Here is a 138780-nt window from a genome sequence, read left to right on the forward strand (position 1 = left end):
GGATGAGTAATACTCCACTGTACAAATGTATCACATTTTCTTTATCCATTGTTTGGCTGAGGGGCATCTAGATTGTTTCCAGTTTCAGGCTACTATGAATAAAGCCACTTTGAACATAGTTGAACAGGGTTTCTGTGGTAAGATGGAGCATACTTTGGGTATATGCCCAAGAGTGGTATAATTGTGCCTTAAGGTAGATGGAATCCCAGTTTTCTAAACAAACAAACAAACTATATTGATTTACAACGTAGCTATCGAAGTTTGCACTTCCACCAGCAATAAAGAAATGTTATCCTTGCTACTAGTTCTCACCAGCATGAGTTGTCACTTGTGTTATTGATCTTAGACATTCTGATGGGTTTCAGGTAGAATCTCACAGCGTGGCCCACAGAATCAACTAACAGGGCTCATAGAGACTTAAGCAGCAATCCCAGAGCCTGCATGGGTCTCCCCTAGATCCCCTGTGTATGTCATGGATGTTAGCCTGGTGTTTTTGTGGGACTCCTACAGTGGAAGTGGGGGTGTCCCTGACTCTTTTTCCTGCTCTCGGGACCTTTTTCCTCCTATTGGGTTGCTTTGTCTGGCCTTTATATGGGGTTTGGTGCCTAGTCTTTATGCATATTCCTAGGAGGTCTACTCTTCTCCAAAGGGCAACAGGAGTGATCTGGGGGAGAGAGGAGTGAAGGAGAAGGAAACATTGGTTGTGATGTGCTGTATGAGAGTAAAATAACTAAAATGACAACTGTCCCTGGTAGTCTAGGAGGCTTAACTAATGAGCAGAGTGCAAAACCACAACTGGGGTTTGAAGGACAGAGTAGTCTATACTACTACTGGTTTATTCAGAGAACATTCAGGTGTATGGTGTACAGCATCATTTTATATAGATGAAAGAATCATGAGCCATAAGTAACTCAAAAATCTGTTACTTAGATCCACTGTCATGTTCTCTAATGCATCCAAAGATGCATAGTTCCACAAAAATATAAAATTATAAGGCTTCATCTCATATCTTTTCTGTATTATCAGTCTGAAGACAATGTGACAAAAAAAGATTCATTCATTTTTAAAACACACAATATATCTAGAACCATAACAGAAAAGTGAATATGGGGCTGTACAAAAGAAATAATCAGTAGTCTCACATGTATTGGCATCTTACAATGCAGAGGAGTGGGGACCAGCCCTGCGCCCCTGGATGAACAAGCACATGGAACAAATCCAATTTTTAAAAAATTTCTTCTTTTTTTCTTCTGTATTTGACAAAGTGTTTTGAAAAACATTTTCCACCTACATTTTTACAAATAAGTGGGGCTGTTGAAGGACAGGTAGTACCTTTCAGGTGCTCTTGCCTAGCATGTGCAAGGCCCTGGGTTTGGTCCTTGGCACTGCAAATATTCGCTTACACAGACACTCAGAATATCTCAAAGTGCTTTAGCTTTATTTACCTCTACTTTTTTGCCTCCATGGAATTTTCTGGTTGATTTGACAACGTGAAATGGGATCCAGAAGTGAGATTTCCTGTTCTGCCCTCAATTTCCAGGTGGGCCATTAGGGTTGTGGTGCCAGATCAGAAGTTAGAGGTCTGCAGCCTAGTGCTGTCTTTGGCCTGGAATGAGCAGTAAATGGTTGGAAAAAAAACCTTTCCCAGCAAACAAACACATGCAAACATGATCTGAATGCATGCCTTCTGTGCTGACCAGTGCCATGGGGAAGACATTCCCCCACCCCCAGGACTGACCTATGAATTGGTGAGGTATTCCTACATGTACTCACCAGCACCCTGACAGGTGCCAGCAACCAGAGGATTGGCAGGGCCCAGCCTCATCCTTGTCAGATCAGTAGATGCAACTTCTAAGAGGCAATGGCTCCAAGGGTCAGCCTTTGAAATGATAGCCAACTGCAGCTAATAATAAACCAGCACTTTAGGCCAAGGGAGATGAGTGGTTATTGGCTGATGAGCCACCCTCCTTCTCAACGACACGTTATAAAATCCTTGTTTCTCCTCAGGAAATTCCTACAAATTTAGAGTGGAGCCCCATCGGCACCATGGCGGTTCTTGGCATCACCGTTGCCTTGCTTGTCTGGATCGCCACCCTCCTCCTCGTATCCATCTGGAAACAGATCTATAGAAGTTGGAACCTGCCCCCAGGACCTTTCCCAATTCCTTTCTTTGGAAACATTTTTCAGCTGGATTTGAAGGATATTCCCAAGTCTTTAACCAAGGTAAGGGAAACATTGCTGTATTAAGAAAACGAGTTAGAGATTAGATATAATGTGTATATATTAAACTCAGTGCCAGCTGTTATCCAATGACAGATTACCAAGATACTGAATTAACAGTTCAGCCCATCTTGGGCATGGAACACTCACCGTGAGTAGTGCCATACAGGCTCAGAGGCCCTGTACATTTGAAGTGATTATGAGATACTGATGTTGTTGTTAACTTCCTGTGCCAACTGATACAACAGGTGTATCCTGGCTGGTATCAACCTGTGTCCAAGAACAGACTGAAAAGGAAAATGCTGAGCCAGCTGTGACTCCCCAGAATAACAGCATCTGCCTTTTGCTAATGCTGTGAACATTGCATGGACTAACCAGCCCTCAAAATGCTACCTGGCATGGAATTGATGCTTGGTGTCTGTTAAGGATTGTCTTTGCATGTGGCAGGCTAGCTACAGGCTTCAAGAGCATTGGCTCCAAGTTAGCTTGTACTGCTAGGTAAGGTAGAGCCTTAACTTTAGAGGCAAACAAGAATGTGGTGAGTGTTGGCATTGATTGTGCCTGTTTAGGCACAGAGAAGAGAATTGTGTCTAGATAGAAGGAAGGTCCTCCACAAACCCAGAAGCTTGAGGTGGAAAGAGTATCCCCATATCAGACTAGACACAATGCCCTTTCCCCAAGTCCCTCTAACTCTCTGTGAAGAACAGGAACAATAAGAGGAGATGTGGTCTGTCTAAAGCAGGCTAAGTCCTGTTCTGTGCATTGGTCCCTGTAGTTGGCAAAGCGCTTCGGGCCAGTGTTCACACTGCACCTGGGTCAGAGGCGCATCGTGGTCCTGCATGGCTACAAGGCTGTCAAGGAGGTGCTACTGAACCACAAGAATGAGTTCTCTGGCCGAGGGGACATTCCTGTGTTCCAGGAGTACAAGAACAAGGGTAAGTTGGCTTCTTGAGCTGTAGGAGGGGGCAAATTAACAGAGTACTTCGAGTACCATTTGATCCTACAAATCTTAGTGGCAGCAACAGAATAAAGAACAAGGCAAAGGCTCAGATGATGTCTTGTACCTGCATGGAAGCTGCTTTTCGGCTTGTACTGAGCAGGCATTGTGAACCCGTGACACCTCCAGACCTCCACCCTCACCATAGCCCTGATTGACTTAAAGAGTGTCAAGGACCACCTCAGCCAGGTATGGGGGGCTCTGGAATGAGGGTCCTTGAAGCTAGGTGGGTAAGGATTCGGCAGTGACAAACAGAAACAAACACAGAGGCAGTTTGAATCTGACTGTATTTTGTAGCTCTCAAGCAGGGGATTTTATACATTAAAAACCAAACATTATATCTCTTAGAAACTGTATCCAGTAAAACAATCACAAATACCAACAAAAATCATTTGGCACAGTAAAGCACAAAGATCATTCAAGCATTACAACTCTGAAACTATGTATTCAGTGAATCACAAACAGAACAGGTAACATCATTATAAATCATCAAAATATAACAATCCTAAAAGGGTGTATTCAGTAGGGGCTGTCATTCAAGGTTAGTGGCATATTTCCAAGAGCAGGTTAATAAATCTTTAGTGGTCAGTGCTCTTAACCCCTGAACTAACTTTCCAGCCCCATGGTCAACTATTATTTAACATCTAGTGCCTGATTTTTTTTATAAATCTTCAAAGTGTAAATTTAAACTATTTTAATTCTTTCTAATTATGGCTTTCTTTACCATATACTAAAACCCACCTCTGATGACACACGTGTAGCCATATGAAATTTTATTGTTGGGAAAACTTGTATCTATCAAAATAGTTTTGTAAATGATTTTAAAAGTAAAGCATTGGTTTCCCCAGGGATAAGGTCATGACCCCTTCTCTAGGGATGGTTTCTTACCCATTATTCTTGCTTAAGATCTTGGCCTAGGCTACCAGGAACATGTAGATAAGAAAAGGAATAAGAGAAAACAAAACAGATAGATTACCATGAGAAGTACAGCTCAATATTTTCCCCCCTCGGGCAAAGAGTTCCACAACCAGTTCCAGGAGGCCTCCCCCTTTTGAGGTCAGTCGCCTCAGTCTGTGGAACTTGTCACACAGATCCTACTGGAGATGGTGTGGCAATAGAGAATGGCAGATGGATTGTTTCTGAACCCAGGAAGTCTTCCCCAAAGGATTGCTCCTCGGGCTCTTGTGCTTGTCCACGCTTCTTGGGACTCTTTCCACTCAGCCTCATCTGTCTCTGAGCTGTAGCGGGTTGCATGCACACAAGTCCTTTCACTCGCTTACCCCTGCCTGGCACTCTGTTTGTAGGGATGGGCCAGGCCTTAGGTGTTTGCTTTCCTCTATTGTAGCTGGTGAGAGAGAGAGAGAGAGAGAGAGAGAGAGAGAGAGAGAGAGAGAGAGAGACTAGTTTTTCTGTGTTTTCACAGCTCCACCTTCTGCTGAGTGTGGGCACCCAGAGCCAGAGCTACTCCCAGCTCACTGGTGCCACCTGCCTCCCCAGCCTCCATCTTAACCGTACTTTCTTACTTCCTCTTTTTCACTCCAAGTATCCCAAAGCCGATGAGAGATAAGGTGCCCTGATTCCACCGAGTCAGCACTGGCGATGGGTTTCTATGAAGCTTTTTCCTTTTGTGTGAGACTTTAGGTCAAAGCATGGCCAGCTTTATGTCTTCCCCTCGGTACCTAGCTTGGTTTCCCAGACTGTTTCCAGAACGATTTTACCTCAGGCATTTGATGTCCCCTAATCAGTACTGTGGGTTTCTGTTCTATCTCAGGAGGAAAAAAACAGAAGTGACTATCTCAGTCCTTGTCCTCTGATTGAAGAGGGACCAAGCAAGGTGACAAGGACCTGTGGGAAGGGCACAAACCTCTAGCACAGCTCAGGATATAGGCCGGTGCAATTAGGGTCTGTCTTTCCACAGGCTACATTCAAGAGGCATTTGCTGCCCCTGCCTGGGGGCTCCAAAGTCCTACTGTCATGCATCCCACACAACAGCGGGCTCTATAACTCAGGTGGGCCTTGGGTAAGGATGACTTTGAGTCTCCGGTGTTCTTCCTGTGAATGGTTGTTCTCATAACATTAAGCACGGGTGTGTGGCAATGTACCAAGATAAGTGCACGCATCTTTGAGTAAATGCTGAGAAAGTGTGGTCCTGACCTGGATAGTCAGCCTAGTGAAAGGCCCCCTTGCCGCAGAGGTTGGCTGCCAGCTCTGCCACTCTCAGCCACTGGGTCACTCCTTTAATATTAAGGATAAAACTGACCCGCGACACTTAGCCCATGTCACATACATCCCTTCCCCTTCTCAGGCTGGCCATCTCTTGTTCTAGAAAGTTCTTTAGACCATAGAATGCATATGTTCCCTGAGAACTCCCACACGTGTTGCTGCGTGTTCCACTAGGCATCTCACATGCGATTAGACTGATAACATGGAAAAGATTATGAGAGTATAAGATGCAAGCAAGCTCTGCACCCCATGTGGTTATAACTCATTTTAGTTTGTCTCAGAATGCTCAGAGCCTAGTAGGTAGGTGCCTTAGACACAGTAAATACCAAAACATTATTTATTGAAGAAATGATGGTAGGAACGTAAGAGAAGTGGTGGGAAGAGGATAAAGAAAAAGAAGGACTCCTGGAGTGTAGAGGGACCAGAGGGCTTTGCTAGGCAAGAGCTGGGTAGGACTGGGTAGGGCTGTCCCTGGATACCTTGAACTGGTTCCAAGGGGATCCAAGAGCTCCAAGAGACAACTAGCAAGCCATCAATCAGGAGGACCTAGATTCAGTTTTGAGGAATGAAAAAATGCCCACAGAATTAGCTGAGCTAGAGAAAAAAAGGAAAAAAAATTTCTTTTCTGAGTTGCTGATTCCCAGTGTCCCCATGTCCTGGGGGTCACCAGGCCATGTTCTGGGAGGAAAACAATACATTTTCTTCGAAGGGAATGTACACCCTAACATTTAATTGAGAGGAAATAGCACTGTCTTTCTATCTTAATGTCTCCAAACTTGGAAGTCTTCTGACCTTTAGATTTTAGTAAAGGATGTTGATTTGAAACCATAAAGCCTTGAGTTGAAGGGCTTATGTTGTGAAGGTTAAAATCCATGAGCTCAGATATGCTGCTTAGGAATTCTACCAGGAGGCAGAAAGAGGAGAGTCCATTTTTAGAGTGGCTGCCTGCAGTTTATTTAGCGTGGTAAAAGTTCAGAGCAAAGCATGAAACCAAAGAAAACAGGTGCTCGGATAAAACACTGTGAAACACAGCCTGCTGGTCCCTTTCCTTGCGCTTCCTCTACACCTGTACATCCCACCCAGCACCCAAGTGCAGCTTTTAGCGATACTTCTCAGGTTCTTCATTAATGTTTCTTTTAATGTCTCCTTTTCCTACAAACAGCAACCAGTCCTCTTAACTCCCAGACAGCCCTCCCAGTTCCCAGCCCAGTCATTTCAAAGGTTTCTCCCAACCAGTCCTCCCTCTGTCCCCCAAAAGTCTGCATAAACAGTTCGTTCTCCCAGATTTCCCAATTCTAGCATTTCCAAACTATAACAACTATTCTAGCCTATCTGTTCTGCTCAGCTTCTCCTGGCTCAGCTGCAATCAACTGTCTTCTCTTCTCACTCAGCCAGCCCAATTCCCTTTCAACTGTCCCCTAATGATATCTTCCCTGGCTCGGCTCAGCTTCTCCCGCAACCGTCTCCTGTTTTTCACTCTGCTCAATCTCCTGGCTCAGCTGTACCATCTTCTTTTCTTTGGCCCCTACTGGACCTTCTTTCTTTCTGCACCAACTGTCTTCACTGACCCTCGTCTCTGATCATACTCTTCTGCCACCTGGCCTCTAATCCCCTTCTCTTAGCCTCTGCTGGCATTTTATATGCTCTCCTCTTCCCAGAAGTCCAAGAGGCAACCAGACACTGAAGGTCATGGTGTCAAACAGTTCTCTTAAAGGACCAGTTGACTAACAACTGGAGATCCTTTAAAGGGCCAAGCACACAACATAAAGCACACTAAACCCAAGACCATTTCCCCCTACTTCTTCAAGAGTTGGGTATTTATAGTAACCCCTGTTGGTCCCTTTTTCTTAGGGATTATTTTCAATAATGGACCCACATGGAAGGACGTGCGGAGGTTTTCCCTAAGTATCCTCCGTGACTGGGGAATGGGGAAACAGGGTAATGAGGCCCGCATCCAAAGAGAGGCACACTTCCTGGTGGAGGAGCTCAAAAAGACCAAAGGTTAGTATCTCAGCAGTCGGAAGGGTTGTGGGTGGGCTCCCAAGGCCATTGAACAACCTGAAGACAGTTGCAGCTAAAGGAACCCTGTGGAAGGAAGAGAGCAAGTTGGCCCCCTGGTACTGCCTTCTCAATTTGAGTCCCAGCTCCTTCCAGGAGAGCAAAAGTGGCTGTCAGGCATGACTGTTGTTCCCTAAGCAGCATTAAAAAGTAAAGACACTTGGAGGCTCACACATTCACTGTGTCCTCAGTGAGAGCACACAGAAGACTGGGGTGGCTAGGGAAGACAGACCATGGTAAGGTGCTCACGTTGTTTTCCAGGCCAGCCTTTTGACCCTACCTTTCTGATTGGCTGTGCACCCTGCAATGTCATTGCGGATATTCTCTTCAACAAACGCTTCGATTACGATGACAAGAAGTGTCTGGAGCTCATGAGTTTGTTCAATGAAAACTTCTACCTGCTGAGTACTCCCTGGATCCAGGTGACCCTGCTCCTCCTTTTCCATAAACCTTCAGTTGCACGGTTTCCATTAGAAAGGGAAGAAAAATTCAGATTGCATGAGAGGGACCGACCTAGAAAGTCAAACTACGGGAACATACAGGAGGGCATTTGTCTAGGTTGGCTCAGCATCCTTCTCACTTCAGGATCCGTGTATACTTGAATGTGTACACATTCCTACCCACACGACTTGGAGAACAGCACTCTCAAAAGACACCATGGGACCCAAAATTTTAATCAGTATGATAAAGACAACCATAAATTCATTGTTTGGAGGCTCCTATCAGTTACATAGTTTTGTTCTCCTTAGGCTTACAATTACTTTTCGGATTATCTACAATATCTACCTGGAAGCCACAGAAAAGTCATGAAAAATGTGTCTGAAATAAGACAGTACACACTTGGAAAAGCCAAGGAACACCTTAAGTCACTGGACATCAACTGCCCCCGGGATGTGACTGACTGTCTCCTCATAGAGATGGAGAAGGTAGAGAGCAAGATGGGCTGGGATGGGCAGGGGTGCATCATCCAAGTCTGACGTTGTAACCCAATCTCTGGTGCTGACGCTGAGCACCACAGTTGCATCTTGATGGCCATGGTTTTTCACAAGCACTCTTGGCTTCAGCATGACCACCATTCTCTTCTCTGGTCTCATTTGGATGGCAGAGGCCCTCTGTTCAGCACCCTCCAGGCCAAGATGAACTGCAACCCTTTGAGAAATCCAGTCTTATCTGAGAAAACTTTTGGTATTTATTAATCAGTTTTGCTTACCTTCCAGAGTTCTAGGTTTCCCCCACCTTCATTTTCCTGCAGCCTCTCAGCTTTCTTGCTGTAAAGGCTTGAAAACATGTAAAGTCCTACACTGATTTCCTCTAGATAATTTCCATTTGAGCAATTGCAATCAACTCAGCCTCCTCCTGCCCCTGGTCCAAAAAGCACGGTCTTGACCCTGAAAAGAGGCTGAGCTTGACCCCTACAGATAATCCTGGCACCACTGACCAAGGCAAGACCCTGTGGCCTGGTTAAGAAACCCTTTCCTATGCTTTGCCTATTTCCCGGAAGCATCGGTTTCCCTTGTCGTGGGGCAGAAAGAGCTGTTTCCTGATAGCACAAGGCGTCTGACAAAACCTGGTCCCTCCCTGATAAAGAGCAATAGGCATCACCTTCTTACCAGATCCCTATCTGTCTCCAACTTCACAGGAAAAACACAGCCAAGAACCCATGTACACAATGGAAAATATTTCTGTGACTTTGGCCGACCTGTTCTTTGCAGGAACAGAGACCACCAGCACAACTCTGAGATATGGGCTCCTGATTCTCATGAAATACCCAGAAATTGAAGGTACATGAATGAGAAGCCAAACTCCCATACATCATATCTGAGACCTGTCAGGGTCGCCCTGTGCAATTCAGGCCTCAGTTGTCATTCTGTAGCCCAGTCACTAAATGAACTTCTTTAAAAGCACATGACCTTGTATGTGCCAGGACCTAGTATCCTGATGACTGGCTAGTCCCCTACACACTCCACTGGGATGTTTATGGCCCAGTGCTGAAATGGAAAGGGGAATGAGTCTGTGATCTGCTCTGTAAATAATTTCTGATGAAGAAAACAATGTTCCAATTTCCCCTGAGAAGCATTTCCTGGATTTATAGGCTGAGACAGGGATACCAGTCAGGTTGGAGTGATCCCAGAGCATCTTACCCCAGGAAGCTCTGAAGTGGACGCTGAAAGAAAAGCAATTCAGGCTGTCTTAAATCCATTTCACTTCCTCTTCACGGCTTAGGAAGCAAAATCTGGGCAGAAAGAATTCTGTGCCTGAAGCAGGCACGGGATCTTAACACAGTATGCAGAGGGTCATACATACATTTACCAGATAGAGGAAGTGTGAGGATCCCTACATGTAAGTCATTGGGGCTCACCTTTAGTAAAGAAACTGGGGGGGCTGACAAACTAAGGGGAAGGTGCTCTAAGGCCTGAAACCTTGCCATTCTCTGAGCTGGGCATAGATTGGGCAGCTACTGCATACAAAGCAATGTTTCCCAAGAACATTATTGTGTGTCTGTCTGGTCCAGGTCTAAGATCTGAGCTCTGGCCTTCCTGTCAGCAATGCCTTTGACTTTCCACACCACAGAGAAAAAAAAATGGAATATGACTAAAGTCCAAGGAGGGAAATATACAAATTACAGTAGCTAGAACTTTTATTACTGTGCTAGGGAAACATAAATTTTAAAATGTTTTAAATTAGTAACATAATGGATTTCTAAAATAGTCAAGGAGTAAGTAAATGTGACAGCTATCTATACATCGATTACCAAATTGGACGTCTATTGACATTTTGTGATGTTTGCTTTGGAGCTATTTTTAAAATGAAGCATTATACGGCCAGCTAGAGCCCCACTAACTCAAACTCCCCTGCCTCACTCCCCAGATACAGTGATGCTTCAGGTCCACTATGTAGCATGCCTGTGTGACATGGACATTTAATGTTAACTAAATATCAATGCATAACTAATATTTTATTTTATGCATGCTTTAGTATTATACCATACCATACACAACTTATTGCAACTTGCATTTTTTTTTACTCCACATATTATAAAGTTCCATAGTAAATCCCAAACACAGAAAGACCAAGGAACTTGACAAAGGTTGCTATTGCCTGTGTCATGATCATGGGGGCTTTTAAACTTCATTAACTATGGACTAGTCTGTCACCCTCTTCCTAATTTTAACAACAGTAAACTGTCCTAGAGTAAACAATGCAAAGGTTTCCCTCTAAGAAGACATTTCCAAGACCCTTTTATCTCTACTGCTGATTGGAAAAAATATCACAAACTATGTCAATAGATGCCCAAACTTCCTGTCAACTGTGAATAAGCTCACAGGTCTTAGCTTTCACTGGCACTTATAAGGAAATGATTTGGCAATTCAAAGTACTCAGGGCTTATAAACGTATAATATAACTCAGGGTTAAGTGCTCCATAAACATCTACTGGGTGGCTTGGCAGACACACGGAAGAAGAGTTAGACAGATATGTAGGTGAATGGAACTATTGCAGGATCGTGGGATAGATGGATGAGAGGGAGAATGAGTAGGTAAGAATGTGGAGGGTGCTATACTGGTGGGTAAATGAATATGTAAGTGTATGGAAAAACGGGTGGGTTACAGGGGTAAATAGGTGAGCAGGCAGATGGAAATGATGATATGGGTAGATGGTACGTTTACATCCATTCTAGATTTAACCCTTGAGACTGACTTTATCCCTATCTTGGCAGAGAAACTTCATGAAGAAATTGACAGGGTTATTGGGCCAAGCCGTGCCCCTGCAGTCCGAGACAGGATGAATATGCCCTACATGGACGCTGTAGTGCATGAGATTCAGAGATTCATCAACCTCGTCCCTTCCAACCTGCCCCACGAAGCAACCCGAGACACCGTGTTCCGAGGATATGTCATCCCCAAGGTCAGCCATCAGTTGGAAAGCACTCCATGGGCATTGTCCTGTTAGCTTATCGCCGAGGTCGCCCTTCAGGAGACTCACCCATAGTCACTCCAATAACCTCATGACCAAAGAAATCAAAGAAATGGAAAATATCACCTCAACTGGTCCAGAGGACTTGTGAACCACTCTTAAAACTGAGATCCCATGGCAGCACAACCGAGCCTGGGACCCATCCTCTGAAAGATATCGGGCCTTCCTTTTCATTTAGACCTGATCTGATCCCTGTCTCTTTTTCTACATAGTCCTTAAATAAACAACACTGCAAATTTAAAATATGCTAGCCTACATATGTAAAATTCCAACAGCCCTCTTCACTAGGGTCTTCCAGATGAAAGAAAGCCTATGTTTTGTTAACTTGACTAATAGAACTTCTAATTCTTCCAGGGTACAGTTGTAATTCCAACTCTGGACTCCCTTTTATTTGACAACTATGAGTTTCCAGATCCAGAGACATTTAAACCTGAGCATTTTCTGAATGAAAATGGGAAGTTCAAGTACAGTGACTATTTCAAGGCGTTTTCTGCAGGTAAGCAGAGTTCAGGAGTTATGTCTTCCCTGGGAAACTGTCTTGTTCAGCCCTAAACTTCCTCCCATGTGCTCTTCCCCCATCCTAGATGAGGACTACCATCTCGACTCCATTATGCCCCTGTAATATACAACCCAAGTACATTCGTCCCTGTTCAGAGAAGTCAATCGACAGATTTCACAAGGAGCCCAGGAAATCAGAGTTCTGGGTGGATTATCACAGAATGGACATGGTTTTCTAATTAATTGTTGAACTACTTCTACTCTAACCAGACTCCATAAAAAGCTCTCAGAACTGTATTACCTAATTCTTCATACGTTTCAACAAAAATTACTAAGCTCTATTCATTAGTTACCTGGGCTCCTCTTAGGAAGCATCCAAACCTCGCAGATGGTCCCATGGCAGGGCCTCACCTAGGGTTCCTGTAAAGGGAGACCCACAGCCAGTTCAATCATCTTAACAGTCCATGTTTTGCATAGGCTTCACTTGCCCCAGCTTCCTAGAGTTATGGACGATACAGTTTGGGTCCATTTCCCTAAACTACTACTTGTTTATGCAGTGGAGCTCTCAACGAGTGGGGTCAGTTGCTGGTTCAAGTCAGTGTCACTGACATTCATGAGCTCTGACATATGGGCATTGGTGTTCTGGGACTAAGGGCAAGGATGGAGAATCCTGGTTTCAGTGGTGTGCCTGAAGCCTCCTCCCACACCTCCAAGCCCTCAATGTTATGCGAGTTAGCTCTGCTCTGCTCCCTCAGCACCTCATCAGCACTGTTGTCTCTTCTAGGAAAGCGCGTGTGTGTTGGAGAAGGCCTGGCCCGCATGGAACTGTTTCTGCTTTTGTCTGCTATTCTGCAGCATTTTAATCTGAAGTCTCTGGTTGACCCTAAGGATATCGACCTCAGCCCTGTTACAATTGGCTTTGGCAGTATCCCACGCGAATTTAAACTCTGTGTCATTCCTCGTTCATGAGACCTGCTGCCCATCATTATCCCTTACAAAATGACTGTTTAAAAAAATGCCAAGCGGGCTGGTGAGATGGCTCAGTGGGTAAGAGCACCCGACTGCTCTTCCGAAGGTCCGGAGTTCAAATCCCAGCAACCACATGGTGGCTCACAACCATCTGTATCGAGATCTGACTCTGTCTTCTGGAGTGTCTGAAGACAGCTACAGTGTACTTACATATAATAAATAAATAAGTCTTTAAAAAATGCCAAGCATATGGAGTTCCTATCATAAAATGAAACAGAAAAGTATAAGATATTGATGAACTATGTTAGTTGTAGATTTAATGAGAGCCTTGTCCCCTTGACCATGTGAAAGTTCCCCAGTGAGTGAATAGCATTTCACAGCCAGTAGTATAACATCTTCTAATCTATCAGTCCCTGACTTCTCAAAATAATTTGCTTGCATATGCATGGATGATCTGGTTATCTGCCCATCACAAGATACTGAACTAACAATATACTCAAAGTTCTTTTACCATATAGGTATCATATTCTTGGGTTCCTAGGACTATAATGTGAGCAGCTTTATGCTGACCCAACTTTTTCCAGCTGATTTATGTTGGGGTTCTACTTAAACCCAGAATTAACAGATACTACGACAGTGACCCTACTGAAGGTGTTTGGATCATCATAGCTCCACAATGGCAAGACTGCTTCCAGGAGGGGAAAAAAAGTGTCATTTTAGAATTTACTTTAGGGCAGAAATGTTTCAACTTCATAGATTACTGTTACAGAAATCCTGAGTGAGGTAACCCAATCACAAAAGAACTCACACAATATGTACTCACTGATAAGTGGATATTAGCCCAGAAACTTAGGATACCCAAAACAGAAGATACAATTTGCTAAACACATGAAACTCAAGAAGAACAAAGACCAAAGTGTGGACACTTTGCCCCTTCTTAGAATTGGGAACAAAACACCCATGGAAGGAGTTACAGAGACAAAGTCTGGAGCTGAGACGAAAGGATGGACCATCTAGAGATGGCCATATCCAGGGATCCCTCCCATAATCAGCTTCCAAACGCTGACACCATTGCATACACTAGCAAGATTTTGCTGAAAGGACCCAGATATAGCTGTCTCTTGTGAGACTATGCCGGGGCCTAGCAAACACAAGAAGTAGATGCTCACAGTCAGCTATTGGGTGGATCACAGGGCCCCCAATGGAGGAGCTAGAGAAAGTAACCAAGGAGCTGAAGGGGTCTGCAACCCTATAGGTGGAACAACAATATGAACTACCCAGTACCCCCCCAGAGCTCGTGTCTCTAGCTGCATATGTATCAGAAGATGGCCTTATCGGCCATCGGTGGAAAGAGAGGCCCATTGGTCGTGCAAACTTTATCTGCCTCAGTACAGGGGAACATCAGGGCCAAGAAGTGGAAGTGGGTGGGTGGGGGAGTGGGTGGGAGAGCGTGGGGGGGACTTTTGGGATAGCATTGGAAATGTAAATGAAATCAATACCTAAAAGAAAAAAAGAAAAAAAGAAAGATAGGATGTACGTAGCTCTAGGGGCCATTAACTAATTATAGCATCATCTGGCCACTGTCTAAGGTCGACACCTGGTCAGCAGAGTCACCAACTATCTTCTCTTGGTGGTAAAGCTTGAGATGGTTCAAGCCTGGCTCTCTTTTCGAGGAAGTAGCATTAACTTCACAAATACTATTGCAGAAAAGGCATGGTGGCACACATCTTTAAACCCAGCACTCAGGAGGCAAAGGCAGGCACAGATCTCAGTGAGTCTGAGGCCAGCCTGGTCTACATAGCAAATTCCAAACAAGCCAGGACTAAAAATGAGATTCTGTCTCAAAACAAAGAAACAAATAAAACAGGAGTACAGTTCTTTAGAAGAATTAGTCTGGCCTTAAGGAACTTACTATTGCTTTTAGTGTACATATTTCCTCCAAGCTTGGCATGCCCATGCCCATCTTGAAAGTACAGTAACTGTGGCAACCTATAGAAAACTTTGTTCCTGAATCATGGCAATGCAACAGAGCAGACGTCAAGATCTTTAAGAATAGGGCTGTTAGCATCCACTTCTGCATGGAAGGGAAGTATCAAAAGACCCTCAGGAGACCCTTACAAAATCCTCTTCTAGCATTCCACTAAATTCTGTAAGATGAAAAAGAAAAAAAAAAGAACCTGACTGAGGCAGAATTTTAAAAGATATAGATAGCTCTTGTAAATCTCCCTGCTAACTCATTTATTCACTGAGCTGGATTTGACAGAATCTTTCCTTTTTGTCCCCTTCCATATTTAAGGTAAATATACATTCATTTGCATCTTACCAGGAAAACCACAAAACAAATAGCAACCAAACAAGGACCCAATAGAACCAAAGATGAATGGGGAAGGTCTGCCCATTTATGTCCTCCCCAACCAAAAGAGCATTTTTAGTTTAAGATGTTCCTGGCAACAGTTTGGGATTGCTCACACACAATATAGACCACATGCAGACTTAAATTTCATTTATTTTGCTTGAAGAATGAGGTGGTTTATAGTGAGAATTAAGAGCTGGTGATGTGTCTTCCTTTTGTTTCAAAGTATATGCTATTCTGGGCCTACATGAGGGAACTAAATTACCAAGTGGCTTCAGATCCTGTGAGAAGGTTCAGATCAGCATCCTCTGCTCAAGAGAAGAAGCGTGTGTCAGATACTAGTGGTGAGCAAGAGACAGGGAAAGCATTTACTAAGGGTCTGCAGTGTGGACCCTAAGCTAGGTGAAACTCAAAATTGAGCCAAGACATCTCCAGGTTCAAAGACTTGAGGGGCTTGGCCCCAACACCCATTCTTCCACTCGGCACATACTCAGATGAAGCAGGCTACACAAAACATCCGCAAGTGATGTCTGAAGTCAGTAAGTCCTCCAGGCTGAGGAGGGTATTAGGTCCTGCTTGATGGGCGCTCTTGGTCTTGGGCTGTCTCCTCGTGGACTTCTACAGGTTTAGGACTGGCCTGTGGGAGGTAAAGGCCCAGGCATTTTTCCCTGCTCCTACCACCCCTTTCTACCTTTCTGTGCCCATGCTACCATGAGTTTACACCTCTGCCTCAGCTGTGCCTCCTCAGAGGAATGCCCTTTCCACAGACTATACTCTGGAGAATACCACTTTTTTCCTTTCCCTTCTGTTCCCGGATTTACCATCCTCCATGAGCTGTCTTCTTCGTTTTGCGTACTATGAGCAAGGATCTGTACCCCATGCTTTTCCAGTTCTTCCTTCAGCCTGTCCGGGAAGCGTGAAGGACGAGAATGAAAGCAGAAAAATCAAGAAAATATGAAGAGACATACCGGCAGAACAGGGGAAACAGCTGCCATTCACCTTCCTGGGAGAAATGAGGACACAGGAGCTCCGTGCCTACCTCTGCCGTTTCTGCTGTAGCTGGTGGCACCTCTGCTGCAGCTGCTCGTGCTGCTGAGCTGCAGCCTCTAGGAACTCCTCAGCTTTCTTGTTCTCATCCTTGAACATCTGCCTGATAGTGTGGAAAGAAGTCAGTGCTAGACATTTCCTCCTCCTGCCCCACCCTGCATCTTACATTGCTGCAGCTGCCTCATGGCTTCGGAGGAAGAGTCCCTCAATGAGGCTGGAAGAACCCTCAGGCCCGCCCAGGGCACACAGCCGCTGTCTCACATCCTCCAGCTTTACTTTCATCAGTTTCTCTACAGAGAGAAAGAGTAATAAGAAGGTAAGGGCAGGTTGGTGCAGCTGAGAGCCACCCTTCTGGCCCTGACCTCACCTTCCTTGAGCAGCTGCTCCTTGCTGCTGTCCAAAACACACATCTCCTTTGTCAGATGTTCAGGCTTCTGGGGTGGGGGGGCACAAACAAGAAGATATGTCCAGATCTCCTGGCTCCCCTGAGCTTCAGAGAAGCCTGTCTACATCTCATCATTTCTCCTCTCAGTAAGTTTCACTTCCGAGGACCCTGCCCCTTGGTGTGTGCCAGCTATGGTTTATGGATCTCGTCATTCCCTCTCCTCGGACCTTTAACCCTGTAATGAGGTTCTAGGGCAAGTATTCGAAACCCTAAAATCTGCAATCCTACAATCCTGAGACACTCTGAAGACTTAGGTATTAGCGTTTCTTCCTCTCTTCTCTCCTCCTGGCCTCCTCACTGACATAGAGAACACTGAATGGACACAGCAACATGAGTGAATGGTAAGGACCAATACTGAAGACACCAAGTATCTCAAGAGTGGTCACCAGGGACTGGATTTACGATGACAGCAGGACCACCAACCAATGCTTGCACAGGGACAAAGTATAATAGGTAGCATAGTGTTGTATGACTCACATGAAATTCCAAGGTGTCCTTATGTTGACTCATCAAAGTCTCCAGATGTTCTTCAAAATCCAACCTAGGAGGCAACCACAGAGCCATGATGGCCATGAACTACCACAGAGCTAGGCCAAGGTCTGAGTCTATATAGCACCCAAGGACTTCGTGTCCACTCTTACACAAGGAATAGCTTCACCCCTTGACCATCCAGGACTATGGCTGGCCATCCCGGGCATTACTATACCTATATCACGTCCCCAGCCCAAGCCTCACACCTTGAGGTTTACCTCAGTTTTCTTAGTTTGGCCTTCTCTTTGTCGATCTGGGAGTTCAGGAAAGAAATTCTCTCTTTACACTCCTGCAACATGCTGTGCTTCCTGGGAAAGAAACCAACACTCAGCCATGTTCTTTGAATGACTCTCCTGGAGGGAGGGCTGGGGGCTTCTATTCTGTTCCTCTGTATTCAAGCCTGTGTCTAGCAGAGCAGATGGTGTGGGAGGTAACAGGAACACTTAGGGAAACCACTGCAGGCATGGCATCTTACCTCTGTGCCTCACTTTCCTTCTCCTGGCAGTGCAGCTGCATAATCCTCAGGGTCTCTGTAAGGATAACAACAGTGCCCTCTGAGTGCTTGCTAAGGCATCTAATTTGGCAAATAGAAAAAAACATATCACATCAAGTCTGTGGACACTTGATTGGATTTTGACATTTTCTGGGTCTGGTAAAAGCCATAGGAATGTCACAAGGTTGGGAGTTCTTAAGTTTCTAGCTACTAGAGAGAGTGGGCTTAGATAGGGTATCACAAAGCCTAGAAATGGGTAATATGGGAATACCTTCCTTTCTGTTCAAAATATCCTTCAGACGTACTTTCTCTTCACGTACTAGAAAAGATGATGAAGGTTCAGGCATTAGAGACCAAACACAGAAACGTCAAGGGCAGTCATACGAGAGGCAAGTATAACTGTGACCCTAACCCAGATGCAGTTTCCTTGAGGTAAGTTCCTACCCCTACGGGTATCCACATTCCTGTAAACACAATGTGCCCTAATTTTCACAAAAGATATCCATGTCCATGTACAACAACCACTGGGACCAGGAAAAACAACACCAATCAAAAGGGCTATGTGATCAGGTAATGCAAGATGACTAAGAAAGACATTTCTAATAATATACAGCTGCTGGTGTGAGGCAATAACTTGTATTATCTAGGGCAATACATGGAGGATCATCTCTGCAAAGGACTCAGGGCAGAACAGGCCTCAAAGGCATTTCCACAGCCCTCCTGTTAGAAGATGGGACTGCTAGAAGAAATGAGGTTGGAGGAGAAGTCATGGCCCGGGTGTTTGCAGGACTGCATTAGAAGTCTAAGACATCATAGAAACCTCTAGTGACTCTCAGTTAACTTACGTAAGTCCAGTTCCTTCTGCAGGTTGTCCCAGACAGTCTGGGCCTCTCCAAGCTCCTCACTGGCTTTCTTTTTTGCTTTACCAAAGAGGAGGACAGACATTTGGTAAGTACAGCCTCAAGGACAAATGAGGAGATTTCACACTCTCCCCCCAAAGAAAACTTAGAGGGGGCCCAGATTTTACAAAGCAGGAAACAAGGCTTTCTAAATCCTGGCCCTTCTTGCTAGGCTCGGGTGGCAGCAGGGCTGTGTTCACAGGCAAATGACTATGGCGGTTACAGGCAGAAGGGCCCTGCACTTATGCTCTCATGAAATAACTACAGAGACTTTAACAAGGACCCCTGTATTTCCACTTTTTATTGGGCCTGGCCAGTTAAAACTTGTAGCTGGTCCTGGATGGCAGCCAATCACTGAGCTCACCTTGCTGAACCTCATTAATACGGTTAATCAGGACCTCAATCCGGGGCTCTAGGCTTCCCACTGCAAAGCAAAAAGGAAGCTCATTATTGATAGAGTGTGTCTAACCTGGGATTCTACAGCTTTTACTTTACAGAAATCTCCTAAGCATCTCACGTGTACAGGTGCTACATTACGGTCTCAATCTAGGATTGTGGGGACAAGGAACAGACCGATAGAGATACTGAGCCAAGCTGTAGGAACTTCAGTCAAGAGAAATGAAGCAAGGGGAGAGGTCCATAGGCAAAGGTCAAAAAGTGCTTCTCAGATATGGGAAAGTGTCTTGGGGGGCTTCCATCAAGGAAGGCAGGCCCTCAGGCTCTCTGGGTAAAGCAGTGGGTGCCCTGAGGAGGAAATGAGAAGGAAACAGGATACATATGATCAAGTAGAAGGTGGCAGGATGTAAAGTGGAAGAGGTTATGGGTAAAACCTCTGGATCTAACAGACTGCTGTGAAGTCAAAGGAGACCTGGGACGGTGCTTTGGGAAGACATATTGCCTTCTTCTGTTCACTCTCATGCTACTATAACTTTGAATCATCATGACTCCCTTTTAGTTCAAAAACTAAAATTTAAGGAACAGTGAGATGGTTCCATGGGTAAAGGTACTTTCTACCAAGCCTGACAACCTGAGTTTGATCCCTGGAACCCACATAGAAGGAGAGAACTTAAGCTACCCTCTGACGTCATTACATGGTATGTGTGAGCATGCACATTGCATACATACATACATACATACATACATACAAAACACCAAATTTTCTTTAAAATTAAAACTTATGTTCAGAAGCATCTATTTTTATTTTATGTGTATGAGTGTTTTGCTTGCATATATGTATATGTACCACACATGTGCCTGGTGCCCACATGGCATCAGATCTCCTAGAATTGGGCTCACTAATAGTTGTGAGACACCATATGAGTGCTGGAAAACAAATCTGTCCTTTGCAAGAGTTGTAGTGGTCTTAACTACTGGCCTATCTCTCTACACACATACATCCAAATTTAAGTTTTCAAGTTAATGTGAGTAAAATAAATTCTTATTTTTGTGAATAGCAATGCTTGGACATGAATCTATATCTGCCTGACTTCAAACCTCAGAGTAAGAGATACATGACCTTTCTGCAACTTTTTCACCATGTCCATTAAGTCTTCAATTTTCTGTGTGGACCCATACTGCCCTGTGGAAATAAAACCAAACATTTCAAACTCAGCAGTATAAAACAGCCAGAAGGATCCAATACCTAGGCTGATACTGAGATTAGCTGAGGACAGACCTCCAACCAGAGCAGTGTTACTGATCCTTGTCCCAAAGGAATAGTACAAAAAAGTGAACTGGGCCCTTCCATGGTTAGCCTTTTCCTACAGGATACAATAGCACCACACATATTCTCTTCATAAAACTCAAGATGAGGCCAGTGCTGTAGTTAATTTCTCTTGTGCTGCTGATATTATCAAGCTAGGTCTCCTAAGTATGATACTAGGGTACTAGGTATAATTGTGCCTACCTGTAATCTTAGAGAAAATTACAGGAAGATCATCATTTTGAGTTCAACCTAGCCTACGTCACAAGGTCAAGTCCATCTTGAGCTACACAGAAATCCTGACTCAAAAGGCAGATGGCTAGGGATTTATCAGAACCTACTATAATGGCTTATACTAGACAAAACTGGTAAATCTAGATGAAATGGATGGTTTTCTACACAGATAGCACATACCAAAGTTAAAGCAAGATCAGGTAAACTATCTAAACAGTCTTATAACCCCTAAGGAAACAGAAATAGTTATTTTAAAAAACCCTGCCAACCCCCCCCCCAAAAAAAACCAGGGTCAGATGGTTTTCAGTGCAGAATTCTACCAGACCTTCGAAGAAGAGCTAATACTTCAAACTATTCCAGAAAATATAAACAGAAGGAACACTACCTAATTCATTCTATAAAGCCACAATTACTCTGATATCTAAACCACCTAAAGACCCAATGAAGAAAGAAAACTTCAGATCAATTTCCCTCATGAATATCAATGCAAAAATACTCAATAAAATTCTCACAAACCAAATCCAAGAACACATCAACATGATCATTCACCATGGTCATGTAGGCTTTGTCCCAGGGATCCAGGGATGGTTCAATGTATGAAAATCCATCAATGTAATCCACTATATTATAAACAAACTCAAAGAAAAAAATCACACGATCTTTTCATTAGATGCTAAAAAAGCCTTTGAGAAAATCCAACACCTCTTCATGTTAAAAGCACTGGAGAGATCAGGAATTCAAGGCTCATACCTAAACATAATTAAAACAATATATATCAAACCAACAGCCAATATTAAATTGAATGGAGACATACTTGAAGCAATCCCACTAAAATCAGGGGCAAGTCAGAGCTTCCCATTCCTTCCCTACCTATTCAGTATAGTACTCAAAGTTCTAGCTAGAGCAATAAGACAACAAAAGGATACCAAGGAGGATACAAATTGGCAAAGAAGTCAAGTTATCACTACTTGCAGATGATATGATAGTATACATAAGTGACCCCAAAAATTCTACCAGAGAACTTCTACAGCTGATAAACAACTTCAACAAAGTAGATGGATATAAAATTAACTCAAACATATCAGTAGCCTTCCTTTATACAAATGACAAACAGGCTGAGAAAGAAAATAGGGAAATGACACCCTTTACAATAGTCACAAATAATATAAAATATCTTGGTGTAACTCTAGCCAAACAAGTAAAAGATCTATATGACAAGAACTTCAAGTTTCTGAAGAAAAAAAAATCAAAGAAGACCTCAGAAGATAGAAATATGTCCCAAGCTCATGGATTGGTAGGATTAACATAATGAAAATGGCCATCCTACCAAAAGCAATCTATAGATTCAACACAATCCCCATCAAAATTCCAACACAATTCTTCAAAGAAAGAGCATTTCTCAACTTCATGAGGAAAAACAAAAAACTCAGGATAGAGAAAACAATTCTCAACAATAAAAGAACTTCTGAGGGTCACCATCCATGACCTCAAGCTGTACTACAGAGCAATAGTTATATTTTTTAAATGCATGGTATTGGTACAGAGACAGACAGGTTGATTAATAGAATAGAATTTGAAGACCTAGAAATAAAACCACACACTTATGGGCACTTGATCTCTGACAAAGAAGCCAAAACTACACAATGGGAAAAAAAGCATCTTCAATAAATGGTGCTGGTCTAACTGGCAGGTGGTATGTAGAAAAATGAAATACATCCATATGTGTCACCTTGCACAAAGCTCAAGTCCAAGTGGATCAAGGACCTCAACATAAAACCAGATACATTGAATCTAATAGAAGAGAACTTAGGAAGAGCCTCGAATTCATTGGTACAGGGGCAGGAATGATTTCCTAAACAGAACTCTAATGGCTCAGGCTCTAAGATCAAAAATTGATAAATGAGACCTCATGAAACTGAAAGGCTTCTGTAAGGCAAAAGACACAGTCAATAGGAAAAATTGGCAGCCTACAGATTGGGAAAAAAATATTCTTTAACCCACATCCAATAGAGGGCTAATATCCAAAAATATATAAAGAACTCAAGAAATTAACTTCCAGTGGAGCAACATGCCTAAGTTTTATTGTGACTACTGTGATACGTCTCTTACCATGATTCTCCGTCTGTGAGGAAGACACACTGCAGTGGTCAGAAACACAAAGAGAATGTAAAAGACTATTACCAGAAATGGACGGAAGACTGGCCCAGTGCCTGACTGACAAAACAATGGCTGCATTTCAACACAGAAAGATCCTTCCAGGTCCATTCTCTACTCTGCCTGCAGAGGCCATAATCCCACCCCACCCCACCCCCACCCCCCAGTCTCCGGGGTTCTCCTTGGCCTGGAATGATGCTTGTATCCCACATGGGAGGCCCTCCCATGATACCAGTGATGGGTCTCCTCCTCCTGGGATGATGCCTGTGGGACCAGCTCCTAGGATGAGACCACGCATAGGTGGCCACATGCCCATGACGCCGGGGCCTCCAATGATGAGACCTCCCGCCCACCCTATGATGGTGCCCACATGGCCTGGCCCTACTCAGCCAGACAGATGAGAGCAGATGAGCTCTTTATCATTTTGTATTTCTTGTTCTATTTCATCAGGAGTTCTTGGTGCTGAGCCTGAGTGTTTACTAGATGCATGACAAGGAACTTCCCTTCCTAACGGAGAGAATACTTTTGGAGGGAGAAGTAATACCAAAAGGTGCGGTGTTCACTTATATTATGAAATGTGAAAATAAAATCACCAGCTCTTTTAGTTTAAAAAAAAGAAAGAAAGAAAGAAATTAACTTCCAAAAACCCAATTAAATCAATTTCAAAATGGGGTACAGAGCCAGAGGATTCACAATGGAAGAATCTCAAATGGCCAAGAAGCACTTAAAGAAATGGTCAAAGACCTTAGTCACCAGGGAAATGCAAATCAAAACGACCCTGAGATTCCACTTTACACCAACCAGAATGACTAGGATCAAGAACTCAGTCAACAGCAGATGCTGGCAAGGATGTGGAGAAAGAGGAACACTCCTCCACTGTTGGTGAGACTGGTACAACCACTCTGGAAATCAATCTGGAGGTCCTCAGAAAATTGGAAATAGACCTGCCTGAAGACCAAGCCATACCAGCACTCTCAGGCATATTTGCAAAAGATACCCTACCACACCAGAAGGACACATGTTCCACTATGTTCAAACAGAGTTATTTTTAATAGCCAGAAGCTGGAAACAACCCAGATGTCCCTCAGCTGAAGAATAGATATAGAAAATGTGGTTCATTTACACAATGAAATACTACTCAGCTATTAAGAATGAGGACATCATAAATTTTGTAGGCAAGTGGATAGAACTAGAAAATATCATTCTGAGTGAGGTAACCCAGACCCAAAAGGACATACATGGTATGTACTCATTAATGCGTGGATACTAGCCAAAAGTAAAAAATACTTAAGATACAACCCACAGACTGCACGAAGTTTAACATGCAGAACGGCCCAAGTGAGGATGCTTCAATCCCACTTAGAAGAGGGGAAGAAAACAACCACGAGAGGTAGACGGAGAGAGGGATCTGGGTGGAAGAGGGGAAGGGAGAGGACAGGGAGAACAGGATCAGGTATGGGAGGTTGGACAAAAGAAGCCCAGAGGACCGGAAGAATAGAAATATGCAGCATCGGAGGATGGGAGGTGAGAGGACCCTCTAGAAAGTACTGGGATGTGAGAAATTCTCAAGAATCAATGGGGGTAACCTTAACCGAAATGCCCAACAGTGGGGATAGGGAACTCAAAGAGTCCACCTCCAGTAGATAGACCAAGCCTCAAGTGGGGGAATGAGTTACCAACCCACAATCAAAATCTCTGACACAGAATTGTTCCTGTCTAAAAGAACTGCAGGGACAAAAATGGAGAATAAACTGAATGAAAGGTGGCCCAATGACCAGCCCGACTTGGAATCCATCTCATGGGGGATTCAGAGGGAACCAAGGCCTGGCACTATTAATGATGCTATGATGTGCTTACATCTGAGAGGCCCTACCAGTAGCTGACTAAAACTGACACAAATACTTACACCCAACCATTGGACTGAAGTCGGGGACCCCTATGGTTGATTTAGAAGAACTGAAGAAGCTGAAGTGGAGGGCAACCCTATAGGAAGACCAGTAGTCTCATCTCACCCAGATCCTAGGGAGCTCCCAGAGACTGAGCCACCAATCAGGTAGCATAGAGAGCCTGGTCTGAGGCCCTTAGCACATACATAGCAAAAGAGGTCCAGGTCTGGCCTCAGTGGGAGAAGATGTGCCTAATCCTTGAGAGACTTGAGACCCCAGGGAGAAGGGAGCCCTGGTGGAGGGGAGCATCCTCTCAGAGATTTCAATATATTACATATATTTAAACGTAATATGTAAAATGTAATTTAACATATTACATTTAAATATGTGAATACTTAAAAAAAAATAGCTCTCAGCTCCAGCACTATGGCCTAATGGCCTGCCTGCTACCATGATTCATGCCATGATACAAATGTACTGACCCTGTAGAAACTGAAACCAAGCCCCCAGTAAAATGCTTTTACAAAATAATAATAATAATAATAAAAAGAAATAGATTTTTAAAAGCAACTAGATACTTTATGTGATTGGGGAATTGGTGCTGTTGTATAGCTGTAGAAACTGTTATTTTTCTGGAGTACTTGTCCTCTAGACACATATGGGCCATTTATGGGGTTGTCTGGTCTGTCTGGGGTGGTCGGTCATAAAACAGAGGACTGAGTGATGGGGATGGGGGAGGGCTGACAAACCATCCTAACCATCAAAGCTGGGCAGGAGAATCACAGCGTACGCCCACCTTGCTCTACGCTTTTGTATAAACTTAAATTTATCACAATAAAAATATCGTTCTACCGCCCCATACACAGAAAGGTGCAGAAAAGTTCTGAGAACCGAGGTTTTGTTCGGACGCGGTCCCAGCACCCCCTTGGCAGAGGCGCTAAGATGGCATCAAGTTCTGGACGGCAAAAGGGCGACTGCAGCTCGGTAGGGTCACAGGACTTCAGGCCTGGTGCCACAGGCCCTGGTGCGGGCCCGCCCGTTCTGAAGGTGACAGGTGTGTGACCTACAACAACCCCACACTAGGCCTGGCATCACAGGGAGACAGCAAGCTGGCTTCTCCTCAGTCAGGATCCCAGTCAGCCCTCTCCCGGGGTTCGCGTCCGCCCGCGTGATCTCCTCAGACCTCGACAGGCAGCCCGCTCACCCCCGCCAGCTCACCATGCCAACCCAGGCACCCTTCAGCCACTACCTCTGGCCCCCTCAGGCCCGTGGAGCAGGTCTGCTGAGCCCTCGGGCTCCATACCCAACGGCTGCGGTCTGGTGGCCATACTGCTCCACTTCCTCAGCTGCCGCAGCAGCTTCCAGGCTGTTAGACACTGCACCTGCGCAGTACGCTGCGCGGGGAAACACGAGAGGACCGCGTGGCTAGCTGCTGCGCATGCGCAAGGGTAAAGCCATGCCCCCACCACCACTACCACCAAATACAAGTCCGATTTAAACGTGATAGTCGGAGTGAAGACTTCCAAGCAGTGTTTGGCCAGTTTCAGAGGCAAGTGCATGAACAAGCATAAAGGCCTCACCCTCTACAAAGGTTAGGTCGTCAAAGTTAGAGTTAGGGTTAGAATGTGGAAATTTTCTGCCCTCAGACAGAACGGTGATCCTGAGCGGACCCATGATGCCTGCTGAAAGAACCCCAAGGACCTTCCGTGAACATGCTAAACAGCCCAGTTCCCAGTTGCCAAGAGACCGTTCACCACTACTTCAAAAAAGCCTGTGGGTGTCTCCAATCATGCTATGCCTAAGCCGTCTTGCCAAAACAGTCCAGGTCTGAGCATTTCTGGCACATTCTACACAGTCCTGGGAGGTCTCACCTTGCTCATCTATGACACGGGTACAGAATTTCTTATACCACAATACTCCAGCAGTTTATTAAGTGGCCATAGGGAAATAAATAGTATGATATATTAAGAATTATGCATTGTTTTCTTGAGGATCAAGACTAAAATACTATGTGTAATAAATATTAAAATTATATATATGTATGTATATATATATATATATATATATATATATATATATAAAGAATTCTGCATTCTGCTTCATTGAAGACCAAGAATAAAATTATATATGTGTGTGTGTGTGTGTGTGTGTGTGTGTGTATGTGTGTGTGTGTGTGTGTGTGTGTGTATGTATGTATATATGAACTTTTCTAAAATAGACTATACCCTGGAACACAAAATAAATATTTACAAATTCAGAAGGAATGAAATCACTCCTTGTGATTTGATTATTTGATATATTGACAGGATTAACAGAGCACAATCATATACATACATATATATGTGAAGGTGATTGTTTATATATATAATTTTTCATGATTATAAATGTGAGAATGTAATAGTTACGTGTCTGTATATTTTAAAGGGCAGCAAATAGACACACACTCCTTTCCTACTTATGATCGTTAATCTTCATTATCAACTTGATTGGTTTAAGAATTACCATGGACCACCAAACCCAGACACTATTGCATATGCCAACAAGATTTTGCTGACAGGACCCTGACATACCTGTCCCCTGTGAGCTTATGCCAGTGCCTGGCAAATACAGAAGTGGATGCTCACAGTCATTCATTGGACAGAGCACAGGGTCCCCAGTGAAGGAGCTAGAGAAAGTACCCAAGGAGCTGAAGGGGTCTGCAGCCCTATAGGAGGAACAACAATATGATCTAACCAGTACCCCCAGAACTGGTGTCTCTAGCTGCATATGTAGCAGAGGGTGGCCTAGTCAGCCATCAGTGGGAGGAGAGGCCCTTGGTCTTGTGAAGATTCTATGCCCCAGTATAGGGGATCGCCTGGGCCAAGAAGCGGGAGTGGGTGGGTTGGGGAGCAGGGGGAGAGGGGAGGGTATAGGGAATTTTCGGAGAGGAAACTAGGAAAGGGGATAGCATTTGAAATGTAAATGAAGAAAATATCTTTTAAAAAAATGTCAGCACCAAAAAAAAAAAAATTTCCATGGAAACACATTCCTGGAAGTTTAACTGCAAAGCGACTTGACCTGAATGTGGAAAGCACAGTTGGTAATGAAGTCCTAGACTGAGCACAAAGAAAAGGAGCTCAGTACACATATCCAGCATCCTCTACCTCCTGACCCTGGCAGTGCTGTGGCCAACAATGTCCTGCTGCTGCCAGCACTCTTCCCCAACACTGATGGCCTCTATCTCCACTAGGATGGACCCCCTGGAACTGTGAGCTGATACAGACCCTTTCTCCCTTAAGTTGCTTTTGTCAGAGGATTTTTATCACAGCAATAAGGTGTTGATAATGTCACATTACATCTACAGTAAAGAAGCAAAGAGCAACAGATGAATTTATACATGCTTACATCAGCACCCTTGCTCCATTCTTACCACACTTCAGGGCTCCGAGACTATGGCCATGTCTTCCCACCTGTGCTGGTTAGCTTTTATCAACTTGATATAAACTAGAGTCATATGGAAAAGGGAAACTTCAATCAGGGAAGACTATGGGTATGTCTATGGAGTATTTTCCCTTTTTTAAAATTGAAAATAGATTTCTTACTGATAAGTGGATATTAGCCCAAAACCTAGGATATCCAAGATATAAGATACAATTTCCTAAACACATGAAACTCAAGAAAAATGAAGACTGAAGTGTGGACACTATGCCCCTCCTTAGAAGTGGGAACAAAACACCCTTGGAAGGAGGTACAGAGACAAAGTTTGGAGCTGAGATAAAAAGATGGACCATGGACTGGTGAGATGGCTCAGTGGGTAAGAGCACCCGACTGCTCTTCCAAAGGTCCAGAGTTCAAATCCCAGCAACCACATGGTGGCTCATAACCATCTGTAATGAGATCTGACTCCCTCTTCTGGAGTGTCTGAAGACAGCTACAGTGTATTTACTGTATAATAAATAAATAAATATTTTTAAAAAAAAAAGATGGACCATGTAGAGACTGCCATATCCAGGGATCCATCCCATAATCAGCTTCCAAATGCTGACACCATTGCATACACTAGCAAGATTATGCTGAAAGGACCCTGATATAGCTGTCTCTTGTCAGAGTATGCCTGGGCCTAGCAAACATTGAAGTGAATACTCACAGTCGGCTATTGGATGGATCACATGGCCCCCAATGAAGGAGCTAGAGAAAGTACCCAAGAAGCTAAAGGGATCTGCAACCCTATAGGTGGAACAACATTATGAACTAACCAGTACCCCGGAGCTCCTGACTCTAGCTGCATATGTATCAAAAGATGGCCTAGGCGGCCATCACTGGAAAGAGAGGCCCATTGGACACGCAAACTTTATATGCCCCAGTACAGGGGAACGCCAGGGCCAAAAAAGGGGAGTGGGTGGGTAGGGGAGTGGGGGTGGGTGGCTATGGGGGACTTTTGGTATAGCATTGGAAATGTAAATGAGCTAAATACCTAATAAAAATGGAAAAAAAAAAGAAAATAGATTTCTTTTCTCAAATGATATATCCTAAGTATAGTCTCCCTTTCCATCTCTCCTCCCAGTTCCTCCCCTCCTCACCTCCCTTCTGGGTCCACTCCCTTTCTATCTCTCATTAGAAGAGAGCGGGCTGGATGGAGAGATGGATCTGAGGCATAGTGCATTTGCTGCTCCTGCAGAAGACCTGGCTTCAGTTCCCAGCACCTACGTAACAGCTTACAGTCACCTGTAACTCCAGTTCTAGGGCATCCAACATTCTCTGTTGGCCTCCCTGGGCACCTGCATGACATGGAACACAAACATACAGGTACATAGAAATACACAGAAACAAAATTATTAGTATTAGTATTTATAATAATAATAATATTATTATTATAAAGAAAAGGACAAGCTTCTAAGAGATAACAACCAAACATGACAAGATAAAATATAATAAGATGAAGCAAAAACTCACAAAGATTGTGGCAGTGTCACAACATGCCCGGGACCTACACAGGTCCATGCCAAACTGGGTCCCCAACACTGAGAAGGGGAAGTGGACATGAGCTCCTATCTCTAACCAAGAAGCTCTCTCCAAATGACAACCACTTGCAAAGGAAAACTTAGTTTCTCCAATTGATATACAAACCACACTTGCATGCCTAGCAGTATACCCAACACAAACACACACACACACATATTTTTGAGGATTTTTCATATCATATTGATTTGTTTGGCCATTTTTTCCTTACTGGTTTTTTGCTTGTATATTATAGGTTCCTATATTTGTTTTTATGGGTTTTATTTGTGTTGGGGGCTGACTCTGCATTAATATGTGTTTCAAGTACTTTTACTTTGGTGTGTGTGTGTGTGTGTGTGTGTGTGTGTGTGTGTGTGTTGGTTTATTCTAGTTCTGTTTTCTTTTGTTGTTGTTATTTTTAGCTTTCTATTGATTCTTTGTGAATTTCACATCATGCACCCTAGTCCCTTCATATCCACCTTCTGCCCTTGCAACTTCCCCTGCAAAAGAAAAAAACAGCAAACAAAAATCTCATCATGGAAACTGTAATGTGTCACACAATATATGTATAGCCTTTTGTCCACACATCTTCACTTGCAAATGTTTATTGTTGTGAGTCCTTGGTTGGTTCAAGGCTTCTGGCTTCTGCTACACCATCAATACTAGATCCTCACTGGAACTCTTCTCAGGTTTCCTGTTGTTGCCCTGTGTCATGGAGATCCAGCAGCTTAGGCTCTGCAGGACCAGCCCTTTCCCATGCTCCAGCAGATCCTAGATGAAACAGATGTTGAGTTGAGCCAACCCAAAGCCCTGGATCTGGGGCCTGGAACCCACCAACCTTTCTGGGCCTGCATCACCAGGGCAAGCTCTTCAGCACTGCCCTAGCTAGTTCACCCAGTGCTGCACCTGCAAGGGGCAGGGTCAGCTCTCCTGCTCTCTTGCCCTCTGGGCCGGATCATCTGTGTCTTCAACACCACGGCCAGTTCTACTGTGATGCCCAGGCAAGGTGTAGGGCCTGCTCTCCTAAGTGCTGCAGCAATAATGGGAGCAAGGAGGCAGCTCTCCCACTCTTATGACCTCAGGGTCAGCTCACAAAACTGCCACAGACAGCAAGGGTTGAGGAGGAAGAAGGCCATGTCTCCCTCACCCACACCACCCCATGACAGATGAGGGGCAGAGCTCTCCTGTGCTCATTCCCTTGGTGCTAGACACACCCTTGGGCAACCTCATGCCCTTGGGGCCAGCTCACTTACAACCCTGCCACCAGGATCAGCTCTACACTGCTGCCTAGATGAGGGTCATAGCCATTTGTCCTGAGTGTAATGGATAGTAAGGAGAGTGAGAGAAGGGCAGGTCAACACAGTGCCTCAGGTGGCAGTATAGACCAGAAACATCTGCATAGCCTTTGGTGGTAACATAGGGCTGGGAGATCAACACAGTCCCTGGCTGCCAAATGACCAGTAGCCAAACACAGCCCAGCAGCAGAATGGGCCTTGATATCCTCATGGCCTGAGATGCAGCAAAGTCCACTTAGATCAGCATGTCCTGCCTTGGCAGCACAGCCTTCAGACATCCACATAGTCTCCAACGGCAGCCCAGAACACAAGCATCCACTTGGCCTTTGGTAGTAACTCAAGCCACAGACATCAGCATGAACCCCTGCTGCATCAGGACCACAAACCCAGACATGGCCCTTGGTAGCAGCCCAGGCCAGGACTTCACCATAGCCTCATATCTGTCTGTCGGGTTGACTCTTCAGTCCACCTTTCTCCACAGCGTATGAACCTCTTGGCTCCACTTTCTCTTCCATCTCTCCACCACATGCTCCATCTTTACCATCTCCATCACACATTAGCCCATCATACTGGCACCTGTGGCAGGAGCTTGGGGATCTTTCTTCAAGCCTCCCTGGGCAGAGGTGGGGGCATGGAGACCCAAGGCAGGCACTTGGATGTCTTTCTTCTGGCCTTCCTGGGCCACCATGAACCACTTGTTTGTTTCACCCGGCTCACTTGTTTGTTTTCTACAAAATAACAGAAGACATGGAGTTGGACACTCGAGGAGCAGGGGGAATCTGAAGGGAAACAAAGGAGAAACTATGATGAAAAAGTTCTTCTCAATTAAGAAAAGAATATGGATTAGTGTTACTTTTGTGCTCAGTCGTCTCTGTTACTTTTGGGCACATGCTAGTAAATTTGTTCTAGGGCCAGATCTCTGTATGGTTTGGCTAATACTCGTTCTAGTTGTTTATTCTGAGCTGGTTGTTGGATTGCCTCCTATTTTATTTGCAGGGCATGTGGACAGCCTGTTTATTTTGGCCTGTCCTCACAGAATGGGTTCAGATTCTTCACGTTGTTAGCACTCAGCCTTTTCCCTGGCCACTTTTTCCTACTTTTCTATTTCCTCTCCTGCTAATTATAGTGTCGTTCTTTTTAGTTTACAGGTTCTAAAAGTGTCTGATTGTAAAGATCCCAAAGTTCACTGTCATTGTTACCTACACTCAAATATAGTAGAGATACTTATCAACTTGGCAGAATTACCCGAGAGATGGGCCTTTGGGCGTTCCCATGAGATTTTCTTGATTATGTCAAATTTATATGGGAAGACCCATCTTACTTGTAGGCAAGACTACTTCCTGGGCAAAGGATCATGGACTGTACAAAATGGAGAACATGAGCTAGAGCTAGCATGCATGCATTCATTATTCTCTTCCCTTGACTCCTGCTGCCTTGACATCAAACATGATGGATTATACCCTGCATTGTGAACTACAGTATACCCTTCCCTACTTAAGTAACTTTCATGCTGTCACAGCATGCTGTCACAGCAACAGGAACTGAAATATAAACAGCGTGCACCATTCTTAGAGGGAAAGCATGATGCTCTACCTTGATCTTGGGTTTGAAGGGATCTTAAGTGGTTCTGCTGGGAAGACAAGCACTTCAGATCGACTGTGAGCCTTGTCATGTTCCTGAAAACATTCAGAAGATACGCAGTAGGAAGAACTGGCCTTAGAGTAGTAATCTTAGGATTTATTTTAGAAGTCAGGTGCTTAAATCTTTTAAGATTGTGTTGATCTTGAGCTATAAAACCTTAGGTGATTAACTCTTGGATTAATGTCTAGCTCCAAAATTGTGCCACTTTCTTTTGATATCCATAGAGACATCAGAAAAGTGAGATTATGCTCATTTTCAGTGATACCAGTTAGTGTCCTGGTACATAAGCTCTTTCCAATGAAAACTCTTTGACTCTTACTCTTTTAAACATATTTCTTAAATCATTTTACATTTAGGTATTTTGAATGAAATCTGCTACTTAGAATTTCTCATAGTATATTTATGAAGCTAGTGTATTTATAAAGCTAGTAATGTTCTTTATTTTACTGAAACTAAACAAATAAGGATAATAGTATTATGTGCTCTCATTAATTAGGTCTCTTTACACAGAACTACTCCTACCTCATTTGAACCTAATCTTCATGATTGGAAAGATTCAAGATTTTCATGATCTCACAAGGGTCTGTGTTAAATCTTCTAAAGGGAACTCAATTGGGGTACCACTACCTTAAATTCCACTTTCTAGACTCCCCATAAACAATATTTCACACTAAGAAAACTGAAAGAGTATTGTTTCCAACCAGTTGAGCTAGCATTTTATCTTAAATATTAATTTAATAAATTATTATTTAAGTTAAAATAAAATACTATTTTAAATAAATTATTATTTTTAAAATATTAAATATATTAAAGTATAGCAAAGGCTTTGTGAAGTTATGTTGTTACCTTGAAAGGATCTAGAATTACCTAGGATCCTGACTTTTGGTGCTTTATCACAGCAAAGAGAAGTAGCAAGTGTCTTCCTCGGTTGCGATGTTATTTTGGAGGCAGAATCTTTTCCTGACCGTGGTGCTCACTTAGCTAGCCAGTAAGCCCCAGTGACCTTTCTGTCTCTGCCTGTTTTAACTCAAGTTCTCGTGCTTGCACAGACACGTCACTGACTGAGCCCTCTCCCTAGTTCTCTACCTTATACCATACCGTGGTTTGGTTAGCTTAATTACTATAGCTCCTCGGTGCTATCAGCAGGGTCCCTTCCTCCACTGCCCAGCAAATCTCAACAGAAGAACATTTGCCACCCCTTGTTCAAAGCTGGTGAAACACTCTTCGCATTGGAAGCAAGCAGTCAGTCTTCTCTGCCAAGCCAACAGGAGTTTTTGCTTCAAACTATCAAGCTCAGTTCAGAGCTACCTGAGTAAGCTAAAAAATAAAATTTATAGGATGAATATATACAATTAATAAACAATTTAGATCTTAACAGTTTATATCGCTAATGTCACAATTCATTTATGTATCAACCTTTTGATTTCATTACTTTAATAAAGTATGCAATCAAAACACCAAAAAAAAAAAAAAAAAAAAAAAAAAACCATCCAGGCTTCGGGCTGCAGAATGGAATTTCCACATGAACCTTAGAAGCCTGAAAATTTTTGCTACTCCTTGTAAAGCAATAGAGTTCTTTCATAACAACTTAATTAATAACAATAATTTAGCAATGAAGATAGCATTTTGGCACTGAAGTTCATATTTCACATAAAACATATTTCACACCAAATGTTCTCTTTCCATATAAAAGCCACTTTGGAGTACAGTGAGAAGACCATCCCTATTCATTTTTATCAGCAGAGATAGTGACACAAGTCCTTAAACTCTCTCCTTGGTTTCCCCAGGGAGAAATCGATAAGCATAAAGTTAAGGAGGATGAGAAACGGCTTCTGCAGGCAAATCTTGGTGCAGAGACGTGTGTGTATTGTAAGATGCAGCAGTGCCACTGTCCCTCCCGATGGTAAGAACTGTGAAGCAACTAACTGGAACAGAGACAGGTCTCCAGGTGATCAGTCAAAGCAAACCGGATCTGAGGACAACAGCATTTCCTCTTAAGAAACACAATTTCACTGTCATCAACTAAGCATACATTTAATGCCAGTTAAGAGTTGTCATGAAGGAGGAAAGAAAGAGGACAAGGAAAAGATCCTCTCTGGGAACTTCCTTCAAATGTTTGTGTGAGTCAACACACTAGGGAGAAAGTATAAAGACATTATTACTGGTTTGAGGCAGTGTCTCACCTTGGCTCTGACTCACAGTCATCCTCAGTCTCTCTAGTGCTGGAATTACAGGTGTGAGCCAACACACGTAGCCCAACAAAATATTATTCAAACATTTAAGTAATTTCTTGATTTAGATAAAAAAACAAGCTGCGGGCTGGTGAGATGGCTCAGTGGGTAAGAGCACCCGACTGCTCTTCCAAAGGTCAGGAGTTCAAATCCCAGCAACCACATGGTGGCTCACAACCATCCGTAATGAGATCTGACTCCCTCTTCTGGAGTGTCTGAGGACAGCTACAGTGTACTTACATATAATAAATAAATAAATAAATCTTTAAAAAAAAAAAAAAAAACAAGCTGCATCTGAACCTACCTCTTCAGTCACCTTAATATGTACCTGTGTGTTCACATGCATACACGTGTATTCACGTGTACACACATGTATTCGCATGCACATATGTATATACACACATACATACATGTGTATTCACATACACACACTCGTGTATTTACACACACATGCACCTTTTGAACCAACTTCTTCAAGCAACGTCAGATCAACATTCTTCTTACTCCTATATGGCCCCTAGAGCTGATACGGTGGTTTCACGCAGACACTGAAGTTAACCAGGATGGCAGTCAGTACTCCATACTCCCTGATGTTAGCTGACATATGTCTGTCCCACTAGCTCAAGAGAAAACTCCTACAGCGCAAGGCCCCACACACCCATTTATCTTTCTGTGCCCCACAATGCCAGGGTCTCTAAAACATTGACCCTAAGTGGTCATTTTACTGAAGATGCTGACCGGGGATGGGGCATCACAGAAATACTTAGGAAATGATCCACACAATTTTATAAAGTATCTGAAATTCTGATAATTAGCTTATGGGCCATTTTTTTTTCTATTTGAACAGGAGTAGTAAAAGCAGCTGAGATAAGGTTTTGAATGGAGTAAATTATAAAGTCTCCTTTCATACCCAATATCATTAAAGAGCCAGCTACTGCTAATAGTAAAAGAATAATAAAAGTAAGGGCCACTCAGTGCTGCAGAGGAGGATAGAGAGCAAAAGACACCCTGAGGCCCTCGGTCACATGGTGTGGGCAGACAGGCGCCACTCTGATGAGAAAGCGTGAGGTGGAGAGATGGGAAAGAAGAACCAGAATGGCTTGTGAACTGGGAAAAGAGGAGGAACTGGAGATGAGAGGGTGAAGAGACACAGCCTGTCATGAGCCTGACCTGCCACCTGAGGGCATGGTGATGTCCTGACCTATACTGCTGCTAAGGTCTATGTCTGGATCTATGATCCTGCCACTACAGGGCTATGTGTTGGTGTCCATGGCCCATGTTACCATCAAAGGCCATGCAGTTGTCCCTGGTCTGGACTGCTGTCTGGAGCCATGTTAATATCTGAGGACTGCACACAGCTTGCCCTGCCTCTCCCTTGGGCAGCATGGGAGAGCTGGCCCCACCCCTCACTGGCTACAGCACTCAGGAGAGTTGCCCACCCCAGCACCTCACCCAGGCAGCATAACAAAGCTGGCTATGGTGGTGTTGGCCCAGGAGAGCCTCCCCTGAGGGCGTGAGCAGGAGTACTAGAGGACTGTCCCTGACCTCCACCTGGGCAGTGAAGAACTGACCCTAAAGGAGGAGCATGGGAGAGCTGGCCCTGGCACTTGACTGGGCAGTGAGGGAAAACTGACCCCAAAGGTGTGAACATGGAAGCCCTGGCCCTGCCCCTCACCTGGACAAAGTGGGAAAGCTGGCCCCAGAGACATGGGCACAGGAGAGCTGGTGGGATGACCAGCTCAGCTACCACACAGGCCTAGATCCAGAGCTTTCCACTGGCCTATCCCAACATCTATGAACTGCTGGCATGCATGAGGGGGCGGGGCCTGAAGAACCAAAGCTGCTCCATGACACAGGGCAACAACAGGATATCCGAGAGGAGTCCCAGTGAGGATCTGGTATTGACAGCATAGCAGAAGCCAGAGGCCTAGAACCAGGCCAATGACAAGTAAAGCTGTTTAGACAAAGGGGTATATACTATATGACACACTGTGACACACAAAGGGGTATATATTATATGACACACTGTGACACACAAAGAGGAATACACTGTATGACACACTGACACACAAAGGGGAATTCACTATATGACATACTGTGACACACAAAGGGGTATATACTATATGACACACTGTGACACCCTGCAGTTTCCACAGCAAGAGTTTATTTATCTTTATTTTCTTTCATGAAGGAGGTTGCAAGGGCAAAGGAAAGATATGGTGAGATGAACAAGATCGGGGTACATGGTGTGAAATTCACAGAGAATCAATAAAATAAATTTTTAAATAAAATAGCCTAGAGGAGAGGTAGGCCAACTTTTCTGTCCAGACCTGTATATTATAGTAAATATGTTAACTTTTGTAGGTCAAGGAGATAACCCTAACTGCTTGCCATGAAAGCTCATGGTGTTTGTTTGTTTACCCTTTGCAGTTTAAAACTAAGTTACTATTCTTAGGCTATGGACCCATACAACCCAGTGTTCAAATCAAAGCTTAGATGAGCCATTTTCAATCTAAACACCACACCACCTTAAAGGTCCTGGGTGCAGCCTCTGCTGCTCAAATCTAGCCAAGCAGCACACTAACTGAGCCTTGGTTGAGACTCCCTGCATTTGCATCCCACACATGGTGTACCTGGCAGGCCCATGTAGGGGTGAGGACCAGGGTCTCCACTTCTGTGGTGGTTTGAATGAGACTCCGATAGGGTCAAATATTTGAATGCTTGGTGCCCAGTTGGTGGAACAATTTGGGAAGTATGAGGAGGTATAGTCTTGATGGAGGAGGCATAGTCACTGGATTTTGGCTTGGAGGTTTCAAAAGCCCACACCATTCCCAGTTAGATATCCCCTGGCTCCAATTTACAGATCAGGATGGGATCTCTTAGCCACAGCTCCAGTGTCTGCCCTGCTGCCTGCCTGCCTCCCTGCCTGCATGCATGCATGCATGCATGCTGTTCAGGCTCTTGTGACTGGTGACTGCGACAGGGATCCTGAGGGAAAGAAGTGGGAGGCAGAAACAGTCAGGGATGGAGGCCTCAGGCAATGGAAAGCTGTGAGCATGAGACTTCCCAGGAAGGCTTTATTGAACAGCTTGTTCAATTGGTGGAGCAGAGGAGTGGGGAACTGTTGTGTATAATAATAACAACCCACGCTATTGTCGGCTTGGCACCGGCCAGTGGTCTCGGTCTGTTCCTAGCCCAGTACATGGCCCAAGACCGACCGTATGTTTCCCCTAGCCAACGCCTCTCCCACAAACACGGGCTCTGCCTCTCCTGAGCTCCCAGATAGCTCTCTTAGTCCCCACAGACTGCTGTGGGTGTGCTCCACTGAGGTTACCTTTCCTCTGCAGCTCGGTCCTTGCCCAATCTTCTCATCCCAAAGCCTGGCTGAATTCTCGACTACGTTCTTTCCCTCTGGCCCACCTGAGTCGCAGCGAAACGGAAAACACCAGACAATCTTAGCTTAGAAACAACAGATATCACTACCGCTGGACACAGAATCTATCATCCTAAACTCAGCTATTCTATGTTCGAAGTCTTCTGGTGGCAGATTCTGGTGGATTTTGCCACCATATCTAATAGTCCCTGATCTACACTTTGCCTGCTTTTGCTCCCACCTCATCAAAAAAGGAAGTGCCCTCCTCTTGTGTTCCCTCTTCCTCTGTCGGACCCAGAAGGCCCCCCTCCTCCTCGCCCAGCGATTGGCTCCTTGTCATCGTCATCTTTATTATCTAATCAATTAATTATGGAAACATTCCACTACAGGGAACAAAGGCTATTTAAACCTTTAAGGAGTGGGTAGAAGCTATGGAGTGAGTGTACTTCATTGGTCTGGGCCAGGATGCTGGGGATGCCTCATTTGCATAAGAAATTCCAGGCGTGTGCTGGGTATGATCGTATAAGGAGAGGAGAAGGTTACAGGAGACGTGCAGGCTTAGAGCAGAGAGGGAGGGGCCCTACTCCTGCTGTTCTCAGGATGAGATTTCCAGGATTTGGACACTACTGGACCCCGTTGTTGCTCCAGACCTGCTCCTCACAGTTCCATAGCTCTCCTGACCCCACAACTGCCTTCCGGCTTCCATGCTCCCCACCACTATGGTCATGGCTTCTAACCCTCCGGAGCCATGAGCCCCCAAGTCAAATGCTTTCTAAGCTGTCTTGGTCATAGTGTCTCCTCACAGACAGAAAAGTAACTAAGACCACTTCTGCCAGAGCTTCTGCTGACAGTCCTTTCCACCTGAACTGGCACATACATGGAAAAATTCACCTTCAGCAACAAATACTGTTTCAAAGTGGGAATACCTTCCCACCGCCCACCCAGCACGGACAGCAGTGAGCCTTGTAGTCTCTGGCACCTTCCCTTCCATTCCTCTCTGGGGCTTCATACACCAAGAAAAACTACCAATCTCAGAATACACTTCTTGCCTCTTTCTATGCTTGTTCAAATTAGAGGGGGGCTATTGGTTAAATTAGTTAGGGTTATACAACTCAAGGTTAAGGTTAAGGTCAGAGGGTCATGCGTAGAATTAGGGTTTAGTTAAACAGCTCAGGGTTCGAGGATTAACGTTAAGGGTCAGGTGTAGAGATTACTGTAGAGCAAAGTTTAATGTTTCAGTTAGATAAGTCAGGCGTGGGGATAACGGAGTAGACGATTGGAGGCTTAGAGTAAGGGTTAGTGGTTAGGATTAGGAGTTTAGTGTTTGGTGACCAAGCCAGCTCAGTCAACCAGGTCTTGAGGGAGGGAGTGAAGATTAAAGAAAAATGAAACAATTAGATAACATTATAGTATGACTCCAGCAAATGCTGAAGCGGGTTTAACTTTTTTCCAGTCTTCTTTTATGTCATTCTAGGTACATGCAAAGAATATGGCCAGTTCTAAGGCATAACAAAGTATTCAAGGAGCCAACAGCTCTGAGGCAGACAAACCGGAGCCGGGAAGACTGCCTCCTGGGATAGCTGGGTACAGTGCGGGATGTGCCATTTTTTAATATTTCCCGAAACATAAACAAGAGATAAACAAAAGACTCAAGGTCACTGTTTCTAGAACTTACCAAGATGAGCAAGACACAAGGAATACATTCCTCGGCTGGATTTTTCTAGAGCTTACTTCCTTGTCCTAGCCCGATGTCAAATATTCTTGCCAATTTCCTAGAAGTGGCCCCAAGAGCTCTCCACAGTTTGGGGTTAGTGCTGGGTTTGTTTTAGGGTTGTCTTGAGGTTAGGAGTTAGGATTTGAAGTAAGGAGGTCAGAATTATTATTTAGGATTAAAGATATGTTTACTGGTATAAGTCTTGGGTGGTCTCAGATTTAGGAAATTGTAGGTTTAGTATAAGGGCTGGGGCTTGTCAAGGGATAGGGCTAACGGGTTGGATTCTTAAGATTAAGGTAATTATTAGGTATTATGATGAGGCTTAGACACTCAGTGGTTTGGGTGGAGTTACACTAAACTAAACCTAATGCCTACCCCATACATAACAATATCTCTCTAACCCTAATCCAAAATCTACCCCTTAACCCTAACTTTATCCCTAGAACTTTTTCTAACTCTAAACCTAACACTAACCCCAATCTCAACCCTGAACCCAACCCAAACAATGGCCTGTAATCTTATTATAAACCTTTAACCCTACCACTAAGCCTAGTTCTGAGTTGCATAAACCTAACCCTAGTCCTGACCATCAAACCTAAAACCTATAAATTTAACCCTAATCCAGAGTCTAATCCTGAGTTTGATAAAGCTAACCTTAATCCTGAGTCTAGACCTGAGACTAACTCCACCAGAGTCTCACACTAACTGAAGCACTAAGCATAATCCTAACACCCTCTAACACTCACCCTAACCTTAACATCCTACCTACCCCATAACCCCATGACCCTAACCCTCTAACCTTAACCCTAACCTGTAACTCTAACCCTAACCCCTAACCATAATCCTAATCCTAACCTTAAACCCAATCCCCTAACCCTCTAGCCCTAACCCTACCACTGCAGGTGTCGCTGGAACAAGGGACTAGGTCTTCATGCATGTCTGAGATTCCAGTAGCTAGTATTATGGCAACAATTGCACCTGGGGGTGTTGTGATTGGCTGCATGCCTGCAGATGGAAGTGTGCCAAGTGGTTGACAATAATTCCAGCTGTGACGACCCCACCAAGCCAACCCTGTCAAGACTTTTAAGTATGGGCCGCACGTTTTCAGTTAATTTTACGTCCCTCACATTTGCCTGTGTGATGTTCGCAAGCATTCACTTTCTCCAGTTCCCTGGGCACAAGGAATGTGTCCTTGTTTGCTCCAGCCTCCTATGCACTGCTGAACAGACCGTACTTTCATGATATTTCAGTGTCTGTAGTTAACCCTTAAGTAATGTGGGCAGTGAACCAATCACTGACCTAAACAGACATTATAATTTAATCTTTTGAAAATTTTGGGTCACGTGCTTTTATACTTCAGATGAGAAGATTGGACCATAAATTGGTTACTGAAAGATGATAACTACGAGCTGGGCAGTGGTGACACACACCTTTAATCCCAGCACTCAGGAGGTAGAGGCAGGCAGATCTCTAAATTCGAGGCCAGCCTGGTCTACAGAGTGAGTTCCAGAGAAACATTGTCTTAGGAAAAAAAATAAAAGATAACTATGCCTATGACACTAAACTATATATTATCTTCCATCTCTAAAAAGATTAGAAGTCAGAAAATATTCAAACTTCACTGTGTAAATATATATTATAACATATGTGTATATATGCATATATGTGTATACACATACATATATGTATATCCTCCTGCATACAGCTGTAATTATCCTGCCCCCATACAACATCTTCCATGTAGTGCTGGCTTTGTGCACAGTTTTTTACATATCCTAGCACTGTGTGGTATAGAAAGATGAATGTGTCATGCATCTTGACCCTCTCAGAGTGTTTTCTTAGACTGGTGGCACAGATGTGTCAGACAATACCAAGGAATAAGGAGTATTGACTCTAATCATAATTAACTTCCAATAGCTCAATGGAAGCATTAATATTAGGGTCACAGTTCTCCTGGGAGTAAGAGTGGTGATTCATGGTAACCTCAGGGTTTGTGTATGTGTATAAGCATGTATGTGTATATAAACATCTTACTGAGGTTAAAATTGACTACTTGTTTTTACGCTTGGCTGAGTTAGAGGCTGCTAAGTGACACCCTACCAAATACAGCAGGCAGGCAGACAGACAGACAGACAGACAGACAGACAGACAGACAAAAGAATCATGTTGCTTTCCTCCTGAAAACATGTAGGGAGCTGACTGAGAAGACCACCATCTCTTCCTTCCTTTTCTTCATAACAACTATTAACGAATTAAAATTTTTAGTTTCTGACATTATGGCTTTAAAAAAAAATCTTGAGCCAGAGGTGATGGTGCACGCCATTAATCCCAGCACTCAAAAGGCAGAGGCATGTGGATCTCTGAATTCGAGGCCATCCTGCTCTACAGAGCAAGTTCCAGAACAATCAAAGCTAAACAAAGAAACCCTGTCTTGAACACAACCCCCACAAAAATAAAAATAGAAGATAAAGGAAAATCTTGAAATCCTCAGGTTTGTTTCCCTTTGACTCTATTATCTGGAGCCCTGCCTCTGTTCCACTAATTGCTCCATGGCTCTTAGCACTGGGAGGTCAACCGCACTGGTACACTAGATAGCTCTTTATACCGAAACCGTGCAAGAGCTAATCCTCCCCCTAACCCCACACACTAACCTAAACCCCACGCCTCCCAGTGATGGTCTGAATGAGCATGGGTCCTGTAGGCTCATGTCTGAATGCTTGCTCCACAGTTTGTGGGATTGGGAAAGATTTCTCCTTGTTGGAGAAAGTGTGTCACTAGGGGTGGTCTTTGAGGTTTCAAACACCCTGGTCAACCCCATTCCACCAAAAGCCCATCCTCCTCCCCTTGCCTTTGTGAATATGGAAGTAACTTTTAGCTACTGCTCCAACACCATACTGACCGACAGCCATCTTCCTGCCATGGTGCCATAGACCCACCCTCTAAAACTATATGCAATACACACTCTTCTGTGGGTTGCCTTGACCATAGTGTTTTGTCACAGCAATAGAAAACTAGTTCTACCACGAGGCTTGACCCCATACCTAGTCCTTGTCCCTAGTACCTTAACCCTAACCCTCTGTCACTAACCCTAATCCTCCTAACCTTCAAGGCTAAGCCTAAGTAACCCTAAACCTAACCCCTAATCCTACAAACCTAACTCTAACCCTAACCGTAAAACTGGGGAGTGAGAGTTAGATCATTGATGGATGGACAGAGAAGGAAACAGAAAACGGTTGCATCCTTCCATCTCCTTCTTCACCCTCTTGACTGAGACAAAGGCCTGGCAGTCTCTTTCTCCCATCACTATCCCCCATTTCCAGTTGACTGTCCAGGCTTGTCAGATAAGCTCAAGGTTGAACCTGAATGTATTTACCCAAAGCTGTGGGTCTACCAACTTCTCTTTCTTTGTTTCAACTGACCAATCTGAAATTAAGGAACTAGGGTTCATCCCTGGCCACAAAAGACTCTTAAGACTCCACTCCTGGCACTCAGGAGACAGTGAACTTCAGCTTCTAAAAACCCCATTGTGTTCTATGTGTGCATTCCTGTAGACTTCTTCATCTTTAATAACACTTCTTAACCTTTTGCTCCTGTGATGTGTCTGAAATTCTCACTGCTGCTACCTGCTGTGCTACCTCAAAACTGTACCTACCTTTACTTTTTAAATTGGTAGAGAAAAGAAACCCGATCTAGACCCCTAGACAGTAACTTTTGGGGGTCTCAGAGTCAAGGGTTTCTTCTAATAGCTACTCATCATGAAAGGATAGGGAGAACTGCTGAACTTTCAGAGCCTCCCCAGTCCTGGGATGGATGTGTGTCTGGCCGCCGTAGAAATCCCAAGCTGACTTATTTCTCCCTTATTTCAGGCAGGGGTCCCCCTCAGTCTTTAGATTCAAGGTGGTTTAGGGGGCAAGAGAATTTTTTTCAGATAGCTCTGACCTCTGGAACTGCCCCTGGAGTGGGCAAAAAGGTCTTCGGGAGACTTCATGAGTGTTACCCACAGGAGACTGAATTCTGTTACTTATATTTTTCCTCATTAGTGGTGAGATCTTTCCTCTTTGTAATTATCTCAGCTCTAAATCTAAATCAATCAATAAAGCAAAGCAAAGCAGCCAAGACTATTCAGTTCTTTAAACCAAGCCATTGGGTAACTATCACGGACAAAGGTTAGCTAGCTCCCCCTACAGGCCTAAACTCAGACTAGCCCTGCCCCTTGATGACTGCAGCCTTCAAGAGAGCTGGCCATGCACCACCACTAGGCAGCATAGTAGAGCTGGCCCTGGTGGCATAGGTGACAGCTGGCCCAAATGGTATAAGCATGGGAGAGCTGGTCCCATCCCTTGCCTGGGCAAAGCAGGAGACCTAGTGGCACAGGAGAGCTGGCAGGCTGAAGAACTAACTCAGCTACCACCCAGGCCCAGATCCAGGGCTTTGAGTTAGCCCACCCCAGTGCCTTCCCCATGATCATGAGAAAGGTCTGGTCCTGCAGAACCAACTCTGCAGGATCCCATGTCACAGGGCAACAACAGAATATCCTAGAGGACTCCTGGTGAGGATCCAGTACTGATGGTGTAGCAGAAGCCAGAGGCCTCAAACCATAAAGCTGTTTGGGCATAAGGGTATACTGTGTGACACACCATGTGACACTGCAGCTTCCTCGGTGAGGTGCTGTTTTGGTTTTTGGTTGTTGTTGGTTTCCTTTGGGAAGGTAGGTTGTAAGGGCAGAGGGCAGATATAGAGGGACAGAGGCATAAGTGGGACTTGGGCGCATGAAGTGAAATTCACACCAAAAAAAAAAAAAAAAATCAAAATTTAAAAAAAAAAAAAACACTTGAGATTCCCTCACTGGCCTTAAAGAGGCTGATCTTAAGACCACCTTCCTACAACGTAAGTGATCCTCCATGACACCGAGACAGGGCTTATACAGACTCACTGGTAGGCCAAGAGGATCTGTGATGGATGCTGCTGCACAACACAATCTCTTGGGGAAAAAAAAGAAGAAGAATGGCTGTCTCCATTGTCACCAGTAAAGACAGACAGCCTCCTTTAAAGATATTTGGGCAGCCATTATCAGTTGAAAGCAAACTACACCCTTTGGTTTCTCCCTCATGTGATCCATCTTCTCCCTTGTCCTTTCTGCAACCTCAAAGAGGTAGAGACAAATAAGGAGATGCAGAGCAGGAGTGACTTCCCCTCCGTCTGTTCCACCTCGGACATTACACACTTTCACTGGCTGACCAGGAGCTTCCAGAGGGCATGTCTGGCCAATCGGTCCTGCATCTTCCTCCTGGCTAATCATTTCTCCAGGCCATTGATTGAGATGCCTTGGGTCCTGCTCCCCTCTAAGTTTACATCACCGCAAATGATAGGACCTTAAATCATCGCATTGCTTCCAAAGGAAGCGTCCCACCTCTGAGGCTGAAGGTGCTTCTCACGCTCATCTTTCCATTCATCGATAAGACGAGAAGGGAAGTAGTGTACTTGCTGGAATGGAAAAATCAGGGATGCCGGAGGTATCTGGTGGGGACCAGAATGACAAATGTGGGTGACCAGAACAGCCCTAACTGTTCAGGTACTACGTAGACTAGGCTGGCCTCAAACTCAGACATCCATGTCTCCCTGTCTCCCTTGTGCCAGGATTAAAGGCATGCAACTGCCACACCCAGCCCAGGGGAAGCTCTGAATGATACCACCCTTCAGTTGCTTGTTCTGTAAATAAGGAAATCTGTCTGAAATCCCCTGTCCAACTCTTTATTTTCCTTCAAGTTCACCCAGAACTCAGTAGAAAATACAGAATGGACTCAAAGACGACAGCCCAGAGCTGTAGTGTGCTCTAGCCCAGGCAGAAATGTGAAATGTCAGAAATAAATTAGGAGAAATTGCCAATCAGTAAAAAGTCCTCGGACTGCTAGCCTGATCTCTGGAAGGGCCATGGCCCCAGTACCCCACAAATCTGTGCCCACTCTCTTAAAGTGCCTGTCTGCTGACCCTCCCTCACATCCCCCACACTCCCCCACACTCTCTCACTTTAAGTGTCAGGAGACAGATGGAACGCATAGGCCCTGCCTTCTGTACTTCTCTCACAGAACTGAGCACTGGCAAAGTATACTGAGAACCAAGGGCAGTTCATTCAATCCTCTTAGCAAATAAATTAGATAGATGAATCACCAGTTATTAGAACTCTAACCCCTTTAGAAGAGAGATGGGGCTGTTACAAGTGAAAAATTATTTCACTGCCCATTGGGACTAAAGATGAGGACTTCACAGAATCAAAATGGCATCTGTGAAGAACGGAGAGGAGACTGTCTTTCTTGTGGAATTCGGGACCTTTGGAAAGCTAGGGTTAAGCCTCTGGGTTACACGCAGTTATCCCACACAGACTTCAGGAAGATGAGGTCTCCATTGTTTCCTCGGATTACAGGAGGCTGGAAGGAACCATAGTGGGAAGTCATTTGCATTTTCTTTCGTGTCAGTAATTACCGTATCAAGATAGGTAAGCACCAAACCCATCCTCAAAGACATGCACGAGCTGTTTATCTCTTCCATGGGTTGCTTAGTCCTAAGATTAATCATTATATTATAATAGCTATATATCTCAATGTAACACAAACCCAAAATTAGTGTACATCATAGGACTCAAAGCATAACATATAAAAATAGAGGTTAAAATTGTACAACCACTGAAGACTCAGAAATCAAGTCTATATACTATCTCTCCCATAATTACTGTTTCAGCAATAATTTTAAGCTTTAATGAAAATAAGAAAATGATTATTAGAGATATCTGCTTACCTGGTACAACGCTGTCAACATGCTACCTGGAGCCTCCAGTAGTCTAATGCCCATGCCAGAACAATTCACTCACACATGCACAATTCCATACCTCTTTCCTTCTCCTCTGTATGCCCACCCCCTTCTCTTTCTCTTTCTCTCTCTCCCTCTCTCTCTCTCTCTCTCTCTCTCTCTCACACACACACACACACACACACTCTAATCAGAGTATTATAAAATCTTGGAAATAAACTAAGGCTAAAAGCTCTACAGAATTAGTCAAACAAGATACATTAATTTAAGTGCAAGTAATAGGTTTTTGCTTCCATGAAGAGGAAGTTTGAACTTAAAAAAAATGTATCTTGACAGAATACAAAAGGAAAAAAAAAATCCATCTTTTGCTGGTTGTTGTCAGTGCACATGTTTAATCCCAGCACTTGGGTGGTGGAAGCAGGCAGATCTCTGTGAGTTCAAGGCCAGCCTAATCTACAGAGTGAGCTCCAAGACAACCAGTGCTACATAGAGAAACCCTGGAAAAAAAGAAAACAAAAAAACAGACAGGAGTCATCTTCACTATTTATACCTGTGAGCACCCCCTGGTTGCCACTAATGATATACAACTCTAACAAGTTAAAGACTGCCACACATCCTCTCTATATTGGATCTTTTCAATAATTCTTTTACATTCACCAAGATCTAAAGTTCGAAAAAGGTGTTACTTTACATTAGTGAACTGGAGTGAGCTGGCTGGCTGGCAAAGGCATCTGCCACCAACTTGAGAACTTGAGTTTGATCCCTGGGACCCATGTGGATGAAGAACTGAGTCCTCCAAATTGTCCTCTCATTCATACATACATACACACACACACATACGCACACACATACATATACATACATACATACAAACATACACACACATACATACACACATATACACACATGCATACAAACACACACACATACATACACACATACATACAAACATACACACACATACACACATACATACATACACACACATACATATATACACACACATACATACATACATACACACACATACACACACACACATACACACACACATACATACACACACACATACATACATATACACACACACACATACATACACACATACACGCACACATATAGAGAGAGGTAATTACATTTGTAAAAAAAAAAACTCCAATGTGAACATTTTTACTATTTTCTAAGGTGTATATTTTAGACAAGGGTCTCTCACATTCATTACATGTATAATATATTCAGCATGAATTATTTATTAAACAATGTTTGATATCTGAATAAAACTGTTGCCACAGGACAGGAGAAATGACTAATCAGTTGGCAGCCAGCAACCAAATAGCAGCTGATAGCTGTGTGCAATCCAGTCCAGATTTGATACCCTCTTCTGGTCTCCGCAGAGTATCGATCAGGCACACATGCAATGTACAGATATGCGTACAAACAAAACCTCCATACAAAAAAATAAAATTAATTAAAAAAGCAAAAAAAACCTCATCATGCAGGCTGAGGAGATGGCTCAATGGAGACAGCAGATGCTATTCAAATATAAATCCCAAATCCAAATCCTTTCTCCCACACCTAAAACTGGGCATAGGCCACGCATGGTGGCACACGCTTTCAATTCCAGAACTAGGGAGGCAGAGGCAGGCGGATCTCTGTGATTCAAGGCCAACCTGGTCTACATGGTGAGTCCTAGGACACCCAGAGTTACAGAAAACCTGTCTCAAATAAATAAATAAATAAATAAATAAATAAATAAATAAATAAATAAATAAAAGCTAGGCATAGCAGCACAATTTGTATAACTCTAGCTCCGGAGGTGTAGACAATTAATATTATGAAGGCTTGCTGGTCCCAGTCAATGAACTCCAGGTTCATTGAGAAAGCTTATCTCAGAACTTGTGAGATGCCTGCCACCATGCCAAATGACCTAAGTCCAATCCCTGGGACCAACCAGGTAGAAAGAACTGACTCGTGCAAGCCGCCCTCTAACTCTGAGCACAGACGTCTGTGCTTACACAAATAAGTAAGTATATAAGTAAGTTATTTATTTAAAAATGTTTGAAGACAAGACTGGAGAGTTGGTTTAGTGGTTAAGAACACACTCGCTCTTGCAGAAGACCTGGGTTTGCTTCCCGGCAACCAACTGGCTCTAAGAACTGCCTGTAACTCCACTGCCGGGGAATCTGATGCCCTCTTCTGGCTTCTGTGGGCAGTGCATGTGATGCACAGACATTCATACATTATACACATAAAAATACATCCTTTTAAAAAAAATTAGACTTTGTATCAAAAAATAAGGTGAGGTCAGTAAGATGGCTCAGCAGATAAAGGAACTGTGACCTCGTGTGACCTCCTGAGTTAGATCCCCAAGACCACATGGAAGGATGTAACCAACCCCCCAACTATGTCACATGCATGCACATACATACACATGAACACACAAAACAACATGCTTAATGTATTTTTTTTTCTTTTTTGGTTTTTTCCAGACAGGGTTTCTCTGTGTCGCCCTGGCTGTCCTGGAACTCACTCTGTAGACCAGGCTGGACTCGAACTCAGAAATCCGCCTGCCTCTGTTTCCCAAGTCCTGGGATGAAAGGCGTATGCCACCACTGCCTGGCACTTAATGTAATTTAAAAAACAAGAAGGTAGAGCAATGGAGGAATTCAATATTAACCTCAGCCTTCCACACATAGTGACATGTGTCCACACATGTGCACACACACACAGCTTGCCATAGTCTTTGCATTAGGAACACTTCTCTCCAGTATGAGTTCTGTTATGGTATTTGAGGCCTGACCACCTGGAAAAGGCTTTGCCGCAGGCTTCACACGTGTAGGGCTTCTCTCCGGTGTGAATTCTCTGGTGCAGTGTGAGGTGTGAACAGTGGTTGAAGGCTTTGCTGCACTAATCACGTTTGTAGGGTTTCTCTCTAGAATGCACCCTCTGATGCTCTCTCAGACTTACATTCATGGCAAAGGCTTTGCCACACTCGTTACATTTGTAAGGTTTCTCTCCACTGTGAATTCTGTGATGTCTTTTGAGATCTGAACTTTTGGTAAAAGCTTTGCCACATTCCTTGCACTCATAGGGCTTCTCTCCTGTATGAGTTCTGTGGTGGTAATTGAACGCTGAAAAATTGCGAAAGGCTTTGCCACATTCCTTGCACTCATAGGGCTTCTCTCCAGTATGAACTCGCTGGTGCTCTGTAAGCTTTGCAATCTGCGTGAAGGCTTTCTCGCACTCTTTACACTTGTAGGGCTTCTCTCCAGTGTGAACTACTTGATGTTGTTTCAGGCTTAACCCACTGTTAAAGGCTTTGCCGCACTCGTTACACTTGAACGGTTTCTCGCCAGTGTGGACGTTTTGGTGTTGAGTAAGCTTTGAAATATCAACGAAGGTTTTCCCACACTGCTTGCACTTGTGGGGCTTCGCTCCAGGACGAATGCTATGGCAACGTCTGCTGGTGGAACACTTGACAAAGGATCTACCACATTCTCCAGCGTAAATTCTCTGGTGCTTAGCAAGATGGGAGCTTTGATTAAAAGCTAGGCCACAGTCCTCACATTTGAAAGGTTTCTCTCCAGTGTGAATCCTTAGATGTTGATTAAGGTTTGAACCCTTCTTAAAGTTTTTGCCACACTCTTCACAGATATAAGATTTCTTTCCTGTATGAGTGTGTTGGTGGCGAGCTAAAGCCCTACCACTAGCAAAGGCTCTGCCACACTCTTTACACTCATGGGGATTCTCTCCATCATGACTTCTCTGATGTACATTAAGGTCTGAACAACTGCTAAAAGCTTTACCACACTCTCCACATTTGTAGGATTTGGCTCTCCCATGAGTTTTCTGGTGTTCTAGGAGATCTGATTTTTGACGAAAAGTCAGGACACATCCCTCACACTTGTAAGCCTCATCTTGAAGGTGGGAACTCTGAAGATCTTTTAAGCTCTGATGACTGACATCCCCACATTTGTTCCCTCTAAAAACATTCCCTAGAGAAGGAGCCCGCTTACCATGAGCTGAACCACCGCTGAAGTTTTTGTGTGTCTTCGTACATTCATAAGTTTTCTCTCCAGTAGAGGAATCCTGGGAGTTATTCAGGATACCGCTCTGGCGAACGGTCTGAGAAGTCTCCTTGCACACGCTCTCTGCTCCCCTCTTCGCGTCCCAAATCGTTGTGCCTTTTTTTTTATTTAAGAGTGAGGGACGAGAAAGTTTCTGCCCACGTTCATTGACACTGTGTAGTTTGACACAAGTTGTTTGTTTACTACAAAGCGATGGCTTTTTTGTAAAAGAGCTCTCTAACTGATCACATTTAGAAATATGTTTATATTCTAATCTAGCTACAGAAATGTTTGAGGAAGAGTTCAGTCCAGTGCTCCTTTTTAAATCGATCACCTTACTGGTCGTGTCGTGAAGTCGGCTCCCTTTCGGACATTGCCGCTTTCCTTTCAGAGGAAAGGTAAGTTTCAAATGTGGCTGGGAATGTTTGCTGACTGAAAGGTGGGGCTCTTTTTGAGTCACTGCCACGACGGGAGACCTTTTCTGAGATATTTCCTGTCCTTGATCTCTGTTGGCAGAGACACTTTTCTCTGTACCACTGTCAGCTGTCACACACGGTCTACTGCACAGCACTTTTTGACTTTCCGTCTTCCTCTCACTCTCCCACTGTTTCCTCGGATGGAAAATGTCAGCGCCACACTTGCTGAGTCTTCTCCTTAACTCTTCTTGGAAGAAACGCTTCATGTCCTTCTTTGATGAAAAGCCTTTGGTACCATGACGGGATGCCTCTGTAAGAAATAAAAACAAATGACTGGACGCAGGTGAAAACACTTTGCACATACAATATACGAGATCACAGCAGACAGAGAAGCCCATTCAAGCCCGAGGCATCCATTACCACAGCTAACAACATGCTAACCAAATCTACCTGCAAACCTTGCCGAACACCCCAGGTGAGCTCAGCACTTAGAGAGGTCATGCAGCCGGGACTGTTACTGTGGTAACTACAGCTTTCCAATCCCCAAACAACACTGTGAAGTCGGGGAGACAATCTCCACCTCTCTTCCTCATCACACAACTATCATTTTATGATTAGAGAACTGTCTATCCACTCGATTAACACTTATCAAGAAGACAAAATACTGATCCCAGCACTTGGGAGGCAGAGACAGGCAGACCTCTGAATTTGAGGCCAGTCAGGTCTACAAATGGTGTTCCAGGACAGCCAGGGCTATACAGAAACATGCTGTCTTGAAATGAAAATCAAAAAGAGAGAGAGAAAAAACACTTAATTACTTAATATTTAGTTATTCACCAAGCTGCACAGCAGCACTCCTGACACTATTTGACCTATTAATGTTTTGTAGCCTTTAATCTAAATCTCCCAATGAGCAAAGTCACTAAGGTTACCGTTACCAAATTCCACATGAATGAGATCATACAGGAACTGATTCTCTCTTTGGCTTATTTCTCTTCATGTAAACCCTGTGTGTTACCCATGTTGCTATGACTGAATGAACAGTGATCTCCTGTAATATAACATGTCCTTATTCATTTATCCATGGAAAGCCACTTAGATTGATTTATGCAACACTGAACACAGCAGTAAAGCTATTTATTATACATACTGATGTAGCGTTCCTTAGCTAAACATTCAGGAGTGAAATTGCTAGATTATGTGGTAATTCTGTGTGTGTGTGTGTGTGTGTGTGTGTGTGTGTGTAGTAACTTCTATACTGTTTCCCACAACTTCACTAATCTACTGTTCCCTGGTTTAAAAATGGACAAATAGTGAAAATTAACAACATACAAAGAGACAGGGAGACTTAGCTCAACTGAAAGCCAAATAAGATTCAAGAAAACTCCGATTTATGAATTAGCTGAAGAACTCAACCTTTAAAGAAGTAAAATGACCTAAATTAGAATAAAGAAAGCAAAAAAAGGAAGAAAATGAGAACATGAACAGAAAGGTAACAACTATGAATTGAAGTAGAAATTATATACCTAAAGAATTCAATAAAAACTAATGGCTGAGCCAAGGACATGCTGGGTAGAGATCAAAAGACCTGCATTAATACTAGAAACCAGCAGGACAGAAGGAGAGAAGTTGTCCTCTGGCTTCTACATCCACACAGCACACATGCATGCTCACATATACTTATACACACATACATATTATATATATATACACATACATATACGCACGCACACACATAAGTGTAATAGAAAGATTTCTATAAATAACAATGGCTATGAAATTGGAAGTATGAGAACCAGTATGCTATCAAAATTCAAAAACCTCAACATCTCCAACTGGGATTATCAGAAAAAGATTCAAAATGAAGCACATTCTAACCAGAGTTTCAAAAGTCACAAAAAATCCTGAGAGGCACTGGAAGCAATAAATATGCCGTCTGCAAGGATGCTCTGGTGACTGCTTTGTTATTCAGGCAGAAAATGCAGTCAAGGAGAGCTGGGGATACAGAGCTAAAAGAACAAAAACAACCAAGAACACTGTAGCCAGCAAAGGGCCATCAACAGTGAAGGGGATGTCCTACACTTGACTATTCCAGGGAGTCCTGACCACTGAAGAATAATCTAATGCTGGAAGGTTACACAAATCATAGGAAATCTTAAAGCTCTCTGAGAAAAACAAATACTTATATAAATATAGAATCCTCTAGTTCTCTCATGATGGCACATAAAATATTTTTAATTCCTTTATAGACTATGAAAGAAAAAATATAACCACCATAAAAACTGATAAATAGCTATGTAATATAAAGTAGCTCTCTTAAAGTAAAAGCTAAGGATTTTATATGGGATTAAAGTCAATTTATTACCAATTTGAAGTAGTTTTATACATTTAAAATGCTTTTTTATATTCCCCTTATAAATTGCAAAATACTTATAGAAGATAAAGGAAATAGAAAAAGCATAATAAAAAAAAATCAGTGACAAAAAACAGTAAGAAAGGTAGGAAAAACAATTATAAGAAATAAATAATAATAATTTCTTTTTCAGCAAGTTTGTTAAATAAAAATTGTTTTATACTTAATCCCCAATCAAAATACATAAATTAACTAAAGGAATTAAACTTTAAAAAAAAAACTAATCATGGGGCTGGAGAGATGGCTCAGGAGTTAAGAGCACACTGGCTACTCTTCCAGAGGTCCTGAGTTCAATTCCCAGCACCCACATGGTGGCTCACAACCATCTGGAACTCTAGTTCCAAGGGATCTAAAACCCTCTTTTGGCATGAGCACCAAACACACAAATGACATACAGTAAAATACATACATGCAAGTAAAATACTCCTACTCATAAAATAAAAATAATAATGTCTAAGCGCATGCTGTCTACAGTAAACTTCTTTTTGATGGCCTTTGCTCTATATGGAGTACAATGAAGATTAAGTAGGAGCCACCAGTAATCTCTTTAGACCTAAGACCAAAAAAAAAAAAAAGCCAAAAGCAAATGGATAAAAAAGGAAGAAGTAATCACACGAAAGCAGAGGTAGCTATAATTATATTGTATAAATTACACTTTAAACTTCTTACACAAGATGAAATACGCTACAAGACTAGAGCTCTAATAAGACAAGAGAAGATTCTTATATAAGGGGGGAAAGCTAAGCATGGTAGCTCATGCCTGTGATTCTAGTACTGGGGACGTTGAAGCAAAACAGTTGTCACAAGTTCCAAGGAAGCCCAGGCTACAGAAGGATACCATATTTAAATAAAATTAAACTAAATTAAGGTACAATTAAATAAAACAAACTATAAATAATAAAAGGGATAATTTTCTAGGATATTGTTTATACACACACACACATTATATATATGTGTATGTGTATATATATATATATATATACATATATGTATATATATATACACATACACACGCACACATATACAATCTGTAATGTCATATACTCTACATATAGACAACAGATACTGATTGGACTGAAAATAAAATGAAAAGCAACACGTTAATAATTGGATTCAATTTCTCACTTGTAGCAGAAATAAAGTCAGACAGCACGGAAGCCAGGAAACAAGAGGCCCTTCAAAATATACAGCCAATCAAAGTTTCCCAGCTACACCAAGTGTTATGCACAAAATGGCCTGGATAGATATTAACATGCTGAAATTCTTTTCTAACCACAGAGGAAAAAATAAAAACTAAAGAGAAGAAATCAATCATGAATGAGAAATCAGAAAAATCAATAAATTTGTGGCAATTAAATAAAAACGGGTCTTGCTCAAAAACTGGAAAGCTTTAATAAAATATATATATACTATCAAAACTGATCTAGAGAGTCTATGCAACAGCTATCAAAATCCCAATTTCACTTTTTTTTTCTATACAAAACTAGAAAAGGCTATTGTAAAACCCATATGTGATCTCAAAGATCCCTGAAGAACTCAGCGACAGCATGGGAGCTCCATCCTGCTCTGTTACAATATGATCCCAGCACCATTATAAAACATATTAACCTATAGTAAACAAGATAGTAATTAACACAGAGATGAGGTTTGATGAATACGTAGGGCGATCGCTACATAGAAAGGAGGAGGCTTAAGGGGTTTCAAAGCATGATACAGAGATGCCCTTCTGTAATGATAGCACGAGGGCCAAAGCAAGACCTCTGAAGCACTGTTGCCATGCAAAGTCTCTCCACTGCTTTGAAAGTCCAGCCTCCTCTTTACCTTGGGCCTCTCACCTCCTTCATTAATTCTACCCACCTGGGTGTTGAGACCCAGACTGACTCGGACTTTCTCACAGGCCCTGATGAGAGGACAAAGAGACCACTAGTTCTGCCTCTTTGTCCATGAACAAACTTGATAAGGTCCTGTCTGAGGCTGGAGTCAAGGTTTCAGCTCCTAGGAACCTGGCTTTTTCCCCTGAATGGGCTGTGGTTATCAATTGTAAGGCTACTGTGTCTGAGGTATCCTGTGTTCTCTTTGCCAGCATCTGATTTAGCTCTCTGCCGACCTTGGCTCATTTCTCCCCTACAAAAAGTACTTAAGATGCTGTACTTCTTAATAAACTTGCCCAGCATAAGACAGCTTATGCAAGACCTCCTGACCCCAGCTTTCTATCCTCTCTACCCTCTCATTCCATGGTCCTTTCTCTCTCAGGAACCTGTCACTGAAGAAGGACCCACTGGTTCAGGTCACCTGGGCATACAGCTACTGTCTCCTGTATCTTTAACACGCCAAGGCTCTTTCCTTCATTCTGCAAAGACCATGTACGGCTTACAGATAGCAAGACTTGCTTATGGGAAAACAGAATACGATTCTTGAGATTTTCAAGTAATGACATCTCTATTCCAGTTATGTGATTAATACAAAAAAAAAAAAGATTAAATGGGGCTAAAGAGATGGCTCAACAGTTAAGAGTGCTCACTGCTCTTGCAGCAGACCTGGGTTCAGGTCCCAGCATCCACATGCAAGCTCATAACCACATCTAACGCCAGTTCCAGGAGATCCAGGCCTTGCCTGACCTCCATGGGCTCCTGCACATAAGGGCACACAGACATTCACTCAGACCCACGTTCATACACATAAAATAAATATCTGTTTTCTAAAAGGTACAACAAGATTCTAGAAATCTGTTTCTCCAAACGTTGATTCTTCAGATCTGGTCTAATACTTAGAGAAGAATTGCAATTTGCAAGTCCTGGAATCTACTTCCAGCTACTACCAAATCCAGCTACTACCAAATCCAGCTACTGCCAAATCCAGCTACTACCAAACCGAAGGCGAAGGGAAGACAGTGTATTTTTGGATGTAGGCCACAGTATTTTAAACCAGTGAGTTCCTAATAACAACCACAAAGGGTTATTACCTCACACAAAGGGTGTGTACTACCCCAAGAAATAGAGTGGGTTATAAGCACATCATGAATATTTTTACTTATACCAAAAAATACCTCACTTCTTCCCGAAAGGCAAGGATCTGGAATACACTCATGCAGTGTAAAGGTATGCGGGAGATGCTCCCCAAAGAAAGTTAACTAGCGTTGGTGGTACACCTCTGAGGAAAGCTGTTCTCACCCACAGACAGCAGGTTTCTGCAATTCTCCACCATTACATCCCTGTATAAGTCCCGCTGAGCAGAGTCCAGACATTCCCACTCCTCTGGAGAAAAAATAATGGCCACATCATCAAATGTCATTGGCTCCTAAAAGAAACAGAAATAATATATTAACCATTAACATCGACAAGAGTTCCTAATTTGGTCAAAGATGAAGAGTGTTAGAACTGATTGTGATGGCCTTAATTATTCATTAAAATAATTTGGTTGGTTGGTTAGGTGGTTTTTTGGAAATAGGGTCTATATATCTTAGCTGGCCTCCAGTCCACAGAGACTGCCCGCCTCTGCCTGGGATCAAAGGCACGCACCAGCACACAAAGCCCTACTAATTAAGGTTCTTTTTTATTGAGAAAAAAAAATTTGTCTAATGTAAAGTTTTTGTAAATTGTTTTTTCCAAGTAAGCTGGGCATTGTAGCACTCACTTTTAATCTCATCTTGAGAGGTAAAGGCAAGAGGATCTCTATGAGTTCAAGGCCAGCCTGATCTACAAAGTAAATGCCAAGCTAGACAAGACTACATAGTGAGAAGCTCACTCAAAAAAAAAAAAATTAAAGCAAGTCAAAACAACACAAAAAGGAGGCAACAAATAATAGAAAAAAATAAATAAAAGGTTTGGGTTGGGCATGGTGGCAATGCCTTTACTCTCAGACTTGGGAGGCAGAGGTAGGTCTGGTCTACATAGTGAGTTCCAGACAGCCACAGTTATACAGTGAAATCCTGCTTTAAAAAAGAAAAAAAAAGTAAAAGTTTTTAAGTGTAAAAATATATTTTGGGAAAAGAAAGATTATGATAAAAAGCCTTGGCATAATAAAAAAAGTTATATAATAAAATAAGATTTTTATACTAAAATAAGATCATTAGCATATGATAAAACTATATGCTTGAGACTGGGGAAATATGTGGCTCAGTGCTTAAGAGCATGCACTGTTCTTGAAGGTGACTTGCGTTCAGTTCCTGGCACACACAGTAGGCAGTTCACAACCTGCACACTTCCAGCTCCCGGGCATCTGGTGTCCCTCTCTGGCTTCTACAGACACTGTTAATCACATGTACAAATCCACAAACGCAAAGAATTAAACATTTTAAATTAAATCTTAAAAAACTATGCCAGGTGGTAGTGGTGGTATAGACCTTTAATCCCAGCACCCGGGGAGGCAGAGGTAGATGGATCTCTGTGAGTTCAAGGCCAGCCTGGTCTAAAGAATAAGTTCCAGGACAGCCAGGGCTATGCAGAGAAACCCTGTCTCAAAACAAAAAACTAAAACAAAACTAAAAATTTTAAAACTATAGGCTTATGTAAAAAAAATAATTTAGGATGGACGCCTTTAATCCCAGCACTCAGAAGTCAGAAGCAAGTGGAGGGAGCTCTGTGCGCTTAGATCACCTTGGTCTATACCTTGGTCTTCCAAACCAGCTAAAGCTACACAGTGAGCCCTTGTCTCAAAATTATTAATAATAATAAATAATAACTAGGTGACCCGAGAGCTAATTCCTATCCTCATATCCTTCCCCTCAAAATAATAATCACTCTAAAACTTTATTCAACCATAAAAAAGAAGGGGATCAAGCTATATTCAGGAGAATAAATCAGACCAGAAAATGTTTATGCAAAATAAGCCATATTTGGGCAGGGATGTCATCCTTCCTCTCACATGTAGAAACTACAGGGGACAGAGGAGCAGACATCTGTCTCAGACCGGTCTGAAGCTGCTGGGACCCGCAGGGCAGGGAGCCAGGGAGAGAAGAGAGGGTGTGGGAAAGCGACCAGAGGGTGACCAAAGTGTGACATGCATGTAAACAAGTGCCTCTCTAAACCTGCCCATCTGTACAATTAGTGCAAAATGATTGGTTATACGTTTTAAAGATAAGAAAAACAAAACAAAATTCATAAATAATAAAACTTTTATTTTATGTACCCATATAAAATAACTACACATCAAAAACAACAGATGAGCCAGGATGGTGGTGCATGCCTTTAATCTTAACACTCAAGGGGCAGAGGCAGGTGGATCTATCTCTGTGAATTTTAAGCTAGCCAGGACTACACCCTGAGACACTGTCTCGGAGTTGGGAGGAGAAAGACCAGACATTTTTATTTTGATATAAGTAAGAAATACACAGCCGGGCGTGGTGGCACACGCCTTTAATCCCAGCACTAGGGAGGCAGAGGCAGGCGGATTTCTGAGTTCGAAGCCAGCCTGGTCTACAAAGTGAGTTCCAGGACAGCCAGGGCTATACAGAGAAACCCTGTCTCGAAAAACAAAAAAAAAAAGAAAGAAAGAGAGAAAGGAAGAAAGAAAAAAGGAAACACACTGTCAAAAAAAAAAAAAAACCCTTACTAATCTATTTGAAAATTATGGTTTGCTTTCTTTTCAGACACTATTAATATGCACACACCTAACAACGCAAATTAAGAGCAACATCTGAGTCTTACACTTTTTTCAATTTTTTTCCTATTGTTTATTAACTATTTGTTTTGAGCTATATTTTGGATTTTTAAGACACTTGGGAATATATGATTTTTTTTTCCTGAAAAATAAAAGAAAGGAGTGTATATCTATGACAAGAAAATGTGCTACAATGAAAAGCTGCCCACAAAGGTCTGCTTCAGGCCCTTCACGAGTACAGCCAGTACCTTCCATAAATGTGAGCCTTCATTCTCAAAAGCAAAACAAGCACAGAACTTTAAAAGCTTCTGAATCAAATATAATGATTTATGCAGGATACTTAAGGAATCCCCAAGCTTGAGAGATGGATCAGTGGTTAAAAATCCCTTGCTGTTCTTACAGAGAACCAGTTTGGCTCCCATTGCCCATGTCAGGTGACTCACAACTGCCACCCCTGATCCAACAGATCCAATGACCTCATCCACAAGCACGTCACATTTGCGTGTGTGCATGCGTATACCTAAAATAACAATAAAAATGTTAATTCCACAAGATAAAGAAAAAAGCAGTTATCAATATAGTGGAAAATTTGGCCGACTGCGCATTAACCAAGTTTTCATCAGCTATGTAGAACAAAATGGCAGAAAGCAGCATCTGGCTCCAGGATCTTTCTTGCCCAGCTGCTGATGGAAACCACACAAGCCAGCCAATAGGAATCCTTCCCTGAGATCACGGTGATCAGCACATCTGAAGTGTATGGCAGGAACACAGCCGCCCAGAGATGGCTCGCTCAGCAGGATCTGAGCACACTACGCAGGGTGGGCAACTAACAGCTTTACCAGGGACCCACTGTCCGCCTAGCACCACCCTGCAAAAGGACCAGACGAGACCCAGAGTCCCCACTGTCTGCACAGCCCCGCCCCAAAACGGAGGAGAGTTGGAACCCCCGCTACCCTGGGGCAGCCTCCAGGGAGACCTGTGGAGGCTGGATCCCGCCAGGACGTCAGGCAGACACTCACCATCTCCTCGCTTCTATAGTATCCCGGGCCCCTACGCGTGCCTCTGGGACCAGATCACAGGATGACAAAGCACCTAACAACGTCAGTGCCTCTGCTGCAGAACAGCAGGAGCTCCCAAAGGTGCCAAAGATGGCCAGCTCCAGCGAAAGCACGCGAGGTTTTGAGAGCCTGCCCACCGCTCTGGCCACGTTCCTAATTGGACAGTTATCAAACAACACCTCTGATTGGACAGGGCTCCAGGCCCAATTCCTCTACCTTAGGATGGCAATAAATGATTGCTGTTGATCTGTTTTGCATTGGGTTTGGGTTTCAATTTCAATTTGGTTTGGGTGGATTGAGCCCAGGACTTCTGTCAGCAGCTATGTTAAAGGCAAATTTTCCACCAGGAGGACATAGCCCATCAAAAGACATTTTAATTTAACTTTACATAGTCATTATCAATTTATTGATATGTAACTGATCTGTAAATATTCATACAGAGGAATATAATGATAGTTACCTTTAAGCCCATCAAATGGCATTTTAATTTAACTTTAAATAGTCATATCAACTTATTGATATGTAAATGATCTGTAAATATTCACACAGAAGAATATAATGATCGCTATCTTTAAAATTCACTTAACCTTTCCAGTCTCTGGTGTTACAGTGTTCTAGTACACAACTAGAGAGTAAATGTTAGAAAGCTCAGAAGAGGCGGCTTCTGAGGTTAAGAACTAGTACTCGTTCTTCCAGAGGACCTTAGGTCTGTTCCTGGCACCCAGCCGACTCATAGCTGCCTATGCCTCCAGCCCACTTCTGGCCTCCCCCAGCACTGCACTTAAGTGCACATATTCCCTGGGCACTCACATAAAACAAGGGGCTGGAGAGATGGCTCATAGGTTAGGAGCACTGGTTGTTCTTCCAGATGATAAGGGTTCCAGTGGTCCCTGAAGACTGCCTTTGTGAGATGTAGGTTTAACTAGAGAGAAATAGGGAGAGGACACTGCCGGTGTGTATAATTAATCATCCCTAGTAGTCAAGTATGGTTGGGTTGATGATCAGTTTGGGTTCTGCAAGGTGGTCTTAGCAGACCAATCTGGTTTGCATTATGACTCTTGCTTCTCTATAGAACCTCAACTGCCCGCATTTGGAGATGGTCTATCCTAGGCGCCCTCAATTGTTTGGAAGTAATTTTTATTCCCTAGAGGTATTTATCAGTCCTGTAGTTTCTAGAATTCAAAGAATTCCAGTGGGACTTGGGAGCTGGAACAGGACATTGTAAACGCTAAGCGATGTGTAAAGGGGGTAGATACAAATTCAAAGCAGAACTGCCAGGCTTTGATTTACTCTGCATTTACTCCATGTGGACCCAAGTGAAAAATCAGTAATACTATTTTGATAAAAAGTGATTTGGGAGTACTGTTTTATCGGGAAGCAACTTAAGCTTTGACGTGAGAGGCAATCCCTCAATGCAGGAATGCCCACCACATATACAATGTGAGGCCCAGTGTAAAGTTTAAAGTTTCTCCTATTCACATTTTTTAAATTAGAAGAAACAAGCAAATGGCCAACAGTCAATTTAAAGGATTCTCAAATAAATAACCTTTAGAGACAGTCAAGGTTAAACCACTATGGCATATAACTTCATAGCTATTACATTAGCAACTATCTGAAAAATAAGTAATAGCAAATTATCTCACACATATGGAGAAAGCTGAAATCTCCATTCTGTTTTTAAAACAATTGGTTCTAAAAGAAAAAAAAGTTCTAATCCATTACTGATTAGTTTATGGTGTGTTTGTGTTAGTTATTTTTCTATTCCCATGACAGAACACCATGACCAAGGCAACTTATAAAATAAACCATTGTATTTAGGGCTCACAGTCCCAAAGGGTTAGAGTCTATGACCATCATGGTGGGGAGCATGGCAGCAGGCAGGCAGGCATGGTGCCGGGGCAGTAGCTGAGAGTTTACATCTCCAACCATGAGGCAGAGAGAGCTAACTAGGATTGGCAGAAACCTCACACCCAAATAGTTACAGCAACTGGGGACCAAGTATTCAAATATACGAGCCTATGGGGGTCATTCTCCTGCAGACTGCTGTAGATGGGGATACAGAGCAAAGAAAACACCACTGAGGTTGTGTTTCCAATCCAGTGAAAACCTTCTTTGCATTTTTGTTTGAAACATGCTCTCCAAGTATATTTTAACTGATACATGCAAAGCATGCATAATATGCGTATGCATACTCACTAATAATGAGATAACAAGTAATGTTTTGACAAATTTCTACACTGTGCGCTGTATAACCACACCTCTTTAAATATTTGTGGTGAAAGCTTTCAAAGCTCTTCAAGCTTTCTGAATTTCATATTACATGATTGTTACATGTAAGTTACCTTAATGAGGAATAACACTGCAAAATTTCTTGTTCCTCTATCAAAATACTCATTTCCCTTTACCCTGAATGCCAATAAACAACATTGTAGCATTAATTATTATAAAACCCACTTTCCTAGACTTCCATATATGAGTGCGATAATTGAGTGAAATTCCTTCCTTGCCTGGTATGAAGCAGCCATGTCTAACCCTCTCCTCACAAAGTTCAAACAACAAATCAAAGTAAGATTTCATTAAAGTACACCCTGAAGAACTAACAGTTTACTGGGCTTAGTTATGTAGGATGAGTACGGGATTGCTGGCAGGATTGTGGGTGACCATAAAGCAACTGTACTGAAAAGCCTGCACCCAGTATAGATGATAGCTCCCTATGGCTACATAAATGGGACCTGCTCTGTTAACATTCCCCAGCCTATATACTCTAGCACCTCCCTGAGGCCATATGCAATTTGGGCAGAATTACCTGGCATGGATAAGAGGCATGGCTGCAAACTCAGGTGAGGGTCCAACAACCCTCCCTTCCTCCTCCTCCTCCTCCTCCTCCTCCTCCTCCTCCTCCTCCTCCTCCTCCTCCTCCTCCTCCTCCTCCTCCTGTGAGTGAATATCAACGGTCCATAAGCCTAATCATCATAGACTCTTATAAGTAGACAGCTAATCCAGGGGAAATGGCAGATGCTTAACATGGAATATGGCGTTCTACAAAAGATCTCTAATCCTACCCATGTTGTTACAAATAACAGATTTTCATTCTTTGTATGACTGAATAATATTCCCTCTGTGCTTGCACCACATTTCATCTACTAACAAGATGGTAAGCTTACTCTTTTTTTTTTTTTAAAGATTTATTTATTATATGTAAGTACACTGTAGCTGTCTTCAGATACTCCAGAAGAGGGAGTCAGATCTCGTTACGGATGGTTGTGAGCCACCATGTGGTTGCTGGGATTTGAACTCTGGACCTTCAGAAGAGCAGTTGGGTGCTCTTACCCACTGAGCCATCTCACCAGCCCGGTAAGCTTACTCTTAGGTTGTTTCCATTTTTTGACTATTGTGAGTAGTGCTGTAAGGAACATGGCCACGAAAACATATTCCAGACACAATGATTTCATTTCCTTTGTTTATATATCCCACAGGAAAATTGCTGGAACATATGATGCCTCTGTTTTGAAGAACTAACTTACCGTGCATCACACTCCTATTGATCTGCAGTCCACCCTACAGCAGGAACAGTTCCCCTTCTATTCACATGCTCTTTGGTACTTGCCACTTTTCTCTTTAAATTATAGCTATCTCTAGTGGGGTGAGGTGATGTCACGTCCCACTGTGAGTTTAAGATGCCGTTTCTTGATGATTATTTGTGTTGAGTGTTTTGCGTTTCTTTGTTTTCCATTTACAAGCTGACCTTTTACATGCCTTCTTTCCATGTGTCTATTTAAATCTATTGTCTTAGTCAGGGTTACTTTCTCTGTAATAAAACTACATGACCAAAGTAACTTAGGGCTGGGAGATGGTGGCACATGCCTTTAATCCCAGCACTCAGGAGGCAGAGCCAGGCAGAACTCTCTGAGATGGGTTTGAGGCCAGCCTGGTCTACAGAGTGAGTTCCAGGACAGCCAAGGCTACAGAGAGAAGCCCTGTCTTGAAAAGATTAAAAAAAAAAAAAAGGGAGGAGGAGGAAGAGGAAGAAGAGAGAAAAAGACAGAGACAGAGACCGAGACAGAGACAGAATTTATTTAGCTTACACTTCCACATCACAGGTCATCACTGAAGACAGGAACTCATGCACAACAGAAACCTGGAGAGAAGAGCTGGTTATCTTATGAAGGCATCTTCTCAATCAAGGTTTCCTCATCTCAGATAACTATACCACATGTCAAGTTGTCATAAACCTAGCCAGCACACCTGTGTTTTAACCATACCTCCTTCTTCTTTCCTTTTTTTTTTTTTGTTTGCTAGATTTTGAGGGTTTTTGATGTTCTAGATGTCAATCCCTTACCCTGACATAAATAGCAGAGTGTATTAATTATTTTCCTCATCGCTCCAACAAAATATTTCACCAAAGCAACTTAAGAAAGGAAAGTGGGGAGATGATTTACTGTTCAAAAGGGAAGACTGTCATGTGGCAAAGACATAGCAGCCAGAGTGTGAGGCTGCTGGCTATGCTGCATCTATGGTTGGGAAGCAGACAGGGATGAATATGGTGCTCAGCTCACTTTCTCCTTCTTATTCACTCCAGGACACCAGCCCATGGGATGGAACCACCACATTCCAAATGCATCTTCCACCTCAGTTGACATAAACTGCATAATTCCTTATAGACATCCCCAAAGGCTTGTCTAGATAATCTCAGAGACTGGTCTTCTAAATGATCCTGAATCTTATCAAGTCATTGATCAATATTAACCACCGCAAATCAACCTGGCACCCAAATAGCTCACTGGTAAGCCATAACCTTCTAAACCTTGCCCCTAGAGACTCATGGACATTTCATTACGCAAAAAAATGCAATCAGTACAACTTCAAATGTCCTCATAGTCTTCAATAATTCCAAAACTGTTAGGGCTGCCCCTCACCAAGTTGGTTGTAGGAAGACCCATACCTCTCCTACGGCTCCTAAGATCAAATCCCCCTCAGTCTTGTCCACAGCTCTCCCTTTCCTCTCTAGCCCATGCTCAATGGATAACAAAGGCCTCTTCCAACAATCCTTCCCCCAATTCATTCCAGTTACCCAGCCTTCAACACTAGCAGGCATTGCCTGTGAACACACCATCTGAACAGGCCAGGGAAACAGCAACACGTAGCTATCACACTCCCTAAAACTCCAGAGAGGAAACAGAAACCAAAGAACAAAACACCCACCCAAAAAGACAAATCCAGAGATCAGCACCTAGATCTTTAATCATCCCAAGCCCAGGAAAAAGAACACAATCAACAACAATCAGGGCCATATGTCACCACTAAAAGCCAGCTATCCCGCCTCAGCAGGCCCTGAAAACTCCAACATATCTGAAGCACAGAGAATGACTTTAAAACACGCTTTATGGTTTCCAGCTCATTCCCAGTCCTCCCACTCCTCCCCACACCTGATCGCTATCCCCATTCCCCCTCCTCACCTGCTCTCCCACCCAGTTCCCTCCCTCCGTTCACCCCAACCCTACATGAAGAACTACAGGCAACTGAGGAAAGCTAGAAGTGGGAGAGGAGGTCTTCCCCAGGGAACAGCATGTCAGTTGGTTGCTTAGTGCCTAATGGTTGAGCCCTGAAAACATACACACAACATTAGACATACTGAATATATTACACTTAGAAAAAATATACATATACATACATACATATATATATATGTATATATATATATACACACACACACACACACACACACACACACATTTGTGCGTGCAATAACAATTCATGGGAGAAGCAGCCATAGATTTGGAGAGTTGGGAAGGGTGTATGGGAGGGTTGGAGAGAGAGAGAGAGAGAGAGAGAGAGGGAGAGAGAGAGAGAGAGAGAGAGAGAAAGGGAAATGTAATTATATTGTGATCTCAAAAGTGTTAAAAGTTAAAAAAAAATACCAATTAAAAAATTTTAAATGATGGGCTATCCATTTAAGAAACTAGGGATATATTAGGAATGCTGTCCAGTTTCCCATGGGAGGAAATGCTACGGTAAGAGAATATGAGAAGGTTCTTTGGGGAAATACATATGGATGTTAAGGAGCAGAGTCCTGACATTGGCCCTTTTCAAGGGTTAATAATTCACCTTAAGTTGTCAGAGGATGGATGGTGAAAGGGGGCGTGGCTGGGAAAAGGATGACTAGGCAGAGAGTGTGGTGATCCAGTGAGGCAAACCCTTGCATAATCTCCTCCTTGAGAGTGGGTGTACTTCTAACCATGAGAACACGGCACGATGTTACTTCTGGGCTGACGTTATATAAGATTGTCTCATCTGAAGCCCAAGATCCTCCTGCCAGGAGAACCAAGCACCAGTACCATTGACTCCCTCCCTGTGGAGGGAGCCATGGGCAAGAGCCAAGGACACTCTCCAGCCGGCCAACCAGAAAAGAGAAAGCTTCCATCTGACACCCACAAGGAAATGAATCCTGCCAACAAACTGGGGAGTAGAATAAGGTAGAAAATACCGAAGTATAGATACCGTTTGTAGAATTATGTGGTGATTTACTTAAAGCTCTGCTTATGCTGCCTATTTGCAAAGCATGATTTCACTTGCTACCTGGAACAAAATGACCTGGAGACAGAGCAAAAACACTGCATCTCTGCCATGAATAAACAGCCTGCTGACTGCCACACAGGCTTCTGTGAAATCTTGCTTGCTTGCCTACCCCACCTTGTGGTCTTAGAGTATAAAGCAGGAATAAGACTAGACCTGTCAACGCTCCTCAAGAGCTGTCCTGGCTTCCCTGTGCTGATGACAATCCCTCAGTTCCACTCTCTTGGGTATCAGGTTACTTATCAAGAAAGACTCCTGCAACACCTGAGCAAGCTTGGTGGCAGACCCTCCCTGGAAGTCTCTGTATGAGAACGTGTCTTTGTGGGGCTGGACAAGTGGCTCAGCGGTTAAAAACACTGACTGCTCCTCTGAAAGTTCTGAGTTCAAATGCTAGCAACCACATGGTGGCTCACAACCATCCACAATGAGATCTGACACCCTCCGCTAGTGTGTCTGAAGACAGCTACAGTATACTTACATATAATAATAAATAAATCCTTTCTTAAAAGAGCACAGTAAAAAAAATTTAAAAAACAAACATTTAAGAAAGAGGGGGAGAGAATGTGTCTTTGTGAGACCCTGGAGCAGAGATCTATCCAAGCTGGGCTCCTGGGTTTCCTGAAATGCAGAGAGACACATACTGTGTAATGGCAAAGTATAGAGAAACTTGCTCTGCAGTAATAGAAAACCAATACTGACAGTTACATAGACAAATACAAAGTAATGTTAGCTCAAGCGCCCACTGAAGTATAGGTTCTGGTTTTGTATGTTTGAATTTTAGTTTCAATTTGGAAAAATGGAAAAGGTCCAGATATCTGTATTTTACTTTTTGGTTTTGTGGGGTTTTTTAAAGTTTTATTTATTTTTTATGTGTGTGAGTACACCATCACTGTCTTCAGACACACCAGAAGAGGGCATCAGATCACATTGCTGTGGTTGTGAGTCACCATGTGGTTGCTGGGAATTGAACTCAGGACCTCTGAAAGAGCAATCAGTGCTCTTAACCACTGAGCCATCTCTCCAGCCCCCTTGTACTTGTGTGTGTGTGTGTGTGTGTGTGTGTGTGTGTGTGTGTGTGTGTGTGTGTGTGTGTTTTGAGGTTTTTCCAAACTTTGCTCTTGTTAGCCAAGTGCTCTACTATAGTTTTGATTCCCTAGCCCTTTGATAATTAAACCACAATATGCTACGGGAGAAGAACTGCCAACTCCACGTATCTTTTTGTTTCTAAGACCTATATCTGACAGAATGATGTAACTGGACATCTTATATCTATGATGCAGGTATCTTTATAATTTTGAATGTATTCAATTTTTTTCAAAAATGTTCACATTTTATTACTGTTTGCATCTAAAGATAGGTCAAGTGTTATTTCAATTTTTGATAGCTAATTCCCTTAAGAGTGAGGCCTCAGGGTTGGGGGCAAAGCTCACTAGTAGAGCCTTTGCTTAGCATGGACAGGACTATGGGTCTGATACTCAGAATAACAAACAAATAATGAGGACTCTTTTTCTAATTCGCCTACAGGCACCATAGGGCCCTGATATGCAGAGCCTTCTTTGGGGAAGTTTTGGGAAGTCTCAGTGTGATGAACCTGGTTGGTTCTTGAAAAGGGCCAGGTACCAGGAGGCCCAGAACAGCTGTGGTGTTCTGACAACCCCCATTCTACACCATCTGGTCCAAGTAGACAACATGAGGCCTCTTTTAGGGAGTGTTTAAAGAGACTTTCAAAAAGAGTTGACTGCTGTTTGGTAGTTTACTTACATTTGAGACTTTACAAGAAGTGAGCTGAGACCATATTGAAAAAGTGCCAAGAGGGGCTGGAGAAACAGCTCGGGAGCTAAGAGCACTGGCTGCTTTTGCAGAGAACCTGAGTTTAGTTTCTGCACCCACGTGGCAGCTAACGGTGATCTCTAACTCCAGTTCCAGAGGATCAGTCACCCTCTTCTGACTTCTGTAAACATGTGGCACACCAACATAGCATGCAGGCAAAACCACCCATACACATAAAATAAAAAATAAGTGAATCTAAAAGAAAGGGGGCCAAGAGCACAGAGAGCAAAGAGAAAAACTAAGGGTCAGAGTCCACAAAGACTCATTGTGGCTGTGGCCGCCGCTTCCACCTTTCTAGGTGTCCTTCTATGTTGGGATCCCTGCTAGAGGAGCAGCAAAACCACTTCGGAACTCCTGTAATGTGGCCCACCATTCAGCACGAGCATGATGGATGGGCCCTGCTGAGGCAGAGCCTCAAGGACTACATGCCCTGAGGACTTCATTCTGCTATGAAGCTTTGCCCTACTTTCTGCCCTTGGCTCCCTCCTCGTCTATGAGATGTGTGAACATTCTAAGGGGTTTCCAGCCCCTCACTGGGCAGTGTCATTGGCACTCACAATAACAGTGATTGATCTTTTTCAAGCATTATGGCTGGAGCAGATTAATGATTCATCCGATACCCTTAGAAAGAATTTGGATGGAGGAGCTAGAGAAAGCACCCAAGGAGCTAAAGGAATCTGCAACCCTATAGGTGGAACAACATTATGAACTAACCAGTACCCCGGAGCTCTTGACTCTAGCTGCATATGTATCAAAAGATGGCCTAGTCGGCCATCACTGGAAAGAGAGGCCCATTGGACACGCAAACTTTATATGCCCCAGTACAGGGGAACGCCAGGGCCAAAAGGGGGAGTGGGTGGGTAGGGGAGTGGGGGTGGGTGGGTATGGGGGACTTTTGGTATAGCATTGGAAATGTAAATGAGCTAAATACCTAATAAAAAATGGGAAAAAAAAGAAAGAATTTGGAGAAGTAGATTGCCAGTAAAGTTAGGTTAAAGTTAGGTTTTTGCTAGTGGCTTTGACATAGAAAATTCTAGGGAACAATTTGAAGTTCAGAAATGCACTCTTAATAGCTGAGCTAGTGATTTTTTTGAGGTCAGGGAACAAGAACAACGGCAGCCCAACTGGTGCCGCCTGACCTGCCTCTCTTGCTAAAGCTGGGCTGGTGATCAGGGGGATGATTCATTTCTTGCACCGTTTTTGCCCTCAGCTTCCTGATATGATTTAATAAGGAGTGGTCAGTGAATCAGTGCTCACCCCGAGGACTTAAGGGAGAGACGGCTGATTGGTTTTTATATAAAAGTTGAGATTTGTGATTCTTTTAAGATTTTTATAAGATTACTTTTTAAGATGAATAATAAAATAATCGACCCTTTCTTTCTCACTGCAAATTGCAGCCTGCCAGTAAGAGAAACTGAGAAAATTACCTTGCTTGCTTATATTTTGTTAATCTATACCAAATTGCTTAGTTACAAACGTACGTGAGTTCTTGAGAATAATTTGGATTTTTTTTTTATCCATAAGTAAAGCATTTGATCATGTGAGGGTATTGGGGAACCTGTGTGTTTTTTTCTTATGTATGCTCATTGTAATCGTTCACTTAAAGAAAAATAGAATGTAACCACATTGTGATTTTTTTTATTCTGCCTGAAAGATTCTGCTGGGATATATAAACTGTGGGAGAAAAAGTAAAATTGTTGGTGCTTCGCTGCACCCATCAAATGTGTATGTATGTATGTATGTATGTATGTATGTATGTATGTATGTATGTGTAAAATGGTAAGAGCTTTGTTCTGCCCACCAAATGTATGTTGTGTATAGATATAAAGTTGTTGGCATCTGTTGGAGCTTGCTTCATCCACCAAGTGTGTGTGCATGCATGTGTGTGTGATTTTTTTCCCTCACCCTTTTCCCTGGTCCCTGAGGGTTTACTGCTGGCCCCAGGGAGTTTATCCATCAAATTTTCTGATGGCCCCAGAGAGCATTTCAATGGCCCCAGAGAATCAAGCATGGTTCCCTCAGAGAAAAGTCTGCTGAGTGATCAATTGCCAACTTTACACTCTGCCTCAGTTTACCCTGTTATGTCTAAGGTGATTGGTCCTTCTAGGGAATATTCTAAGGATGGCCTCTCAGCTTCTTCTCTAGGCAGCATGGGTCGGGAAGATGGATGAGAGCTCTGGGGAGTCAGTTCTTTTCTGCCACCTTGCAGGATTCTGGGCTCAAACTCCAGTCATCAGGCCTGCCAGCAACAACCTCTGCCTGCTGAGTTATCTCAGAAGCCCACCTTTGTTTTTTATAGATCACATAATACCTTGATAATGTGTTAGAGAGAGAATATATATGTGTGTGTATATATATATATATCCCTAACACAAAGGAGTTAGAGTAAAGTCACAGGTTCAGACAGCCTTGCCCTCCCACCCAACTGCACCAAAAACAAAGAATAGGCAGAGGGTCTTGAAGAATCCGAGAGCTTTGCTTGGAATCCCAACCACACTTACTGGCAGTACCCATGAGAAAACTGAGGCAAGGTCACATGACCCATCAGCAGTCAAGACGGGAATCTTTCCTGCCCTCTTCAGTGTGGCCTTATCAAATGTTAGCAGGGAGGCTAACCTGGGCCGACTAATGCCTTGATTTTTTTCAAAACTTAATTCCACACATTGTATGGCGGGGGGGGGGGGTGCCACTGCTCTTGTAAGGAAGTCAAATGACAACTTTGTGGAGACAGTTCTCAACTTCTACTGTTACAATGCCTGGGTTCCAGGATTTGAACTCTCCTCCTCAGTGCTCCCCCTACCCATTAATTAATTTATTTATTTATTTATTTATTTATTTATTTTACATCCCAATCACAGCTTCTGCTCCCTCCTCTCCTCTCAGTGTCTCCTCCCCTTCTCCTCAGTGAAGGGGAGGCCTCCTGTGGATAGCAACGCCACCTTGGCGTATCAAGTTAGTAGGAGTAGGCACATCTTCTCCTATTGAGACTGGACAAGGTATACCAGTTAGAGGAAAGAGTTCCAAAGGAAGGCGGCAGAGTCAGAGACAGCCCCTACTCCAGCTGTTGAGAGACCAACATGCACAGGAAGCCCCACATGAGCTGCATGTGTGTAGGAGGCCTAGGTCCTTCCCATGCTTGCTCTTTGGGTGGCAGTCCAGTCCCTGTGAGCCCCTATGGCCCGGGTTAGTTGATTCTGTAGGTTTTCTTGTGGTGTCCTTGACTTCTCTGGCTCCTTCAGTCCCTCCTCCCCTTTTTCCACAAGATTCCCCAAGCTGCGCCTAATGTTTGCCTGTGGGTCTCTGCATGTTTGCATCTGCTGCTGGGTGAAGTCTCTCAGAGGACTGTTATGCTAGCTTGGTTCCTGTCTACAAGTACAGCAGAATATCACTAACAGTGTCAGGGATGGGATGGGTCTCACGGTGGGCGATTCATTGGTTGGCCATTCCCTCAATTTCTACTCCATCTTTATCCCTGCACATCTTGTAGGCAGGACAAATTTTGGGTTGAAAGTTTTGTGGGTGGGTTGGTGTCTCCATCCCTCCATTGGAAGTCTTGCCTGGTTATGGGAAGTGGCCATCTCAGGTTTGACATGCCCTGTTGCTAGTAGTCCTAGCTAGGGTCACCCTCATAGATTCCTGGGAGTTTCCCTTGTCCCTATTTGAACGTGTCTGGGAAAGCTGCCTTCTGCCAAATGAGCCCTGGAAACCTACTCAGTTTTGGGACCTGAGAGGTGCTGACTTACAGGAAAAGAGTAGAACCTGGGGGAGCATGCTGTTGGGAGAGGTGGCTCATCCTGGAGCTGCCCACCACCACCACCACCTTCTGCTCTTTCTCCCAGTTCTCTCTCCCTCAGCCCTCCTCACACTTCATCCCTCCTGTTCCCCTCCCCCTCCTCATCCCACCCAGTTCCCTCACCCTATCCACCTCCCATGTCTATTATATTCCCCTTTCTGAGTGAGATTCGTCCATCCTCCCTTGGGCCCTCCTTGTTGCCCAGTTTCTTTAGGTCTGTGGATTATAGTGTGGTTATCCTATACTTTATGGCTAATATCCACTTGTAAGTGAGTACATACCATGTGTGTCTTTCTGGGTCTGGGTTATCTCACTCAGGATGATATTTTCTAGTTCCATCCATTTGCCTACAAATTTCATGATGTCATTGTTTTTAATAGCTGGGTAGTATTCCATTGTATAAATGTACCACATTTTCTTTATCCATTCTTCTGTTGAGGGACTTCTAGGCTGTTTCCAGAAATGTTCTATGGCCTTAGTCACCAAGGAAATGCAAATCAAAATGACTCTGAGCATCCTCAGTGTTTTAACCACTGAATTATTTCCCCCTCCCTGACCCAGCCATTTAATCACTTTCCACCAGTCTTTGCAGTAGGCCCCACTGCCCCACCCCCTCCCCTCAGAACTGCCCCTCCCCTCAGTATCCCTCCTTCCCCAGACTTGCCCTTCCACTCCTCCCCACAGCATGCTCCCAACCTTGTCCATTCTTTTCCTTTAAATCAACACCCCTGAGGCCCAAAAACCAAGCAGGCTGCCAGGGCTCATCTGGCAAAAGGAAAGGTGTCTTTCCCAGAAGTGTTCAGATAGGTGGCTCCAGGAGTTGGGGCGGGGCCTTGGGTGGAGCAGGTCCAGGCTGACTAGAGAGCTTGTTGAGGCTGGCAGGGCGACTGCCTGTGGAAGTTGCACAGACCAGAGCTTCAGGGCAGGGCATGAGTTCCAGGACCGCCCCGCGGCTGATGACGCTCCAGAGACACTTAGGCTGGCCGCAGGTAAGGAGCTGTCTTGTGCCATACTTAAGGAGACAGAGACGGAAGAGTGTGTGGGAGCTTGGGAGCAAGGGTGTTGCTAGGAGTCAGAGGCACGGGAGAGCTGGGTTCTGGGACACTAAAGCCACCGATCAGCTGAAACTGAAGGTCTCATACAAGGGAGAGGGGTGGTGCCCAGGCAGGGGCAAAGGAGGGCACAGGTCAGCTTTGTTTAGCACTTGGCACCCCATCCTGCCGCTCAGCAGTTCAGCCTGCCTCGGGGCAGTGCGGCCCTTTGTTTGCTCTCCTCAGAACTAGATCGAAGACGCACTTGGGCCTCTACGGACTGGCTGATCACTCTCACTCTCTCTGCACAGGCTGGCAACATGGCTACCGAGAGCAGTCCCCTGACTACTCACGTTCTAGACACTGCCTCAGGGCTCCCTGCCCAAGGCCTCTGCCTCCGGCTGTCCCGCCTGGAGGCCCCCTGCCAGCAGTGGATGGAGCTGAGGACAAGGTAGGAGACAGTTTCTGGGCTGGGATCCATAAGTGCCAGCACCCAGCAGTACAGTGGCCTTCCCACCTGGGGAAGGAAGACCTTAGGCCATGGTACTGAGGTGGAGCAGTAAGGCCAGGATAACACTGAGCAGAGCTGAGTCTTTGTGGCCGCTGGGGGCTGGAAGGCAGGACGGATCATTGCCCTGTTGATCCCTGAACTTTGTTTTCCTCATCTGAGATAACAGGAATGGTGACAAAACAGCTTTTTCACCAGATGTGCATACCTGGGACAATGTCATGGAAGGTCTGAGACAGCTTTGTTGGGTCCTTCTTGCCTGTCAGACTCAGCCTAATGGGCCTGCTGGGAGGGGAACCACTTGCCTGTCAGACTCAACCCAAAAACATGCTTCGAGGAGGGGAGCCAACTAGAGTAGCCTGGTCAAAAATAAAGACATCAATCGCTTTGTGCCTGACTGACAGCCGAGCACTTATTTCTCCTCTCTATTCTTAATAGCTGTGAACTTGTAATTAATCTCCTTTATAGAGAGAGGCTGAGATAATAGGACTGAGGTAAAACCCAAGACTCCACTCCAGTCCAGTACTGGGCCTTTCAACCTCAGTGAGCCAGGCTCTGGCATGCCCCTGGTACATGCTTTGTTGGGGGCCTCTTTCAGGTTTAGCCAGCCAACGCTGGTGGGTCTGTGGCCTTGAAAGCAGGTTCTATTTAAGGGAGCCAGGCTCACACATCTCCTTCTGACCAGCCTGTGAGAACAGCGTGTGGCTTGCCCCCTTCTAGCTCAGTCCTTCACCAACCTGGAGAGGTTTTATCTTTTGCTTCTCTGCTTTATGATTTTCTAAATATGCAGCATGGTGATATCCTTAGGAACTGTCCCCCTGCCCCATCTGTGCTCCTTCTGTGAGACTGTGGGAGTCATCTGTAGATGCTGGCATGCGGATCAGAAAAGCTAGGGAGGGAGGTTTCTCAGCTCTTCTCTCCACTTCATCTCTTCACAGCTACACAAACCTGGACGGTCGCTGTCCTGGGCTCCTGACACCAAGCCAGATAAAGCCAGGCACCTATAAGCTGTTCTTCGACACAGAGCGCTACTGGAAAGAGCGGGGTCAAGAGAGCTTTTACCCCTATGTAGAGGTGAGTGTCAGGGTGGGTGAAGCACATGGACCCTGATTCACTTTGACCACAGCCAGATCCTGCAGCCAGGCCTCCTCCAGACCAGGGACAGACTGGCCCCACCTCTCCCAGGGTGGTAGCAAGTGAGTAAACTCAACCTGTTTGGTCCTCTCAGAAGGTGTTCAGGAACCTGAGGCACTATGATACCTCACGATGACACACTGAGCTGCCCCTGGATCAGGTGGGTGGGAGGGAGAGGCTAGGCTGAGGGTGTCTCATCTTCCTTTGTAGACAGATTCTTATCGGAGCCCAGATCCAGGAACACTGGGTGTGTTAGTAACTTCTGCAGCCCTGATGCAGCTTAAGGGAGAATTATTTATTTGGTTTCATTATCTCAGTCCATGATTGCTTGGCTCCACACACTCACTACGGCAGTGGGGACATATAAAAGAGGAGCGCTGTCACCTCATGGGGGACAAGCAGAAGAAATGAACACAAGGGAAGACATGGTCCCCTAGGACTCCTCCAAGTTTCAATACCTACTAATGGTGTATCACATGATGGATCCAGTTAATCCCAAAAGTTTAACCAGTTGATTCAACCAGATCAGAGCCCTCAGTGTCAAATCACATCCCCCAAAGCCTACCAACTAACATCTCTTGTAGGAGACACTATTCAAACGGTATCATCAGATCTTATATAAGCATCTCTCGCTTCTTAGCCGGCATGGCACCTGACCTCCTGCTGTCTGGAAGACCCAGGGGCTATTGCAGGAAGGACTCACCATCTTCAGTGTCTTCAAGAACCTTCTCTGCTTCTCACAGGTGGTTTTCACTATTACAAAGGAGACCCAGAAGTTCCACGTACCTCTGCTGCTGAGCCCATGGTCCTACACCACCTACCGGGGGAGTTAAAGTGATGTGTTACCTGAAGAAAGCCATCTATCTGCCTGTTTCTTTCCCAGACTTAGCCACCCACACAAATCATGGGCTTTGTTCTCATCAAAGGACATGAAGTTGCTGCTTGCTGAAGATATTCTAGCTGCCCTGGAGTTTCATAATGGGAAGCTGTGACTTGGGTGTCAATAAAGAGAGTTTCAACACCTGCCAATCTGAACCTATCATTGGGATAGGGACAGTAAGTCGGAGCTTCTGCTCCAAGTGTCTTAGTTTCTTTTCCTGTTGCTGTGATAAAATACTCTTGACAGAAGCAGTCTGAGAAAGGGTTTTACTCTGGATTAGTTCAAGTCACAGTTCTTTGTGGGAGGGCAGACACAGGAAAGGAAGGCTGAAGGAACTGGGCTCCATCACGTTGTGGCCACAGTCAAGAAGCAGAGAGCAATGCCAGGCAGTTGGTAGTGCATGTCTTTCATCCCAGTGCTTGGGAGACAAAGGCAGGCAGATCTCTGCATTCAAGCCTGATCTACAATATTTCAGGACAGCCAGGGCTGTACAGAGAAACCCTGTCTCACAAAAGCCAAAGAGAAAAGAGAAAGAGATAAGGAAAGAGAGAAGATAAGGAAAGAGTAATGCACTGCTAGTACTCCATTGCTTTCTCTTTTATACAGTTCAGGATCCCCTGCCCAGGGAAGGCCCTCCCCAAAATTAATGTGCTTTCCCACATCTATGAACATAAGCTGGCATCCCACAGGCATGCCCAGAGGCCCTTCTCTCAGGTAATTCTAAATTCTGTCAAATTGACAATGCTAATCATCATGCCAGGTAATCGAGGAGGCCTCTGATGAGAAGCCACTGAGGTCACAAGTGGGCATACAGAGGTGAGCATTGTACGGATAGGGAAACAGGCCACCCCTGAGGTCCTTCAAAGAGCAGGAAGTTCTCCACTGACAGTGAGTCTTGGGTTTCACCTCAGTCCTATTATCTCAGCCTCTCTCTGTAAAGGAGATTAATTACAAGTTCACAGCTATGAAGGATAGAGAGGTTCTTGCTTCCCTCTTGTTTCTCTCTTGCTCTTCCTCTCCCCTTCCCCCAACCCTCTCTCCATGTGCTCGTGGCCATGGCCAGCCTTTATTTCTCTACTCTCTCTCTCTCTGCCCTCTTAACTCCCCTCCCCATGCCCTGAATAAACTCTACTCTATACTTTAAAAAAAAAATAGAGAGAGGAGAAACAAGTGTTCAGCTGTCAGCCTGGCACAAGGCAATTGGAGTCTTTATTTTCTACCGGGCCTCTCTAGTTGGCTCCCCTCTCAGCATGTTCATTGGGCTGAGTCTGACAGGAGAGTGGCTCCCCTCCCAAGGAAGCCGGGCTGCTGGCAAGGCCAGGGAGAGCAGGCTGTTTCAGTTGTGTACCACAGGAAAGTATAGTCTGTAAGGCTGGACCAGGATGGCTGGAGAGGAAATGGCTGGAGTTACTGGAGCAGTCTATAGTGGATTTGAAATCTATTGGAACAGACAGACTAGGGACGGAGGTAAAGTTTAAGGAGTTTAGAAAAGGTTTTTCTATTTTGGATGCACATTTGAAACTGTTAGTTTTGTGGTTCTGATCGTTGGGAAGAGGAATCCCAAAACCAGAGAAGATGGGATGATCCTACCCTCTGGAATAAGCAATAGACAGGAAAACTAGGCTGTCGGTTGGCAGGAATACTTATCTGGGGTCTGTCTGGGAATTTGTTAGAGGAGCCGGGGAAATTTAGTTTGGCTATATAAGGTTAATTGGGAAAAATCTGTTGTCTGAAACCAGGGTATGGTTGAGTTGGGGAGAACCTAATTTGAGAGCTTGTGTTACATCAGAATCGTCTTTTCTGGGGTGGTCAAATGGGCTCTGAAACTGAGATGCTTTAGGAACACAGGCTCTTAGCAAACGGCGAGGGGCGGGGTCTGTAACAGGTTTGGGGGGCTTGGTTTGGAGAGGTTGAGAGAATTTGGCTTTGGTTCCCAAAGAGGATTTGGCTGGTCATGGGGACAAGTGGGCTGTAATGGGGGTGGGACAGTGCCAACTGAGGGAGGAATGGCAGCTAACAGAGGGCTTTGAAGAGAGGCAAAATAAAGAAGGGTGAGGCCCTGCAGGGGTCAGTGAGAGTGAGGAGAGAGAGTTTATTGAATGACCCTGACACGAATTTATTTGGAAATAAGGTTCTGAAAGCACTTCAGCCTTCTCCGCTTCCTCCTGTGGCTAACACGCTTCCCAGGGAGTTCTCTGAGGAAAAGGCACCAAGGGTCCAGTCAGCAAAGGAGGAATTTCTTCTCCCTTGAACAGTGGGGAGCACTTCCTTAGTAAATTTATGTTGAACCTGCTCAAAAAGTTAGCAGAACAGGTTTTCAGTGTTTTATATATAATGTGTCTTTTATACCCGTCCTATAAAGTAGGGTTCAGGTTGCTGAGCTGGAACGACAGTGCTCAGACACCGAGGAAACCTGTGCTAAGCCTGAAAGCATCAAATGCTGATGAATCCAGCCCCGCGGTGGTGGCGCACGGCGCACACCTTTGATCCCAGCACTCAGAGGCAGAGGCAGGTAGATTTCTGAGTTCAAGGGCAGCCTGGTCTACAGAGTGAGTTCCATGACAGCCAGGGCTATACAGAGAAACCCTGTCTCAAATGCCAAATAAATCAAACAATAACCTAAAAACCTGAGTGATCCATAGTACAGAAACTATGCCAGGAGGAAGTTTGAGCATCTTCTCGGAAAACTCCATAGCTCAACACACCAAGAACGTGGCTACTGAGACCACAGCACCTACTCACAGAACCCTAGCCAACCTTTCCTCTGCAATTGTAATGCCATTCTTGATATCAGCCCCTATCATGTATGTTACTGGAATATAATGTTGACTTGGAGTAAATTTACCTTCAGTTTCATTACCACTGAAATGAGTAGCCCTGCAGTGTATGATCCCGTGCAGAATTCCATTCCCAAAAGGTGTGATTTGAAGCTTAGCCTTGTGCCATTTTCTTTTGGCACAGCCACTGTGGAGGGAATCTTGAGCTCTAAGTCAGTGGATTCTCTGTCTCCTTCATTTTAACAGTGCTCTGTTATAAATGTGGCACCAGCTGGTCAGAATCGGGTGCCTGTGAGTGTACCCGAAATGTGACTGCCACAGAAAGCAATGCCTTGCGTTAGAGACAAGCTGTTATGATCATATGAACGGTAGCCATAAACAACTGCCAGTGCAGTTTTAGGTGTGCTGGTTACCAGAGAGGTTCTTTCAAGACTTGTTACATGAGCTTTTCCTACACCTACGCACCCCACATGGGGTGCCAATGTCAGACCACAGTACAGTTCCACACAAGTTCAACTTGGCAATCCAGGGAGTTTACTGGGCCTACGTAACAGGGCACGGGTGAGGAGTTACTTACAAGAATATGGGTGACTCAAACATCCGTTTGACCAACAAGGCACTGCCCAGCATGGATCCTGACATCCCCAGAGCTGAATAGACGGGGTTTCCCACCAGGTTACTCTCCCAGGAGCTATGTATTCTGCATAAGAATTGCACAAGAACATATGCAATCAGGACAGAGTTACAAACAGCTGGCAGGGAAGTACAGGAAGGAGCAGCTGAGATCTCAGGAGAGAGTTTGCGGACCCCACCCTTTCCCGTCTGTAACCCCCCTCCCCCCCCCCCCAGCCTGAAATCTGGCTGAGCAGGCTTGACTGTTATCACCAGGAGATCATGGGGGGGCGGGGTGGAGTCTGCCACCCTATCGTTCTGCCACTCCCACCGCTGCTACCTGCTGCCTAGCTGTTCCAGAGTACTCAGGTCACCTGCAGCTGGACTCCGAAGATGATTTGGCGGGAATGGGCCCCTCCCCCCTTCTTCATAACCCCATGTTTCCGAATAGTAAAACTGAGCTTTGATTAAAATCTTGTCCTAGCTCCATTCTCTCCATTCTTTCTCTCGTCCGTCTAGTTCCCTCTCTTTCAGCCCGAGTCTGCGCTGCGCTTCAGCCATACCCCGTTCCTCACGAGCCACTGGATGGCCCGCAACACCCGTCTATGAGGAAATGTCAACAGGACCAACCTTGAGGACCATTCATGAACACTCATAGCTGCTTCCCGTGAAGGCGGTAATGGCCGTGCGCTCAGAAGACAGCCTTCTACAGGACGACGACCTGTACAATGAGTATTTCTGTGAACAAAGCCAGTTTGGTCCCAACTTATTAGCAGCAATGAGAAACGGATTTGGTCCATACCCTCAGTATTTTAATGATGTTAAAATTTTCACAAGAGGCTGGGCATGGTGGTGCACGCCTTTGATCTCAGCACTCAGGAGGTGCAAGTAGGAGGATCTCTGAGAGTTTGAGACCAGCTGGTCTACAAAGCAAGTTCTGGGGCAACCAGGACTTCATAGAGAGACTTGTGTCCAAACAAACAGATTTCCACCAGAGTTTTCACTGCAACATGGTTTTCATTCAGGCAGATCAAATACATAAATGAATGTTGGAAAACTAATCAGAATTTGTGCAGATTGCTACGATGAATTCTATAATTTAACAAATACAGCATATTTACACATTTGCAAAAAAATTGTAATCTGATACATCACAGATCAATATGAAACACTTTGCTTTTACTTGCAATCACAGACGATTCAAAGCTAGATGTAATGCATACACCTTTAGCCCTAGAACTTGGGAGACAGAGGCAGGCCTGGTCCATAATGTTAGTCCCAGGACAGCCAGAGCTGTTACACAAAGAACCCCTGTCTCAAAAGAGAGAGAGAGAGAGAGAGAGAGAGAGAGAGAGAGCATAAAAACTTACAACTGGGTCTGGAGAGATTGCTCAGTGGTTCAGAGCACTTATTGCTCAATCATGAGGACCAGAATTTGGGTCTTATCACCCACATCAAGTGGCTCATAACCACCTGTAACTCCAACTCCAAGGGATCAACGACTTTCTTATTGTCTCTGTGGGTGTGAATGCGCCTGTGTGTGTGTGTGTGTGTGTGTATGTGTCTCTGTGTGTGTGTGTCTGTGTCTGTGTCTGTGTGCGCGCACTTACAAATACATGCACACAAATAAAAACTAAAAACTAAACTTAGATCCCAAATCTATCTGCCTTGTTTCTGACCCACTGGTGCTCGGGAGACAAACCCAACCCAGAGAGTGCCCAGATTCTCCCAGAACGAGCAAGGATGGATGGCAGGGAGCTGATGGACACCCAGCCCAGGTTCTGCCTGAACATGAATGTATAGGAACAAAAACATAGGCTGATTACCGGGACTCAAGAGACAAAGCCACTGATGTTGCAGAACGCTGTGGCAAAGACCTTGACTTAGGAAGAGGTGATCAAATGTAGCCATGGAGGGATCTGCACAACGATCCACGTGGCTGTAGATCTGTATAAAGACCGGTGCGAACATGAAGGAGTAGATGCTTTATAAAGACAGGGTAATAGGTTAGGTGATTGGTTTGCAGGGTTTTGGAGTTTGCCTGAGTTGTAGTGTTGTTGTTTCTGATGACTTCCATGTCTGTGAAATAAGGGCTGAGGTACTGAGACTAAGAGGAGACAGAGTATGACTGAACCCCCGACAGGGTGTGAGAACCTTTGCAGCAATCTTCGGAAGCTGTCAGCACCTAGGACAAGGCTGTGGCCCTGTGAGGCTGGTTAGATAGTTTCCTGGTTGTATGAATTCAGCCTGTGTTGGGGCCTTTTCAGAACACATGTGTTCTAGTTAGCTTTCTACTGCTGTTCTAAAACACAATGACAAGAATCATGTAAGTCCCTTTGGTTTACATTTCTACATCACAGTCCATCGCTGAGGCAAGTTGAAGCAAGAACTGAAGTAGAGGCCATGGAGAAATGCCTTGCTCCTCATGGCTTGCTCAACCTGCTTTCTTATACCACCCAGGACAGTTGGCTAGGGGTGGTGCTGCCCATAGAGGGCTGAGACTTCTCCCATCAATCAGTGATCAAGAGAATACCCCCACAGGCTTTCCCACAGACCAATCTGATAGAGGCAATTCTTCAACTGGGATACCCTCTTCTCAGATACGTCTAGGCTTATGTCAAGTTGACAAAGGCCAACCAGAACAAGACAGTGTCGGAGGCCGATGGTGTAGACCAAGGAGTAACTGTGATGGTGTCTGGACATGATGTGGGCCAGGAAGTGTGATCCCAGATGACTGCAGCGCTCAGGTACTCAAGGGACTAGATGGTCAGAGGGTGTATAAGATGGAATGAGAGGGACTACTGCTGAAAACATAGCCCATGACTAGAAGACAACCTTGAAGTGGCATCAGAAGACCACAGAGGGGAGAGGACAAGGGACAAGTGCTCAGGGTGTGAGGTTGCTACAGTGAGACAGGAGGAGTAAACAGACGCACACAGCATGGAGAGTCCCAAACGCCGATCCCTGGCTAACCTGCAGAGCAGTGTTGGCCAGCCTGTGCTGCTGAGCATCTAAGGAATGCAAGAGGAATACCTGCCAACTGGATCCCACAAAGGGAGGCCAAGGGGCCACTTGTTCCACATGGAACCCCAGTGGCAGACAATGTAAAGAGACAGAAGCTGGGCCAGAGAGTCTTTAAAGGAGCAGTCAGTTCTGTGACAGAATTTTGGGGGGATGAAAGGGGGGGTCTCAAAACAGGTGTCCAGGCCAAGCCCCTGGAGATGCTACTTGCAAGAGTCCGTTCTCTTTTTCCATCAGGTGAGCTCTGAAGATCAAACTCAAGTTGCCATGATTGGCCTCAAGCCCCCTGATTCACTAAGCCATCTATGTAGCCCCCAGAACCACAGGTTAAAGATGACCCGAGGTGAGCGCCACTGCACTAAGAGGCTGATCTGCTCTCCTATTGACTGTGGTGACAGACGCTGCACTGTACAATCGGTCCCACATTCATAGACTTATGCACAGAAACAGGTCCCATCACTATAGATTAGTTTCATGCTAACAAAGGTTAGAGAATATTCATTATAGGCAGGAGTCTAAGAAGGCAAGAACCCCAAACACTGGAACAGTTCTTGAAAGGGGCTAGAGCAAGGATCTGGGGGCTATGTCAGGCAGAGCATATGCAAGGCTAAGTATAATCAAAGAAAGGGTAGGGTAATGAAGGCACCATCATGCCCTGCTCAGACATGGGATAATGAGACCCACTCTGACAGGGGGTAGGAGGATTCTGCTTTGCAAAATTCTCAGGCGGATCTGCAACCAGCACCGTGTAAGAAAAACCATCAAGCCGCCAGGTGGCAGTAGAGGATAGGAGAAGGCGAGACCACAGGCAGCTGCAACTCTTCTCAGGCCACCCAACCTCACGGGACACTGCCTCCAAACGTCAGACCTCCTGGTGGTTCAGCATCCTCCACTCTGGGAGGCCCCCACCCCTCTGACCTCATGTTCCCAGGCTCCTCTCCCACCTGCAGCAGTAGGGTGGCCTCAGCCTGAGGACTAGGACAGGCAGCTCATTAAGCACAGGTGGAGGGGGGGGGGGGGGATCCCAACCACAAAGATCTAGACGCATCCCAGAAGCTGTCAGAGCACCGGGGAGGTCACACATGACCTTTGGCACTCCTCCCTGTTAACTAGCACTAAGTTTACCCAGACCAGGATGTATTCCACTTACCCCGACATGTTTGCCAACTGCCCCCTTATGATCCACTCAAGTTTGGCACTTCTTGGCACCTAATGGAGCACAGTGACATGCCTGGCCCAGTTGTCCTGCCAGGTCCTGAGAGGTATGCCCCGCCCCCGGGCAAGGTGCCACCTTCTACAGCATAAAAGCCTGGTATCCCCCAAGCAGTTCTTGTGACTGTCACCATGAAAGGGAGCAGCGCTCTTCTGCTGGTGGCCCTAAGCCTGCTCTGCGTCTGTGGTAAGTCTGGGCCTTGTTTCTAGCACTTTCGGTAGGTAAGGGGCCCCAAGAGGCTGAAATCCTGGGATCAGGTGGGCAATGCCTACCAGTGTCACAGACCCCACCCCCTAAGTGCAGGAAATCTGTTGACACCAGTTCTCTCCCAACCCACCCTGACCTAACACTAACTAACCACCGAGGCCAATGCCGCCCACCCTGGAGCAATCCGGTTTGACCTGACCCTCTGGATCCAGTTAGCCCAGGGGAAGAACTCCCCCTTCTCTTCCCTGGTGAGGTCAGGAAGTCAGGGGGGAAACCACAGCAGCTCCCACTAGTGGTGATGGGGAAGGGATCTGCAGGTTGACCTGGGAGTGCTAGAAAGACAAGGACAGGAGATCAAGTCCCTCCCTCGGCATTGTATCCCCTTTGCAACACAGGGCTGACTAGAGCAGAGGATGACAATGAGTTTTTCATGGAATTCCTGCAAACACTCCTGGTGGGGACCCCGGAAGAACTCTACGAAGGGCCCCTGGGCAAGTACAATGTCAATGACATGGCCAAGTCAGCGCTGAGCGAGCTCAAGTCCTGCATCGATGAACTACAGCCTGTGCATAAGGAGCAACTGGTCAAGCTGCTGGTAATCGGGCTGGGACTCCCATCCCCGAATGTTTGCAGTTCTTCCGAGACCCTCCTGGTGCTGGATCACCAGTCCTCCCCGATCCCCAGATCTCCATCAGCCAGCAGAGATGGAGACCTCGCAGAGAAGTTTCCAAAGTCTCTTAGAACTGCTTCCCCCACCCCAAAAGAACTACATCCCACCTAGGCAGTACATGTGCACACAGCCCCTCCCCAGGGTGCTAGGAGAGGTGGGTCACCATGCTCAGGAGTCTGTCTCCTCCACTGGTGTGCACAGCACTGTCTGCCGCTGGGACTGGGGGATCCGGTTGTTGGTTACCAGGTCTCCTGGTCCCCACACATCTCTCTTTCAGGTGCAAGTGCTAGATGCTCAAGAGGACACATAAGCAGACCCGAAACACGGCTTGACTTCCATGAGCGACAGGACCAGCCCTACAGCGACCATGGATGTGCCGCGATCACTGCTTCTTCACGAATAAATTCACCCTCGAACTGTTAAATCAATAAAGCCTACTGCAGCCCATGTGCTGGCTTCTCTCTCTCCCTGCAACACAGGGACACACAAAAAGTCCTATCAGAGGCACCCTGAGAGATAAACCAAAAGATGCAAACTCATAATGCAAGGTCACTTTCCGGAAGCAATGTGTGAGGTCGGCCTCGGGAAACCACGTGAACACAGGGAGCTATCTAGGAAGGATGGGGATAAAAGGAGCCTAACACAGAAAGGCAGGCTGGCAGGGCTTATGCATAAAAAAAATAATAATAATAAGGCAAGAGCACAGCCAACTGATGCATACGTTCTGGGAGCTTTGAAAACAACCTCTCTTCCCAAAATCACCCGAGGAAAGAGAGTCCAGCCTGAGTCAGAACCTGAAGAGCCTTACTGAGGTCAAGTAGGGAAACCCTGACTGAACACAAGGACACAGGGGGTTCTGAGGGGTGGGCTTTGCCAGCAGGGAAACTGGAAGAACAAGCTCTGGGGAGCTGTAGGGAGAAAGCAACCTCTCTGGGTATGCCCACCACAATCAACCCAGTCTCCAACCCAAGCCTGCACTCCCAAGATCCCCAGTAGGCAGAAACCCCTGCCCCCCAGTTTCCCCAAATCAGTGGCTTGTACTGGGCTAAAGCTAAGGAGAAACCTGCAACCTCACTGTGTCTACATTTGTCCCAGCCAACACAAAGAGTTAAAGAACCTGGAGAGTAAGGAGGCCCCTGGAGAGGTCGGGTTGGTCTCTGCAAGAGGAGTTCCCTGGAGAGTGTGGGAGCTCCTTGGAGACTTGGGGACTCCCTGAAGAGGTGGGAGTTCCTGGAGACTCGTGTGGTTGCTGGAGATGTGCATAGCCCCTAAAGGAGAAGTCCACGGAGAGGATGGGGGCTCCCTGGAGAGGGTTAGTTCCCCCCAAAAACAGGATCTCTGGAAAAGGTAATGTCTGAAGAGAGGCCTTGGGCCAGAGGTCATTGTCTCCATCACACACACTATGATCTAGAACTTCTTGTGGGACAAAGCCACATTCTAGAGCTCAGGGGCAGGGACCCCTCCCCAGTTCTCAAAACTGGGGGAGAAAGAGAAAGCTTCCCTTTCTCCCCATGTTCCTTTTTAGGGAGTTGCCTGGCACAGACACCAGGGGGACAGGCCACCGGTGAGGAGGCTGGGTCCTAAGCTGCTCTAAGCCCATTCCTGCACAGAGGAGGTGAGGCCTCCCGATTTGCTCCCCTCCCGCCCATGACACAGCTCAGCCAAGAAGCTCTGGACCCTTGCCAGCCAGCTCTTTGGAAAGTTGCACCCAGGGTTCTTTGACCAGCCCGAGCTCCTTCAGAGCCAAAACAGTAGTCAGTGCAGGGCCAGAGCAGCTCCTCTGGGCCTGTCCTGAAGGCATGACTCCCACCCTTATCTTGGAGCTGGGTAGGGGTGAGCTCACCACACCAGACGGGGAGCTCTCTTTGCTTGTAACTACTCGAGACTCCCATGTCTCCACGGGGCAAGGCTTGGGTCTGCAGGATGCAATATCAGCAGTACCAGGGATGGGAACATGAGGGCCAGGAATGAGATGCAACAGGGAGGGCATCCCAGCACCTGGTCACCCTCTTGTCCATGGACAGAGCCAGCCATGGCAGAGGAGGTATGGATGGGCACCTGGAGGCCCCATCGCCCCCGGGGGCCCATCATGGCCCTCTACAGCAGCCCTGGACCCAAGTACCTGATTCCACCCACCACGGGTAAGATTGCCTAAGGCCTGGGGCTTGCTGGGGACAGGGGAAGAAGCCAAGATTGCTGTGGGCTGGGATGGATCTGGGCTTAATCCTTGACTCCCATCGGAGAGAAGGATGCCTGGCTCCAGCAGCCCTGAGCCCGTGTGCCCACAGGCTTTGTGAAGCACACACCCACCAAACTCCGAGCACCGGCCTACAGCTTCCGTGGGGCTCCCATGCTCTTGGCGGAGAATTGCTCCCCAGGGCCCCGCTACAGTGTGAACCCCAAGATCCTGAAGACTGGCAAGGACCTTGGCCCTGCCTACTCCATCCTGGGGCGCTACCATACCAAGACCTTGCTGACCCCCGGCCCGGGTGAGTAACCCCTACCTTCTGCTCCGGGCCCTAATATGCATGTCCAGCTCTGTGAAGGCCAGATGGCCTCATTTCTCCTGCTCCTGGGAACAGACACTGTCAGGCCTGAACAGCAGAGCCTGAAGCCCACCAACCCTACTCTACCTGGAGTCCAGGGACAAGGCCCACACCAGATCTCATGCTCACTGCTTGAAAACAACCCTGGAGCCTGTATTTCTACTGTGGACATCCCTGACCAAATCTGTTCAACCTCAATGTTGGGGTCTAGAAGCCTTGTGTCTTAATTGTTGGGACACCCTTCCTGGGCACTCAGGTACTGGGGCGGGGTGGGATGCGGAACCCGATTCTTGTCGTTCCTGCACACCTTCCCTCCTCTCCAGGTGATTACTTTCCAGAGAAATCTACCAAGTATGTGTTTGACTCAGCACCCAGCCATTCCATTTCTGCCCGGACTAAGACCTTCCGAGTGGACAGCACTCCAGGTCTGCTGCAGCCCAGTCAACCAACTGATGGGATGGGGGTTGGGGTCTCGGTCGGAGTGGAAGAAGGGTAGCCCAACATAGAACTTCCAAAGGAAGAGGGCATCCCAGGTAGGAGGTGGTGGGCCTGTCCCAGCCTGAGGCTCCCATCACCCACAGGCCCTGCTGCATACATGCTGCCTGTGGTGATGGGGCCCCACACGGTGGGCAAGGTCTCCCAGCCCTCCTTCTCCATCAAGGGCCGCAGCAAGTTGGGCAGCTTCAGCGACGACCTGCACAAGGCAAGGGTCACCCCAGCTGAGTACAAAGCCTGGCCCCAATGACCTTTCTGACCCTCTTCCCCAAGGCTCACAAATGCCCAGCTAACAACTGCCCTGTTGAAGCTCTTGGGTTCCCTTCTCCTCTGGGTGCCTTCCACATGCTCGGGCTACAAACAGTAATGGGGAGGGGCCAGGAGACCAACTTGGGAGATGTGATAATACTGAGAACAAGCTAAGGTGTTAGTGGGGTTACTGCCCAGAGAGCAAAGGTGGGTGGGGGGAAGAGCCTTGAGATACTTGGGGAAGAAATGTCTGCCTGTACTAACAGTTAGTGCAAAGGCCCTGGAGTGGGCACATAATGCCTAGTAGTACTACAGGAGTATGTTGGCCTCACCAGCCCCTGGCTTCTGCCCTCAAGACCAGCAGGATAGTGTCTCAACAGGGACAGGGGCCTTGCACATACTACCCCGTGAAGTACGGACACAAGACTGTCACACTGGGAATGTCACTTCACTAAGGCTGAAATTGATAGTAACACCCTACCCCATAAACAGAAGTGTGTTGTTCCCATGGCTGTCAGGCAGCTTAAGGCCTCTGGGGAATCAAGGTCCCCAACCTAGCCATATTCTCTGGGGCCTTATGCCCTAGGGAAGCCAAGCCGGTCTGAGCCCTCTTCATCTTCCAGACTCCAGGTCCTGCGGCATACCGTCAGACTGAGGTTCAAGTGACCAAGTTCAAGGCTCCACAGTACACCATGGCTGCCCGGGTGGAGCCCCCAGGGGATAAAACCCTGAAGCCAGGACCAGGAGCCCACAGCCCTGAGAAGGTCCAGAAACTAGAGGGGTCAGATAGGGCTCAGGGGAAATGATCCACTATGTCTAGGGAAGGCCTACACTCTGCAAGTGTGTGCGGGGTGGGGGAGCAGGAGGGATGCACCCTCAGGAATGTGTGCATTTGCAGCTGTGACTCTGATGGCAACCTTTCAGTTACAGAAAACCTGAGCTGGGTAGCCTCATCCCCAGGGACTAGCCCACTGTCCCCAGTTAACAGGGTTACTGAACACACACTGGCAACCTTGGGCACAAGTTCAGGAGGGACTGAGCCCCTCACTCCAGCCCCAGGTTGAGAAAGCTCCTCACAGTCCTACTCCTCCTAGGTGACCTTGAACAAGCCCTGTGCTCCTACTGTCACCTTTGGCATCAAGCATTCTGACTACATGACACCCTTGGTTGTCGATGTGGAATAGCCTCTGCTCTCTGTGACTACGATCCTCCCACAGAAATGTGCTGGGCTGGCCATGGATTGGACAAGTCACCAATGGGGTCCGCTGACAGCCTGGCCCTGCACCACAGAGCACGCTAGTTTGGACGGTTTTGACAAGTTATTTTTTTCTATGCTATCTCTTGTTTGTTAATCTGGTTTCTTGCCATGTCCAAATTATTAAATAAACCACAGATTGCACTTGCAAGGGTTTATCTTGGGAAAAGGACAAAGCCTACCCAGACAGGCCCTGTCCTGGCTTCCTGGCCTACAGGTCCTACAGAGAAATCAGAAGGGCTGGGAGGCTCAGAGTTCCACCTGATATCTGAGCTTCCCTTTACAGGTTCTTCTCTACACCCAGGCTGCCTCTGCGAGCCAGGAATCCAGAACAGCTTGAACATGGGCTGCAACAAAGCCGGGCGGGCATAGTGGCGCCTGCCTTTAATCCCAGCATTTGGGAGGCAGAGGCAGGCAGATTTCTGAGTTAGAGGCCAGCCTGGTCTACCGAGTGAGTTCCAGGACAGCCAGGGCTACACAGGGAAACCCTGTCTCAAAAAAAAAAAAAAAAGAAAAGAAAAGAAAAAAGAAAAAGGGGTACAACAAAAGTGCCAACGCCGTGTGTGTGTGTGTGTGTGTGTGTGTGTGTGTGTGTGTGTGTGTTGTAAAGAAGTTCCAGATGTGCAAGGTTTGGCAACCACTCCACAACAGCTCATGTCAGTTGTCAGTACGGGCCTCCAGGCTTTCAAGGGGGATACAACTCCAGCCTACCTGCCAACCTGCCAGGAAGGCTTAGTTAGGCACAGCCAAACACAGCCATATCCACTGAGCTTCAAGTTCTGACCACGCGGGCAATATTAGGACGCGATCTCTTTCCTGCTATTAAGTACAAAGCCCAGGGAGCTTGTTTCCATCCGCAGCCAGTAGGATGTGTGCAGGACAGCTGGCATCACAGCTGGGCCTGAGGACAGTGTCTGCAGAGGTTCTCAGGGTCTCAGGCCCAGCTTCAGGAAGCAGGCATGCAGTATGACATCCACTTTGTAGCAGGTCAGTGCAAAATACGTGGTGTGATCCAACACACCTGGTGGAGGCCTTTACTTGCACAAGCCTGCGTGTCCGATACAACTTGCCCTTAGTCCCTCAGCCCTTAGGAGGTAATGCTATTACCACCCTACCCACAGGTTGGCAGGGAAGGGTCACACAGAAGGAAGGTGGTGGATCTGTGGCTGTCCTGCCCAAAGTCTGGGAGATAAGGCATCTCTGGAAGATGAGCCAAGGTAGACTTCAGTGCCCAAGGCCAGCCAGAGATTAGGGTTGGCTCAAAGTAACTCAAATTCCTGGGAAATGAGGGCAAGGACCGCACTGACTCCAAGTCTTTATTACCAAGGCCTTGAACTACAGGATGGACCTGGTTGCGTGCATTCACAGCCCCTCACACTGGGCACCCTCTCATCTTACAGCTTGCTGGTGTTCAGGACTCACCCAGGCATTAGAGGGAGTGCCAGGGATAAGGCCTGAGTTGGAGGGTAAGGTTATGTATGACCTTCAGGACGTTGGTCTGACCCAGTGGCTGAGGAGCTGGTATCCCCCTTCACATGACTCATGCGAGGAAGAGCTGAATGTAACGGGCTACATACCTGATCCTCAAAGTAGCTGAGGTGGGCCCAGGGTGGAGACCCAAGGGGAAAACTAGCCACATTTGGGGTTGCGGTGGGATGGGAAGAAGAGAGATGGCAAGGACCCTGCTCTAGAGGAAGTTACCCCCAAAAGCTGAAAGCTAGATCTGGTTTGCACCAGAAAGAAGAGAAGGCACTGGCTGTTGCAAGTGCCTGAGGAAGCCAGGTGTGGACGCATGTGTCTGTAATGTCATCAACATTCAGGAGCCTAAGGCCACAGGTCAAAGCAGCCAGGAATGCACAGCAAGCCATCATCTCCCAGAAACAAAATCAGCAAAGTGCCCTAGGGTCTAGCAACATTCCCACAAAGTAGAAGTCAGCAGCTCACAGTTCTGGGAGTCAAAGCTCAGGCATGCTTGCTGTTGCTCTAGATGGAAGAATGATGCCAGCAACTATTACCATGCCTGGTGACAAAGCAGAGGGCAAAGCCAAAGCCCTGGTCCACAGATGCTGAGACACAAGAATGAAGTGCCTACAAAGGGAGACCTCAGAATGAGGGTCAAGCTAGAAGAGCCCAGCAGGAAATGTGTAGGGCGAACAGCAAAACCACAGAGCAGCAGTGTGGAGTGAGCTGCACCTTGGGGGTGAGGGGTGGGCAAAACAAAGGATGGGCACTCCTCCTTCAGAGGGTTTGAGGCTCAGGCAGACACAATGCAATGGCTAAATACATCTAAGGTCAACGTGTTCTGAGAAAAGCTGCTTGCTAAAGGAAGAAGGGGATGGGTACCTAGTGCTACAGCAAGTCATGGCTACCGGCATTAAAAGGCCAGAGTATGGCAAGATCTGGCTTCACTTAGAACTCAGAGGGAGTGGTTATGGGCCAAAGAGCCTCATGGTATGGCCGGCCTCATAGGCACAGTGAGCCAGTGTAGGAAGAGGGAGAGACAAGAACACAGACATAGAGACGGGCACGGAACTTCATAGCTCGTCTTAAAGATATTTTATGTGAAGACACAAAGTGCTAGGTCCTCATAAGCTGCTGGCCCTGTCAGCCCCACAGGTCGATTTATGTGCAAATGGGGCTGGCCAAGGCAGCAGGGAGGGCCGGCAGAGCAGGCAAGTCTGTTGAGTTATGCAACGAGGAGGTGGCTCAATCTCCCTCACACCGAGGGAGACTGGCTGTACAGGGTAGGGCAAGGTTCAGTACAAGGTCAAAAGCTCCCACTACACAAATGCTTTCCTAGGTGGCCTCCGGCCCCATAAGGATCCCCAGCAGAGAGAGCACCCCAGCACGGCCTGGCTCTGAAAAGCCACCTGGTACAGCTCTCTGTCTGTCTGTCTGGGGATGGAGACATCTTTGACACTGATAAGATTCTCAATCCCAAGGACACACACATCTGTGCCTGTGCTCCTGGACACCTGGCCTTGTGGCCCAGAAGGATCTTAGTCCAGTGCCTCTGGACTGCAGTCCACTCCTCTATCCACGGCTTTGCCTCTTGCCAGTGACTGGTGGGTACAGCCTGCCCAGGTCCACTCCTCATCAGCAGCCTCAGCCAATGACCATCATCTGGAGAGGGCTCACGGCCATATTCCCTTCTGGTGTCAGTTTCAGACTCTTCAAGGACACAGACACGGGTTTAAACCAGGCATAAACAGGTTAGGGCAATCCAGAAGGCCCTTAAGATCCTGGCTTCTGAGGAGTGTGGCCGATGGCCACAGTGGGCCCATTTGGGACTCACAGATGCTTTGCATAGACCTGGCTTGATCTCACACAACATGGCTCTGGCTCTGCCAGTGTCTTTAGCACCAGGGAGTGGCATTGGCTTTTGCCTTTTTCTTCTTCCTTCATACACAGGACAAGCCAAGATGAGCTCATTATGACAGAGGCAGCTGCAGTCGTCCTGACTTAGGAAGATGAATGACCCATGATGATAATTTCAAAGGGATTTTTTTTTTTTTTTTTGTAGTCAGGTCCTTAGGAAACCAGGATGCCAGGTGTACAAGAGCCTGGCTGCCCTTGGCTCCCACTGGCTCACGTCCTTGTCCTCGACAAGAGGTAGGAGAGGATGAAGAAGGCCACGATTAAGACCACAGCCATACCACACAGAAGCTTCCGGTTGTCTCGCCCAGACCGTGCCATCGTGGAGAAGCGCTTCACACTCCCCGTGAGTAGGCCAGTCACACTTGTGAAATCTGAGTCCTGTGGGAGAGACCCAACAGGGTCACATAGAGTTGGGACCCTTGACTACCCAACCACACTAGCAGCGAAGACCCAGCAGAGCAGACGGCAGGTGGGCGGAGCTGACTATGATTTGTACGTACCCGTACCGCGGGCACTTACCATGCCGTCTAAGTAACGGTTCTGGTCCTCTGTGTCCCTGTCGATGTCCAAAGCCAGCTGGTTGGGATACAGAAGGCACCGTCAAGCAAAGCCACAGAGAGTAGTGCCCACCTTCCCTTCAGACCAGCTACATTTTACCCACGACTCTGAAAAGTACCTATTACCAGAGAAAGCTAAAAAAAAGGCCAAGTTATTACCTGAAGCACTTCTCCAGTCAGCAATGCCCACAGACAGCACACGGCCTCCTTCCTCCCCTCTCAGCCCCACCCACCAAAGTATCTCACGGAAGGGAAGAGGGCCACCACTGACCGATTTAAGCCTGGTCACCTTGGAGGCCAGGCTGTCAGCCATCCGCTTGTTCTCTCTGTCCAGAATGTCCTCCACAGCACCAGAGCTCTGAGCTGTGAGAGAAAGAGGCGGAAGGATAGCATTCCCTCAGACATGTGGTCCCTGATTCCTCACTCCAGTGGAGACATCTAAGCGCATTCCCCCATATACTTCTGCTAACTTAGCACGTCCCACCCTATGCTCCAACAGGCTGACCACCTACACATCAGACATGTAGCATGGGTCGTGTGAGAACCTGTGTGCATGCCCAGGCAAGGACGGGCTGGGGAGCCTGAAGATCCAATCAATCTACATACACGACCCTGCTGTATACTGTTCCTGAACCGAAGTGAATATTGCCTTAGCTGAAATTGTCATCTGAGGGTGTGGGGCCGGTCTCAAAGGGAAACAGTACTTTCTGATAGGGACCATAGGGAAAACAGAACAGCCGGTGGCACAGCAGGTGACAGGAAGGCTGTGTGGGGAGGACTTGGAAATCAGATCCAAGGTAAGTGTAAGAAAGTCCTTCTACTGTAGAAACTACCTCGCCCTATGTCTGCAACCCACACAGAATCTCTGGAATGCCCAGAGCACTGTGCTCGTGGAAACCTAACTCCGATGGACAGGGACAGGTAGTTGAGAATCACCCCCCTAAGTGTGACTAGCACCGATCTGAAGCATAAAAACCACCCACCCAGCCTCGATGTGACCCACCTAAGGGGAAGGCCAGCAGCACCAGCAAACAAGTGCGACCAGACTCTGAAAGACAGACGGCTGTGTCCTACCGACCACTGCATAGTCATCGTTGTGGGCGAAGCATCAGTATCACAACTGTCACACTGAACACAGGCACGGGGGCGGGGAATGTGTGTGAACCGAGGCACTCAGGCCCCTCATTAGTAAAACCCTGCTTGGACCCTCTGCTTCCAGCTCTTGGCATCAACCACACACAAAACTGATGGCATGCCGGCTTGGGTTCCAAGGCAGCGCCAGGCGAAATCCGGCCCTGTTTTTCCAGGGATACGTAAGCGCCACCCCACGCAGGTCCTTCCACCGAGAAACGAGCGATGTCTCCAGCTCCAGACTTAGACTTCCCCTCCTACCTCTACTGCCTTTCAAGTGCTCTCACCTCGAGTCCAATCTGCCATCGCGCCCTCCAGGGTCCCACTCAGGGAATTCGCAGCACAGCAACGGACGTGGCACCAGTACCCGGGTCTTCCGGTTCCGCCTCCGGGCTAATAACTTCCGGGAGAAGGTTCTGAAGCGGAAGAAACAGACCTGGAGTGCTTCTCGGGAATGTAAATAAGGGAAGGGCGGGCCACCAGCATTCGGACCCACGGATTGGTCAGCAATATTAGTCCTGCGCTGTGGGTGTTACTCGGAGCAGGTGTTCAGACCCAAATTTGGAGCAGAGGCTAGGAACCAGCTCAGTAAATCAGTCGGATGCCTCTGGCGCTGCTAAATCCAACTGGATGGGGAGGACAGGCAGACCCGAAAGAGACTGGTGAAGGAGACGGCCGGGGCCTGCCACTGAGTAGGGGCAGAGCCGGTTAGCACGGCGGGTGACATCATCCACTGGAGCACTGTTTGTATGTGTCACTGTGGGGCACCGACTCAGCTAAGTGGCGTGCGGACCTGGCTCCCCGCTACACAGCGCTCCTACGCTTCTAACCTCAGACACGCCTCGGCTGGCCGCCCCTCCGTTGCTCCTCTCGCGGGAGTGGCTTTTCCACGGGTGTTCTTCACTTCCTTCTCTGCAATTTTCTTGAGAATAACCGTATTACTTTGGTGGCTATTCTTTTTAGATAGGTCTGCTAGTTTCTGCCTCTCGAGTGCTGGGATTTAAGAAGGCGTGCGTCACTATGCCCGGCTAACCACGTGCATTATTTTGACCATCCAAGTCGTTGTACTTCTCTTTCCCTATTCCCTATGGAAGATGAGCTCCAAGGCCTGGATCGCGAGAATCGTCTTCCCCAACTGATTAAGCGGCCAGGAGCCGGCGCTCCCTTTTTTATCACAGTACGGGGACAAGAGCGTAAAGAGGACGGTCCACGCGCGGGCCAAGCCACACCCCACTCCCCACCCTCCCATCCCACCCCACCCCCCGCCTGCCAGGAACTCGGGCTAGAGAGGAGGGCTCAAAAGGAGGACACTGCCTGGCTGGTTAGCTAGCATCGCCGCTCCAAGACTAGCCGCTCAGCGACCACAGCCGGGTTGCTCCACCTTAAGTCGGAGGCGCCTGTACACACCCTTGGGTTCGGCTGCTCTCCCAGCATCCCTCACGCGTGGACGCCGGGCTTCCGGACCTGGGCGGAGCCCCGGGGTTTGGCCGATTGCGTCTTCCCAGCCCAAGCCTTCCAGCACCCGGTGCCAGGGGCCATGGAGCCCCGGGCAGTTGCGGATGCCTTGGAGACCGGAGAGGAAGATGCGGTGACAGAAGCTCTGCGGTCGTTCAACCGGGAGGTGAGAGGCATCCGGCTGCCGAGGAAATTTCAGGAAGAGAGGAAGCAGGGGTGTGCGCGCAACTCGGCTGGGGTGTGCGTGCGAGTGGTGGCAGGGAGCACGGCGGTGGGTGGTGGGCTGGTCCCTCGGGTGGCTCTGTGGTGGCGTGTGGTGGGGCAGGTGTATGGGAGGCTAGGGTGGGCCTTGCCTTAAGGTTCAGAGCGATGGATGCTGCTTCAGAGGTCTGCTCTGACTCGAGGAGCACGGGTCCTACCTGCATGTGGATCTGAGCCTCCTGGGTCTCCCTGCAGCATTCTCAGAGCTTCACCTTCGATGATGCCCAGCAGGAGGACAGGAAGGTAGGTGTCAGCCCCAAGGGCTCCTAGGGCAGGCACGGGCTGACCCCAAGAAGAGGGCCTAGTGGAACCACTTTTGTTCGACCCCACAGAGACTCGCAAAGCTACTGGTCTCCGTCCTGGAGCAGGGCTTGTCACCAAAGCACCGTGTCACCTGGCTGCAGACTATCCGAATCCTATCCCGAGACCGCAGCTGCCTGGACTCATTTGCCAGCCGCCAGAGCTTACATGCACTAGCCTGCTATGCTGACATTACCGTCTCAGAGGAACCCATCCCACAGTCCCCAGACATGGATGTCCTCCTCGAGTCTCTCAAATGCCTGTGTAATCTTGTGCTCAGCAGTCCAACAGCACAGATGCTAGCAGCAGAGGCTCGCCTGGTGGTGAGGCTAGCGGAGCGTGTGGGACTGTACCGCAAGAGGAGCTATCCCCACGAAGTCCAGTTCTTTGACTTGAGGCTCCTTTTCCTGCTAACAGCCCTTCGCACGGATGTGCGCCAGCAACTGTTTCAGGAGCTGCACGGTGTACGCCTGCTGACTGATGCGCTGGAACTAACACTGGGCGTGGCCCCCAAAGAAAACCCTCCGGTGATGCTTCCAGCCCAAGAGACGGAGAGGGCCATGGAGATCCTCAAAGTGCTCTTTAATATCACCTTTGACTCTGTCAAGAGGGAAGTTGATGAGGTAGGTTGGAAGTCTTGGCTGAGACTCAGTTCGGGTGGGACAGTTTGCTTCCCTTTGTACCTCAGCTTGCAGGGTATCAGATATGGCGAGGACTAGAGGATGGTGTAGGCGGGAACTCAGGGAAGGTGCCTGAGCCGCACTGTGCATGGGGTTGCAGGTGGGTATTCTCCACAGTGCTTCAGGTGGCCAAAAGCACCACATGTGCTGTGCACAGCGTCTAGGGATCAACTCCATGTGGCCACAAGAACAGGGGTTCGATCTCACAGGAGCCCCTTTCTGTCTTTGGTTAGGAAGATGCTGCCCTTTACCGGTACCTGGGGACTCTTCTGCGGCACTGCGTGATGGTTGAAGCTGCTGGGGACCGCACAGAGGAGTTCCACGGGTGAGGGGTAGGGCTCACAATGTTGGGGACGGCAAGAGTTCCTAGGTATGGGTACAGAAGTCCTTAACCCTAGTTGTGAATCAGAAGCACTTGGGGGCCCAGGCCCCACCTTTGACTTCATCAGGGGAATGGGGCACCAGTGTTGTTTCCAGAGAGCCTAGGTAACTCAGGTATGGCTAAGAGAAGAGCTATGAACTTAGAGACAGGGCCTTAGGCGGAGGCAGTATGGTCTCTTGCTGGTGCCTCTGCTCATCTCAGGTTCGAGAGATTGTTTGGCATCTCAGCTCAGACATAATGGCCCAGATAGCGTCTGCAGAATCTCCCCACCAAATTTGAGTTGGGGTACCACCTGCCCTTGCCTATAGTCTATTGCTTTCAGTGCAACCCTTCGAGCCCATCCATGTGTACCCCAGGAGAAGGGCCAGGGAGTGTATCTGTGCTAAATATAATTACTGTGTCGAGGCCTCTGTGTGTCTGTCCCCAGCCACACGGTGAATCTCCTGGGGAACTTGCCCCTCAAGTGTTTGGATGTGCTTCTGGCCCTGGAGCTCCACGAAGGATCCTTAGAGTTCATGGGAGTTAACATGGATGTGATCAGTGCCCTCCTCGCCTTCCTAGAGAAACGTCTGCACCAGGTAGGACTGGGGGCCTGCTACGTGGACACCCAGGGGCTCGGGCACCTGTTGTGACTGCTGTTTCTGAACCATTGGTACTGGCGAGTAGAACTCAGCTTGACGATATATCGTGGACAGTTGCTCTGACTGCTCTGTGGTGCAGCTAGACGGTGGCCGCTCAGTCAGGCCCTCGCAGAAGCCTGCAGATACACTGTGTGTGTGAGCCCTCCTGCTGCTGATTACCAGAGGAGAGCAAGCTTCTCGGGTCCCAAGGTGAAAGGTAGCCCTTAGGTCTCTGTGGCTCTGCTAAGTGGTTCTCAGAAGCCTTTAGTTCCCGCTTCCAACCGTCAGGCTCCTCGTGTTTCTATACATGGGCAGCCAGAGGCGACATTGTCCCTCTGCATTTTTTTGGTTTTGTTTTGTTTTGTTTTGTTTTCAAGACAGGGTTTCTCTGTGTAACTCTGGCTGTCCTGGAACTCACTCTGTAGACCAGGCTGGCCTCAGACTCACAGAGATCTGTCTGCCTCTGTCCCCTGAGTGCTGGGATTAAAGATGTGTACCGATACCACCGTCACCCCACCCCCACCCCCCAGCTGTCCCTCTGCATCTTAAAGAGGCATAACCACAAGTAATCTGACCCCTGTGGGTTTCCATGGGGCATCCAGAGAGCTGGCGATCCAGCCTTTCCGTGTGAAACCCCCACAGCTGAAAGCCACAGACTGAGATTCATTAGATCTGAGGAGCCATGTTGCTAGGCAGAGGGTGCTCAACGCCTATGAGCTTGGTGAGAAATGGCTGCCTGGCCCCTGAGTGCTGTCCGTGAGGAACTTTGAATGGGAAATCTGTTATTTGCTTTTGCTGTTTCCTGAGGGTAGTGTGTACCTCAGGTGTGCAGACAGCGTCAGATGCCTTTTGTTTCGTTCGTAGCCCTGGGTCGTAGGTGTAACTGTTGGTTTTAAAGAAGCGAGTTGTTTGACCCAGGTGACAAAGTTTTCCAGAAGTGGGTCTGGTTTTCTTCACTTTCTCTTCTTAAAGGTCTCATAGACCCGGTACAGGCAAGGATGAACTTGAACTTCAGATCTGCCTGCCTCCCAAGTGCTGGAGTTGCAGGCTTGTACCACCATGACTGGCTTTAATGTGTCTATACCTTTTTAAGCTAATTGACACCCAGCACCATCTTTGGCTCTTAGCTAACTTCCGGCAGCATGGCCTCTTTATAGGAGGTTGTTAGGAACCATCTGGTGAAGTGTACAGTGTAGCTCCATCTTACCTGGGGAGCATATGTCAGTGACAGAAGCCCTTCTGCAGACCCACAGGCTGAAGGAATGTGTGGCACCTGTGCTGAACGTGTTGACAGAATGTGCCCGCATGCACCGTCCTGCCAGGAAGTTCCTGAAGGCCCAGGTACTTGGCAAATGAGACAGAGCTGGGAAATCTGGCCTGTATCCTTTTTATTGGCTCCTGGCTGCTCCAAGCCAACACTTAGAGACAGCTGCCTCCCTAGGTCCTGCCCCCTCTGAGGGATGTGAGGACTCGGCCTGAGGTGGGGGACCTGCTTCGAAACAAGCTTGTCCGCCTCATGACACACCTGGATACAGATGTGAAGAGAGTAGCTGCCGAGTTCCTCTTTGTCTTATGTTCTGAAAGTGGTGAGTTGGGGGAGCCCAAGCCCCAGGCCTCCCCTGCCTCAGCCATATTCACACATTGACCTCTGCCCTGGTCTTCAGTGCCCCGATTCATCAAGTACACAGGCTACGGGAATGCTGCCGGCCTCCTGGCTGCCAGGGGCCTCATGGCTGGGGGCCGACCCGAGGGCCAGTACTCAGAGGACGAGGACACGGACACAGAGGAGTACAGGGAAGCCAAGGCCAGGTATGTGCCCCTAATGTATACTTGGGTTCCCTCATAACCCCCATTCTCCCATCCACTCCCTCTCCAGCTCGAACCAGTAGTACATAGGACAGGATAAGGAATAGATAAGACCTGGATTCAGGAACTTGTGTTCTGATGACTAGTTATGTCCTCGGTGTACTAAGGCCCAGCAAGTGAGCTATCTATCTGGGATCCAGGAGGTCCTGGGCAAGACTTGTCAGGCTGGTGTTTGAGGGGCATCTCCCTCCTGAAGTCCCATCAGCACCAAAACCAAAACCAAGAAGGTGGGTTCTTGCTAACCCAGCCCTAAGCATGAAGATGGAGACTACCTGCCCCACCGAGTGCCACTTTTCCTATAGCATCACTAACCCATTTCCACGCACTGTTCCTGGGAAGTAGCATCAACCCTGTGACTGGAAGGGTGGAGGAGAAGCCGCCTAATCCTATGGAAGGCATGACAGAGGAGCAGAAGGAACATGAGGCCATGAAGCTAGTGAACATGTTTGACAAGCTCTCCAGGTATGTGTTATGAGGAAGGCTTGTAGCTAGAAGACATGCGAATGATTGTTTTGTGAGCCCAAGGAGACTGGCTTAGAGGTGAGGATCCTGGTGAGGCTGTATTGGACATTTGAGATAACTTGCCCCAGAGGTAAGCCTCTGGCAAAGAGAAGAAGGTACAGTCAGCATTGAGCCCTGTTTCTAGATGACAAGAAGGTGAAGGACTGTCTAACGTCTCAAAGCTAGTTAGGTGGTGGTTAGGATTGGGGCCTAGTTAATAGTTAACCTAGTCCAAGTAGCAGCCTAGAAATGAGCAAGAGCCCCCTGCCCTGCACACAAGGTCCCTTCCCCAAGCACTGTGCTTTCCCTCAGGCACAGAGTCATCCAACCCATGGGGATGAGTCCCAGGGGTCACCTCACTTCTCTGCAAGATGCGATGTGTGAGACAATGGAGGGACAGCTCTCCTCAGACCCTGACTCAGATCCTGACTGAAGATGCCAGCGGCCTTGCTCCCCTTCAGAACTGGTGCTGCTTCCAGACATGTCCTGGGGTGCTGCCTCAAGAAGCCACACCCCTCTCCAGCTGGGGAGCCCTTCTCTCTCCTCCTCACATTTCTGTCATCTGCCTTTGGTCCAGTTTCCTGTGTTTAGGACTGTGGTAGTCTTACCCTCTGTGAAGACGGGGAACCCACCTTTCATTTCCACAAGTGAAGTTGTTTCTTGGATGTGGCTGCAGCCACGAGCAGAATTGCCCTGGCACATAAATGAACATGCGTGTATGAGGGTGGTAATGGAGCAGGGTACACATGGTGTAAGCATGACTGGGCTGGATGCCAGCCCAGAGCCCGTATGTGGGGCATACGCTGTGTTTCAAACATTTTAGAATCTGTTGAAATTGTTTAAGTATGTCAGAAAACACACCAAGCGTCATGGTTCCTGCTTCTGGCCCCACTGAGCACAGGGCTAGTGGCCTCTTCTTAACTTTTTGGTCCTGGCGCTGCCACCCACTGCAGTATCCGCATACCCAAGCCTCACTAGTTGTGACAACTAACTCAGTCACAACCACTGGCTTAGTAATTCTGTGAAGGCGAAAGTAAGACAAAGTCAAATCTGAGATTCTGAGGCACAGAATACAGGAGAGTTTGGGACAAGACTGTGTATGTGAAGTAGTCAGGTGAAAGGCTATTAAACAGAAACTGATTTCATTCTGTTTAACATTCATGATTTCCTACATCACCACACATCTGCTGTCAACGAAGAACAAGGATAGAAGACAAGACCCCAGTTCCTGGAATCTCGTTGGGTCGGCTACATACTGTCAGCCGCAGTCAAATGGGTCGTAACAGCAATGGGGTGCTTCTGCCTGGCAAACAGCCTGAACTGTTTCTGAGTAGGCGCCGAGGAGGAGGCAGCCTGTGCTTAGTAATGACTGCACACAGGACAGGAAAACAGGAGGCTCAATGGGGTTTCCCGGAGTAATGCCTGCCATTGGTTTTAGCATCGTTACTGGAAGAAACCTGGGTAGTGTGGCGGGAAGTGGCTCAGGGAGGGCTGGGCAGATGGGGATTCTGAAGGACATGGGTATTCTCCAGGGACTGCAGAAGAGGAGCCTGAGTGAACACGAGAGTAAGTCAAGGGACAAATGGGCTCCGTCCTGTCATCCAGGAGGAGAACACCCACATAACCTGAAGTTTGTCAACACTCACTATCCCAAAGAGACAGGATGCCAAGTTTTTATACTAAGTTTATTTCATGCAAGAAATGATGTTGTAGTTAAAGATGCCACTTTACCGATCAACATGCTAGATTGCCCTAGTGCATCGCCTGCCTGGCGACGGGCGTGCTGTGCTGCCCTCGTGATAACTTAAGGGCCGCTGCAGAAAGCAGCACCTGCACTACACCTTCAGCAGTGATGAGGTGGACAGGGCGCACACATGGAGGGGCCCCAAGGGTAGACATCCCTGGTCAGCCTTTCCAAAGGCAGCCTCGGAGGACCACTGTCCAGGCCACATGTTGTGGTCTGGTTCATGTTTGTAAACGTGTTGGAGCTGTCTTCAGGCATGAAGTCTTGCTGGACATAGGATGATCTGCTGTGTGACTTCCCCAGGTGAAGAAGCCATAGTCTTATCTGTCCTGTCCATCCAGCTAGAACAGACAAGAGGTCAGTTAACATCACACACAGAGCCAGCACCATCCAGCTAGAACAGGCAGAGGTCAGTTAACATCACACACAGAGCCAGCACCATCCAGCTAGAACAGGCAGAGGTCAGTTAACATCACACACAGAGGCTAGCAGATCCTAGACATGGATCAGTCATTGAGGTAAAAAATATTTTATGGAACAAACTTTTGTCTTTGAAATGAATAAGAAAAGGGAACCCAGAAGGCCTAGCACAAAACATAGACTGTTTTCTAATAAATGGCACCTGCGTACATTCAGCCTTAAGAACCAAGCCTTGGAACAAAAAGATGCAATACTGGTGGTTACATCTCATCTGTGGAAGCAGTAAATGCCACGGCTCCTTAATATGCCAGGCTTCTCTTTGGTCCAGTTTCATTAAGGGCTCAGGCTAAGCACAAGAGGCTGGGAGCTTTTGACAGTTAAAGTGAGACCACAGACCCAGAGCCACATAACATCAGCTGTGATATATTCTGGTGAGACCTGGGCAGTGCAGCACCTTTTTATAATAATCACATATAACCTGGTTCTCACAGGAGATTATTTCCTGTGATTCACAGGTACTATAAAACCTAGAGCAGTGTTCCCAGGCTTCCTATTCCCACCGGCTATACTAGATAATGGCACTGATTAACAAACCATTTCAGGTTAGCTCTGTCCCATGCAGGGAGCAGAGAATGTCAGCTTCTCAGCCCTTCCCCTCCCCTAGGTCCCAGAACCATGTCCCAGCAGAGAGCTGTAGAGTAGGAAGCAAAAGCAATGGTCTGTAGGGGCACCACGCTCCTAAACGCCAGCCACGCACTGAGGGCAGTGACCAGAGAGGATGCACTCTGTCGGACCGGCCAGAGCCACTGTACCTTGCCACGTTCCCGCTGCATAAGATCCAGCAGTTCTTGTGTCCACCCCAGGAGGTCCACCAGCCTTTCCACACCATGAACTACATCCCCTAGCTGGACCACATCTTTCCTTCGAGGACTCAGAACGAACGGCCCCACCAAGTCTCGATTGATGAGCAGTCGGGGCACTGATTTCTGTACTGCTTCAGACAAGCTGGCAAAAGGCTCCACCTGAAAGATAACCCAAATGTGAGAGGCAGTGTGACCATGCACATCAGGACATTGAACACTAGTCACTGACACCTTGGGGCAGGAGACTGACACAAAGAGCCTGCCACTTAGTTTACAAAGGCTTTTACCCCCTGGTCGGGTGATCTCTTTCCCATCCATAGCCCCTCTCTTCTGCTGGGTGGGCCAATACAAGCTCTGACTTCTCCCCACACTCCATCCTCCTCCCCTGTCTGCATGTTCTGCCCGCAAGCATTGTCCTTCTACCTGCTCTGTCCACTCTACAGCCGGGGCCCTGCTCTGAGCCTCCCCTATACTTGCCTGACAAAGAGGAGCAAGTACCCTTTATCACCCTGCTACTGTCCCACTTCCTGGGTCCCCATCAGTGTCCTATTTCTGCACCAAGAATAACGGTGGAAAATGAGTTCATTAAGGGGTGAGATCAAGCCTGGCTCCTATCTCAAAGGGAAAAGTCAGTTCTTACCTTTCACTGTGGAACTTTGAAAGGGATTTTAGATTTAAGTGTGAACAAAGCAGCTGTGGAGCCAGGATGATAGTAGCACAGCTCTAATCCCAGCAGTCAGAGACAGACCGAGGGTCAGATGTTCAAGGTCATTCTCAGCTACACAGCAAATTGAAGGTCATCTAGGGCACATAAGACCCTCACCTCAAAATCAAAATAAGGGGCTGGAAAAATGTCTCAGCAGCTAGGAGTGCTTGCTGCTGGGTTTGGCTCCCAGCAACCACATGGCAGTTCACAACTGCAACTCCAGTTCCAGAGTCTTCAATATCCTGTGCATAGGTACCAGATACACAGGGTGTACACACTCACATACATCATACACATACGCAGGCAATCACTCATACATATATCTTTTAAAATGAAAAGCAAAACAAGTCAAAGAGTCTTAACAGCTCCTAAACATTAGAGAAGGTGCCGATAGCGCAGTGGGTAAGGCGCCACCAAACCTGACAACCCAAGTTTGATCCCTAGGAACCAGAATGGAAGGAGAGAACTGACTCTCACAGACTGTCCTCTGGCCCACACAGACATATAAACAAATGTAAAAGAAAAGTTCTTAAAAATAAAGAAAAACTAGGGCTTGTGGGTGTGAGGAGGAAAAGGTGTTCTAGACGTGAACCTGAAGTGAGAGGAGAGAGGTGACTTCGGCACTGCCACCCTGACATCTACATAAAACTGCTGTGGGAAAGTATGGTGCGATGCTTTATACACATTAATTACGTTGCTAATTACAGCCCTGAGAGAAACGGGCGAGTGATTCAACTCTGCAGAGGAAACAAACGGTACATAAACATGAGCAGGAATATAAGGCCCCACAGGGTCTGTGGCGGGAGCTGACCCAGGCTTAGTGCTTGCTAGGCAAGCAACCCACCAAGCCACATCACCAGCCCTGTCATGCCTCTCTGTAACTGTTCAGAATGACAGAAAACTAAATGGGTCATTTTCATATTGGTGACAATGTAAGCAACTGGACCCTCATACACCGATATCAGCATTTGTCCAGCAAGAGGACCTGCATAGGTGTAAATACACACATGGACAGTCACCACGGCAGACAGCACACAAATTACTGTTTGTCTACTGTCCACCAATAAGCAACGGCCTACATACATTGTCTTATAGGTCCACAATTCTTGACTTAGAACCTATGACTGGAAATGTTGCAGAGTTCTGGCTAGTTCAGATTTAAGTTCCAGGACAGCCAGGGCTATACAGAGAAACCCTGTCTCGAAAAAAGAAAAAAAAAAAAAAAGAAAAGAAAAGAAGAAGGAGGAGGAGGAGGAAGAAGGAGGAGAAGAAGGAAGGAGGAAGGAAGAAGAAGGAGGAGGAGGAGCAGGAAGAAGAGGAGCAGGAGGAGGAGGAGCAGGAGGAGGAGGAGGAGCAGGAGGAGGAGCAGGAGCAGGAGGAGAAGAAAGAAGAAGGAAGAAGAAGAAGGAAGAAGAAGGAGGAGGAGGAAGAGGAGGAGGAAGGAGAAGAAGAAGAAGAGGAAGAAGAAGGAGAAGAAGGAGGAGGAGAAGAAGGAGAAGAAGAAGATTATATGATTAAGTGCTCCACAATCTAATCTAACAGGTTACTATTTTTTCTGCAAATATAGGATCCAGGACACTGCAGATTTGTTACCCCACACTGGTAGTGGATTGAGGCCTGGCCTGTCTGTGCCCTCACACTCACAGGACACAGCACTAGCAGGGCACTAGCAAGGCTGCTCCAGGTGGGTGCTCACATCACCCATGTCACAGTGTGTGGCCTCTGCCATTTGTCCCCAAGAAAAGACACCAATGAGGATGTAGGCCAAAATATTAGTAGCTACTGTTCTTTAAAGCTGATTCTTTAAAGGCTCTGGAGAGATAGGGTACGCTGCTCTTGCAGAGAAACTGGGTTTGAATCCCAGCACCTACATGGCAGCTCACAACTACCTCTCAGTCCAGTTCCTGGGAATCAGATGCCCTCTTCTGGACTCCACTGGCACCAAAAATACATGCAGACATAACACCCACATACATAGACTAAGATAATAAAAACTGACAGAATAAAGTTGATTCTCCACTTTGTCTCTGCTGCTGTAAACGAGACATTTGGTTGGTTGGTTGGTTGGTTGGTTGATTTTTTGAGACAGGTTTTCTTTGTATAGTCCTGGCTGTCCTTCCTCTGCCTCTAAAGTGCTGGTGGCAGTCACCACTACCTGGCATAAATGAGTAGAAGCATATGGTTGGCAGGCAGTGGTGGTATACACCTTTAATCCCAGAACTCTGAATGCAGAGGCGGGGGTGGGGAGATCTCTGTGAGTTCAAGGCCATCCTGGTCTACATAGTGAGTTCCAGAATAGACGGGCTATGTAGAAAGACCCTGTCTCAAAACAAACAAAATCAGATGGTACATTTATAAGTAAGGAAAAATGGCTATTTTCATTTTACTTCAAAAATAAAGGTGACTGACAGTCTCAGTGTCCTTATCTGATAGCTGCCATAATCAGAAGAACTGGGCCCATATACTGAGTACCACAGACCAGAGGGCCCAACCCTTTGGCCCCTGACTGCCCCTCTACCCCCACCCAAGTCTGTCCTTCCTTCCAAACCTGTATCTATGACAGCACTCTGGAATCTTCTACTTGCTCACCTTTCACCCAGGTCCCTCCTGACTCTACTTCCCACACCCACATTTTGCTACCTTATCCTTTAGGGTATTATACCTTGGCTACCAGATACCTTTGTAAGGTATTTGGCTGAGCTGGTATCCTCAAACCCACATGATAGGAACAGGGCACACACACCCTAGTTCTGTGGTAGCTCACTCTCTTCCATGTCCTACGTGACATAGTACCCTCTGACTTTACACCCACAGTCATGGCCCCTGCTGATTTATCTAGCCACCTGTCAGGACCATCCAACCCCAGCAGCAAGGGACTTTGCTGAGTCCTGTCTGACCAATCCACAGCACAGCCCACAGGAGCCTTTTCAGCAGAAAGTCAGAGCATCAGACCTCCCAGTGGGATCTCCATGGCCCTGGCCTCACTGCTACCACTGTAGGGTACCCCACCGAACCTTAAGCAGAAAGCCTTACCACTTTATTGAGACCCACTGACAAGGCTCACACTAAACAGCTGCATTGCAATGTCACCCCTCCACAGCCCATGCAACAATATTCATTTACTCTGACACGTCCTTCCGTACACACCACCCACAATGGTGCCTTAGTTTTGAATCTCACGTTAGTGGTCTAAAGCACCAGACCGGCCTGTTCACATCACGCAGTGACAGTGGCAGGCTGAGTGCACAGACCTCAGCCTCTGCACAGCTGGCCTCCTGAACAGAGCTTTTTGGACCTTTTGCCCCTATGTCTACACACAGATGGGCTCCAGCCCGTGGTCTTGCCTCTTTACACCTTTTGGAAACTCGCTGGCATTCTGACTCAGATGCAGATCAGTGGTCATCTCCATACAGAGCCACAGACATACCTGCATGCAGACCCCAACCCTACTGGTCCTCTGACTGCCCCGTACCAGCTAACTGCTGATGCTGCAGCCAACCTCCTCCCACCAAAGGTCACTTCAGGGCCGCCATGTGCTCTTCATCCCATAGTACAGCTCTGTGCCGAGATCAGTCCTTTCAGCCCTGCCCCATGGCTAACCTTTCACTACACCCTTACGCCCTCCTACACAGCCATTGTCCTCAAACCCTAAGTGTCACCACCAGTGACTCTCCTCACCTGAAAAGGTGACACCGTCAACCAGGCCCTAGCCCTCCACACCGCCCTCCTACCCATCCCCACATGCCTTTCAACAAACCTCCAGGGAGGTCCCAAGAATGAGTAGCAGATCTGCCAAAGCGAAGTCAGCCATATGGAGTAGGAACCTTGCAGGCAGCTGCTCCCCAAAGAACACAATGTCGGGTTTCACAACGCCAGTACAGACAGGGCAGCGGGGCACCCTGTCCGCCATCACATCAGCCTGGGGAATCAGAAGAGGGTTGGGGGAGGAAGATGACTTTTAAAAGAGGAAAACACAAAAGCTCTTCAAGGAGATGTCGAACAGGTCCAAAAATCTTCACTCTGTAATGGTCCCCATGTGGCTTTAACAATTTCTGTCAACTATTTCTTAGATGTGGGGAGCGGGGGGGGGGGGGGTTGGGGGCTGCAAATATTTCAAATCAAGTCCTAGACATCACCTAGTTTTACCCACAAATTTTCCTGTGGTTGCACCTGGGATGGACCACAGCCCTAGAGTGCTTTGTAGGCGTCTTGAACACAGTGGGAAAGGCAGCACAGGCCTGTCCCCAGTTGGAGCTGAAGTGACCAGTGTTCTGCTTCTACCCTAGAGGTCAGCTACAACTCACTGATGACACTGTCAGGAGTGACCACAGCTGTCACAGGCAGCTCCTTACAGGGAAAGTAGATGACAATTACTAATAACTGACCCTAGAACAAGTCTCATGCCAAACAGAAAAGGAGGCAGTATTCTTTCTGACAAGGCCACAGAAACATCTCGTAAAATAAAGTTTTATAGCTAGCTAAGTAGATTTTAGTAGAATAAATTCAGCAAGAATGAGTAGAAACAACTGCCAACAGATGCCAGAAAGTATTAGCTACAGAAGATAAAACTATATTGTGTTTAAATGAAAAGGGGAAAAAATGGCCAACTTAAGATATCTAGGAAAAGAAAAATTTTAAATGTTATGGATTATTTTTAAAAAGAACCAAAGATAACTTTTCTCCTCTTTTCTCTTTCCCTCCTAATCATGGGATGAGCACTTTTGTAGCACGCTCTCCCATCATAATGCGCTACCTTGTCACAGGCCCAAAACATGAGCCAGAATCCCTGACACTGGAGTCAAGATAAACCTTTTGTCTTCTAAGTTTATTACCTGAGGTATTTCTTGTGGTAACAGAAAGCTGATGTAGCCATTCTAAAATGTGTTAAAATTCACATTGCATGGGCTAGAGAAACATCCTAGTGGTTAAGAGCATTGCTGCTCATGCAGAGGACCTGGATTTGATCCCCAGCACCCACACGGTGGCTCACACTATTTGTAAATACAGTCCCAGGGGAACCAGTGCCTCCTTCTGACCTCTGTATATAATACACACACATATATGTATATATGTGTAAAATAAAGACTTTTAATTCATATTTCCTGACTTTAAAACTTGCTACAAGCTACAATAACCAAGCAGTGTGATACTGGTACAAAAAAAAGACAGAGAGATCAACAGAACAGAGCAGAGAGCCCACAAACAAATCCCTACATACATAATCAATACTTTTTTTCAAGGATATCAAGCCTATTGTTGGGGGAGGGGAGAGTATAGTTTCATTCACTATGGAAGCTGGGCATGGAGGTACATACCTTTAATCCCAGAATTTAGGACAGAGGGACAAATGGATCTCTGTAAGTTCAAGGTCAGCGTGGTCTACATAGCAAGTTCCAAGCTAGCCAGGGCTACATAGTGAGACCCTGTCACAAAGTGCATTAGTGCATTAGGGGAACCCGTGGGGGAAGCTGGAGAAACAGAAAAGTTAAAAGTACTGGCTGCTCTTCCAAAAGACCTGAGTTCATTTCCTAGCACACACATGGTAGCTCACAACCTGCCCATATTCCAATGCCAGGGGATCGGACACCCTCTTCTAGCCTCCTTGGGCACTGTACACACACACAGGGCATAGACATGCATCCAGCTAAACACCCATACACAAAAAATAAATAATAATATCAAATTGTAAAGTGCTAAAAACAGTAGATAGGTGCATTGAAAAGATGAATTCTGTTAAGAGAGAAAGTCACCGTTGAGCAGCACTGTTTGTGAGGCCTTAAATGGAGCATGTGGCTTTGTAAAGGATGAGCTGTGGACTCACCAGCATATGCAGACCCCATGAACTATGCCAAACAAGGCTTCACGTGAGACAGTTCACCCCTCACACACCTGTCACAACCCCAAAATAAATCCTCTGAGATTGAGCTATGAAAACGGCCACCATCAGACAGTATACTCTCTACTTCCTGAATCGTCTTTGAGACCATAATACTAAAAAGATCCAAAGAAGTTCATGGCCAGCGTAGTCTACAGAATGAGTTCCTGGACAGCCAGGGCTATACGGTGAAACCCTGCCTTGGGGGTGGGGACAATCTCCAAATAAATGTAATTCTTTGTTCTAAACCAGACTGACTTCATCTCAACTAGGAAGTTGGAACTGTGTATGTATTGTACACAAAAACATAATTCAAAATGGATCAAATTCATAAATGTAAGAGCTAAAACATTTAAACCCTGAGAAGAAAACACAAGAGAAGCTATGATAGATGCCAAAAGCCCAGCCAACCAAAGGAAAACAACCCGACAGCATTAAAGCTCCGACGCTCTGTGACACTGGACAAAGTCATTAGAGTAATAGCAGTGCAGGAGCGGGAGACAATGTAAGTGGATCGCCTCTTCGGAAAGCTCAAGGAAACCTCAGAAAATGAAGTTAGGTTTACCATAAACGCTTACAATTTCATGCCTAGGACTATAACGAGAAGAATTGAAAGCAGGGTCTCAAAGGGTTGTCTGCACACCACGTCCACATTCTCCATGACCAAAAGGGAGGAGCAACACAAGTACTCATTGGCAAACAGATACAGGTTTAAAACGTGCCCAACTTTAAAAAGGAAGGGGAGTCTGACTAGGAGATGGGTAAATCTGAAGACAGTACATCTGAAACAAGCCAGTCACAAAAGAATGTGGACTGAGTGACTCTATGATCCAGTACTTAGGTGATAATAGAAGGAACATACCACAGGCTTACGGGAAGCTGGTGTTTAACAGCTATGGAGTTTCTGCTCGGTATGATAAAGATTATTTTGGAAATAATGGCAGTACTGGTTGCAGAACATTGATACCTTGCAACTAAACTTAAAAATTATTAAACTGGGAACTGGAGAGATAGCTTAACAGCTAAGAGTACTTGTTGCTCTTGCAGAAGACTTTAGTTCAATTGCCATCACCTATGGCAGCTCACAACTATCTGTAACTCCAGTCTCAGGGCACCCGATGCCTTCTGACTGCTATGGGATCCTGCACCCACGTGGACATAAATATATACACTCAGGAACACACACACATATAAAGTAAATATTTTTAAGTTATTTGAATGATGACTTTTGTGTTATACATACCACAATGAAACATCGTAAAGATTTTTATGAGGGTTTTTCTGAGAGAGTTTCACTGTGTAGTCTAGGTTAGCTCTGAGCTCATAATCCTTCATCTTCTACGCCTTAAGTGCTGCAATTACAAATATACACCATAATAGCTAGGAAACATATTTGAAATGTGAACAAAAGAGCATGTGTGTGTTGGTTGTTACTAAAAGAACACAAGGAGCTTGTGCAGCCCTGATCTGGGCTCTCTTGGCAGTGCTGTGCATGACCCACGCCTCTCAGTGACCCACGCCTCGAAGTGACCCACGCCTCGCAGTGGCCCACGCCTCGCAGTGACCCACGCCTCGCAGAAACAGCGCAAGGGATGAAGAAGCAGAACTTTGACTCAGTTCATCACGGTGCCGGGTGGCTCCAGTCATGGACATGGGAACGGGTGCCGCTGCTGTTCGTGCTATGGCCAACCAGGAAGCAGAAAGCAAGGGCAGAACCAGAAGCTGCCCAGCCTTCCAAAGCCTACCCAGGTGATCTACTTCTGTCAGCGAGGCCTCAGATCTCAAAGGTTCTACAACTTCCTAATACAGCACAGGACTACACATGGGGTGTTCAAACATGCAGCCCTGTGGGGACATTTTACTTCAAACTATAATAACTCCCAAGCTGATGAACTAGAAAGGGATGGAATAGAGAAGGAAAGGAAGAGACAGAGGAAGGGACGGAAGAAAGAATGGTGAGCAGTGGGAAAAACACAAAGTAAGATGGCTGATCGGAACCCAAGGATTTCAACAATCACACCGGCCTCCACTCGGGCACTGTGGTACATGTATCCCCTACACCCACACAAGTAAATAGAATATAAATGCAAAATATAAAAGTAATCTTCAAGCCGGGCAGTGGTGGCACACGCCTTTCATCCCAGCACTTGGGAGGCAGAGGCAGGTGGATTTCTAAGCCTGGTCTACAGAGTGAGTTCCAGGACAGCCAGGGCTACACAGAGAAACCCTGTCTTGACAAAACAAACAAAAAAAAACCCACCACCACCACCAACAACAACAAAAGTAATCTTATCTTTAAAAGAATAAGGAAGTGGAGAGCAGATACATGCAGACCAAGCACCAACCGGCTGAAAGCAGATGCACCTGACCTGACAGACTCCAGCAGAAGTGACTCCAATAATGAAGAAGGAAAATGACCGCTTGCACCTGGCTAGCCGGTGCCCCAGTGATATTCCCTGTCAACCTTGCTGGCTGTTAGGACTTAACTAATTGCTAAAGCACATCTCTGGGGGTGCCTGCAGGGTGTTTCTAGAGAGGGTTAACTACGTGGGAAGAACCACCATGAACGTGGGTGGCATGAGCCCATGGACAAATTCCAGGAAATCACTCACTAGATTCACTTGTCCCTAATTAAACCCTATTTTCCAGAAAGCACTCAAAACAAGAAATAAGAAAAACCTACTAAGACAAATAAGGCAATCCAAGGACACATGCTTTCTCTTCAAGAGAGACCACAAAGACCAACCGCAGGGAAATCCTGTGCCTAGCAGACAAAGCCATGTACACTTCCCCCTGAAACGGCCACTGAGCTTCGTTTCCTCCAGAATTCAACACACTGCCCTGAAAGTCATGTGCTCCACTGGGTCTCACTGTTTCCATCTTGCCCTGTGGTTTTGGTCCTTGCTCGTTTATGATTAATGTTTTCTAGCTTCCAGGCTTCAAATGATGCTGCCTGAAGGATGCCAACCCTTGCTAATCCCCTTCTCCTGGGAGCCACTGGACCACCTGAGAGCCCTGGCCCTGGACTCCATACATTTCACCTCTCCCCAGCATGCAACATCCACCATCCCTACCAGCTGCAAGGAGCCAATGTGGTTGGCTCCATGTTCTCTGGACCTTGCAGAACGGTATGCATGAATATGGACCCACTTATGAATACATGCGTGTGGAGGACAGGGGTAGATGCTGAGCACCTTCTCTAGTCACGCTCCACGTGTGCATGTGTATGTAGACAGGGTCTCTATGTAGTCCTGGCCCTCCTGGAGTTCAACATGTAGACCAAGCTGGCCTTGAACTCACCAAGATCTGCCTGCCTCTGCCTCAAGTGCTGAGAGTAAAGGCATGTAACCGCACACTTGACTCCACCTTAGTTTTTGAGTTTAGTGTGTCTCACCACCTGCAGCTCATCAGTTAGGCTAGGCTGGTTTGCCAGTGAGCTCTACAGGTATGCCTGTCTCGAACCACTCAGCCCCAGGGTTATAGACATGTATACTACTGTGTCCAACTTTTACAAGATGGTGGATGTTGCATGCTGGGGAGAAGTGAAATGTACGGAGTCCAGGGCCAGGGGTCTCAGGCGATCCAGTGGCCCTCAGGAGAAGGGGATGGGCAAAAAGGATCTGAACACCGGTCTTTGTGCTTAGCAGAGCTAGTACAAATACCAGCTTGTTCTAGGAATCTGAGAGTCCAGCGGGCTGCCATTCCTGCCTAGCTCTTCTATGGTTCACCTACTGAGCCATCTCCTTACCCTTTCCTGTGTTGTTTTAATAGCAACAATTATAAACATTAAAAATGCCTCATATTAAGTAACAAAAGGAATAAACATGTCTCAGATGTCAACATAAGATGTCCATTAAACTGAACAGGAATGTAGAGAATTTATAAAAGATATTTAATAGGAATCAATGAACTAATTTTAATATTTTAATGTCTATATAGAAACCTTGCATGCATGTTTATATGTACATATATCTTTTGCTTTAAAAACACAGACTATTACATTATCCCTCAATCACAAATGTCGGCCAAAGGGATTGGTTAGAGAGAGATTCATTTTATTTCTTCTTCCTTTCTTTCTTCTTTCTTTCTTTCTTTCTTTCTTTCTTTCTTTCTTTTTGTTTGCTTTTTTAGACAAACACTATGTAACTCTGGCTGGCCTAGAACTCAGAGATCTGCCTGCCTCTTGCTCCCAAGTTCTGGGATTAAAGGTGTGCTCAACCATGCCTGCCATGGGGAATTCATTTTCCCTATATATTTCTGACCTGCATTTTTGGGGTGGAGGGAGCACTGGCCATAGAGCCCAGGGCCGTTTATGCTAGGCAAGCACTCCACCATTGAGCTGCGTCACATTCTCAGCCCAGCCTTATGTTCCTTTACAAGTATGTATTATTTTTCTAAGTCAAAAGTTTGGGAGCCAGGCATGGTGGAGCACATCCTGAATCCCACAGAAGCTGATGGATCTCTTTGTGTTATAGGCCAACCTGGTCTAAATAGTGAGACCTTGTCTAAACAAACAAAGCCAAGTATGGTGATGTATAATGTAATCCCAGCACTGGGGAGGCAGAGATCCTTAGGGTGGATCTTTAAGGTTGCCTGACCAACCAGCCTAGCTATTTTGGTGAGTTTCAGACCTCTGTGAGCGTCCTGTTTTGAAACAAACAAATAAACAAGCACAAAACAAACTATTATAAGATCCTCTACCCCCAAGAATTGCAGAAGGCAGAGACTATTTCCTGAGGTGACTCACCCATATGTCTTCCCCTGGGAAGGACCTTCGACAGACCGTGCATGTAGCTGTTACAAAGGTCCCGTGGGCTTCAACCAGCTTTGAGGCAGGGATCCCAGATGCTGAAATTCAAAGCAAATCTCAGTGTTGCAGCCTCTGGGATGGCTATGTAAGCACACAAGCTCACCTTCTGGGCTTGACAAAACTGATTTCAAAAAAACTCTATGGCAGGTAAGCAAACAGAAAGGGACCTCTCAGCTGCACGTGGTGGCACAAGCACACAATCCTAGCACTGGGGAGGCTGAGGCTAAAGAGCTGAGAGCCCCAAGACAGTCTGAGCTACGGAGTACGTTTGAGGTGAGTGTGGGCTCTAGCAGAACCTCCTCGGAACAACAACCGGGCTCTCATGAAGTTCATTACTGCTCTTTGGTAACTGTACTGCTTAAACCCAAAGCCAGGAAATTCCTATCTTCCCCTAAAACCTTTCCTTCTGCTTAGGGGGAAACTTGGGGTGGTCACTACTGTCTCTGGTTCTGGGTTGTAGATTCCTTCTCACAGGACTCCTATCCCGCAATGTGATGTCTTACTTCAGACCACAGCACTCCACAGAATGGCAGAGTGGCTGGATCTGCCATGGGCCTGCATATTGCACCTTGAGGAAGCAGCAGCACCTCCCCCAGGGTATGCAGGCTCTAACCATGGCTGTCTCAGTGTGAAGTAGAGCCAAGATGTCACTGACTGACTTGGACAACACTGAAATGTTGGTGGCTCTTCAGAATAATGGCATCAGAGCTATGCTGCAACAAGGCTTTATCTTCCAGACATATCCATAAACATCTAGACATTGTTTCTATAGTAGCACCATGGTGTGAGGTATCTGCCTGAAAATAATCTGAGGGTGAAAGAGGAGGTGGAGGGAACAGAGAACAAGGCCTGGCCATGTGTCACACATGGAAATGGAAGAAAGGACCTAAGGGTTCCTTAGGTGGGAGCCAGAGATGGAGAGAAAGTGGGAGGAAGAGGGAAGGGAAGAAAAAGGGAAGGAGAAAGAGATGGAAAGAGAAGAAGAGAGAGAGAGGCAGAGAGAGGGGAGATCCACACTAGATTTAAAATTGTATGAATTTTAGTTCCATCTAAAACTCAGGACTCAGAAGGTGTGCAGGAGACAGGCCTACAGAGAGGTTTCCATGTGGCCTCAAATGCAGAAGTGGTAAAGGCATAACCAGCTGCCTAGCAACAGTCCAGGGCCGACATAAACACTAGGCCGTAGGCAGTCCTGAGAAACAAGCACAGACATGCAAGGGGCCAAAGGCTCACCTCTCTCAAGCCCGTCGATGTTCTGTGTATAGAGCCGCAGAAGCAGCTCCTTGTCGTGGAGGAGCCTCAGGAAGTAGTGAGTGACATTGGGCCTGTAGTGCCCAGGGTACAGCTCCTTGGCCAACATGAAAAAGGGCTTGGGGTTGTGAAAGAAAAAGCCAAGTTCAAAGATGGCTTCAGGGTACGGGATGTCATACTGCTGAAGGTTGCTGTAGAGGCCGCTCCCTGGGGATCTGCAGAGAGAAGGAAAAGGCTGAGCCCTGCAGAAGACAGTGGGGAAATGACACCCAAGGGAACCGCAGCATACCTGAAGTCCGGGATGCCACTGGGTGTGCTGATGCCGGCCCCCACCATGACCACCACCCTACTGCAGGCTCTGGTCCGAAGCAGCTCAGCTACATCCTGCAGAGAAAACTTCTTCTCACTGCTTCCTCCACCTCCAAAGCCGCCTGAGGCTCCCACACAGAGGGATATGGGCCTTCTCCCACCTGTAACACTGACAGCAAGAGCGCAGGAGAGAGGCAGCAGGCAACAGTCAGTCTTAGGCTAGCAAGAGTGAGGGCAGCTGGACTCTTCCCCCCGTCAAAGGTGGACATGGCCTCTCCAGTGCCAGCCAAACAACCACTTTCCCACCACGCATGACTACCAACTAAAGCACAGAACCATCTTGCATCAGGAATCGAGATTTACTTGGGGGCAAGAAAATTCTGATTTACAGACAGGTTTGCAGACAGGTTCCCTGATGCTTCTCATCATCAATGGTGTGAGCTGAAGGGCTCTGAGAAAACCACAGCTGACTGGCCAGATGGAACTTTAGAGTTGGAATGTTGCAGATCCAGAGCTAAACTTATCTTGAGCTATCTTTAGTCCCCTGGATAGGATACCTAACATCCTTTTGACTATGAAATAAGACCTTTGGAATGTCTTGACTTCAAAGACCACAAGCTTCCACTAGCCCAGGAGCAAAGACTCCCGTTAGAGCATATCGGAAGCCAATAGGATGATTTTACTGCTGCCTAACGTTCCCACTGATATTCAGTAAGTGAGTGAATTTCTGACTATCTTTTGTTCTGAGACTAGAAGTTTGTATAACCCCTTCCATAAGTGAGATTATTTCGTGTAACCCGAGTCTGTGTTTCCAGGGCACGATCATTCATACTGGGTTCACAGTAAGCTATGCATTATTCACTTTGAAGCAAGCAAGAGCTGTGCCTTGTGCCCATGGTCTAGGCACCCAGTGTGAGATGCCCATGGATGATCCTGTCCCATCCGAGGTGTCATCAGGAGCAGTGCCAAGGGCCAGAACAGGCCTTTGTGTCCAACTGTCTGTGTCACCTCCTTGGATAGAGTATGAGAGTGCTCCCTGGGACCCAGTCTGGACCTGCTTTCGTTTAGCTGATGGTCCACTGGCTTATCTGAGCACGTACTAGGTGGCCTCTTGCTGTTGCAGAGCAACTGTTAGAACATCTGTAGTAGAGCGTTCACCAGAATCTGTTTTCCAGCAGTCTCGATTTTCTCTCGGCACGCCTGCCTTTTTGTCTCTGTCTCTTCCTCATTGCAACCTGGCCCTTTTAGTTTAGAACTCCTGTGGGGGCCTAATCATAAAGATGGTGGAGATAAGAGGCACTTGCTCTCTCTAGTCCATCAGGACAGAGGAATCAAAGAGAACTCCCCCAAAAGCACAACAGCTTCACTGAGAAGCCTAAGACAAGAGATTTTGTTCCCTTGGAAGGAACCTTATTCCCAGCTGGGAAAACACACAAGAGACAAAATCACCCCGTTTTCTGGGTACCCTTACTTTCCTGCAAGCACACACCATAAACCCAAAGTACAGTAGGAGGAAATGCTCAGTGAGAAGCAAGGGGGCTACTTCCGGAAGTGGCACTTAGAACTTAGCCTGACCGCAAAGCCCATGCCGGGTCCTAGGGACCAACGCGCTAAGTCACTGCAACCCTCCTAGAGGTCTCCTGATAAAAACAAGAATGAGAAGCAGCAGCAAGCAAGCTCTGGCTCCAACACACCTCTCACTCATCAAATACCCTGGCGCACAGGGCACCCAGGGCAGTGCACTCAGAGGTTTTGCCCTAATATTTTCTGAACTCCTCTTAAACACAAACCATATGAGAATACAAAAGGGACAAAAGAAAAGTTGTGACCATTGCTGAGTGTCTGCCAACCGCTAGGCACCACTCAGGGAACATAAAAGACATTTTTAGTCACTTGTACCAAAACAAACAAACAAACAAACAGTTTGCAACTGACAGACATACATGTGGACAAAATTTTACCAAATATCTAACAACAAACTTAAGATATAACTTAAAGTACATCTACATGGTATGGAAAGCCCCTGAGATGAAGAAACTCAGAGGTTAGTATTCAGTTCTGCCCAAGACATTGTAAAGTTACAGAGGATGAAGTCACAAAAGAGTCCCAAATCTAAAATCAAGAGAAGAAGGAATGTTCTGTAAAGGCATCCTCCTCACAAACATCCCAGGGCTCCTGTGTTAGGGTTTATGACAGCCACACTGTCTTACAGATGATCTCATATTAGAAATGCTTCCACAAGTTAGAGTGTCTTTTCTGATCCCTGCTTTATCCTCAGCACTCACGAGTATGGTAGAGAAAATGCTCTGTAACCGTAGCCTAAATGAACAACTCTTTATTGAAAAGAATAAAATGTTGTCACCCACATCAAGTGACTATACCATTGTCTACCCAAATATTCTTCCATTACATTTCTTTGCTAACGACTGTGGGCCCTAAAACTGTAAGGACTCCAGGCTGGGTGTGTAGTTCAGTGGTGCCATGTTAGCCTATCAGACAATTGCAAAGCCTGAGTTTGTTACTCAGCACAGACAAAAAAAAAAAGTCCAAATTTGTACATTATATTGATAAATTGTCTTGCGTCATTTGAGCTCACTGAGAAGATGGCTTTGGAAACAAGGCCGACAACCCCTTCCCTCATGCCAGACCCATGTTTGTCTCAAAGTCCAAAGTCTGGAGGGCTGGCTCCCCTAACTATGTAAAAGGACAGAGAGAGAACAGCAAAACAGCCCAAGAGTGAAAACACTTGTGCCCTTGAGAACAGAAGGGAAACGGTTTCCAGTGGAAGTCACTATAGTTTATCCCAGTATAGGAAAGTATCTGCAAGAAAAAGAATGTGCCCTCCAGTAGGAAGGAAATCCCGCAGCTCAGACAGAGGGACAGCCCACCTGGGAGCTCCAAATGACTATCTCAACTTTCTCTGCCAGTTTCTGTTAGATGTAGCAAGTGTCCAATTTGATATTACTTCCATCTGTTGCTTTACTAAAAACCTCACTGAAAGGGTCACTCTGTTCTGGCAAGGACTCTTTACTGGGAGTTCCACCGAGCTACCTTAAAGATAGCCAATAGACGTCTGCTGACTTTTTTTTTTTTTTTTGAATATGCAGTGTGATGATTTCTCTCTAACTTAATATACTCACTTATTTCAAACTGAAAATATCCCTATTATTGATCACTCTCAGGACTCTATGAGACATGTTACTATTTTGCAGACAGTATGACTGTTGGTAAAAATTTTTAGTTTCACAACCTTTATGGGGGACAATTAAAACACAAGTAACAGCTGGATGTGGTGGCATGTGACTGTAGTCTCCGACGCTTGGAGGGAGGTGGAAGCAAGGTGGATCCGGAGTTCAAGGTCATCCTCCTTCACACAGCCAGCTGAAGGCCAGTTTGAACAAGAGACCAGTCTCAAAATAATACAAACCACGTAACCTTACCCAAGGCTGTCTACTGAGAATTTGTGGTCCAAATGGGGTGCAAACACGTTTATTTATCACGTTATTTGTAATAATTCAAGATTAGAAAGTATTCAATAAGGAAATGGTGATATAAATTATAAGACATCCATACAACGAACTTCTATAAAATATTTCAAAGACTGTGCTGCAATAGTTACATAGAAAAACACCTTTAAGGAGAAGGTAGTGATGGCCGGTCAGCAAAACCTTGTAGAAGGGCGCGCCTGCCGGGTCCTTACTCCCACAATTGCTTCCAGCTACCCGCCCCTAAAACGCCGCTGATAGCCTATCTGCGAGATCCCGTGTCTCCCCTGCCGTGGCTCACCTCCCGGACCCCACAGTCTGAGCGCGGCCAATGCCAGTCGACCGCTTAGCGCCATGATGCTCTGCAGGACGACGGCGCCTAGAGGGTCAAGCGCCATCCGAATCCCCGCCCCCGTGAGCCAAGCCCCGCCCTCTCGGCACTCTTACTCCCGCCCCCCCTCTGGCCAAGTGCCGCCCTCCGGCGCCTTCCCTCGGCCGAGCCCAGCCCAGCCCCCGCACGATAACCCGAAGTGTGGAAGGCTGTGTTTATGCCTGGTGCTGGCAGCTTCTCCCTCTGTGGGACTCTGACTTATTGGTTGGGAAGCCAAACCGGGAGATTTCATCGTTTTACGCCGCTCTCGACCTCCTTGAGTAGGCGGGTGATAACTAATGCTCTCTGAGCGATTTGCATCACACCTAGTCCTCGCCAAACGCCATCCGGTTTCAGAGGACCCAAGTCTGCAGGCTTGAGGCTACGTGACCAGTCAGTGGCTAGCTGTCCCCAGGCACCTCTACTCTTTAATGCCTCAAGGGCAGGGCCAGAAACCCGGGAGAAGTTTAGCGGAAGTCAAGAACGCGGTTACCTTGACGACCGCAACCCGTGAGGCTAGTGGGACGCTCCCAGCATGCCCCGCGCGCCCGCGGTGCCGGAAGTGAGCGAGCACTTCCGTGCGCCATCCCTGCCGGTTCTGACTGCTTAGTGCTTGTGTTGTTCCCAGCTCTCTGCAATCATGAAGGATGTGCCGGCCTTCTTACAGCAGAGTCAGAGCTCCGGGCCGGGCCAGGCTGCCGTTTGGCACCGTTTGGAAGAGCTGTACACGAAGAAGTGAGCTCCGAGGCTGGGGCGGGAGGGAGAGGACTGTGGGAGGGCCAGGGGCTCTGATCAGTCCGGAGGGTCAGGGATGTGGAGGAAAGGGGTCGAGATAGCCTTAGGAGCAGAGCTGTTAACAGGGTTCTGTATCTAGACTCCCTGCGTTCCAGCCTTACCAGCTTTGATAAGAACAATTACGAATTGCTGACTTTGATATAAGAATTTGCCTATGAAAAAACACCTCTTCCTCAGAACCTTTCCACATGACAATGTCCAGCAGTTAAAACTCTTAGTGATTTCAAGAGAAATTTTTCAGTGTTTAGTATGTACCTGCCTATATATGGTGTAACATTTTGTGTTTTTCAAAACACTTTTATCTCTATTATTAAATATTATCCTTTAGTCTTGGTATGAAGTATGCTATTTCGGTGTCCTAAAGGTTCATATATTGGCTTTTTTAAAGTATTGGCTTATTTCATCCTTCCTATTGACAGATAAGATTGAATATCAGTTTTCTATTCTGTGAGGTATTCAGCTAATAAGTAAGAGAGAATGGAGTTCAAAATATAGCTGTAGAATTCTAAAGTCACAACCAATGCCTTCAAGGCTGAAGGCATCCGTTTCTTCACATTAGGATGTGGGGCTGAGGGCTTTTTGTTTTGTAGGTTGTGGCATTGGAATTCCAGTTGACACTCAGAGTGGGAGTTGACGCTGTCTCAAAAAGTGTTCTCCAGTGTTACCTAAGAAAACTGAGTCTTGAAAGGATAAGTGACTAGGGGGTGCAAGCAAAGTCAGTCCAGAAATAGGCTTGAATTGGCTGGCGCTTGCTTTAACTCCTGGCTGTGCAGTGGGACCTGGGAAATACTTGGTGTTTGATGGGACCGTCAAGGCTGAAGGCATCCTTTTCTTCACATTAGGATGTGGGACTGAGGGCTTTTTGTTTTGTAGGTTGTGGCATCAGCTGACACTTGAGGTGCTTGATTTTGTGCAGGACCCATGCTTTGCCCAAGGAGATGGTCTCATTAAGGTAATGACTTACCAGACAGCTCAGACGATGTTGAATATAATTACAAACTATTATTATTCATTTTTATTTACTTTTAACGTGTGTGCGCCCAAGGATGCCAGAAGAGATCTCCTGGAACTGGAGTTGCAGGCAGTTGTAAGCCAACTGGTGTAGGTGCTAGGAACCCAGTTTGAGTCTTCAAAATGCTCTTAAACTATCACTGAGCCACGTCTCCAGACAATTTTTGCTTGCTTGGTTGGTTGGTTGGTTGGTTTGTTTGAGATTAGCTGTGGCTGTATAGCTCTGACTGGCCTGGAACTTGCTCTGTAGACCAGACCGGGATTGGATTCACAGTCCACCAGTGGTTAGCCTCCTCCAAGTGCTGTCATTAAATATATGCAGTGTCAGGCCCAACTCTGCTCATGGACATTTAAAGACAAGAGTGGGGGGAAGGGGCGGCATTATGGTGGTCACACTAAGCTGCATCTTTTAGCAATCACTTTGTGCCACGGACTGCTGTAAGCACTGGGCCCTCATGACAGCACTGAGAAAGTCTCTCTCTTTCTCATATGTAATAGCAGACGTAGATAAGTCACCATAGCTTACAGCTAATAAATCCCAACACTGAAACAGACTTTCTGGTTTTTACAAGTTTAGACTAGAGCTGGGAAAATGGCTCACTGGAAGTATGTGCTTCCATCCACAGGCCCTATGCATGCACCTCACGAGACAGCACCAAAAGGGGCCAATGGCACACCTGCAATCCCAGCACTTAGAAACTTGAATCTGGAAGATGGTTAGTTAAAGACTAACCTGGGTTACACAGCAAGACTGCTAGGGAGAGGGACGGTTTAAAGGGCTCTCCTCACTTCCCAGCTCTCCCAGCCCATCCACGCACAAGGGTTCCACTTGCCCAGAGATTTCTGGCCAGAGTAGTGTAGAAAAGAGAAGTCCTCTTCATTTGAAGGTGAGAGGGTTGAGGGGACGTGGTACTATGCTATCTCTCTAATGGAGCATTTTTTAAATTTTGTCAGCAGAAAAAAAATAAAAACACACTCTTTCCCATGCTTTGTCAGAGTCCTTAAGGAATACCCAGGAATTTTCTCACCAGAAGCCTTCTTTCTGGAACTTTCTTGTCATCATCTGAATTTGTAAAGAATAATTAGTTTATAATTGTAGCTTTAGTTATTTCTCCTGAATACATTGTGAAGCTTAAATGTTTTTTACTTATCAGTTTGACATTTTACTACTCTTAAGAATTTGCAGTTGTAAGCGGGCAGTGGTGGTACACGCATTTAATCCAATACTCGGGAGGCAGAGGCAGGTGGATTTCTGAGTTCAAGGCCAGCCTGGTCTACAGAGTGAGTTCCAGGATAGCCAGGGCTACACAGAGAAACCCTGTCTCGGAAAAAAAAAAAGGATTTGCAGTTGTTTGTATTCTGTCTTAAGAATTATGTGGGAATGATAAATCACACACTGCATGTTCTATATCATAGTGATATATTTTCATATTCTTTGCTTTCTAATCTTCAGTTGATATGCCCCTCTCCCCATCTTTGTTTCTTTTTGTGATGGTTTTTATTGTATGTAGGAATGGTTTGCCTTCATGGGTATGTGCACCACAAGCATACTTGATGCTCTTGGAGATCAGAAGAGGGCATTCAATCGATCCCCTGGAATAGGTGTTTCAGATGGTTATGAGTCCTCCATCATGTGGGTGATAAGAACTCTGCAATAGCAACAGGTGCTCGTAACCGCTGAGCCACCTCTCCAGCCCGATTCTGTGTTTTTGTTTTTGTTTTTTAAAGATTCATTTATTTATTTTATGTATATGAGTACAGTGTAGCTGTACAGATGGCTGTGAGCCATCATATGGTTGCTGGGAATTGAACTCAGGACCTCTGCTCACTCCGGCCCAAAGATTTATTTATTGTTAATTTTAAGTAAGTACACTATAGCTGACTCAGACACACCAGAAGAGGGCATCAGATTTCATCACAGATGGTTGTGAGCTACCATGTGGTTGCTGGGATCTGAACTCAGGACCTTCGGAAGAGCAGTCAGTGCTCTTAATCACTGAGCCACCTCACCAGCCCTGTTTCTGTGTTTCTTAAATTAAGAATATCAGCATTTGTTTGTTCTGTCTTCTCCAGTAGTGTAGGAGCTTTGGAAGCTCAGCATTTGACACACGTGGTGTGTCCACAGTACTAGCCTAGTGTCTGAAGAAGTACTGCTGTGTGCTGACTGGCTAAGAAACTTGGTAATATGAGCGTTTAGAAGGCCTGTAGCCTTCTGAAATCTGAAGGAACTCTATTTTGTTTGTTTAAGAATATTTCACACTTGTTCAGCTGTACTTGAAGTACCTTGGAGGAAGAATGTAGGAATTAAATATTTAGATTTTTTTTTTAATTTTTTTTAATTGTTTGGTTTTTCAAGACAGTCTCTCTGTGTAACCCTAGGTGACTTGGAACCAGCTCTGTAGAATAGTCTCAAAATCACAGAGATCTGTCTGCTTCTGTCTCCCAAGTTCTGGGACTGAAGGTGTGAGCCACCACACCCAGCTGTGTAGAAGATTCTGAGAGATCAGTGCTCTGGTTCTCACAGCCAGGAGCTCTGGTTCTCCAGTAATCCATTGGTGATTACTTATGTGGACTCGAGTAAGCCCATCGTCAACAAAGGTTTAGGTAGTGCTGCCTGTGCGATGGGCATTGTGGTTGGCACACTCTCACCTGCCAGTCTTAGTGCTGCCTCTGTCACTAGATGCAGCTTCTGGAGTCTGGTTTCTCAGTGGGGCTCGTGCTGTACTAATTCTCCGTCTTTGCTTTTGCAGCTTTATGAAAACTTCATCAGTGAGTTTGAGCACAGGTAATCCCTTTTTGTCAGTTTTTTTTACTTTGAAAATGAGTACATTAGTGCTTTTTAAACACTAAAAAACTGATGGCTTTTATTTCAGGGTAAACCCTCTGTCCCTGGTAGAAATAATTCTCCATGTGGTTAGACAGATGACCGGTAAGCCCTTGTTTCATAATAGAAAATACCAAATTGGCCAGGTTAGCAATGCACACCTGTGCTCCCAACACTGGGGTGAGGCAGTAAATACAGCCTGAGCTACGTAGGCCACTGTGGGGGCCAGTGTGAGATTTTTGTAATGATCGGAGAGAGGGAACTGTTAACTGCTTATCTTGTCTTAACTGGTAAGAAGCTGCTGGCGGTGGGTCTGACTTCGTTCTTGTTTCTATTCTAGATCCTAATGTGGCTCTTACTTTTCTGGAAAAGACTCGTGAGAAGGTGAGTATGGAGTTTGAAAAGCATTTTCTAGTATTTACGTGATTCGTAATTTATGTCTACACCCTCAGAAGTCATGATCCTGGTCTCAGTCAAGTCAGTGCCCAAGGAGCAGCCTGCTTTGTAAGTTTGGTGCCTGAATTTCTGAGGTTCCCTTATTTTTTTAATCTCTTCAGGTAAAAAGTAGTGATGAAGCCGTGATCTTGTGTAAGACGGCAATCGGAGCTCTAAAATTAAACATCGGCGATCTGCAGGCTACAAAGGTGAGAGAGAGTAATGTAGACATTCTTCCTCTTTGACTTTTTCTTGAAGATATTTTAAGTTACAGGGAGAAAAAAAGCCAAAGCACTCTCGTATTCTAACCGAGATGTCCCCGCTGTTACTTACTGTCGCCTTTGACTGATGTGTTCCACCCTCTGCGTGGTTGGTTGCTTGGTTTGGTTGGTTCGGGCTTTTGTTTTCCTATTTAAGGATAAGTTGCTGGTAAGACATTTACTCTTAAAGAACATTCCCTGTGTGACCACAGCTGTCTGTCCAGCCAGGACTCCGTGTGGTCTAGTGTACAAAGTGTGGGCTCTCATCACACCAGGCAGTGTGTTTCACTGTTCTCTTTCTTCTTGAATTGTTGAAGGTTTCTGTCTATATGTATGTGTTTTGGTGTGTACCTGCATGTATGTCTGCGCTACATGCATGCAGTGCCAATGGAGGCCTAAAGAAAGCATTGTGTTGGAGGCTGGTGAAATGGCTCAGTGGTTAAGAGTGCCGACTGCTCTTCCAAAGGTCCTGAGTTCAAATCCCAGCAACCACATGGTGCCTCACAACCATCCATAACGAAATAACAAAATCTAATGCCCTATTCTGGAGTGTCTGAAGACAGCTACAGTGTACTTACATGAAAAAAAGAAAGAGAGGGGGTGGAGAGAAAGAGAGAAAGAATGTTAGGCAGGCGGTGGTGGCGCGTGCCTTTAATCCCAGCCCTTGAGAGGCAGAGACAGGCGAATCTTTGAGTTCGAGGCTAGCCTGGTCTACAGAGTGAGATCCAAGACAGCCAAGGCTACACAGAGAAACCCTGTCTTGGAAAAACCAAAAAAAGAAAAAAGAAAGAAAGCATTGTGTCCTCGAAACTGGAATTACAGCCAGATGGAAGCTGCCATGTGGACTGAACCTAGGTCCTTTGCAGTAGCAACAAATACTCTCAATAGTTAGGCCGTCTCTTCAGCCCCATCTGTGCCCCTTTGCGTTGTTGTTCAGTTTGGGAGACAGGCATAAAGAGTGGTAGCAGAGAAACCAATGTAATATTGTCAGTTCACCTTGTTTATCTAGAGACTGCTTGTGCTTTTGTTTTGGCTTAATTTTGGTAACCATAATGTTAACAAAAATACCAGAGGTGGCAGTTGACAGTTTGTTTTCATTGCCCTGAAAAGGTCTTACTTATTGCTTCCTAGTCCCAGATCACATCTATCCTGATTACATTTTGTTTGGAGGTATTAGCTATGGCGTACTGAGGGGTGCTATAACGGCACCCTGAGACTTCAGCCAGTCTGAGAGTAGAGCAGCACATAGACAGACCATGTGTCCTCAGTCTGTGTTCGTCCCCCAGCCACCATCTCAGCTGCCATGCACTGTTACTGTGACCTCATACCTGACTGAGAAGGGCCTTAGGGGATGGTTTATTTTGTCTGATAGTCTGAGCGATTACAGTCCACTGTGGCAGGAAAGGCATGGCAGCAGGAACAAGAAATGCTTGGTTACCGTGGGTCTGCAGACAGGAGCAGAGTAGAAAAGTGCTGGTGCTCAGTGCTGGCTTCATTTTATCCTCCAACACCCGCTCTCAGGGTGGGGCCGACATTCAGGGTAACCCTGCCTCAGTTACCCTCCTACGTGATTCTAGATCCTCTCAAATTGATAAATTGACCATCACTGGATGGATATGTCTTCCTGAGACAGATTTGTGAGTTGATATGTGTAGACCACTCATTTTTACTCCTGTGTGGGATATCCCACTATATACTGTTTTACAGCATATGTAGCTGTTCTCCTACAAAAGGTTGAAACCATTTACTGAATTACAAGTGTTCTTCATGTTAGCATTTCCGTGCCTGGTCTCCTTGTGCATGGGCAGTCCCCTCCGTGTGTTTGTGTGAAGTGCTAATGTGAGTTGTTCTACAAAAGCTTACAGGCACCTCTGAAGCCCCATTGGCAGCTTTAATATTTTCACACTATTTAATTCTCCACGGCCCCGTGGAGGTCAAGTGGTCGTGGTTTTGGTTTATTTCTCAGTTGGTATTGGTTTAGTAGCTCTGCACTCCCGTCTTCTCTGCTAACTGCCTGTTACTGTCTTCTACTGTGTCCTTCATACTTCCTGGCTCACTGCCCCTAGAGGGCGTGGAGCTAGATCCTTTGCCAGTCTATTACTTTAAAGATCTTTTAAGTTGGAAGACGATTTTACTTCTTGTGTATAGGAAACCATTGAAGATGTTGAAGAGATGCTCAACAATCTCCCTGGTGTGACGTCCGTTCACAGTCGTTTCTATGATCTCTCCAGTAAATACTATCAAACAATCGGAAACCACGCGTCCTACTACAAAGATGCTCTACGGTTTCTGGGCTGTGTGGATATCAAGGACCTGCCAGGTAACCCAGGGCCCTCACAGTTCTCAGCGTTGAGGGAGTCCGAGGCTGAGCATAGCAGCCATGGCGTGCTGAAGGGAATAGGTCTTAGCTCTGTCAGGTGTTCATCACTTTTAAGGTGGAAAGTTTAATGTAATGTACATTTTAGATTTTATATCATATTTGTCTCTAGCGCTGAGTTAAATCCTATGCAAGCTCATCTTTCTCGGTCCCTTTACTCCGCTGCAGGCCCATATTAGTAGCTAAGTCAGATTGTAGTGAAGGGTGACGGGCATGTGAGATCCCATGGCTGAGACCTCTGCTCAAAAGGAGTTCATACCTGTGGGAATAAATTACCATCTTTCAAGAATCTGAGGGTGGAAGAAAAAGTAGCCTGAGAGTTTGGGTAAAAATACAAGGAGAGTGTGTTTGAAAGAAAATTTGACCACTTTCTTGAAGCTGTTGGTGGAAAGGAGACTGGCAACTCCTAAAAATGCAGATAAAGCTTCGATTACTCTCTGGTAACAGGAAGACATTAGGAAAGCGAGCAGTGCAGCCAAGAGAGGAGAAAATCTGAAGAACTGTTAGAACCACGAGGGAGCTGAGGTCAGGGTGGGGCAAAGGGTCTGTTATTCCAGTCGGCAGTACAAGGCGAACAGTGAAAGGTCGCGTATCTCTATGGAGAAAACTCTACACGTGGATTTCCACGAAATGCAGATACACGGCTCCTGGTATGGCCTGACTTCTAGTGCTTTTGAAGAGGTAGCTCACGCTGAAGTTTGGTACCAGAACCATTCTAAGAACGGCTTCTGTGCTTCATTGTGTGAGGTTTGTAAGGCCAGACGAGACTGGGATATGACTGACTGTATCGTTTTGTAGTGTCAGAACAGCAAGAGAGAGCCTTCACACTGGGGCTTGCTGGACTTCTCGGAGAGGGAGTTTTTAACTTTGGAGAACTTGTAAGTTGGCCTGGCACTTAACAGCGTGGGGAGGAGGAAAGTCTGACTTTGTACCAGTTAACTGTCTGTCTCTGTCCCCACAGCTCATGCACCCTGTGCTGGAGTCACTGAGGGACACTGACCGGCAGTGGCTGATTGACACCCTGTACGCTTTCAATAGCGGTGCTGTGGATAGGTTCCAGACACTGAAGTGTGCCTGGGGCCAGCAGGTGGGTTTCATGTCTGTACCCAGTGTCTTAGTCAGGGTTCACTGCTGTGTGTCACTGCTGTGAGCAGACACCATGGCCAAGGCAACTCTTATAAAGACACCATTTAATTCAGACTGGCTTACAGGTTCAGAAGTTCAGGCCAGGGCGGGCCGGGCGGAACTTTCCAGAACGCTCGGTGGGTGGTGGAGGACCAGCGTGTGGCTGAGCTGCGCTGTGCTCCGCTCCTTTCCGCTCTCCGGCGCCGGCCCGCTCACCGGCTGTAAAAAATGGTGAAAGAAACCGCTTACTACGATGTTTTGGGGGTAAAACCCAATGCCACCCAGGAAGAATTGAAAAAGGAATATAGAAAATTGGCCTTGAAGTACCACCCTGATAAGAATCCAAATGAAGGAGAAAAGTTTAAACAGATTTCTCAAGCTTATGAAGTTCTTGCTGATTCCAAAAAAAGGGAACTATATGATAAAGGAGGGGAGCAGGCGATTAAAGAGGGCGGAGCAGGTGGTGGTTTTGGCTCACCCATGGATATCTTTGATATGTTCTTTGGAGGAGGAGGAAGAATGCAAAGAGAAAGGAGAGGTAAAAATGTTGTTCATCAGCTCTCAGTGACCTTAGAAGACTTATATAATGGTGCAACAAGAAAACTGGCTCTGCAAAAGAATGTGATTTGTGACAAATGTGAAGGCCGAGGTGGTAAGAAAGGAGCAGTAGAGTGCTGTCCCAACTGCCGGGGGACAGGTATGCAGATAAGGATTCATCAGATTGGACCAGGAATGGTTCAGCAAATTCAGTCAGTGTGCATGGAGTGCCAGGGTCATGGAGAACGCATCAGTCCAAAAGACAGATGTAAAAGCTGCAATGGAAGAAAAATAGTTCGAGAGAAGAAAATTTTAGAAGTTCATATTGATAAAGGCATGAAAGATGGTCAGAAGATAACATTCCACGGTGAAGGAGACCAAGAACCAGGACTGGAGCCAGGAGATATTATCATTGTGTTAGATCAGAAGGACCATGCTGTTTTTACAAGGCGAGGAGAAGACCTTTTTATGTGTATGGACATACAGCTGATTGAAGCATTGTGCGGCTTCCAAAAGCCACTATCTACTCTTGACAACCGAACCATAGTCATCACCTCTCATCCAGGTCAGATTGTCAAGCATGGGGATATAAAATGTGTGCTAAATGAAGGTATGCCAATATACCGTCAGCCATATGAAAAGGGACGTCTAATCATTGAGTTTAAGGTAAACTTTCCTGAAAATGGCTTTCTCTCTCCTGATAAACTCTCTTTGCTGGAAAAACTCCTTCCTGAAAGGAAGGAAGTAGAAGAGACTGATGAAATGGATCAGGTAGAACTGGTGGACTTTGATCCAAATCAGGAAAGACGGCGTCATTATAATGGAGAAGCGTATGAGGATGATGAACATCACCCCAGAGGTGGCGTTCAGTGTCAGACCTCTTAATGGGCCAGTCACTCTTTGACATTCTGTATGCAGTAGTGAATGTGGGAAGGACTGTAATCATAATAAGCTCACTACTTGGCTATTGTTTTTGTTTTAATATTCAACTATAGTAGTGTTTTAAAAAAAAGTTAAATGAAGAATAAACACAAATATAAAAGCTCTGAAAAAAAAAAAAAAAAAAAAGAAGTTCAGTCCATTATCATGAAGGTGGGAGCAAGGCAGCATCCAGGCAGACATGGTGCAGGAGAAGCTGAGAGTTCTACACCTCCATCTGAAGGCTGCTAGCAGAATACTGACTTCCAGGCAGCTAGGATGAGGGTCTTAAACCTTACACCATAGTGACACACCTACTCCAACAACGCCACTCCTACTCCAACAAGGCCACACCTTCTAATAGTGCCGCTCCCTGGGCTGACCATATACAAACCATCTCACCCCATGTCTACTCTTACAACAGGGATTCACTAAGCCTCTTCCCTACACACACATACCAGATACCCAAGAGGGTCTAGGCATAGACTGGGCATTGATAGGCCAGGCTTGCTCTCCCAGAAACAGGGCAGCAGAGGTCTGGTCACTACAGTGCTGTTTAGGAAAGGCACAGCATGCGTCTCTGCTGGGTAAGGAGCATCACAGATTGCTGGAGGAAGAGTCTCTGCAATCTTGAATGAGTGAGAAGATGCAGGAGGAAGAGGACAAGGAGACTTGGTGCATCTGCTGAACTGAAAAGTATGTGTGGCCAACATGAGTAGGCAGTCCCCAGGGCCACAGTGCAGCGGGGAGAGCAGAGCAGGAGCCCAAGAGAAGTAGTAGAGTTAGCCAAAGGTGCTTAACAGTAAGAGAAGCCTTTCGTAATTTTGTTTCTTTATTTTGCATTTTTCTTATTCATGTATATGTGTATAGTGTGCGTTCATGTGTGTTTGTGCATGTTCACATGTTTGTGCAAATGCATGTGGAACACAAAGTTGATACCAGGAATCTTTCTTTGTCACATTCCACTTTATCCATTGAGATAGGCTCTATCACTTAAGCCCAGAGCTTGCCTGTGTGGCTAGTCTTGCTACCAGCTTGTTCTGGAGAGCCTCTGTCTCTCTTTTTGGGCTGGAGTTACAAGTGAGTAGCATTTATTTGGGTCTAAGGATCTAAAGTCTAGTCCTCTCGTTTGTGTGACACTCCAGTCTCTGAGACTTCTCCTCAGCTCAGTAGCATCTCCTTTAAAATGAAATTATTAGAAGTAAATATTTCAAAATATTAATTGTGGTAGGAAATATGGCTATGTTCTTATATTTCCTGAAACTTTGGATTTTCCTATTGTTAATAAAAACTTGTGCCAGGCGTGGTGGCACACGCCTTTAATCCTAGCACTTGGGAGGCAGAGGCAGGTGAATTTCTGGATGTGTGTGTGGGTGGTGGTGTGTGTGGGTGTGTGTGTGTGTGTGTGTGTGTGTGTGTGTGTGTGTGTGTGTGATAGAGCAGGGTTAGAATGAGTGAAGGGGCTTCGAGAAGACAGAAAATACCAGATCCAGCAAGCCTTAACTGTAGTCTCATTGTGGATTGACCTATAGCAAAATATGCCACCTCAAAGGGAGTTGGGGCCAGGTACTGGGATTCATGCATCTAGTCCCAGCGGAGGTCAAAGGATCACTAGAGACTAGGAGTTGAGGACCAACCTAGGCAATATAATGAATGAGACCCCTATTTTAAGAAAAGAAAGAAAGACAAGACAGATAGACTAGCTTGCTGTAGCAATTTATAAGAAGAAAAAAGATTCTGGGATATCTGCAGAAATGTCCCTGCTGGGATTTTCCTTAGCAGAATTTAACCTGTTTTTGTTTTTATTCTGAAACATGGTCTCTGTGTTCTGGTTTGTCTTGAATTCCCAGGCTCAAGTGATCCTCTTGTCTTAGCTCCACAGTGCTGGAACACAGGTGTGACATCACACCAGCCTGCAGACTTGCAAAAAGATGAGTTTTCGTTCTCACCATGGTGAGATTGTCTGTTGCAAATTAATCTCTGGCTCTGTAGACTCAGCACAAGCCATTAGGCCTTCAGCACTTTCAGCCAACTGTGCTCGCTTTGTGCTGACCGACAGCAGTGCTACCCAAAGCCTTTCAAAACAAAAGACTTGTTCTTGGCTGGTGGTGCCTCTGCCAAGAGTCTTGAGGTGCCCGTTGATGGTGTCTGGAACATCAGTAAATCCCGTTTCACACACACCTGACTCCGGAGAGCCTGTCAGTTTCTGCTTTAAATTCTCTGAGACAAAGGGATTTAGTGTCACTTGGAGCTCTCAGTGAGCCTCAGCTACCCACAATGTAAAGTGTTTGGGCTTGCCCGGTTTCTTTTTGTTTGACCCATAGTAGAGTTTCATAACCCACATTTCTGTCTTTCTGTACTTTGCAGCCTGACTTAGCAGCCAACGAAGCCCAGCTTCTGAGGAAGATCCAGCTGTTGTGCCTTATGGAGGTAAAAGCACTCGGGAATCCCCGTCAGCAGTGCTGGGGCAGTGCTTCCGAGCTAGCTAGCCCTGTGCGCCTTCCTGCCTCTCAGGGCCCCACTCTTACCTGTTTCCTCCCTTTTGCCTCTGCTCATTAGGTTGGAATTTGGATCTTACACCTTTTTTTAGCATTCCTTTTGTGGGAAATGTGTACACACATGTGGAAATCAGAGAACAACTCAGGGGAGTCAGTTCTCTCCTGCCATGGGTTCTAAAGATCAAACTCTGGGTTGCTAAGCTTGGCAACAAGCGCCTTTACCCACTGAACCGTCTCACTGGCCCATGAGTTTGACTCTTAGACAGGTTCCAGTAGGCACTTTGTAATTGTCCTTGCCCATTTGAACCTAAAGCCACTGTCTCTTCCTGCCACTAACCTCATGACACACCCTTTCTATCCATGTGCTTCTGTGTGTTCTCCGAGAGAATGTGAGAAAATATTGTGGGAAAATTACCACGTGCATTTCCAGCTTCCCACAGTGCTCCTGGGACCTGTCATCAAGGAGTGAATATTTGCTCTTGTCAAAAATTCCTTTAAAGTTGGTTTTGTTCTTTAACCTTCTCTGAGCATTGAGACCTTGTTTATAGTGGACACTAGCTTAAGAAAACTTGAATACAGCTGGGCATGGTGGCGCACACCTTTAATCCCAGCACTTGGGAGGCAGAGGCAGGTGGATTTCTGAGTTAGAGGCCAGCCTGGTCTACAGAGTGAGTTCCAGGACAGCCAGAGCTATACAGAGAAACCCTGTCTTGGGAGGGGAAAAAAAAAAAAAAAGAAAACTTGAATACTTGAATATGGGACTAATAAGACAATCTATATTTTTTTTCTTTTTTCTTTTCTTTTTTTTTTTTTTTTTGGTTTTTAGAGACAGGGTTTCTCTGTATAGCTCTGGCTGTCCTGGAACTCACTCTGTAGACCAGGCTGGCCTCGAACTCAGAAATCCGGCCTGCCTCTGCCTCCCAAGTGCTGGGATTAAAGGTGTATGCCACCACTGCCCAGCCAGAATTTTTTTTAAGCAAGACAGCCTCTCACTATGTTATCCTGACCATAGCCTGGAATTTGCTATGAACCAGGCTGGTCTTGAACTCACAGAGATCTGCCTGTCTCTGCCTCTTGAGTACTGGGATTAGAGGCAGCCAAGCTCCCACAGAACAACCACAACTTCTGACCAAAAAAAAAATTTTTTTTTTTTTAATTTTGTTTATTTTCTATCCAAACTTCAGTTCCCCCTCCCAGGTCTCCCCCTTACTTTCCGTCTCCCAGCCCGCACCTCATCCACTCCTCCTCCCTCTTCAGAAAAGGGCCGGCCTCAGTGGCTCTCAGTTAGCCATTGCAGATCAGATTGTATAAGGCTAGTACTCCCCTTCTTTAAGGCCTGATGAGGTAACACAGAAGGGGAAAGAGCCCAGAGGCAGGCAGCAGAGTCGGAGACAGCTCCTGCTCCCTCTGTTAGCAACCCTACAGGAAGACCAAGCTACACAACTGGAACATATGCATAGGGCCTAGGCCAGCCCCTCTCAGGCTTCCTGGTCAGCAGGTCAGTCTCTGTGAGCCCCTGTGGGCTCGGGTTGCGTGATTTGTGGGTTTTCCCCACCCTTTTCCTTGGGATTTGCCCAGGTTCTACCTAATATTTGGCTGTGGGTCTCTGCATCTGTTTCCATCAGTTGCTGGGTGCATTGACTGTTGGGCTAGACGGCAATCTATGAGTATAACAGACAATCATTAGGAATTCTGCTCCCATAATTTCTGTGCCACCTTAACCCCTGCACGTCTTGTAGGCAGGACAAATTGTAGGTCAAGGATATTGTAGCTGGGTTGGTGTCCCAGTCCCGCCACTAAGTCTGGCCTGGTTGCAGGAGACTTTGGCTCAGCCCGCATCCCCCATTGCTAGGTCCCTAGGTTCACGCATCAACTCCTGCATATTCCCATTGCCTTAGGCGTCCAGCTCATCCCATAGATGCCCTGATTCCAGTTTATCTCCCAGTTCTCTCTCCCTCCATCCTTCCCACTTCCTATTCCCATCCCCACTCTCCACACCCGTCCATCATGCCACAAGAACACTTGCTCAGGGGCTGGCAAGATGGCTCAGCGGGTAATAGCACTGACTGCTCTTTGGAAGGTCATGTCATGAGTTCAAATCCCAGGAATCACATGGTGACTCACAACCACCCGCAATGAGATCTGATGCCCTCTTCTGGCGCATCTGATGAGCTACAGTGTACTTATGTATAATAATAAATAAATCTTTGGGCCAGAGCAAGCAGGGCCAACCAGAATGAGCAGAGGTCCTAAAAATCTTCAATTCCCAACCACCACATGAAGGCTCACAGCCATCTGTACAGCTACAGTGTACTCACATACATACATACATACATACATACATACACATACACACACACACATACATACATACATACAGTGTACTCACATACATACATACATACTCACATACATACATACATACACACACACACATACACACATACACACATACATACATACATACATACATACATACATACATCTTTTTAGAAAGGAAGGAAGGAAGGAAGGAAGGAAGGAAGAAAACACTTGCTCAGTTCTGTTCGTAACAGCCAGAAACTGGAACCTCTTTTTAATGACTTACTTTTGTTTCACATACATGGATGTTTTGTCTGCATGTATGGCATGTATGTTTGCATGAGGGTTGGGAACTGCCATGTGGGTGCTGGAATTGAACCTGAATCCTTTGGAAGAAGAGCCAGTGCTCTTAACCACTGAGCCATATCTCCAGCTCTGACCAAAAAAAAAAAATTAAACAATTTTCTGACCGCTTTTGCTTAGAAAAATAGTTTTGTTTTTCAGATGACTTTCACACGGCCTGCCAACCACAGACAACTCACTTTTGAAGAAATTGCCAAAAGTGCCAAAATCACTGTCAACAAGGTATGGTTCTGGGACTCGGGTCACAGCAGCAGTGCTACCACACCTCTGGCAGAGGTCTGGCCTCAGCGAGCACTGTGCTCCCAGCGTGTCTCATGAAGCCCCCTGCACAGGTGGAGTTGCTGGTGATGAAGGCACTCTCGGTGGGGCTGGTGAGAGGCAGCATAGACGAGGTGGACAAGCGGGTTCACATGACGTGGGTGCAGCCGCGAGTGCTGGATTTGCAGCAGGTAAGGGGGCTGGGCCCCTGCCCTTTGCGGGTTTACCAATGCTGTCCTAGTTTTATGTGGACAGAAGCCATTTAGGAAGCGGACGCTGTCGCACACAAGGTGGGATTACTGCTGTGGAGGCCTAGCAAAGCAGCCCTCTGAGGTCTGCGCCCTGCACTTCCAGGCTGGCTGCGCTGCTGATGCCTCCTAATCCTGAAATTGCTGCTCCAGCAGACGTGTTCCTGGTTTTGTGACTTGATCCCATGCCCTATCATGTTTCCCGGACATTTAATCCTGTGCTTTCCTCATTCTTTTTTCTTTCATGGGAGATTTTAGAATGTCCTCGTGATCAGATTTGGCACAGTGACTCCATTACACACCTCCACCTTCAGCTCCATTGCCCTTAGCTTTTCCCAGAAAAGAACTAGAGGCTCAGCCCTCCCAGACTCCCTTGCAGCTGATACCCATGTGATCCCGATTTGCCTTTAGATCAAGGGGATGAAGGACCGTCTGGAGCTTTGGTGCACTGATGTGAAGAGCATGGAGATGCTGGTGGAACACCAGGCTCAGGACATCCTCACCTAGTGCCCCGGTGTCCTGCAGACCCTGCCGCACCTTGCAAGGCAATTCTGTGGCCCCCGAAACCATCAGCAGAGATCTGTATTCACTTGGGATGGAGTTTAGGATCCTGCTCGGAGTGGGAACTGTTCTTGCTATAAAAGCAGAGAACTGTCGCTGGTGGGGGGGTGACTACTTGGAGAAGGCTCCTGTGTGGGGTCTTTTGTAGCCTGCAAGGGGTGGGAAGGGGGGCTCCAGGCCTAGGTGATGAGAAAGGGCACGAATGGGAATGGGGACAGGGTAGTCTCCACCCAGCTCCACCTGAGTGGACTTTGTCCAGTGTGGTCTGAGTGCTGCTCTAATAAATGCCTTGGCATTGTTCTCTTGGTGCTTCTGTTCTTTGCCTTAGCTCCTTAGCCAATCCTGTGTCTGAAAGAAAAAAGAAATGAGCATGTACGCTGGGACTCAGGGTCGGTGGGGACTTGCCTTACTCCTCCCCTATCACCATGCACAGGACCACCACCAAAGAAGTAAGTTCTGTATTGTCAGACAGGGAGGCATTAGTTCCTTTTTGCAGTCGTCTTCAGAGCATTCTCAGACTCAGGCATCCACACTCACCACCCAGCATCACTAAGGCACCGGATATTAGGAGTGCCGCGCTCAAGAATCTGCACGAGCAGTAGGCAGATGGACATGTTTAATGAAATCTCTCAGGGATGTGCAACTTCATGCTGCGGAGCTCTTTTTATAGCTCTCCAAGTGGGCTAAGACCCATCCTGCTGGAACCATGAAGCCAACGACTATGGCTGAGATCCCCACAGCCTGCTCCTGTGGAAAGAAAGCAAACATGAGTCCACTGGCCACTAGAAGGTTTAGGCCTGGCCATGGGCCAGGGTAACTTCCCTGTTCTTAGACTCCTGGGGCAGGAGCATCCCTCCAGCTGGGGATTACTCCCTTGCTCTTCCTCTCTGTTGGCAGCCATAGTCCCCATTTGCCTTCGGCTTCTCTAGGCAGGCTTGTGAGCAGGCAGGCTCTGCTGTGTCCGAGCTTGGCAGCCTGGAGCCCTTAGCAGGGAGAATGACCTCAGAAATCAGGAGAAACAGCCTTGGGCTTCAGAGCCCAAGATCCTGCCTAGCTGAAGCAGCTCCCAGTAAGGCAGAGGTTCACTCAGCTCCTGTCGGGTCTTAGGTTCCAGGGTGCTATGCAGAACAGCTAAGGTTTCCATTGTTATAAACAAACACTGGGCCTTTCTCAGAAACCAGTCCCATTCAGAAGCCAACCGGGTAAGGTCAGACGCCTGCCTTGTGTGTCTCGTGAGCAGTGGTGACCCCCATCAGGCGCTCTGTCTTCTCAGTAGCTTTAGGTAGAGAAGCAGATTCTGAGGTATCAACTGCACGGACACCCCGAGTTCCCTCTAAATAGGGCCTGCGCCCAGGTCTTCCTAACGCTGTCAGTACTTCATTCGGAAACCAGTCCTTCCTGTTGACCTCAGTCCTGAGTTCAAGCAAATTTGGCATAGAATGGGGATCTTAGTCTGGGCTGAGTAGCTCTGTGTGTGACCGCAGGACCTGGGTGTTTTATATATGTGAGGTAGACACACTTTATATGTCCAGTTTTATCAGGTTTGCTACTATTTTAGTTCCCCCTCAGAGCAGCCCACCTTTCCCCTTAATAGTGGAATAAAAACATCCTGATAGGAGTCCTGTATCCTACTTGAACTCTGCCCCCTAGTTCTGTCACTGTCGACCTTGGCCAGAGGTATGAGAGGCCCGAGGACAGTCCCCACCCCACCATTTGTAGCCCCTGAGAGCCTGGCCCACAGGCAGTGGTGCCAGAGCCCTCTTCTGGCACCCAGACACGGTCTTGCATAAAACCCTGATACCTAGCACCACGTCCTCCCCTCTCCTTTATCACTTTAATCTTCCCTGTTGCCCTGAAGCCCAGGGAATGCCGCCTCAGAAGTTACTTACCACGGCGGAAGTGGGAGTTTTGGCTGGCTTGGCAGAGACATGGGCTTTGGGAACCACTGTGAACTTCGCAGGCGCTTGGAGCAGCCGCAGGATAGGGGGGAGCCTTGGCATGATTCTCGGGGTCGCACTCCTTCCTTGGCCCCAAAGAGGCACCCTGAATGTCCGCTGCACGTCCTCTGACCACTTAGGTAGCCAGCTGGGGCTTTTTATAGCTGGGGTGGAGAGCTGCAGCTGTCTCCTGTCACAAGACTTGGCAGAAAGGTGGCTGCTGGTAACTGGGAGAGAGCCAGTCTGTCCTGTGAGCCTGCTGTGAGCCCCTCAACGTGTAGGGCCCTTCCATACAAGATTTACTT

General features: G+C 46.2%; 11 protein-coding genes, 1 long non-coding RNA gene and 2 pseudogenes across 22 annotated transcripts; 8 read left to right on the plus strand and 6 right to left on the minus strand.

The window, feature by feature from the left end:
- The first annotated feature begins 2014 nt into the window (after positions 1 to 2014).
- On the plus strand, positions 2015 to 13186 carry Cyp2e1 (cytochrome P450, family 2, subfamily e, polypeptide 1). The gene is made up of 9 exons (NM_021282.3): positions 2015 to 2223; positions 2996 to 3155; positions 7292 to 7441; positions 7760 to 7920; positions 8248 to 8424; positions 9138 to 9279; positions 11215 to 11402; positions 11826 to 11967; positions 12754 to 13186. Exons 1-9 carry the CDS (start codon positions 2047 to 2049, stop codon positions 12936 to 12938), a joined length of 1482 nt encoding a protein of 493 aa, NP_067257.1. The 5' UTR covers positions 2015 to 2046; the 3' UTR covers positions 12939 to 13186.
- A 2238-nt stretch (positions 13187 to 15424) lies between these two features.
- On the minus strand, positions 15425 to 26050 carry Syce1 (synaptonemal complex central element protein 1). The gene is made up of 13 exons (NM_001143765.1): positions 25932 to 26050; positions 20223 to 20285; positions 19071 to 19130; positions 18653 to 18727; positions 18079 to 18126; positions 17790 to 17844; positions 17533 to 17622; positions 17261 to 17324; positions 16706 to 16772; positions 16505 to 16628; positions 16331 to 16441; positions 16113 to 16194; positions 15425 to 15928 (listed from the first exon to the last, which is right to left on the minus strand). The coding sequence occupies exons 1-13, from the start codon at positions 26008 to 26010 to the stop codon at positions 15857 to 15859; spliced, it is 990 nt and encodes a 329-aa protein (NP_001137237.1). The 5' UTR covers positions 26011 to 26050; the 3' UTR covers positions 15425 to 15856.
- Gm29799 lies at positions 22711 to 23197 on the plus strand (annotated as a pseudogene).
- Positions 26051 to 45648: 19598 nt separating the features above from the next.
- Zfp941 (zinc finger protein 941) lies at positions 45649 to 60397 on the minus strand. Of its 2 annotated transcripts, XR_001785584.2 has the most exons (4): positions 60231 to 60397; positions 56784 to 56910; positions 49395 to 51510; positions 45649 to 47214 (listed from the first exon to the last, which is right to left on the minus strand). XR_001785584.2 is itself a non-coding variant. In NM_001001180.2 (3 exons), exons 1-3 carry the CDS (start codon positions 60231 to 60233, stop codon positions 49625 to 49627), a joined length of 2016 nt encoding a protein of 671 aa, NP_001001180.2. In that variant the 5' UTR covers positions 60234 to 60374; the 3' UTR covers positions 47873 to 49624. The 2 variants fall into 2 exon arrangements, 1 of the variants encoding a protein (NP_001001180.2); NM_001001180.2 differs by lacking the exon at positions 45649 to 47214 and having other exon boundaries at positions 47873 to 51510; positions 60231 to 60374.
- Positions 60398 to 73153: 12756 nt separating this feature from the next.
- Positions 73154 to 76167, plus strand: Urah (urate (5-hydroxyiso-) hydrolase). Of its 5 annotated transcripts, none has more exons than XM_030243092.1 (4): positions 73154 to 73454; positions 73808 to 73947; positions 74943 to 75078; positions 75779 to 76164. In XM_030243092.1, exons 1-4 carry the CDS (start codon positions 73395 to 73397, stop codon positions 75974 to 75976), a joined length of 534 nt encoding a protein of 177 aa, XP_030098952.1. In that variant the 5' UTR covers positions 73154 to 73394; the 3' UTR covers positions 75977 to 76164. The 5 variants fall into 5 exon arrangements, with proteins under 5 accessions (XP_030098952.1, NP_001334534.1, NP_001346734.1 ...); NM_001347605.1 differs by having other exon boundaries at positions 73334 to 73454; positions 75882 to 76167; NM_001359805.1 differs by lacking the exon at positions 73154 to 73454 and adding an exon at positions 73475 to 73598 and having other exon boundaries at positions 75882 to 76167.
- C330022C24Rik (RIKEN cDNA C330022C24 gene) lies at positions 75417 to 83885 on the minus strand. The gene is made up of 4 exons (NR_045717.1): positions 83579 to 83885; positions 80038 to 80145; positions 79373 to 79495; positions 75417 to 75955 (listed from the first exon to the last, which is right to left on the minus strand). It is a non-coding gene; the product is annotated as an RIKEN cDNA C330022C24 gene (long non-coding RNA).
- Scgb1c1 (secretoglobin, family 1C, member 1) lies at positions 83761 to 84965 on the plus strand. The gene is made up of 3 exons (NM_001099742.1): positions 83761 to 83827; positions 84244 to 84443; positions 84796 to 84965. Exons 1-3 carry the CDS (start codon positions 83773 to 83775, stop codon positions 84826 to 84828), a joined length of 288 nt encoding a protein of 95 aa, NP_001093212.1. The 5' UTR covers positions 83761 to 83772; the 3' UTR covers positions 84829 to 84965.
- A 1146-nt stretch (positions 84966 to 86111) lies between these two features.
- Positions 86112 to 89121, plus strand: Odf3 (outer dense fiber of sperm tails 3). The gene is made up of 7 exons (NM_027019.3): positions 86112 to 86133; positions 86543 to 86659; positions 86807 to 87007; positions 87388 to 87489; positions 87646 to 87767; positions 88432 to 88572; positions 88903 to 89121. The coding sequence occupies exons 2-7, from the start codon at positions 86551 to 86553 to the stop codon at positions 88990 to 88992; spliced, it is 765 nt and encodes a 254-aa protein (NP_081295.2). The 5' UTR covers positions 86112 to 86133; positions 86543 to 86550; the 3' UTR covers positions 88993 to 89121.
- Positions 89122 to 91579: 2458 nt separating this feature from the next.
- On the minus strand, positions 91580 to 95352 carry Bet1l (Bet1 golgi vesicular membrane trafficking protein like). Of its 2 annotated transcripts, XM_030242798.1 has the most exons (5): positions 94960 to 95352; positions 94417 to 94545; positions 93270 to 93361; positions 92961 to 93017; positions 91597 to 92819 (listed from the first exon to the last, which is right to left on the minus strand). In XM_030242798.1, exons 2-5 carry the CDS (start codon positions 94433 to 94435, stop codon positions 92652 to 92654), a joined length of 336 nt encoding a protein of 111 aa, XP_030098658.1. In that variant the 5' UTR covers positions 94436 to 94545; positions 94960 to 95352; the 3' UTR covers positions 91597 to 92651. The 2 variants fall into 2 exon arrangements, with proteins under 2 accessions (NP_061212.3, XP_030098658.1); NM_018742.5 differs by lacking the exon at positions 94960 to 95352 and having other exon boundaries at positions 91580 to 92819; positions 94417 to 94579.
- A 240-nt stretch (positions 95353 to 95592) lies between these two features.
- On the plus strand, positions 95593 to 101927 carry Ric8a (RIC8 guanine nucleotide exchange factor A). Its single transcript, NM_053194.4, has 10 exons — positions 95593 to 95750; positions 96041 to 96088; positions 96178 to 96768; positions 97059 to 97150; positions 97635 to 97785; positions 99073 to 99168; positions 99269 to 99413; positions 99492 to 99636; positions 100036 to 100155; positions 100507 to 101927. The coding sequence occupies exons 1-10, from the start codon at positions 95667 to 95669 to the stop codon at positions 100625 to 100627; spliced, it is 1593 nt and encodes a 530-aa protein (NP_444424.1). The 5' UTR covers positions 95593 to 95666; the 3' UTR covers positions 100628 to 101927.
- Positions 101859 to 120505, minus strand: Sirt3 (sirtuin 3). Of its 5 annotated transcripts, none has more exons than NM_022433.2 (7): positions 120354 to 120505; positions 116153 to 116341; positions 115846 to 116078; positions 114550 to 114650; positions 107685 to 107846; positions 103171 to 103380; positions 101859 to 102279 (listed from the first exon to the last, which is right to left on the minus strand). In NM_022433.2, exons 2-7 carry the CDS (start codon positions 116197 to 116199, stop codon positions 102259 to 102261), a joined length of 774 nt encoding a protein of 257 aa, NP_071878.2. In that variant the 5' UTR covers positions 116200 to 116341; positions 120354 to 120505; the 3' UTR covers positions 101859 to 102258. The 5 variants fall into 5 exon arrangements, with proteins under 5 accessions (NP_071878.2, NP_001171275.1, NP_001120823.1 ...); NM_001177804.1 differs by lacking the exon at positions 120354 to 120505 and adding an exon at positions 119959 to 120065 and having other exon boundaries at positions 116153 to 116333; NM_001127351.1 differs by lacking the exon at positions 120354 to 120505 and adding an exon at positions 119959 to 120065.
- Positions 120506 to 120589: 84 nt separating this feature from the next.
- On the plus strand, positions 120590 to 136838 carry Psmd13 (proteasome (prosome, macropain) 26S subunit, non-ATPase, 13). Its single transcript, NM_011875.4, has 13 exons — positions 120590 to 120762; positions 121696 to 121774; positions 124584 to 124618; positions 124707 to 124762; positions 124998 to 125041; positions 125215 to 125301; positions 127501 to 127672; positions 128528 to 128607; positions 128691 to 128816; positions 132677 to 132739; positions 135613 to 135693; positions 135804 to 135920; positions 136389 to 136838. Exons 1-13 carry the CDS (start codon positions 120668 to 120670, stop codon positions 136482 to 136484), a joined length of 1131 nt encoding a protein of 376 aa, NP_036005.1. The 5' UTR covers positions 120590 to 120667; the 3' UTR covers positions 136485 to 136838.
- Gm15542 (predicted gene 15542) lies at positions 128960 to 130440 on the plus strand (annotated as a pseudogene).
- A 299-nt stretch (positions 136839 to 137137) lies between the features above and the next one.
- Cox8b (cytochrome c oxidase subunit 8B) lies at positions 137138 to 138642 on the minus strand. The gene is made up of 2 exons (NM_007751.3): positions 138428 to 138642; positions 137138 to 137285 (listed from the first exon to the last, which is right to left on the minus strand). The coding sequence occupies exons 1-2, from the start codon at positions 138536 to 138538 to the stop codon at positions 137184 to 137186; spliced, it is 213 nt and encodes a 70-aa protein (NP_031777.1). The 5' UTR covers positions 138539 to 138642; the 3' UTR covers positions 137138 to 137183.
- Positions 138643 to 138780: the final 138 nt, after the last annotated feature.

This window comes from Mus musculus, chromosome 7 (assembly GCF_000001635.26).
Source record: "Mus musculus strain C57BL/6J chromosome 7, GRCm38.p6 C57BL/6J".
Classification (NCBI taxonomy): Eukaryota; Metazoa; Chordata; class Mammalia; order Rodentia; family Muridae; genus Mus; species Mus musculus.

Bases quoted from the DNA above. Each gene is read 5' to 3' on its own strand.
- Psmd13 (NM_011875.4), top strand. From the start codon at position 120,668: ATGAAGGATGTGCCGGCCTTCTTACAGCAGAGTCAGAGCTCCGGGCCG. The intron at 127,673-128,527 runs GTAACCCAGGGC...ATCGTTTTGTAG, and splicing joins GGATATCAAGGACCTGCCAG to TGTCAGAACAGCAAGAGAGA. The intron at 128,817-132,676 runs GTGGGTTTCATG...TGTACTTTGCAG, and splicing joins AGTGTGCCTGGGGCCAGCAG to CCTGACTTAGCAGCCAACGA.
- Ric8a (NM_053194.4), top strand. From the start codon at position 95,667: ATGGAGCCCCGGGCAGTTGCGGATGCCTTGGAGACCGGAGAGGAAGAT. The intron at 96,769-97,058 runs GTAGGTTGGAAG...GTCTTTGGTTAG, and splicing joins TCAAGAGGGAAGTTGATGAG to GAAGATGCTGCCCTTTACCG. The intron at 97,786-99,072 runs GTAGGACTGGGG...GCCCTTCTGCAG, and splicing joins TAGAGAAACGTCTGCACCAG to ACCCACAGGCTGAAGGAATG.
- Urah (XM_030243092.1), top strand. From the start codon at position 73,395: ATGAGTTCCAGGACCGCCCCGCGGCTGATGACGCTCCAGAGACACTTA. The intron at 73,948-74,942 runs GTAGGAGACAGT...ATCTCTTCACAG, and splicing joins TGGATGGAGCTGAGGACAAG to CTACACAAACCTGGACGGTC. The intron at 75,079-75,778 runs GTGAGTGTCAGG...CTCGCTTCTTAG, and splicing joins GCTTTTACCCCTATGTAGAG to CCGGCATGGCACCTGACCTC.
- Cyp2e1 (NM_021282.3), top strand. From the start codon at position 2,047: ATGGCGGTTCTTGGCATCACCGTTGCCTTGCTTGTCTGGATCGCCACC. The intron at 2,224-2,995 runs GTAAGGGAAACA...TGGTCCCTGTAG, and splicing joins TTCCCAAGTCTTTAACCAAG to TTGGCAAAGCGCTTCGGGCC. The intron at 8,425-9,137 runs GTAGAGAGCAAG...CCAACTTCACAG, and splicing joins TCCTCATAGAGATGGAGAAG to GAAAAACACAGCCAAGAACC.
- Zfp941 (NM_001001180.2), bottom strand. The intron at 51,511-56,783 runs GTGAGAACAGCT...TATTTCTTACAG, and splicing joins CAGAAACCTGCTGTCTGTGG to AGGCATCCCGTCATGGTACC.
- Bet1l (NM_018742.5), bottom strand. The intron at 93,018-93,269 runs GTCAGTGGTGGC...TATCCCAACCAG, and splicing joins AGGTGACCAGGCTTAAATCG to CTGGCTTTGGACATCGACAG. The intron at 92,820-92,960 runs GTAAGTGCCCGC...TCTCTCCCACAG, and splicing joins ACCGTTACTTAGACGGCATG to GACTCAGATTTCACAAGTGT.
- Sirt3 (NM_001177804.1), bottom strand. From the start codon at position 120,055: ATGGCGCTTGACCCTCTAGGCGCCGTCGTCCTGCAGAGCATCATGGCG. The intron at 107,847-114,549 runs GTGAGTCACCTC...CTGATTCCCCAG, and splicing joins TCCCAGGGGAAGACATATGG to GCTGATGTGATGGCGGACAG. The intron at 103,381-107,684 runs GTTTGTTGAAAG...GTTATCTTTCAG, and splicing joins TTCTTGGGACCTCCCTGGAG to GTGGAGCCTTTTGCCAGCTT.
- Odf3 (NM_027019.3), top strand. From the start codon at position 86,551: ATGGCAGAGGAGGTATGGATGGGCACCTGGAGGCCCCATCGCCCCCGG. The intron at 87,768-88,431 runs GCAAGGGTCACC...TTCATCTTCCAG, and splicing joins TCAGCGACGACCTGCACAAG to ACTCCAGGTCCTGCGGCATA. The intron at 88,573-88,902 runs GTCCAGAAACTA...TACTCCTCCTAG, and splicing joins GAGCCCACAGCCCTGAGAAG to GTGACCTTGAACAAGCCCTG.
- Cox8b (NM_007751.3), bottom strand. From the start codon at position 138,538: ATGCCAAGGCTCCCCCCTATCCTGCGGCTGCTCCAAGCGCCTGCGAAG. The intron at 137,286-138,427 runs GTAAGTAACTTC...TTCTTTCCACAG, and splicing joins AAACTCCCACTTCCGCCGTG to GAGCAGGCTGTGGGGATCTC.
- Scgb1c1 (NM_001099742.1), top strand. From the start codon at position 83,773: ATGAAAGGGAGCAGCGCTCTTCTGCTGGTGGCCCTAAGCCTGCTCTGC. The intron at 83,828-84,243 runs GTAAGTCTGGGC...TTTGCAACACAG, and splicing joins AAGCCTGCTCTGCGTCTGTG to GGCTGACTAGAGCAGAGGAT. The intron at 84,444-84,795 runs GTAATCGGGCTG...TCTCTCTTTCAG, and splicing joins AGCAACTGGTCAAGCTGCTG to GTGCAAGTGCTAGATGCTCA.
- Syce1 (NM_001143765.1), bottom strand. From the start codon at position 26,010: ATGGCCACCAGACCGCAGCCGTTGGGTATGGAGCCCGAGGGCTCAGCA. The intron at 19,131-20,222 runs GTCATGTATCTC...TTTGCTTTGCAG, and splicing joins GGTGAAAAAGTTGCAGAAAG to TGGGAAGCCTAGAGCCCCGG. The intron at 17,325-17,532 runs GTAAACCTCAAG...GTTGCCTCCTAG, and splicing joins GCCAAACTAAGAAAACTGAG to GTTGGATTTTGAAGAACATC.